Genomic DNA, 116,928 nt, shown 5'->3' with positions numbered 1-116,928 from the left:
GTGACGTAGGAAGTGGTGAAGGAAGTAGTAAATGCGAGCAGTCCGGAGTGTGGGAACTGTTAATGCAGATTAGATTAAGGTATCTGCAATCCTAAAATGCTATGGGAAGGGAGGGAAACAGGTCCGAGACGTATGACGTGGTGAAGGATGTAGTCAAGGCCAACTGTCCGGAGTGTGGAGACTGTTTATGCAGATTAGATTAAGGTATCTACAATCTTAAAATTCTATGGGAAGAGAGGGAAACAGGTCCGCGACTTACGAAGAAGTGGAGGAAGTAGTACGGTGAGCAGTGTGGAGTGTGGGAACTGGAAACCGTTTGTAGCAGTTAGATTAATGTATCTGCAATGCTGAAATGCTATGAGAAGGGATGGAAGCATGCCCACGACATAGAAAGTGGCGAAAGAAGTAGTAAAGGCTAGTAGTGCTGAGTTTGGACAATGTTTGTGGCAATTAGATTAATGTAACAAAAATACTAAAATGCAATGGAAAGTGATGAAAACAAGTCCACGATGTAGGAAGTAGCTTAGGAAGTAATAAAGTATGAGCATATTGTGAGAACCGTCTGTGGCAGTTAGAGTAATGTATCTTCAATCCTAAAATGCTATGAGAAGGGAAGGAAACAGGCCCCACGACGTAGGAAGTGGTGAAGAAAGTAAGTAAAGGCTGGCAGTGCAGAGTGTGGGAACTGTAATTGGCAATTACATTAATGTATCTGCAATCCTAAAATGCTATGGGAAGAGAGGGAAACAGGTCCACGACGTAGTGGGTGGTGAAGTAAAGTAGTAACGGTGAGCAGTGTTGAGTGTGGGAATGGATTAATGTATCTACAATGCTAAAATGCTATGGGAAGAGACTGTAGACTGTAGGTTAAAATAATTACGAAGCACGAATCGATACATATTTTTGATACATGCAATCGTTTACAATAGAAATTTAGGCTTACAACTGAGTTGATAACAGCTGATTTTTACTCCATAGAGGCTAAAAACAATTTTTACTCCCTTAAGAGTAAAAATGCCCCGCAACGCATGCATTAAAAGTGACCGTTTTTACTGCAGTATGACAAAAACAATATAATATGAACCCTTGATGACACCGCTCAATTTTGTGGATGCCTCTGCGAACGCCACCTAGTTTATTCTTTTGTGGCTTTGGTACAAGGCCCCACTAGAAAAACAGGCCATGCTGCAGGATCCATGACATCACACTAGTGGGTTGATTTGTTGATAGATTCACTGCAATATCCCATATATTTTAGGTACCGGTAAACAAGCTGGCTATTTGTCAGATTTTAATGGTAAACTTTTAGTTCTACTAAATATACACCACTGAGCCATAGTGTTGTGCTGCCCACGCTGCAGCATGGTCTTTTTCTAGTGGGGCCTTGCTTTGGTAGCAGCTATAAGTTGTTGACGTTGCTATGATTGCTTATCTATAACTCAACCAAAAAATCATTCCATTAGCATGATTTATGATAACTCCTTATGTCGATCGGCCAGTCTTTTTGCAACCTCCAAAGTCTATTGTTTATGTCAATCACCTAGGGGCCGAGTATTGTTTATGATTTGATTGCTTTATTGGTTAAACAAGGTTTTTAATTACTGAAATAACAAGAAACAAATTGTAAACAAAACATGACCCATACAGTGCACCGGACGGAACGAAAAATAATATTGTCTTTAGCCGATCCATAAGGGTGAGAAATCTAATAAGAGATAATGTTTTACCTATGGTACTCTCGGTGGACAACATCTCCTGTTGGTGTTTCTAGACTTGCTTGATATACTTTATTTTATACTTTTCTTGAAAGGGAACTCACACTGGACTTACATTGCTTTACAATGTACCTGCTTGTTGCATGAATGTATACCTGCCATCTTGTTGATTACAAGAATGCTTGTACTAAATTAAGTCAACATTGTAAAATGGTTTGCTGCTGTAAACTGATTGAACAAAAGAAAGTTAACTCAGGTCTTGATCCAAATCAAATACATAAATACAATCAAATACGTTGTAAAACTATAAATATACCAAATTTCTGAATGAAAATAGATAACTCTACATGCCCCTCTTGACTATGGATATACTAAACCATGAATTATCTGAAAAAAGTGAATGGAACTCTATTCAGTGTTCATTTACGATGCAAAAATCCGTTCACTACTTTTTGACACTTTTTTTCAGAGAGAAGTGGGAGAATGCATTTTTCACTTTTCACTTTTCGACACTAATTAAAATATACGCTGGTATCATTAGATTTGGCAACACCACACTGTCCTCATTGTCTCCTTCGAAGTCATGTGGTAAATAGGCTCTAGAGATGGGCGTTATTTAACGTAACAGGGTAAATAACACTGTTAATAAATTGTAACCTGTTATCACGATAACACGTTACTCAGAATACCCTGTTATTTTTGTAACGCTGCGCTCATTGGCTTATGAATTGGACTCCTGTACCGGTTCCGTCAGGATCAAAGTCCTGAAAGCAACAAAAAGTCTTTAAAATAATAAAATGTGAGAAAACGTTCCATTCCAGCCGGAATTTAACGTACACGAGAACTGTACATAGTGTGGCAATATTAACACCAACAATAATTATGGAAAAACTGGAACGAAACGTCCAGCTAGGTAACACCAATGCTAGAATTAAGTTACAGTATATCCGGGCCGAAACGAACGAACACGGCCAATAACATGGTAGAGCAATAACACCCAGCGAGAATTTCGTTACATTACGGCCAAACTGGAACGAATAAACCACCCGCAGAGAGTAACGCCAAGCTGGAATGGAATAATAACGTTACAGCCCAGCCGAGCCAGAACGAACATACGGCCAGTAACAGGGTAGAGCAATAACACCCAGCGAGAATTTCGTTACATGCCCGCCTGGGGCTGCGATGCCACCTGGATGTCACGGTGTGGTGGGGGAGGAACGGACCGGTAACAGGTTATAAAATTAACAGGTTACTGTAACCTGTTACCAAGTTGTAATGGAACGGTGTAACGCGTTTCTCAAAAGTAACGGTAATTCCCATCTCTAATAGGCTCCTTGCTCAGCTGCAGACTCTCGTAGACCGTACTGGACACATTTGTTTTTGTTTTATTGAATTAATGTTATTGTAATCGACTCTCACATCAAGGTTCCATCATTTCCCCAAGCATTTATCATTTGTGAAAATACCTTTTTAACAGGTGCCTGGCAAACAGAAAATGTGTTCCAAAATCAGACCAAGATTTTGAAAGAGAACTTATTTTATCTAATATACCCGAAGGCTTCCGTCATTTCTCACCTTTATATATTTTGGGGTTGTTTAACTTTTTTTGCAAATTCTTTTTAAATAGTGAGGAAATCTACCAAAGTGGAAGATGATATTCTGAAAGAAAATACAATTTCCAACAAATTGTTAAAGTGCATTCTTTAAAATTCTCAATAGAGGCAGCTAGGAATAAAACTCTGAAGAAGCCGTTTTCAATGTATTCTTGTATTTTTACTTTTTTTTACCACAAGATTAATTTTTAAACCAACAATATTGCACAGACCATGTGTGTAAAACAAACTACAAACATGAATTTAAGAACCCATACTATAAAGTATTTATTTATTATTTATGATGATACAAATCTACTAAATTTATTTTAAACTAAACTACAACACAATGTGGGATGACTAAGGTGATTCGCTTATCAGTTTCTCGTCAAGATCGCAGAAGTCCAGAGGCAGAGAGGAACGTCGGACCATTCTCTGAGACTTGGGCCGAGGGGGAGGCAGAGGGTTCCTTGTGTAACTCTTCCTGAAACATCAGCAACGTCCACAATTAAAGTAATTTCGTCTGGAGCAAGATAACCAGATAAATTGTACAATTTTAACACAGGTTTTTTCTCCCCACAATGTTGGTGTAGTGTTGAACAGGGTTGTCAATTCGGGGGAATTCCCCAGAATCCGGGTAATTGAAGGACTTAGAGGTAAAATTCTGGGGATTGGATTTTGGGGATTTCATTGTGCGGGCTTTAAAATATGTACCCTAATCTTATATATTTATATATTACATTTCCTATTAAAAATTAAAAATAATTAACTAGACATTTTTACATTGCAATACTTGAGTTGCTTGTTTGGGCAGTGAAATGACCCATTGAAAATTACATTTCTTGCAAATCAGTGATTGGAGTGAGTGAGTGGATTGGATGGCAATTACAACGGACTGGAATGGGACTCCCTGTCCAATCCCTCGTCACTGGGACTGGGATTGGAACTGAAGCCATAGAATAAAAACCGAGGTGAAGCATTGTCGACTGTTAGGAGTATGTTTAATCACAGTAAGGAGAGTAGTTCTCGCCTCTATGGTTTATTTTATGGTTAGGGCCTAGTGTTAAGATCTGAACTCTAGGCAACACTCCAGCGAAACTATATTGTTAAACTGAATAATGAAGAAACAAAGACTGGTTCAAATATAGAGACTGATTTCAATGTAATATATAACAGTTTTGCCAGTCCTCAGATAAAACTATTGATTTGATAAATGCTATAATATCAACATTTTGACTGATAGATTACATTATTGTAAACTTGTAAGATGCTGTTTTACTTTCTCCCCTTATACATAGTAGGCTATATGGAGAAAGTATTGTTTTTGTCAAAATTTTTGAGTTGCGTTTTGTATATATCCATTTTGGATCCCCCTGAACCCAAAAAAGTGGTTTTCAAGTGATGTCTATGTGTGTATGTGTCTGTGTGTCTGGATGTGTACAGAGCTGCTACAGACCACAACACCTGTAGTCTGATTTTGATTAAATTTTGCATGTAGGTACTAATCCATAGTATCTCCAGGTATTTTTTCAAAATTTTGATTTTTAATGTTGTTTTTTCATAAAATAACGGAAATTTTTTTTTTCGAAAATTGCCAGAACGATTTTGAAAAAAAGTATGTTTTTTAGATATTTAAATTCTGAACAAAATGGTAGAACTCCCTTCTGTGAAAATTACAGTTCAAAAGTTACTGTAAATTATTTTATTTTCCCATTAAAAAACCCCCAAAAAAGAAGAGAAAATCATATTTTCGAAAGAAACCGGTTTGGATTGAAATTAGTTGTGATAATCCTTATATTCCAAACAACATGGTGCAACCCCCCACAACTGTAAAATAATGGTTCAAAAGTTATTGTAACTTATGTTATTTTCCCATAAAAACCCATTAAAAAAAAATGGATTTTTGAAAAAAAAAATTTGATTGAAATTCTTCTGTTATTGTCCTTATAATTCTAAAAAAATAGTCCATCCCTTCATTCCTGTTAAAATTACTGTTCAAAAGTTAATGAAACTTTTGTGATTTTACCTATTAAATATCATAGTTACTCTCATCGCTTACCCATGATAAAGGTTGTTGACAAGCTAATGGGAGAAAGTATGTATCAAAATACTTGCTGACTAGTGTACCTGTTGCTCGAATTCGAGCAATTGCGAAGCATTACAGGCGACTCAAAGATTATGGAAATACTCACTCACGATCTACACAACAGTTAGATATAATCAAAATCTTTTGTTTTTATCTTATCTTTTTTCAAAAAGCTTATCCTGTTTTTTTAGTGTTTTCTACAAATTTTTCCCTCTCATAGCCGCATTAGGTTGTCTATGACAACGATTATAAATTTAAGAAAAAATTATTTCTATTTATTCTACTTGGTTGTGTTCTATGACTTTTTCTATGTTTCCATTGTTTGCAAATCGATTATTTCAATGATTGCTCAAGAAATGTAGAACAGTGTTAATTCGGTTTTATTTTTAGCCTATATCAAATTGTCCAGGATTTCTCGCTCTTTTACATTGTAATAATTACACCAACCCAAGTTTCCTCTACAGATGCAATATGCCAACGAATATCACCTACGTACAATCCCCAAGAAGTGGTAAAAAAGGCATAAACCAACCCATCCAATAGATATAAGTTAACTCCAAAAGAAATAATTTTAAGAGTTACTGTGATATTAGAATTTTCCACTGATTTGGTAATAGAACATTATTGCAAAACATGACACGATGCAGAAGAAAATCCAATTTAAAATCAGAAAAACCCATTGCAAATAGGCTACTGTACTTCATTTTGCCAAATTCAATAAATCACAATTTATATATTAACAGCTGTTTCATTAAAAAGTAGTGTAGAATTATGCATATGGTCGTAATGTAGACAAATCTGAAGAGGCAACTTTAAAGGCTTCTGGGGCAGAGCCCCAAGGGAATTTCCCTCGTTCCTCTTTTGATGGCTCATCTACAGACCAAGACCTTTCTTTAGATACCCCTACCAAGTTTCTACGCCCAGCCGTTCTCTCAAATTAGCTATGACAAAAACCCCGTTTTCCTCCATAAGAATAACATGGGATAGGAATTTAAAGGCCACTGGGGCAGAGCCCCAAGGGAAATCACCATGTTTCTCTTTTAATGGCTCATCTAGAGACCAAGACCTTTCTTTAGACACCTGCTCTACCGAGGTTCTTTATACACCCAGCCGTTCTCTCAAAATAGCTATGACAAAGGCAAACGGTTTCAAATTAATATATAGACTAGTGTACCTGTTGCTCGAATTCGAGCAATTGCGAAGCATTACAGTTAAAACATAATTTCCGATGACTTTATAAGAGTCGACTCAAAGATTGTGGAAATACCCAAGATGTACACAGCAGTTAGATATAATCAAAATTATTTGTAAATATCTTATCTTTTTTCAAAAGCTGACCTTGTTTTTTGGTGTTTTCTACAAATTTTCCCCACTCATAGCCGCATTAGGTCTATAATAACGATTATAAATGAAAAAAAAAACATCCTTATATATAATACGTGAAGGCAATTTCTACAAAACACTACTCCTCCGTTAATAATTGACGGATTTTTACAAACGAAGTGTCAAAATAAAGTATTTTTTGTGTAGACGCCCCCTTTCACCAATTCCCGTAATAAAAATCCTCGGGCTTTGCCCCACAGGCCATCAAAGTTGGAGTTTCTCCCATAAGATTAACGTGGGGGGATCTAAATATTTATTGGAAAATTTATCCCCACTTATTTGAGAGAACAGCTGGGCGTAGAAACTTGGTAGAGGTGTCCAAAGAAAGGTCTTGGTCTGTAGATGAGTTATCAAAAGAAAAACTAAGCAAAATCCCTTAGGACTCTGCCCCAGAAGCCTTTAAAGATCCCTCCACAAAGTTGTTTACATTTTGGCCATGTAATTAATACTTTGAAACAGCTGTTCATTTTTAAATTGTATTTAAAACAACACATATTTATTGGGAGTTACTGAATTCTACCAAATCAGTACTTGCAATGTTACTTTCTGATTTTAAAATTCATTTTCTTCTTTATCATGTCATGTTTTGCAATATAACGTTCCATTACGAAATCAGTGGAAAATCCTTTCATCACAGCAATTCTTATTCTTAAAGTATGTCTTTTTGAACTATCTTAAAAATATCTATTGTACGGGTTGGTGTCTGACTTTTTCACCACTTTTGCCTACATCTAATATATAAAATTCTCGTGTCACAGTGTTTGTCTGCAAACTCCTCCGGAACGACTTCACCGATCGTTATGAAATTTGGTGTGTAAATTCTGTAGGTATGCGAATCGGACGTAAACTATTTCCCGTTTCGAAATTCTTAAAAGGGCTCCGCCCCAGTGGCTCTGGAGTTTCCCATGTTAACCTTATGAGAAATGGAATTAATGAATCTTAACAGCTGTTTCAATTAAACAAGTTGGTTCTGTTCTATGATGTTCAATAGCATTAAAGTTACAAGGATTACCAACAGGGTGCAGCACTATTATTTCTTTTACATTTATGACAACAGCTAATTTGCAACCAAAAGGTGAGTGAGCGTAGCGAACGAACTTCAACCTGGAGGCGAGTTAGCGTAGCGAACGAGCTAACCTGAAGGCAAGTGAGCGCAGCGAACGAGCTCCAACCTAAAGGTGAGTGAGCGTAGCGAACGAGCTCCAACCCAAAGGTGAGTGAGCGTAGCGAACGAACTTCTACCTGGAGGCGAGTTAGCGTAGCGAACGAGCTAACCTGAAGGCAAGTGAGCGCAGCGAACGAGCTCCAACCTAAAGGTGAGTGAGCGTAGCGAACGAGCTCCAACCCAAAGGTGAGTGAGCGTAGCGAACGAACTTCAACCAGGACGTGATTGAGCGATGCGAACGAGATCATCTTGAAAATTAAACGTAACGGTACTTTCTTTCCATCGGTCTGTCTTAGGGGAAACCTATAACTTAGGCGATACGAAGTTCGCCGGGTTAGCTAGTTTTATCATATTATTCTACACATATCAAATATTTATGCAGAAATATCTGCTCTTATCGTGTCTAATAAAATCTAAACATAGAAACCTTGCCTAAAATGGTACCCATCTTGACAAATCATTTGCACCTGGCCTATATTACGGACTTTGCCGCACTGGGTTGGTAACATTATTGAAAATAACACGACATTTTGGCTGTAAAATATGGTGCAAAGAGAAAATGATATTTAAGTAGCTACTATCAGAACAGAAAGCTCATTTTCCTTTTAAACTAGATCACATAATCCTTTATAAGATACGTTGATTAACAATATGTAAACGACAATATATACATAACAGCCAATTTACAGTATTTTTGCTTTTTGGAAATGTCCCATTGCTATGTCATTTGCATTATTTGTTGCCAATGAAGCCGCCAAGACCATATGAACTAGGAGGTTCCTAACAGTTCAATAATAAAAGACAACTTTACTTAAAGTATTCCACTACACCTAATATTCCGTAGAGAGATTATATTGACAACTTTATGTTATTGATAAGGCTGAGACAACTAACTAACATCCCCCATGTCAAGGAATTCCAGCTTTAACAGTAACACCACAATCAATTTCTCAAACTATGCTAGAGGGTTCGTTCTTTGGCACAGAAGTGCGATATGAACTGACGCGACGTGACGAAGGAAAAATCAAACTTACACTGTAACGGATATGCCTCCCTTTGAAGTTAGAATATGTCTTCCCAAAACATATTTTCTTTTCAAATAAAATCATATTACACTGATGAAATCACGGCAGTGGCGTTGCTTGGTTAAATTCCAGGGGGGGGGAGAAGCCTCAAATTTCCCAACTGCATAACATAGATTTCCCAACTATTTTTCTTTTTAGAAATCAATTTCTGTACTATTTTTAAAAATCTACAAATTAGTATACTACACTGCAGTAACATTCAATTCAGTATTTATAAACTTGCATTAACAAAACATAGCTAGTTTTACATATATACAAAATTACTCAATTTCTAAAACTTCTACCAATTCATAATGAAATTTTATGACTTCAAAAAACTTGAACAAGTAATGTTTCAAATCCAAAAAACTTTGCAAACCATTGTGGTAGCAGACGTAGCAGTGTAAAATTTTAGGGATATAAAATAAGCCTCAGAGTACAAATTAGTATAGAAAAAATATTGTATGAAAAAATAATGAAATTAAAATACTTTTAGAAGTTAAGATCAACATTTTAACTTTCATAAAACTTACAACTAGGGTAGGCCTAAACAAGTTTGTAATGATGAAATATTAATATCAGTGTTGTGAATAATATTATTCTAGTCTATAGAAAAGAATAAACCTAAAATAAGACTCGTATAAAATAAAAACGTTCAACTTGGTTGATAATAAACTTATACATACAATAAAAATGTTAACCTTCATCTCCATCAAACTAGAACTAGAATCAAAAATAGATCCTTAGGTCTATTTATTTCCAAAATTTAATGACACGATTTTGATAATACAATACAACATCTCGAACCCCTATTTACTGGTATGGTAAAAAAGTGAACTTGAAGGTTGAAATTGTCGCCTATTGTGGCCACCCTCAGCGACTTTGTCGTCGCGACAAAATCGCGTGAAATTAAGTCGCCGCGACAAAGTCGCCAAGTGTGGCCCTAGCCTTACCAATATAAATGAATAATTTAAAGAATGTCCCAATTGTTAGAAACTTAATTTTGAAATCTGTTTTCAACCTGGGGTCCTGTAAACCTCTTTTTACATGTAATCTTTCAATTTAAAAATATACTAATCAAAGTACAAACTAGTGATAATGTTTAGTCTATCCTCTGAAAATGCTTACAATAACAATACATGGGGATTTTCATGCATTTAAATGACCCATTAATATTATATTATACGTATAAATTACAATTAGGCTGATAGACATAATATTAAAAACACCAAGATATCTACTATCACGTTAAAATTCTACGATTTTATGTCAGATTGTTAGACATAGCCAGTGGGCTATGTCTAACAACAACAACCTTATAACAACCTTATAAGGGAGTGCCCTTATAAGGTTTGTAAATCAAACTTCATTTACACTTTACTGACTTTTGGACTAGAAAGTTATACGAAAATATATTAAACAATGTGTTTTTATTTTGGCTATTGAATTAGCTCTCCCTTTTTGCCTAGCTTTAAAATTGCATTTCTGTTTTATAAAATAGTTATTTGTGCAACTAGTGAGCAAAGTGAGCAATTGACTCACTCGAGAGAAATACTTACTCACGAGCCGTAGGCGAGTGAGGAATGGTATCTCGAGTGAGGCAATAGCACTTTGCACTCGAGTTGCACATTATATTTTTCCTACGGTTACCATAAAACAAATAAATTGGTAAAGAAACGTAACATATTTTTACACAGAAGTGAACTTTTAATATGACAACATGTTTAGCCTCTGAATCACGTAATTTACTAATAAAAGGTTAAATACCTGTAGTACTTGTCCGTGATCCTGTTTTAGGTCAGCGACCCAGGTTTCGAACCTAAAGGTTCATTTTCAAGCTGATACCATGGTTAAACTCCTTCTAAACACATAAATCCTCTTCATAACTGTGAAGAGTCGTTGAAGACACGAACACGAACACGAAAACACAAACATTTAACAAAATTGGCCAATTAAATAATACTGGTACGGTAGCGTGCGTGGTGTAGCCGGCAAAAGATGAGTCATGACTGGGCACGCGTACGCGTCGATGTCGGAGCGTGACGTATGTGCCCCCTCCCACTCCCGTTGTCGTCAGATCCTCGCATCACATTGACACTGCCATCTATCATATCTATTGCTGTATTGTAGATTAAATTTGACTCAAAGGATAATTTTTCATTGAGCAAATGGGTAGGACTGTTTTTAGATGATCGGTATATTTCGAACTCTTCGATGGTGTTCATATGTTTGCCTTTTCTGCAATAATGCAATATGTCCAGATTGGTATTAATGTCGGTGTAATTATGGTTTGTGTCTATCAAATGATTTGCGAAGGCAGATTTAGTAGATTTTTTAGGCAGGTGTTCTTTAAATCTTTGTGTAAACGAGCGAGCTGTTTGTCCAATGTAGTAACTGGGACAGTCATTGCATTTAATTTTGTAAATTCCTGTCTGATCAAAATTAGCAGTGTTTTGTACAATTCGTGGTTTTAGGAGATGAGATAGTTTATTTGACGTTTTAAATGACATTTTAAAATTGTTTTTGGTCATTTCAGATTTAAGGCTATTGTTCAAAACTGTGCCATACTCAGTGGAAACGTATTTCTGCTTCTCTTTTAACAACTTAGGCCTATTTCCATTTTTATGTTTAGTTACTATCTTGTCTATGATGGAGCTTTTATATCCATTAGATACTGCTATGTGTTTTATGATGTTAAGTTCCTCGTTATAACTATCTTGATTAAGAGGTAGAGAAATAAGTCGATGAACAAAGCTATTATATGCAGCCATTTTTTGACTGTACGGATGATGGCTAAAATAGCTAAGACTCTCGACAAAATCATTCGTAGAGAAACTAAGTTAGAGAATAGCCATTCCATCAAAAACACTATAGAGTTAGTCGACAAGTTGTCAAAAATCAATTACAACCCACGATACAATATGGCCTCCTTTGACATCGTTAACCTGTTCACTAATGTTCCAATCAACGAAACAATAAATATTCTAAGGAATAATCTTGATAAAAACTCCACATTATCAGATCACGCTAAAGATGAATTGTTAATTTTAACCGAAGCAGTATTAAAACAGAACTATTTCATGTTTGATAATGAATATTACATCCAGAATGAAGGCATGGCCATGGGATCACCTTTGTCCAGTGTACTAACTGAGCTATTTTTAAACAAAATCGAAGTAGAACACCTATGGTCTGATAAGAACCGCCAGAAAGATAAGATAATATTCTACTGCCGCTACGTTGATGACACGTTCCTTCTCTTCAATGGTAACATAAGACAGCTCAATATCCTCAACTCATATCTTAATTCCATCCATAAGAATTTAAAGTTTACCTTAGAGGAAGAGAACAACAACAAGCTAAATTTCCTGGACGTAACAATAACAAAACATCCCAACAATTTCACTTTCAATATTTACAGGAAACCAACCACAACGGACCAAACAATACATTCTTCATCCCATCATCCGTACAGTCAAAAAATGGCTGCATATAATAGCTTTGTTCATCGACTTATTTCTCTACCTCTTAATCAAGATAGTTATAACGAGGAACTTAACATCATAAAACACATAGCAGTATCTAATGGATATAAAAGCTCCATCATAGACAAGATAGTAACTAAACATAAAAATGGAAATAGGCCTAAGTTGTTAAAAGAGAAGCAGAAATACGTTTCCACTGAGTATGGCACAGTTTTGAACAATAGCCTTAAATCTGAAATGACCAAAAACAATTTTAAAATGTCATTTAAAACGTCAAATAAACTATCTCATCTCCTAAAACCACGAATTGTACAAAACACTGCTAATTTTGATCAGACAGGAATTTACAAAATTAAATGCAATGACTGTCCCAGTTACTACATTGGACAAACAGCTCGCTCGTTTACACAAAGATTTAAAGAACACCTGCCTAAAAAATCTACTAAATCTGCCTTCGCAAATCATTTGATAGACACAAACCATAATTACACCGACATTAATACCAATCTGGACATATTGCATTATTGCAGAAAAGGCAAACATATGAACACCATCGAAGAGTTCGAAATATACCGATCATCTAAAAACAGTCCTACCCATTTGCTCAATGAAAAATTATCCTTTGAGTCAAATTTAATCTACAATACAGCAATAGATATGATAGATGGCAGTGTCAATGTGATGCGAGGATCTGACGACAACGGGAGTGGGAGGGGGCACATACGTCACGCTCCGACATCGACGCGTACGCGTGCCCAGTCATGACTCATCTTTTGCCGGCTACACCACGCACGCTACCGTACCAGTATTATTTAATTGGCCAATTTTGTTAAATGTTTGTGTTTTCGTGTTCGTGTTCGTGTCTTCAACGACTCTTCACAGTTATGAAGAGGATTTATGTGTTTAGAAGGAGTTTAACCATGGTATCAGCTTGAAAATGAACCTTTAGGTTCGAAACCTGGGTCGCTGACCTAAAACAGGATCACGGACAAGTACTACAGGTATTTAACTTTTTAATATGACATTTAATGATACAACATTACAACAGCTTACCAGCTGATTTACAGCCAGTGCTGCCAACGTATTTCGCGCGCATACGACCTTGTCTGCATGTTACGCGCTCACTATTTCGTGACTTCACGTTGCAAATCTGGAGTGAGACAAAGTAATTAGAGTGAGACAATGTTAACATTGTCTCACTGGTGAGCGAATTGGCCACTTTGCTTTCTCAAATCAGTGAGAGAACATGTACATTGTTAGGTAACTGTAGGAAAAGAAATATTCACCATTTCTTAATTATAGTTCACGTTAGTTTATGACAATATCAATATTTTTATTGTAGGGGGAAGAATATTATCGCACGGATTAACAGCTCCGCGTTAAACTGTAGTTGTGGTATCAGGGTAGTGCTTGGCAAAGCTTTAAGCGTTTGCTTTGATATCGTACTAGGTTGCAACATAACCTTAGGAAGCTTTACATTTTGAACAGAGAGGATTATCGTAAAATACAATCATTTAAAAGCTCACATGAAATTAAATAAAACAATTTATTCGTTTTAAGAGGATTATTTACTGCAAACAAGATATGTATTTAATAATGATTGCAAAATTGCTACTATGAAAAGAGTTTTGTGCCTGGGAAGAAAAAGATTCTTTGGATATTACGGGCCAGATGCAACAGTTTTACTAATTCCACGAATTGACAGTTTGATTCTAAATGACCGATGAAAACTAAACCCTTACATAGAAGCAAATTAGTAATAAATGAACGTGTTTGCCATTAAATATCACGTTAAGTTTGCTATAGTTAATTTAGAAAGGACATTTTGTTGTATGAAATATAATTATTTGTTAAAAAAATATAAAACAAATTGTGTTATTAGTTTTTATTAAGTGCACTAAAAATTAAAACATATCATTGATCATAATAGTGTAAATACATGATATAAATAGGCATATATTTCTCATCCAGTATCACCGTTATGTTTGTATAATGGTACTTAAATCACGTTATATAAACAATTTACACACTTTTACTGGTCGTTTTCCTTTTCTCATTATCAGGTTAACAATTGTCTTATATCGTTTATGGTTGTACAATCTTTCCTTGCTGTGCATAAAAAGAATACATTTCTGATTACTCTAATCTCTTTTTTAGATTTAAATTGTCTTTGCACACATTGTGAGGCTGTCATTATTCCCATAAAATTCTTGAAAGGGCTAAGACCACTTTCTTCTCCGATTGAATTAAAAAAGCCAGTTTTGTTGCTCTAAATACAACATGAGCAAAGTAACAAGGAAGATTGCACGTTCATAACATTCTACGACTCTGAACGTTTCCTATATTAACAAGTAAGCCTGGAGATAGTCAAGCATAGACAAAAATCAAACTTAGAGTGAAAGTCAAACATCAAATTTTAGGTTATGTTTTGTCCACGTAGATCTGTTTCAGAGTGATTAGTTGATTCATTTGTAAATCCTTAATTAGGAATGATAAATAACTTGTGTAGATTTTTTTTAATATTCAGAGAATACATATTTCATTTAGGTTATTAAAAAATAAGAGTTTTAGAGGTAATACCGATACACAAAACCTATCCTATCTGTTATTTTAATCTGCTTATTAGCAAGTACTTCGGTCAGTTAGCCTGCTCCAAATACCACAAAAAAAGGTATAAAATATATTTCATGTGACTGACGGAAAAAATATTTTTGAATTTCTTGTAAACACTAACAAACAACATAATTGAACAGAAGAGCTACATTGCTTGCACTTTCAAAATTCAAACTCGCAGTCTCGCAGACGAATCATTCAGAATCATCCACACAGGACAGGATCAAGGTAGCCCACATACGTCCAATAAGGAACAAAATTTCTCGTAAACGAAATTCCAACAAGCTATACCGCTAATTGATTATTGATTTCTTAAAATAAGGCGTGTTTAGCCATTGTTTAGCCTTGTTTAATCAAAGTTAAATGAAATCAAAGAAGCTTCAAGTTTATTTGTCCAAGTCAAAGCAATTTTTATCTTTGATGGATTTTCGGAAATATTTAAATTTTGTTTAGTTTAAAAATATATTTTTCTTGTATCTGACTTCCCAACTGTCCCAACTCGTGGCAAGGAAATTCCCAACTTTTCTCTTTCCCAGATTCTAGGGGGGGGAGGCTACCCCCCCTACCCCCCCCAAGGCGACGCCCCTGAATCACGGAAGTGTTTAAACAACAAAAGATCCACCGATAGGATTTTAATACTATTTAAAGGTTCTTCCAAAGGAAGAGATACCATATAACAACAGTATGTAGTATGTAGTGACGTACAGTATAGGAAATATTTTGATCATTGAATGATCAACCAAATTTGGCAACTAACGCAATTAATATCATTATTTTTTTACACTTATTCCTATTTAAACAATGCTAAATGCTCAAAATGTATATTTCACCCAATTTATCGCAGTTAGATGAATTAACTTAAGCCTTGAAAGTAACCGTCGATTTCGACGGGTTTCACCTAGTTATTTCTATTTCTTCTACTGTACTTGGTTGTGTTCTATGACTTTCCTGTTTCCATTGTTTGCAAATCGGCTCTTTCAATTATTGCTCAAGAAATGTAGCACAGTGTTAATTCAGTTTTATTTTTAGTATATCAAATTGTCCAGTATTTCTCACTTTTTTCCATTGTAATTTTAACAACTACACCAACCAAGTATCGTCTACTACAGATGCAATATGCCAAAGAATATCGTCTACGTGCAATCTCCAAGAAGTGGTAAAAAAGGCAGAAACCAACCCATACAATAGATATAAGTTAACTCCATAAGAAATAATTTTAAGAGTTACTGTGATATTAGGATTTTCCACTGATTTGTTAATAGATTATTATATTGCAAAACATGGCACGATTCAGAAGAAAATTGATTTTAAAATCAGAAAAAAAACTATTGCAAATACTTCATTTTGACACAAATTTAGTAAATCACAATTTAAATATTAACAGCTGTTTCATTCAAAAGTAGTGTAAATGTATGCATATGGTCGTAATGTAAGCAAATCTGAAGAGGGAACTTTAAAGGCCTCTGGGGCAGATCCCCAAGGGAATTTACCTTGTTTCTCTTTTGATGGCTCATCTACAGACTAAGACCTTTCTTTAGAGACCCCTACCGAGTTTCTACGCCCAGCCGTTCTCTGTAATTAGCTGTGACAAAACCCCGTATTTCCTCCATAAGAATAACATTGGATGGGAATTTAAAGGCCACTGGGGCAGAGCCCCAAGGGAATTTACCACGTTTCTCTTTTGATGGCTCATCTACAGACCAAGACCTTTCTTTAGAGACCCCTACCAAGTTTCTACACCCAGCCGTTCTCTCAAAATAGCTGTGACAAAGAAAAACAGTTTCCAATTAGTATATAGATTGCTGATGCCATTTATTTTGGCTATCATTTGTATTTTGATTATTAGAATGAATAATTTATTGCAGGTGAAAAAAATAAAATTGCCCATATATAGTTCGGCCACTTAGAAAGCGACCTGCGCGCTATGCTAACCAATGCTAGAGGAGGCCGAATTATAGTACATGTAACTGATTTGTTATTTCACTAAGGATGGCCTTAGTTATTATACTTAGGCTGTCCTGTTGTATTGATGTACTTAATTTTTATTTTGATCAAACTTTGCAAATTTTTTAAATTTTATACTAAGCTATTAATATTTTACTAAAAACACCCTTTATTAGCCTCCCTGAAGCAGCAAACCTAGGTACTCGTTAAACAATTTTTTTAAATGGATTTAACTGAAAATAAAATCAGGCGAAAGGAAATTCACTTAGTCTGCAGATTTGCTGCGGCAAAGGTATCCATATATAAAATAAATCCTAAAGTACCCATGGACTTTTGAGAAAACTACAAGTCACACCCCCATAAACCATATACTTAAAATGTTTGTCATGACGAGAAACCTTGCACAAAACTATATACTATTTCATAAATTGCCCTTCAGGTCGCAATTCCTTTCTAGAGGGAACTTTCCATATACCTAATGTTAAAAATACCTCAGCTGTACTTATTAGTTTGTTATTCTTTCAATTTATTACCTTATTAAAATCAGGTGTGATTATTTGTTTGTATTACCATAGATAAAACATACTCCCGTAAGTAGATTTCTCATCCTAATGGAACAGATGAAGACAATTTTATTGTTAGTTCTGTACGGTTTATGTAGAGGTCGTGTTTTGTTTACAATTTGTTTCCCGTTAATACAGTCATTTAAAACCTCGTTTAACCAAATAATACAACCTAATCATAAACAATATATTGTCCCCTAGTTATTTAACCAAACAGTAAAGCACAAATCAAGAAATTAACCCTAAAATAATAGAAACAAAATTTTGTCGACACTAGCGCCCAGTGTGGTGTACATGAACTAGACATGAAAAACGAGCTTCGAAATTTACAATGGGATGAGAAGTCTACTTGTGTGTTGTTTAGTTTATGGTATTACTGTATTCTGTTTTGTTTATTTTAGCTTAACTTAACCAATCAATAGTTTTATTAATATTTATGAAGTCAAATGGGGTGAAGATTGTGGGTAACAGCTAGATTGATAAATACCTTTTCTTAGGAGTTTCAGATGTCTTCTTTTCAAAATGTAGACCTTGCTCACTGAATATCTCTCTGTAACATTCAAAAAAATATACCGTATGATACTTGTTGCCATACTTACAGTGCTTAAATAAACAAAGAAATGGTTTGACTATGTAATTATTTTGTCATGTCATCATAATGTTTTCTTTATCCCTTACCTGTAAAGTTTTTTCAAACTTGAAATCTAGAGACCCATTTTGCAGTATTGATTTGATGTTGCTGGGATTTCATAAAAAGGCGATGTCTTGTTTTATACTTGTTTGTGTCTGTGGCTGTTTACATAACCAGGGATGTTTCGATTTAGTGATTTTTTGGTTTAGTGAGAATCCAATTTACGGTATCTGTATCATTGTGGTATACTTTGAAATATTTAATGCCAAGGAATGTTTACACTGGAATACATGTATGAGAAAATTTGTGAGATACTTTTTTAAATTAACAAACCCAGAAACATTTGCTCACTCAAAGCTCACAAGATTTGGTTGGGCTTCAACATTTCCTCATTTTTCATTTTATTTCATAATAAAGTTTTAGGAAATCAGGTTTAAGGAATAGGGGCTGGGCTTGGTTACTAAAATAATTGTTCAACTATTCAAAAAACCTATCAAATATCCGTACACAACATTTAATAATAAGTAAATATAGTCTCCAGTTTTGCTTCAACTATGGTGTTTTTAGTTGCTCCCAACCTCTGGTACCACTAAGCTCTTGAATCTGCTGTGGAGGCCTTACTTTAAACCTCTCCTAGGAGCTTACCTCAACTTCCTGAGGTTCTCTTCAATGTTCTTCTGCCGTAACATCTCGTACGCAGACATCTCTTGGTCATGTTCTTCCTCCTCTTGTTCCCACTCATTCCTATAGCCTCTGCCTCGTTGGCTAGACTTGGACCTCTGGTTCACCTGGCTGTGTTCTGTGCCAACACCCATTACTGGTGCTGAAAGACGGGGGCGTCCTCGACCCTGTCACATCATAATGGGTTATTACCTGGCTCAAGTTGCCAAACAGTTGAACTATTTGGATTTTAAATATCTGCATTGTAGCAACTTTTTACAAAGTACATTCTTTGTTTTGGAGTTATGTTCACTTTTATTATTTTATTCAATGCACAGCATTTTTTATCTTAAGGTCTCCTACAAAATCTGTGTACTGTGTGTTAGTATTGATAATCCATGCAGTAAATCAGAAAAATACAGTGTTGATATATTTTTACTAGGGGTCTGCGGTTCAGAAAATTTTAGGTCGGTACGGTACAATATTTTGTACCTCGGTTCTCGGTACAAAATCGGTACGGTACGCGGCTACCCGTATTTTTGCGGTTTTCTTCTCAGAACTGTATTCAAACCATTATTTTTAATTTTAATACATTGACATTACTATGATAATGGATAGTATCCTACATTCATGGTTTAACTAACAACAATTACTGTAGCACACATTATTAAAACCTTTTACTCATGTCATGAAAAATCACAGCTAAGATAGTTAGATAGGCTTTACCTATTTCCTATTTTACTTTGAGATACTTTGAATAGAAATGATAAAGTGGTTTTAAAATCAGGATAAGAATGTTTAGGAATAAACATGTTTGAAGCATTAATTGACAAGATAATTTCGCACAACTGGTAAATTATTTCGAACTAACACAATGTCTAGTTTAATTGTTTTTTAAACTTTTAAAAACATATAAAAGCATTCAATACGAAAACGGTGTAGTTGCCAGCTGTTCACATTCAACAGATGACAATGAAAAACAGGATGCTATGATGAAGTAAAATGGCAAAGAGCATCTTTTTTATCAGCTTGAAAACTAATTATAAGATGGATACATCTCTTGCAAAGTTTTTTTTCTGAAACTAAAATTTTGATTACCACAGAGTCTTTTCATTGTCTTTTCATTTACAAAGTTAACATCCACACATATCAATCATAAGTTTATCTCACACTCAATCCAATTTTCTTAGTATATTTTAAAGCTCTTCCAAAGAGTCAAAAGACCCAGGCCTAGACCTAATTATTTAGGATGGCCTATATAAATTTAGTAGGTTACAATGAGGGTAGCAAAATCACTATCACAATTCTAGTTCATAAGATTTAGATTGCATAAAGTAACTTCAACACAATAAAAAAAATATAGGAAACGAAAAACATTCAAATCTTAACAGCCACATCCAACAATATAAGACAAGATACAGAACATGCAATGGCATAATTTAAGACCGAGTAGAATAAGAATAAGAAAGTTTATTGCCATTGACCAAATTGTACACGGGAATAGGCATTGTCAAAATACATTAAACAAAATCAACAAGTACCTATGTTATATCTATAGGTAACAAAGATTGAGAATTCCTAATCTACAGTATGAATGATTCCATTGTAATTTTATGTTTAAAAAGTCCTTAACTCAGTAGAACGGATTTGCTACTAGCCAGTTATGCATTTTGGATTTGAAAAGAGGAAGAGAGAGGCGTAGGCTTGCATAAGGAAAAAAAAATGCAAACAACATCTACTACTGGTTTCATCAATAGAAAGATAAAATATCCATAACAAATATCTTAACTTATAAAATAAGATTGTAGATTAGTTACAAGTTTAATATGAAGCCATAAACAGTTTTATGGTACTAGGCAATGGCCAGCGGCAAATTGAATATTCACGAAAATACTGACTGAATTAGAGATAAAATTTACAGTCATCATAAAACTATTATGTTTATGATAAAATAGAATTGGGGAAAGTCGTAAAGGAATAAAAGTGATAAAACTCAACAGTTCTTGGAAGTACTTGAATACAACAATTACTGTCGTGATAAAATGTTAATGGATTTGGGACTGCTAATGGGTTTTTATTGCATCATAACCCTCGTAATAAATTATGAAGATCGTAAACAAACATCTGATAAGACTTTTATGTGCTCAGAACCAACTACCGTTGACTAGGATAGTAAATTATAAGTATTTTATTATTATAATAGGCTGTACCGAACCGATGACGGTAATTAAGCTTGTACCGTACCGTACCGACTTTTTCGGTGCACCGCAGACCCCTAATTTTTACCATAGGCTACTGTAAAATATTTGTACACCATTTTTCTTGAAGGTGTTAAAGTGTCATTTCTGCTGTTAACACATAAGAAAATATGTATTACCCGTTTGCCGATGGTTATAACCTCACAGGTGTTGTAGGTAGGTCTATTAAATATGGAGGAGCGATTGGCAATACAGGTTTCACGAGCTTGAGTCATAATAGGTGTGTTGTGCGGCACTGCTGGGATTTTCAACTGCAAACAAAGAGTATATATATCAACATATCATCAGGAATGTCAGCTTCTCATCTCTATAGAAGTAAGTGTAACACTTGCATTTTATTTACAAAATTTATTGAACTAAGTCCAGTTAAATAAAGGTTATTACGCTTAGGTTGTGTTTACCAGTCTGCATGTTTTTTGGTGAGTGAACCAGGCCTGCAGTTTGCATGTCCACTCGAGATTATGGCCCTCGAGATATTTGCGCCCCTCTCTACATACCTTGTGGGGGAATTTTGTCTTCCTTGCACCCCCATCAAACCTAAAACCTCTTGCACCCTTGGGCCCTAGTCCCCAATTGCCCATTTACTAAAGTGGCCCCGGAGTAAACTGAAACCGGCTTGAATTGTCTTCAGGGCATACACACATGCATCTTGTAGCTACAAATACATTCATTACACACAGTGTAAGTTATGTTATAAGACTATATTATTACTCTTAACATTGTTCATTGTACCTCTTTCCTATAGAATGTCATTGGTTGTTGAGTCATGACAGGGACACCATAGCATGAGAACGCTGATGATGATGATGCTGGTCCTTCATCAGATATTGCTGTTATCTTGGCACAAGAAATGGCCTGAAATTGTAACATTAAGCATGAGATAATGCATGTAATACTATGAAAAATATCAGACATACCGTACTGACATACTCGTATGTGTGTCATTGAAGGGATATGATGTAAAGTGATTGGTTAAGAAAATGATGAGACCGTACCGTACCTGTTTATAGTAAGATCTTTTTCTGGGACCAGGCTCTGCTGTGCAAACTGGAGGATCAACATTTTTAAAAATGTCTGAGGAGAGTTCAGAAGCAGAGAGGTTTTGAAGTTTGCAATCTTGATTTTGCTTTTTTGGTGACTCAGCATTGTCCATCTTCTGTAAAAAATTTAAATCCTTTAGAAACCACAAAGATAGATTTTGCTAGAAAGAATGTTAATTAGAAACTTTGAGTAATGAATCAGAGGAATTATTTGTATTCTAAGTATTTTAACTATGCAGTAAAACATAGAATTAATTATTACTTTTTTTCCAGTAACTTTAATGTTAATGGAACACAAAAAATAAGGTTCAATATGAACAATGAATGATGAAAGTTATGGGAATACATATTTAAATTTAAAAATTGACTTTCAATTATTCGGTATTATCCTCCACTTAGGTGAGTCTTTGTTGGATTATGCAGTTCAACACCTACCTTTTCACAATAAGAACTTGTTTTAAAGATGTCTGCTTTAAAATCAAGAGAGTCATCTTTTTTGGCTATGCCTGATGTGGAGTTACAATAAGTTGTGGCTTTCTTTATTGGTGAATCAGCAATATACATCTTCTGCAAAGTAAGATATCGAATATTATTAGCGAATTTCCCATGTAGGGAATAAGCTATTACCGTAGTATTCATGGTAAGACCTGGACCCGGGACCGATTTAATTTTTCGTTTTGAGGTCCCAAGAGGACAAAAACACCATCCGTTCAAATTCATATATATACAGGGTGTTTCAGAATTAGTGTCGGATATTTTAGGGTATTATTCCTGGGTAAGAAACATATCCAAATATCATATTTAAACAGTCCGGAAGTCTTTATTTACTCAAACAGCCGCCATTTTGTTTTTTCCTTTAATATTTTTTTTAAAGAGAATGGTAAAACATACGGACTTGAAACTTTGCACAAACATTTCTGACTACTAGGCAAAGCTAAAAAAAATTATGAACATTTTCCAAAAACATAAAACAAAATGGCGGCCATTTAAAGTTTTGTTTCTTAAATAACTCGAAAACATTGATTTTATGGAAATTCTACAAGAATAAGTTTTTTTAGGTAATTTTATTACAAATTGATTGACACCTTAAGTTTTACAATTGAAAGTATATTAACTGAGATATGGCAGTTTTAGTGATACGTGACCACTGGAGGTTAGTTGTAGAGCATGCGGCGCCATGCGGCTAAAGTCTGCCACAACAATGCAGGGCCGGACTTAGGACTTCAGAGGCCCCGGGCGAATTTGCCGATGGGGCCCCCAGTATAATTATACGAGAACATATATGGTACACAATGTAACGCATTTACATGCACACTAATTTTAAATAGGTAATTTCAAGGTGAATTAATATGTAAACCTGTTAGAATGCTGTATTTTGCATAAACTAATTTTATGTAATATTTTAAGTCTGAAAATAGCTACAATGTACGGTGTTATGTTATGATTTGTTCTTGTTGTAATTGTATTTATAAAATTTTAATATACCTAGCAGGTACCTTACACATTTTTTGCAATACATTAAAATGTAATATCCTTTGCAACAAATAATGAAAACTAGCCTATAGATAAAATAAAAATAAAATAACACATACTTGTAAAAGGTTTATTTTAATTTTTTTACTGTAATACACATTCTATTTGGTGCTTGAATGAAAACTCAAATAAAAAATAACTAACATTAATTAATGGAATAAGTTATATTTAAACACGTGATGTAAGTCAGAGATAATGCATAAACTTTTAAAGCTTTAATATATTTTATAACCTACTATAAATTTTACTAACAAACCTTTTACTGTACTAAGTTTATAAGATACAAGTCAAAACAATTTTAAAGTTTACTTTTTATAGATTAATCATTATAAAGTTTAGAACATAGTTATCTTATTTTCCCTATAAATAAATGTCACTTCCTACTCTGATACGTTGGTCACGTTGACATGGCAATTAAAACCCCCTGCTTTTCCTACATTTCTTGGCTGCACTAAAACGATAAAACCATAAACTATGACTTATGTTTATTTTCATAGTGGTTTTGGCATGGAATTCTCGTTTGTATAATATGTTAAAAGTCCTAGCATGAAAAGTACCAGAACTTTAACGAGTTTGAGTTTTTTCTTGACGAGTAAAATGTTACAATACAAGTCTAATAACAAATCACAAGCTAACCATTTATATGAGTAACTGAAAGATGTTTAAATGTATTCAATATCGATTAATACAACACAAACATAACATTCAGGTACAACATTAATTTGTTCTTTGTAGTGTTTGCAGAATTAATAATAAAATACAACACAAAAGTACGACAATATCAACCAAAAACACACTGGGAGTAAAGTGATTTAAATTGTTTTGGATTGGCGATAAGGCATTGTATGTATGTGTATGCGCGTGCGTGAGACAGACAAGACTAGACAGGATCCCTTATCAGCTCATTATCATTTATTGTTGCAGCTGCTTGTTGAGCGCTTTCTTACGATTTCAGTCGACAACGCTCGCCCGCTCCTAAATAATGTAATTTTTGTTAACATCAGACGACCCTAGTTGTCATCAAATGTCTATATAGATTTTGTATCCTACTGGCGCTGTATGATTTTGACTCTATCGACTAAATTGAAGATCAGAATTTCGACGTATAACTTAATTACTATTTTATAAAACCTTTTAATTGAATGGTTAATATAATACTTCTGCCCCTTAAAATCGTGAATGGCATACTTAGAGGTAAAAGAATAACATCTAATAAAACATATTTTTCAAACAATGTTTTTATTTTTCAAAAGTATTAGATCTCAATTGAATCTCCATTTAACCCCAAGACAATTGTACAAGTTACGTTCTACGTTAGGACAAGAGTTTTCATATTATTTATTGTATTTTTTGCCCCAAGCGAAGGGGCCCCCTTCAACTCGATCACCGCGGCCGTAGGTTTGTGTGAACGGCTTCATTGAAACTCAAACTGGTCCGTCACAGCCTAGCAGCTATGCTCGTGTAAACTAGGTCTAAGCGCGGGGCCCAGTGTGCAACCCTGAGGAAAAGTCCCTTAGAGTCAAGAATTTTGGTCCTAGTAATACCTTAAAATTCATCTAACAATAACCTTAAGTATAGGATAACGACAATAAAGCTGTTAAAAAAGAAGATCATTCGGTAAGTGTCTGATTAATTTTCGAAGATATTAATAAAAACTACTGTGCAAGGGGCCCCTTCGGGGCCCCCCTACGCCCGGGGGCCCCGGGCGCTCGCCCCGTCCGCCCCTAGGTAAGTTCGGCCCTGCAACAATGCATGGCTCCGCATGCTCTACAACTCACCTCCAGTGGTCACGTATCACTAAAACTGCCATATCTCAGTTAATATACTTTCAATTGTAAAACTTAAGGTGTCAATCGATTTGTAATAAAATTACCTAAAAAAAGTTATTCTTGTAAAATTTTCGTAAAATCAACGGTTTTCGAGTTATTTAACACTTAAAGTGCCGTTGACATGTTTGAACATGAAAATTGCATTTATTTCAATGTTAAGCAATGGCGGGAATTCCCGTCATCAGCACCCAACGTGTTAAGAAACAAAACTTTAAATGGCCGTCATTTTGTTTTATGTTTTTGGAAAATGTTCATAATTTTTTTTTAGCTTTGCCTAGTAGTCAGAAATGTTTGTGCAAAGTTTCAAGTCCGTATGTTTTACCATTCTCTTTAAAAAAATATTAAAGGAAAAAAACAAAATGGCGGCTGTTTGAGTAAATAAAGACTTCCTGACTGTTTAAATATGATATTTGGATATGTTTCTTACCCAGGAATAATACCCTAAAATATCCGACACTAATTCTGAAACACCCTGTATATATAAATATATATATATATATATATATATATATATATATATATATATATATATGTGTCCGTTAGCACGATAACTCGAGCAAAAATGATCCGATTTTGATGAAATTTTGTACAAAACGTGTAAACCTACATTTATTCGAACGAGTTTGCGAACCAGCATGATCGGACTATGGGAACGGGGATTTAATGGGGTAAAAATAGGGTTTTTCCAATTTTGACCCTAAAAACACAAAATTTCTTTCCAAACCATTTTGTAGAGCTTAAAAAAACTAATAATTTAATATATTGAAGCGTTATTGTGCGCATAATGGTTACGGAGAAAATTTCAAAAAATTGTAAATTTTAAATTCCCTTGTTATTCTTATGGAGAATAAGTCAACTTGTTGTAGTTTGCTTGTTTATGAACATATTTTGATCGAACTTGGAAAATTTTTTTTTTTTGCTTAACTATTAACATTAAAAAAAATATTTACCCTCCCTGTTGCAGCATACCTAAGTACTCGTTAAACTAATTCTATTCAAATAGGGAATGAATGTGATATTTTAAAAGAGGCATTTTAATGTAAATCCAATCCTAATGGAAATTCCAAGCTAATGGAAATTCGCTTAGTCTGCAGGTTTGCTGCGGCGGGGTATTTTAATTGTTTTATGAGTTAGAACGTCAAGGCTCCAAGGACTCTTAATGTCTCCTCTAATGCAAAATATGTTGACATTTTATTTCTGTGATCGTAGGAAACATATTTGATTCCTTTGCGATATCTCTTTACGATGTCTTCCCAAACTCAATAAAGATAATGTCCCTGGGGATGCAAAAGATTATCACGATTTCGTAGCGATCGCAGCAGGGGCTCACGGTGACTGAGGACGATTTTGTTTATTTTCACTACCGTGTAAAAATATACTTACTCTGTATATTTTTGCTAGTATACTAATGGAGAAATTATGATATGCTGATTTAACAACTACTCACATGGAACTCCCTACCATCATGCTCGAAACATACCTGTTAATCATTTCTACAATCTTGTTAATTGTTTTACTGTATGTGTTTTTATGTCTTATTGTAATTTGTTAACCTGTAGTGTGTGTGGTAATTTGTTTTATATTTATAACATACCATACCATTAGGCCTACCATAACCAGTAGGCGATCATTACCCAGTTATCTAGACGGCTCTTGTCGTATTTAAAACACACTCAAATTATAAACTAATATTTACATTACTAACTACGATGGCGGCTAGTATCACACCCTAAAGTTCATACTGTCCTCAAGATACATCTCTATGAAGTAATAACATTTGCTCAGTAACCAGTTCTTCATCACTTTTGTAAAAGTTTTTAAGTTCAGCTCCCGTATATTGACTGGCAGCTTGTTGAAAAGTTTGTAGGCTATGAACTCTGAAGTTAGGCTATGAAGTTTGTAGGGTAGAAGCTCTTAGATTTACCTAGCCTACACAAAACCAACTTTCTGATCCAACTCAAACTTAACTTTTTATAATTAAGACGACGAACAACTTATATCTTTTATTTTCTGCCAACTGATGATGTAGGTTCATGTAAAATGTCCATGAAAAATGATTTGGTTTGACATAAACACCTGTACTTCCTGACCTTGTCTATGTATTATTTATAGAATACATGTTATCTTAGAAAAATAAAATAATTACCTAAGATTTTAAAAGAACTTACTTTTTCCTCAATCACTCTCTTTTTCATAACTTTAGAAGTGACCTGGCTCTTTGTATCCAATTGTGACAGTGGTTTTGAATTTTTTGTCAGTGTTGTGGGGATTCGATTCAACTTCTGTAACATTACAAGTTTGAATACTGACAACTATCTCTCTATAAAACATTATAATACTGTAGTAAACAAAAAATGTTGTACAATTAGCATAGAGTATCTGGCTAATTCAACAAAAAAATTAATCCAATAGAAGAGTGTGAAATTGAGTAGGCACACACTCAATTGTATGATGTCTCAAACAGTGGCGGCAATAAGAACTCACAGCCCCCCCCCCCCCAAGATTGTTCGTTGGGCAACCACTCTCTCCTAATAATCCATAGAGATCTTTTGTATAGAATTTCATATTTCGTCTTATTCTAGCGCCTTCACTCATGCCGCGAGGACAATTGATGCAACCCATGACTGTAGAAGATGTTTTTTATCTAGGTAGTAGGGAATTTCTATCAACCGTACAGTGCCAGTAAGCTGTTGTAAACTACTTGCCAGTCTCTTACTGGTTTTAACACATTTATGTTGTAAAAAAAAAAAAAAATCTTTTGGTAATAAGATTTGTATTCCTCTTAAATATAGCAGTAATATAGTAATAATGGGATTCGATTATTATTTTAACAAATACATTAGTATCATAGAAAAATCCAAGTGATAATGTTATTAACTCTTATCTTAAAGTTATTTAAGTTGTCCTAATCTGAGTGGTTTTTTTTTTTTTTTAACATGTTCAGTGCAGCAGGCATTCCAACAGGTGCTCGCCAATGGCGGCGAGGCCCGGGCGAAGCCCCAGCGCGGCACCGTAACAGCGAACACAATTGGCATTCAAATATTTCAATCTGACAAATAACAAAAGAGCAGCGGGGATTGTACTACGTTACCCCGAGGTTGGGCGTAGTTCCCTAAAACACCCAAAGGTAGCAGCACTGCCTGGATCAGTAGTCAGTGGCCTTGTAAGAGAGAAAAGCTCCAAAACCGGGACAAAAGCATTGCCAGACGGAGTTTTACGGGAAACTTTAGTACTGACCTACACCATAACAAAGCTCACATTGTAAGCTACAGGCTAGCAACGATTTTAACTTTCCCCGGCAATGGCTGAGCTCATACTGAACTAATGAAGTGGGGGTCGCACAACTACATCAATTGATGTAGGCTGATAGGAGCGCTCGTGGTGCGACTACATCTATTGATGTAGTCAGAAATGAATGTGTTAAACTTTTCCCAGTTTTATCTTCATTTATTTTTCGCCTTTCCTGTTGTTCAATACTGAGGATTGTCAAATAACTAAGTGAAGTTTGACTCATAGTAATTCTCAAATAATTCTTGATAAGAATAAGTTTTAATTTTGAAAAGCTTCTTTCTGCCGTTGCAGTTGTTACTGGTAGGGTGAGGTACAGTTGCACCGCTGTGGCAGGGTTTGGAAAGCTACTTAGGAGCAAATTATTGTCTTCTATTATCAGTTTTGCTATGTCTCTTAAGGGGGTTTTTTTTTTGCGGCAAATGCATCAGACAACAATGGTCTGAACGACAATATTTCTCCCGTTAGCTGTTCATTGATGTCATCAGGATACTTATTTATGAGAACATTTGCTTTTTTGTATATCGTTTACAGGAAGTTTTGCCAGGTTTTCCTACCTCGAAATAGAAAAGTTTTCCACTACAATTTCTAAACTTAAGAATCTATTTTTTATCTGAATTATAGCAATATCCATTAACGAGGCAACAGGGTTGTCAATTTTGTAATCAGATGCAAGTTCATCAAAAAACCTCTGCACAATTCTCTGTCGCTTTGTCTTCTTTTCAGTTGATATATTACAGATGCTTGATGGCAAATCTGTCCGTGCATACTTTCAGTTCGAGACCTCAATCATGAAAATCGGTCGGGTAGAAGAGCTAAACGAACTCGGCAAAGATAAACCAAATTTAACTTCCATAAGAAATACATGGGAAGCAAATTTCGTTTGCGTATACACCGAGTGGGATTATAGAAAAATATATGCCAATGATTGATGGCAAATCTGTACGTGCATACTTTCAATTTGAGACCTCAATCATGAAATTCGGTCCGGTAGAAGAGCCAAACGAACTCGAAAAAGAAAAACCAAATTCTTTAAATATATAAGATATGTTAAATCTATTTTATATAGCCTGTTAATACATATCCAAAATTCTATTATCTGTAATCAGATGTTTTATCTTTACTTTGAAATGCTTGTTTTATATTTTTATAATATCTCGGGAGCAGAACCTGTACCTCTTAACCTCTGCTCTTCGAACTGTAAAGTTTAAGTATTTTACAGCTTACTTAAATTAATATATATATTAACATTCTTTCAAAATGTAAACATGAAAAATTTGGAAGCCCATGGGGCATAGCCCAAGGAAATATGAAAATTAAATGATATAATATTGCATTGTCGTCCATTTGTGAGAGAGCTGTGTTTCAAGTTTCAAGTCTCTAGCTCATCGCGAACTTTGTTTAAAATTGATATAAAAATGTGTAAGAAAGCGAGCTAATAAAGACAAGCCTATGGGGTTTAGCCCGAGGGAAGTATGAAAATTAAATGATATAATATTGCATTGTCATCTATTTGTGAGCTATGTTTCAAGTTTCAAGTCTCTAGCTCATCGGGAAGTTAGTATAAAATGATTGCAAAATTTGTACAAAAAACGGTAATTTCACATCTGATCCTTCAGTTAAATTGTTAACCGCAGTTTAATTCCAAACAATAATAAACAACACAGTTTATGAAAATAAATTTTAATTAGATTACTATTATTGATAATTGTAACGTGATTAAAGTAACAAGTACCGTAAGTAAATCATCTTTATGGCATGGATTTACATTTGTTAATTAATTAACAAATTAAATCAATTTTAAACATACATCCATCCATCTAAATTACTGTACAACATAATGTTTGAAAGTTAAAAGGACATTTCATCATTAGTTTTGCCATGGAAACAAGTTTTGTACCCATTTAAAATGTTTGATTTTCAGATCCCTGTCATCTGTACTTCTAACAGCTGTCACACACGTACATGATAAATAATAAATTGTTTATCAATTTCCATTAACCAACCATATTGTAAGGATTTACAAAATAGTTCAGGGACACACAAAAAAATTTTGTTGTAACTATGTTAGTAGGCCTAGATAACAAAATATGTTAGGCCTTTATTTTTTTATGAAAATCAGAGCAAGCTATAGTTTGTTTGGTAAATTTTACTTGTCATTTTGAACTGAATTAAAAAATAATTAGCCTATTCATTTTATGAGGTAGGTAATTATATTATTTAAAAAATATAGTCAAACTTCTGGGAGACAGGGATGACTCATACGGCAGGTCAACAGTCCACAGGGGTGGATTTAAGGGGGGGGGCGGCCGGGCGCTCCAAGACACAGCCTTAAATCGGCTTCTGATGATCTGTGCTAATCCATTGTCTGTGTGAGTGGGGCCTGCATGTGTGTTAGTAGGGCTAACCCTCCGGGCAGCCGCATTTACTGGGCAAAAAGACTACATACGTAGTTCAGATTGACACTGTCAATGTAAGTCAATATAATATACTAACTACTAATATACTATAATACTATTATATACTATAAGTCTGCCCCTGAATCTAACAAAATATCTTATTATGTGGACTTATAGTTATTAAATGTACCGTAGGCTAAAGTAGGACTGTTATAAAACATACCTTTTTAAGACTTTTAAGTATCTTTGATCCATTTTTATCTTGACCATTGCAGGTTTTTGAGTTAGAAGAAATTTTACAGTTTTTCTTTGGTACAGCTTGCACTAAGCAAGCTATCTGCAAATTAAGAACATAAAAGATAAAATATGATGGTAACTAATCCTTATATATAATACGTGAAGGCAATTTCTACGAAACACTACTCCTCCGTTAATAGTGGACGGATTTTTACAAACGACGTGTCAAAATAAAGTATTTTTTGTCTAGACGCCCCCTTTAACCAATTCATGTAATAAAAATCCTCGGGCTTTGCCCCACAGGCCATCAAAGTTGGAAGTTCTCCCATAAGATTAACATGGGGGAATCTAAATATTTAATTGGAAACTTTGTCCCCACTAATTTGAGAGAACGGCTGGGCGTAGACACTTGGTAGAGGTATCCAAAGAAAGGTCTTGGTCTGTAGATGAGTTATCAAAAGAAAAACTTAGCTAAATCCCTTAGGACTCTGCCCCAGAAGCCTTTAAAGATCCCTCCACAGAGTTGTTTACATTTTGGCCATGAATAATACTTTTTAATGAAACTGCTGATCATTTTTAAATTGTATTTCAAACAACACACATTTATTGGGAGTTAGGTACTGAATTCTACCAAATAAGTATTTGCAATGTTATTTTCTGATTTTGAAATTGATTTTCTTCTGTATCATGTCATGTTTGCAATATAACGTTCCTTTACGAAATCAGTGGAAAATCCTTTTATCACAGCAATTCTTAAATTATTTCTTATTGAACTATCTTATATCTATTGCACGGGTTGGTGTCTACCTTTTTCACCACTTTTGCCTACATTTTATCATATTATTCTACACATCAAATAGCCTACTTATGTAGAAATATCTGCTCTTATCGTGCCTAATAAAATCCAATCAAAGAAACCTTGCCTAAAATGGTACCCATCTTGACAAATTATTTGCACCTGCCTATATTACGGACTTTGGCGCACTGGGTTGGTAACATTATTGAAAATAACACGACATTTTGGCTGTAAAATACGGTATAAAGAGAAAATACTATTTAATAAGCTCCTGTCATGACAGAAAGGTCATATTCCTTTTAAAGTAGATTACATAATCCTTTATAAGATACATTGATTAACAATATGTAAATGTCAATATATACATAACAGCCAATTTACAGCATTTTTGCTTTTTGGAAATGTCCCATTGCTATGTTATTTGCATTATTTGTTGCCAATGAAGCCTCAAGACCATATGAACTAGGAGGCCCCTAACAGTTCAAGAATAAAAGCCAACTTCACTTCAAGTATTCCACTACACCTAACATTCCGTAGAGAGATTATATTGACAACTTTATGTTATTGATAAGGCTGAGACAACTAACTGACATCCCCCATGTCAAAGAATTCCAGCTTTAACAGGAACCCCACAATCAATTTCTCAAAACGATGCTAGAGGGTTCATTCATTGGCACAGAAGTACGATATGAACTGACGCGACGTGACAAAGGAAAAATCAAACTTACACTGTAACGGATATACCTCCCTTTGAAGTTAGAATATGTCTTCCCAAAAATATTTTCTTTAAAAATAAAATCACATTACGCTGAAGAAATCACAGAAGTGTTTAACTACAAAAGATCCACCAATACGATTTCAATACTATTTAAAGGTTCTTCCAAAGGAAGAGATACCATATAACATACTAATAATAACTCCTTGTATTGTTAATGAATAATGCTCTAAATGATGCTAACTCTTGGTTTGAAACAAATGGGTTGCTTTTGAATGACTCTAAAACCCAGAATATTTTATTCACTCTTGGTAAACCTGATCTTGGGCTTTTAGATGTGGAAAAAAATGTCAAACTTTTGGGAATCTGGCTTGATTCTTCTCTCTCTTGGTCTTCCCATATTGAATCCCTGTGTGTTAGGCTCAACAGGGTAATTAATCTGTTAAGAAAACTTAGAAATCTTGTTCCTAAGCCATATCTGAAAATATCTTATTATGCTTTTTTTAATGGCATCTTGAGTTATGGTCTGTTATTGTGGGGAAATGGAGCAGATGTCAAAAAACTTCTTGTGCTACAGAAAAAGGCCGTTAGGATTGTAAGTGGTGCGCCCTTGGATGCACATTGCAGGCCTCTGTTTCAGTCTGAACAAATACTGACTATTGTAAATATGTATATATTTGTCTGCTTGGTACGAGTTAAAACAAAACTAGAGAGTTACACGTGTAGAAGCTCGGTGCACTTGCATGTGACCAGAAACAGTAATCTGCTAGATTTACCTTTTGTGAGACTATCCAAATCAAAAAAGTGGTTTAGTAATGTAGGAATATCAATGTTTAATAAACTTCCTAGCACAGCACGTGATGTTAGCATGAGTAGGTTTAAGCATGTTTTGCATGAGTGGCTTGCACAAAGGCCCTTTTATAGCCTAGAGAGTTATTTTCAGGAAGATTTTAGTAGCATGTTATTTTGACTTGCCAACAATTACTCAATGCCTGTAATTCTCTTATTTATTTGCATGTTGAGTATTGACCATATGACCATATGATCTGTATGAACAATTGTTGACCTTTTACTGTCTTGTTTCTGATAAGCTCGATGCTTGCATAGCTACATTTTTATTTTTTGATCCATTATGACTGCCCAGACAAATGTTTTGTCTATTTATGTTTTACCGGTATCTAGTTTTATTTTCTTGGTTGGACTTGAACCTAATTTGTTGTTGACTTTGTCATATGCATGTACCTTGCAAATTACGGCAATAAAAAGTTTCTGATTTCTGATTTCTGATTTCCGATGACGTATGGTATGGGGAATATTTTATTCATTGAATGATCAAACAAATTTGGCAACTAACGCAATTAATATCATTATTTTTGTACACTTATTATTCTTTAAACAAGATGCTAAATGCTCAAAATATGTATATTTCACCCAAATTTATCGCAGTTAGATGAATTAACGTAAGCCTTGAAAGTAACCGTCGATTTCGACGGGTTTCACCTAGTATAGCCTAATGCCTAAGTAAGTTAAGTTGTCTAAGTTATTTATTAATTTATCATGGTGTTGTATGCTTACCTTACACCTGTTTAAATAAACTCAGTTGAAGTAAGTCTTTTTAGTTGTATTTAAAACAACTTTAAATTATAACCAAGTCCACATGTTTGCCTGTGATGAGTGAACATATATAGCTTACAGATCTAAGTTATTTGGTAAAAAATAGAGATGTAATAGTTTGGTCATATTATTATTCACCAGTTGTGTACCAGTAGTGATTCATTTACATACTTCTTGAGTTTTGGCACAACAGTATCTTTAAGTTCTTTTTGAAAATTATGTTAATTTTATAAACAGACATAAGTTATATGGCAGAAAACTACACAAAATTTAGCTTTTGCCATTAAACTATAAAATGTATTTTATGCCAGTCCAGGAGATAGCACGAAGGAAGAAAGACCTCCTGCCATAACTCTGCTGCGAGTCTGTCGTCACGTTGTCTGATCTATTGATTGGTGTTGACCACAATTAAGTTACTTAGTGACTGTTTTCTTACGTGAATATAGGAGTATATATTTTGTAAATAACTAAGCTAGTAACTAAACTATAGACTAGCCTACACAGTGTTAGTAAGAAGATAACTTAACTTAAGAAGACCCCCTGAAGATGCCACACAAGCTGGTGTAATGCATCTAACTTAGTGTGATACTGATACATATATTTTATCTTAGGCTACCTAATCAAGAAAGCTACAGGCTACAACTAAGTTAATCCAACTTCACTTAACAAATCTTTATTCTGAAGATAAAAGCGCAAACAAAATTTGATAGTTTAACTTAACTTAGTAAAGTAGGCTACCTACTAAAATCTTCTCTAAGAGATAATATTTTAGTTTGTATAAGTTATAATTTTATTAATTTTATAAACAGACATTTTTTCTTATAGGCTACAAACTAAAACATTAGACCTATCTCTCAGAGAAGATTTAAGTAGTCTAGGCCTACTGAACCAATAGTGATTGTTATGTCAATAAGTAAGTCGTTGGAAACAGGATAAGTTCACAGGATTTTCCACAATTTTGTTCTTGAACGATAGTTAAGTGGCCTACTAATATACTACATTAGGCCTTAATAGCAAATAATAACCAAGTAACAGGCCTAACTTACTAGTCCAAAATGTGTCTTTATTAGGCCTTGGCCTTATTTATTTATTCTTTCAATGGTAACAGCATTTTTACATTCAAGTATAACTTACATTAAATAGGATTAAATCACTTTATGAACATAGCATAAATAAAATATGAGCAAAAAACAAGAATAAATTAGAAAGCATGCATGACATGCAAAAGACTTATTCTTGGTGGTAATCCCAAACTTCCACACTCAACCAGAAACACATATTTTCCAGACTAGGCCTAGTAGTCAACAGATAGGCTAACTTACTAATGTCAAACTACTTAGCCTAGAGGTAAGTTAACTTGAACTTAAGTTAAGAATATACCTAGGCTACATAAATAAGTTAACTCAGGTCTATCTATTTTTTTCTGTGGCTTTAGATACAGACAAATAAATAAACAAATAAATAAATAAATACAGACCCACATATTTGTTTTTGACTTCAAAAACTTTTAACTTAGGCCTAATTTTGAAATAGGCTAAATATTAAGTTTCCTATTAATTAAATATTAAGTAGCCTAACTTATTAGGCCTACTTTCAATTAAGTTATAGGCTAAACTCTAACTTAAAGTTATTATGTTGTAACTCTTAACTTAAGCCTAGGCAACCCTTGGAAAAGGATTAACATAGGTCTAAACTTAGGCCTTTGATTTTAGCCTAGGCCTAACTTAACTTACTTTAATGCAATGCGTCCATATTTTGTCAGGTTTAAGTTTATGTTCTTTATATAACTAAAGCTTAACTTAAATAGTAAGAAAGTAGCATGAACCTCCATTCTCCATATAACTAACTTAACCTGTCTAGTTTTAGTTGGGATCTCGGCCTAGGCCTCTCATTCATAGCTTAAAAATATAAGTTAGGCTTATTAACCCTAACTCTAACTTAAGTTAAATTAATCAATAGGCAATATGCCTACCTCTCTATGACGGAGATTCTTGAATGCAATTTCATACTTTTTCTGGTTGATAACTGGCATTATTAACAACTAATAGTAGTTAATTCAAATTTTAAATATTTAATTAAAAAGGCGAGTAGTTATGTCAACTTCGTTTTGGTAACACAAAATTAAAATACCATCAGTTGGAGGAGATATTGTTGTACAGCCACTGTTTACATTTTGAATTTTTGAAATATAAAACGTCTGCACCAAAGAGAAAAATCAGTAGTTGGGCGAAAATTCATTACATGTAAAACAAAGAGCAACTAGTTGTTATGCCTATCGTTACTACTTTTATTAATATAAGTCTAAAGTATAAATGAATTTAGTTGGTTTTAGGAAAACATTCAACACAATCGAGATAGAACTATTTATGGGTTTGCAACTATCCAAACTTGCACTTAATTAATAAATTAACTACAAATCACCAGGTCATCCTTTTTAATCAATATTGTAGGAGGATTTGTATGACTACTTTACTTTTATTTATGTAACTCAGAGTGGGAAAAAATACCCCCGCCGCAGCAAACCTGCAGACTAAGCGAATTTCCATTTGCCTGATTGGATTTACACTAAAATGTCTCCTTAAAAATATCACATTTATCCCTATTTAAATAGAATCAGTTTAACACACACTTAGGTTTGCTGCAACAGGGAGGGTAAAAGTGTTTTTTATGTAAAATGTTAATTGTTAGTAAGAAATAAAAACATGTTCCAAATTTTGGCAAAATATTTTAATAAACAAGCAAACTACAACAGTTTACTTATTCTCCATAAGAATAACATGGGAATTTTAAATTTGCAATTTTTTGGAATTTTCTCCGTAACCATTAGGCGCATTATAACGCTTTAATATACTAAATTATTAATTTTTTTAAGCTCTACAAAATAGTTTAGAAAGAAATTGCAAAATTTGATGTTTTTTGGGTCAAAAATGGGAAAACCCCATTTTTACCTCATAAAACCCCCCATAAACCCCCGTTCCCATGGTCCGATCATGCTGGTTCGCGAACTCGTTCGAATAAACGTAGGTTTACACGTTTGTACCAAATTTAATCAAAATCGGATCATTTTTGCTCGAGTTATCGCGCTAACGGACACACACACACACATATATATATATATGAATTTGAACAGATGGTGTTTTTGGCCTCTAGGGACTCCAAAACGAAAAAAAAATCGGTCCCAGGTCCAGGTCTTACCATGAGTACTACGGTAATAGCTTATTCCCTATATGGGAAATTCGCTAATAAGGAAAAGGAAGTGTTTAGAGACAGGCCATGGGAAATCAAATTAAATGAAGAGGAGGATGTTGTTGAAAGGCAGTGGCTATTCACACGTCAGACTGCGTGGACTGCGCCGCTACCACGCACGTCTGTTCCAAATGACGTCACATTACGTTCCTAATCTTGTAACCGTTATAGCTGTTTGGGAACAGGTAGCACACAAAGATATCCTAGTATTAGGAACGGTAACGGTGGTAGTACCTCATATTAGCCGAATGGATCGGATCGGGCGGGTTTCTGAGTCAGGGATTTATAAGTCCAGAACTAGGCTAGTCATGGATTAAAATTAGTCATGTACTAAAATTCACTTTCTGAGTCAAGGATTAAGGACCACTGAGCTAAAATTATAATTGGGGGTATCACTGCCATGGCAGAAGTCTGTCAAAAGCGTGTCGCTGATTTTGTTAGGTTGGTATAGCAGTTGGTTTTCTTATCATAGCAATAACATGGCTTCTTATAACTAGGTTGGTATAGCAGTGAGTTTTCTTGTCACAGCAATAACATGGCTTCTTATGACACCCACCTCACGCAAACATGGCGGCTGGTGACAAGCATCTTTGACATTCAGTGCTACCTCCAGTTAGAATTATAGCTCAGTGTTAAGGACACACGGACTAATTTAAAGCGGGTACTTAGTTTCGTCAGAGATTAAAAGAGCTAATGATTTTCAAGGGAAATGTAGGGTAATTTGTGCCGCCATGCTGGCAACACTGTCAGTTTGATGTGCGCACTGCTGACTGATCTGAAAAAGTAAACAAACGACGATCTCAGTCAAACACCTTGGTTTTGAGGTTTATTTCTGTTTTAATTCATTTATCATTGTAATATATTTTATTATTGTTATAAACTAGTTGTATCGTAAAATTTTAAAGGTGTTTTGAAGGTAGGATTGGTGTTTCATCCTATTTATTTTGGCTGCACTTTACGTCCTACACTCCTTCGAGATTTTCAATTCATATTGTTTTGGTTTTCAATTCACTGTATGTTTTATTTTCAATATTTTAATACATTTATGTTCATAAATTTATATTTAAATAAATGAAGTGCGTTTTAATGAGCTCTGTCACCTGTCATGTTATCTTATAGGACGTCTGTCACTAAACAACACCACTTGCGACGTTGTCAATTCGAACAGGCCACGGCCTGTAGTAAAAGGTGGCCGTGGTGAATTGCGAATTAATGAAATTATGTCACCTGTCAGCCATGTTATCTTATGGGACGTATGAAACTAAACAGCCCTACTTGCGACGTTGCCAATTCTACCAGGCCGCGGCCTAGTTAATGGTGGCCATGGCCAGGCTTGGCTAAGCTGACTGGAGTGGACAGAACTAGCGTAGTGAAGTAGTGAACAGTGAAGTGAACTGAATATAATAACAACAAATGGACGAGGACGATAATGGAAGTGTCATGTTCATGTTGTTCCCTAAGTGATGATTACTAGGCTAAGTTTATTCATAACTTTACACTTACATACAATTAATTATTATTCAGAACGATTCTGGCAGTTTACTTGTCCATTGGTAGGCCTAGTTCGTGTTTTTAAAACTAATCAGTCTATCAGTCAATGACAAGGACAAGTTGATTGTTTTTGTTTTGAGCTGGCCATAGATTAATCAATTCAACTTGTTTCTATACATTGATAGTGCAGTATGATGTAGAGATTGATGATACAAAGTCTTTAGTCGTTCGTACAATTAATTTTCGTCGTTTTTTCTTTGTTTAACTACAAGTATTCAACTTATTTTGAAGCCTCCGTATATTTTTCAGGTTAGGTTGCTCAATCACTTTGTTTTACTCAACAGGTGGCTTTCAATTAACCTGGTTACAATTGTACATGCATTTTAGGCCCAAACTATCTTAACAGTGTTTTAAAATAGCCTATACAGTTTGTTGTCTCACAACATGGAAAAAGTGGAAGAACAGACCTCTGACACTCTCCTGAGTAGGAATGAAATTCCTATCATAGACTTGGCATATATGGGTATGTTTTAATATAGATAGCTTAAACTTAGTGCTTTTTAGGGTAGGCCTAGCTATGGTAAATGTAGAATGCTTTGATGACTCATATAGGCCCATCCGACTTCTATCTAAGTTAAGTTAGTGAAGAAAAAGGGGGGGAGTGAAGTCAGCAATAAGTAGTGCGCGCGCCATATAAAATCTATTGCTGGCCGTTTTGCGGAAAAATAAGGCCACATACCATATTACCAGATAATGTCACCAGATAGAAAACACTTAAACGGACATGACAGTATCAATATCATGCACCTGGGGAGTAAGTTTGTGAAGACAAGGGGGGGGTAAAGTCAGCAATAAGTAGTTCAAGCGCCTGATAAAATTTATTGCTGGCAGTTTTGTGAAAAATACAGCCGCGTACCATATTAGGCCTAGGCTACTGATAAGGTCACCAGATAGACGACACTTTAACGGAAACGACGGTAAGTTATCAATATCATGTTCCTGGGGAGTAAATTAGTGAAGAAAAGGGGGAAAGTAAGCAATAACAGGGTGTACTATTTTTTAATTGTTGGATGTTAGCCTCTGGATTACTTTAATACTTAAAGTGGTTTAGATACCTGCATAAGTAATCCAGTTCGTTGCTTATGTTGCAACCGGTTTCAACACCGTGGAGTCATCTTCAGGCTTTCCACGATATAAGTTATCCCTTCATTTGAAGGTCGTCATAGTTTTAAATACCCCCGCCGCAGCAAACCTTCCGACTAAGCGAATTTCCATTTGTCGGAATCAATTTTCAATTAAATCTATTCAAAAATAACATTAGGTTTAACGAGTCCCTAGGTTTGCTCCTACAAGGAAACTGTTAAAGTAGGGTTTTTAGTAAAATATTAATACCTTAGTATGAAATAAATAAATTTGCCAAGTTTTATCAAAATATATCCATAAACAAGCAAACTACAACATTCTACAATATTCTCCTTAAGAATACGGTAACATGGGAATTTTCAATTAAAAATTTTTTGAATTTTCTCCGTTACCAATAACCGTATACGAAAACACTTTGATGTAATAAATTATTTGTTTTTTTATGCTCTTTAAAAAGGTCTTAGAGATAAATTGGAACATTTTGTGTTTTGAGGGTCAAAAATGAGAAAAACAATTTTTTACCCTGTAAAACCCCATTCCCATGGTCTGACCAAGCTGGTTCGCGAACTCATTCAAGTTTATCCCGCCTTACACCTTTTAACCAAATTTAATCAAAATCTGACAAAAATTACTCAAGTTATCGTGTTCACGGACGTATATACACTACTTCCCTATAGGGGAATTCGCTAAAAACTAATAAACACGTAACTTGAACATTGAACAAACACTGAGCACTGATGTTTAACATTTAGAAAACACACAAAAAGTGAAATTCCAGGTTTTTCAAAGTTTTTCCAGATTCCCTCGTAAATGGTGAACAATTCACAATTCACAATTAGGTAGTTCTTGCGTGTTTAGTTCCACAAAACTATAACCAATTTAAGACTTGCAGCTTACGTATATACATCAATAGGCCTATACATCACATTTGTATTTCTAATAGTTCCAAAGTTCAGTGAGCTATTGTTGAAAAAATAATAGCCTAATCTTTTTAAAATAGGCTAATTTTTTTATTATCATCATTCCTTAAGGCCATGAAAACATTATTACAGTGGAGTCCCGATAATCCGAACTTCGGTAATCCGAAAGTCCGCTTAATCCAAAAACAAAAAATATTTTTTTAAAAAATGTTTTAAAATGTTTGTAAATTAAACTTTTAACACAGTTAGCTGCTGTACCTTGTCAAAGTGTATCAGCTGGGCAAGATAGACTTTTTTTGTACCTAGAGTATGTTAGTAATATTTCACAATTTTTGTTAATATTAAGTTAAGTTAATAAGTTGAGTTAAGTTTTTATTGTTTATTAACATTTTTCATTTTCGTCCCGGGTTCCAATCCCGCCAAATCACAAATGGATTTTATTAAGTGATAATGCTGCAGCCACTAAGTTAGGTCTAGCCACGGGCGTCGCCGCCACAGGGGACATGGGTGACACGTCCCCCCCCCAATATTTGAAAAGTCAGTTTTGTTTCCCCATCGCAAATTTTAAAAGGAATTGTGTTCAGAATTTGTGAACACAGAATGCGTGTTCACCCGTTCGATCGCTGCCAGCGCAAGCAAGGTGCTCGCTTCGCCATATGATTCGGAAGCATACGACATGGTGCAGTGGTGGGGGGGGGGGGGGGTGGGGGGTGTTCCGATCCACTATCCTGGAGTTGCACTGGATGCGTAGACGCTTTGTCTATACGTCGCTTCGTCTTCTCGGCTTCTCGCGTTTCAGTCGGTAGTTGTTGATACTACAGTACCTATTTAGATGTAGGTACGTTAACCTTTTTCTCCTCGTGTGTTTTATCTGTCGGTAGTATCGGTTATAGTTCTTTTAGTTTATAATTTTTGGAACTACGTTGAACCGTTTCTTCACAAATAAAACGAGCAGAAGGACAACAAAATTTGTTAGCCTATCATTTTTTTTAAAACAAAAAAAGGACAATGGTAAGTAGGGCCTAAATAGGCTATTATATATTTTGTAAAAGATAAAACAAATTTTTCCGTAGATAGTTATTGATTTCATGTTACGGAATAAAAAAAAAAAAAAATATAAGGTAGGCCTACCGAAAGTAGGCCTAAATCAGAAGAAAATATTTTAAAAGTGATCTTGGTTTCATTTGTTATTCTAACAGGTAGTTCGGAAGTCTTATTAAAAATGTAACTTTGTTATAGGGCCTAGATAAAGAAACTGACAAAGAACATATATTACACCTGCACAGAAGAAAATATTGTCATAATCAAATTCTGGAGCTGTATCATCATTTGTTTGCTCTCTTATCAGTTGAAGCACAGCAAAATGGAGGAAACAACCAAGACGTAGTGGCATCAGTTGACTGCTCTATTCGTCACACTTCTCCGCATCAGCCTCAGATTCTACCAGGGGATTTTCCGGTGCAAAAACTTTCAGGCAGAGTGCTGTAATTCCAGACCAGTTGGTATGAGAGATTTCCTTGGCTACATGTGGCTGGAGCTGAAGGGGTAAGCTGTTTTTACTGTACAAGATATGCTCAGTTGTGCCCAGCAAAAACGCTGGCTACCAAAGCAGATAAGGCTTTTAGTGAAAAAGGGTTCAGTAACTGGAAAAAAGCTGTTGAAAAGTTTGGAAACCACCAAACCAGTGATGCTCATTGCCAAGCTGTTTTAAGATACTCACAGTTACAAGCACCTATTGAGTCACAACTCTCACATGTTAAACTCGAACAACAAAAACTTGCTTTAGAATCTCTTATGACTATAATAAGTAGTGTAAAGTATCTCGTTAGACAAGGTATGGCAGTAAGAGGACACAAAAATGATGAAGGTAATCTAATGGAACTATTGAAGGTTCGCTGTGAGGACAAGCCGTCTTTGAAACGGTGGCTAGAAAAAGATATTACCTATAGGCCTACTCACCCTACTATACAAAACGAAATCATACAGATATTCAGAAATGAAATAGTATCCAGTACAGTTCAGAGCATTAAATTAAGCAACCCTTTGATGTACTCTGTCATTTGTGATGGGACGCGAGATATTGCTGGCAATGAACAGGTCAGTGTTTGTGTCAAGTGGGCTGATGCTGATCTCGAACCTCATGAAAGTTTTTTAGGCTTTTATGAATTGGCAAATACATGTGGAAGAGATATAGCAGCTCTTATTTTTGACGCGTTGCTTAGATTGGAGCTTCCTTTGTCCAATCTTTGTGGGCAAACTTACGATGGAGCTGGTAACATGAGTGGGATCCATAAAGGAACTCAGTCGGTAGTAATAGAGAAACAACCACTTGCTGACTACATTCACTGTGGTGCTCACTGTGTCAATCTAGTAATGAAAGCAAGCTGTGAAACTTAAAGAACTGTCAAAAACGCAATGGATTGGGCTCATCAGTTAGGAGTATTGTTTTCAAAGACAAAAGCTAAAGATAAAAACAAACATATAGTTGAAGATGCAGATCAAGGTCCAGTAAGTAATATTGCAAAAATAAAACCTCTGTGTCCCACAAGATGGATATACCGGAAAGGGCAAATATATGAAATTTTGCAAAAGTATCCATTAATTTTTAAAACTTTGAATGAACTCACAGAACGTAAGTACGAAGGAGCCAGTGGTTTGTTGAGTGTGTTTGAAGATGGGACCACGTACTTAGGCCTGATTATGGGTAGAAAAGTTGTTGAACTTTTGGAACTACTGAACAAAAGTTTTCAAGGCGAGAAGAAAACGGTGCTTGGATTATATGAATCTGTTAAACTCATTAATAATGGCCTGCAAAACCTCAGAACCAACCAGCAGTTTTCTTCTGTCTACGAAGAGTGTACCAAGTCCATAACTGAGCTGGGCCTAGAAGAATTAAGGCTCCCAAGACGAAAGAAAGTGCCTAAAAAGATATCTGAGGGATATGCTAATGACTACGGCTACGAGTTTACTTAAACAGAAGAACATTTCAGACGGGAGTACTTTGAAGTCATTGACACGGCTGTACATGGTCTCAAAACTCGTATACTTGAACAGGCTGGTAAGAAAAACTGATTGAGCTCGAGAAAGTCCTACTAAGCAGAGACAGTTATGATGTCAGTGTGCTAGCGCCATATCCGGAAATCAAAGTTCAAACGTTGAAGTCAGAACTTGAGCTTTTCCACCTAAGAAACAAGGTGCAGAATTTAAAAGACGCCAAGGACGTTCTGACCTCTATGACAAGAGAGGTGAGGGGCTATTCTCCAAAGTTGAAGGTCTGGTGAGGCTAATGCTTGTGTGTCCAGCTTCAAGTTGTGAAGCAGAGCGAAGTTTTAGTGCTCTGCGGAAATTGAAGACCTACCTAAGATCCACCATGCCTCAAAAAAGATTGAATCATGTTGCTGTTTGTTACGTCCACAAAGAAGTATTAGACAAGGTAGAAGAAAAACGGGTTGCAAAACTGTTTATTTCAAAATGTGAAACTAGGAGAGATGTTTTTGGTTCCATGAAGGATAAATAAAGAAATAAAGAAAAGTTAATGTTTACGTTGTAATATGAGAGACTGTATTTAATATCAGTAGTGTGTGTGTAAAATAAAGCATATTAAACCTGATAATAAGTTTTTACTTAATACCTGTGTATATATTTGATTTAGTATCAGTTTTAATTCTATGTTTAAATATGTTTTGAGGCCAAAAACAAATTGTTTGAATAAAAAACCTGCTCGTAAAAATTTAAGATTGTGGGTTTAAGATTTATGGGGGTTAAGATTTGTGTTCAAACGTCATTTTAAGGTCACAATTTTTCAAAAAATTTTGTTTACTTAATGTACGTCAAACTGACAGATTTCACATATCATTAAGGTCCTCTTAAACCGTTATAACTATTAGAATAAATAAGTGTGCCTATGGTATTATAATCATAAAAATAACAATACAACGTTGTATAGTAATTGAATGGCATAAAGGCGAGCAATTTCGCCCTCTTTGTGTTTTCTCTATGTTTTCTTCCTCTCCGGCCTCTGCACTCGTTTGCAGCTGTATGTTACTTTGTTTTGATTTGACCTAAGTTTGACCTAACCTCTCTCAGTATTTTGTTTTGTCACATAACAACTTTACACATGTTTTTATATGACAAAATAGTTATAAATATTAATTATATAGACATTTTTGATAGGAAATACTATGTATTTTCTTTAAATCCATGCTTAAAAACGGTGTTTTCAGAGGCAGTTTTCAATACCCTCCAAACCCCCCGGAAGGACTGACACGCCTATATTTGTCCCCTCAAAGTTCTGATGCTGACGACGCCAATGGTTCTAGCCTTAAGTAATTGTGAAAAACAATCCCAGACACGTGCCTAGGGTCCTAAAACAAAAACAATTTTGAATAAAAAAAATAAAAAATAATTACAAATTTTCAAAAAAATAAACTAAATACAAAAAAACCTTTAATCTGAAATATTTGATAGTCCGAAATGTCCCGGTCCCAACCATTTCGGACTAATGGGACTCTACTGTATTGGTGGCAAAATTCTGAACATCTCCTACGGTCGTGTGGTCACCTCCAACGTTGACGTAAAAGTAATCACAGTCTTACATAATCATGGCAAAATCCTAGACATCTCCCACGCTAAGTAGACATTATCGTCGTCTCCCTTGGTCACGGAAACGTCATAAATGTCATCCCCAATCGCGGCAAATAACGAAAATCTTCCGCGGCCGTGTTGACATCATCATTGACTCCCACGGTGAACAAACAAGGTGAACAAAGGTGCACAGGTATTTGTTCATTATGACAAATTGAAATGGGCGGAAAAACAATGTTGTTTGGAGATTTTTTAACCAGGTACTGCCTGTGTACTGCAAAAAGGTTCAAATAATAGGTCTATAGCAGTGTTTCCCAACCTTTTTCCGTTCAGGGCACACTAACTAGAACAAGTTTGTAGTCACGGCACACTTGTCTACAAAATATTGTTGGTTAAAATTACATTTAGTAAGTGCATAAAAAACTCTTTTTTTCGATTACATCTTACTCCGTAAAACCTATTTTTTACTAGTAAATATATTTATATATATAAGTTAAAAAATATAAAACTCACATTTGTTATCTAACATGTGTACATTATTTAGTGTTTATTAAGTGGAAAGTTTTAAATAATAATAAAACATTGAGCTTGATTAAAATTTTGTATGAATTTACCAATAATGAGTGAGAAATATTTAATAAACCCTGGTTTGAGTTCTAGGGGAAATTTGTGCTCGACGTTTGCTCATTAAAAGTTTCTTTCTTGATCAAAAATATTTTAACTACTTAAAATTTTGCGGCACACCTACAGAGGCCTCCCGGCACACCTGTGTGCCACGGCACACTGGTTGGGAAACACTGGTCTATAGCCTAGCATGCACAGTAGTAAAGGGAGCATCCATATGTAACAGTAAAATCTAGAGGTAGTTTCAGGTTCTTAAAACTAAAAAAAATATGCATGTCGAAGATGCTGATGAAAAGTAATGTTGTGATTGGTTTCTATAACTGGGTAATGGAACCCTAACCAGTTGAAAAATAGTCATCTATCAACGGCTCGGTTGTTTAGGCCCTTTTTTGATAGAACTTGCTGTACCCACGGGCTTTGCCCCGTTTAACTTCATAAGTATTCGCATGGCTCAATCACGCCCCGGTTGAAGTTCGTTTGCTACGCTCACTCACCTTTAGGTTGGAGCTCGTTCGCTGCGCTCACTTGTTTTCAGGTTAGCTCGTTCGCTACGCTAACTCGCCTCCAGGTTGATGTTCGTTCGCTACGCTCACTCACCTTTTGGTTGCAAATTAGCTGTTGTCATAAATTTAAAAAAAGTCATCCCTTTTATTGTTTATAATACAGTACTTAGATAAAGGTTTTTATGTTTTAATATTTAACATTGGAGAATATAAACGTTGTTAAGTGCACAGGTGTGCTGCGATTGGGGTTTAATAGATGTGGACTTATTCAAAAGTAAAATAGTTTTCTGTGCTGCAATCTGTAGAAACACTGTGGCACTATTTCAAATCATGAATAATGCTAATACAGAATGTTGTGATTATTCAAACCTACAAAACAGTTGGTGAAAGTAAACATCTGCTTTTAAATTATATTTATTTGTAAACATTTTAGATAAAAAAGTCTGACATTGGCCCACTTAAAACCCTCTGGGGCAGAGCCCTTTTGACGGATCTGCACCAAACTTTACTCGAACCATCCTTGAAAGATGTTTAATAATGCCTGAAAGTTTCATTACAATCTGTCGAACGGTTTCGGAGTCCATAATGTATACACACACACACACATATACATACATAGTTCCTCTTTTATAGATATGTAAAGTCATCGCACCTTTAGGATGAATACCACAGCATAAACTTACTCACTAGGCTAGTAGTTTTTTTATGTTGATCAGAAACAAATCTAGGGTTAAGTTTGGTCAATCGGATGCCTTTACTTTACACTAATTTTGTTAAACCTTTACAAAAGGAGCATTACCTTAGAAATAATAACTGGGTCGGGGTGCTAATTTAGCGGGTTCGACTAAGAACTAAGCTTATCTCAACACACCTTTAGTTGCCTTTTCATATTTGACGAGGACAATTTTTAATATTTTAATCAGGGAAGCCTTTTTATTATCACCAACCAAAAGACCAATGCTACCTTAGTAAACCAATGTTTATTCACTAACATGTTTGCTGTTTTTAGAAGAGTTAAACATCTGGAGGCATTAAAATTATTTATTGAAAATAACATCAACAAAAGCAACGAAGACAAACAACAATCTGTTTATTGCGCAAAAGATATGTGTTGGGATATCTATCCTGATACAAAGATCAGTTGATTCCCTGAGTTTGTTTAAATACAATGATTTGTTTTACACTTGAGCTTTTTAGGGACTTATGTCCCTACAAGCCACTAGTAGTCTAGAAAAAGTCAAGGAATAAATCGAATGCTAGGGGGGAAAAGCCCCAAAGAAATGACTTTTAGTCACCATTTTGTCCCTCTGCTAGATCATATGGCTTTAGAATGTCACCTCAATCGTAACATTGGTTCTGTAGGACTGGTGAAAAAGGTATGTTTATGGAAAAACCCTTTCTGTAATATTTAAGTATATAAGTAGATATCCAGACAAATCTCTCGATCTTATTGTACAATCTTATTTAAAATTGAACCAATTGAGTCAATCTTGTTTGTCATAGAAACCAAACTTTTAAAAGTAACTACTTGTTGAACTAATGTTATTTATCCAGTGGCTGGATCAAAAATATAAATTTATTTTTATCAACCGTAGATGTAGCAGAAATACTCATGTATGAAAAAAAAAACAAATGTCCTTTTTGCATTCAGTGCACTGGGCCCAGCTTGATTAAGGTACAAAGCAGTTATGTTACGTAATTTAAGTTGTTGATTGTCAGAGACCTTGACTATGGTTGTGTGACTTCTCTAGCTCCCTGTTCTGCTGTAGTTAGATAACATTGACAATGGCCTAAACAAACTGCTTTCCGTAATAACCATCAGATTTGGATTTTTGCTTAGTTGAAATATTTCTACTATCAATAAAACGTCTAATTATTGTTAAATTATTTAATATCTATCTATATCTATCTATATAATAATTATTATTATATATATAATAAGTGAAGCCGTTTTTTTGTTAACACTTACTCTTCCCTTATTTGTGGACCAATTTAAACGTTTGTGGTGTCAAAAGATTCGTCTCAATTTGTAGTTTTGCAATAAGGTTTTAGAATTCAAAATTCTTACCCTTAAGGGTGCATAGTTCTCTCAAAGGTTGACTTTTACCCATTAGAATTACACAGAACAAATAAAAAAAAAACTGCATTTAATAAAAAAAAAAACTTGGTAGCTTTTTGAGAGCAAATATTGATATTTGTAACATTCAGGAGGTTATAGGAACAGATAGTGCATCGAGTTCAAAGAAGAAATATTGAAAACAGAGGTAGGAGACAATTAATAAAAGATTGTTTTGAGAAGAGTAGAATAAGAGAGGCCTGGTCTAACAGTCAGGAATCCAGATACAGACTCACTTGGTGAGATTAATTAATATTTGCCAGTTCTGCTTTGCAACTTATTTCGGAAGTGAAAAAATAAATGAAGAATATACACATTAAGTTGTCATTGTGGTAAAGTAAACTTTCTTAATGTCAGATTGAATGAATACATGCAAGAAAAGTGTACAGGTAACGCTGACAGATCGAGACATCTCAAAACCTTTTGTAGAAACTATGATAATGCCTTGGCTAAGGTAAGCTCCAGTAGTAAGATTAAACCAAATCTTGGCGGAACTTATGTTTTTATTGTCAACGTTTTTGTTACTTGCTCTACTTCAATTGAGAAAAAACGCAAATGGATTATTTACATCTTGCTATCACAACGGCAAGGTTACGTTGCCAGTTCCAAAAGCAAACTTGTACAAAGTTTATTGACTGAAAGCCAACCAACAATCAACACATTTCAAGTTTAAAATAACAAGTTTCAACAACTCTTATACTATGGTAATTGTTAGTCTCAATATTAGATTAAATACAAGAGAAGGGCTTTATGTGTACGCATTCTTAGTCACTAACAAGACCACAAGATCGCGCCGCGCCATTCATCCTACACTCATCTCCATTCATACTTGGCTTAAAATACCTACATTTAATATGGTCGCCATTTCATCGAAAAGTATAAAGTATAAAGTATTCAACAGTCAAGCTCATTACAGAATTGGAATAACCCCCACGGAATTACAGTCAAGTACGGTCAAGTTTATTTTTCTGATTCAGTAGAGTCAAATAATATACACTGTTCAATAAGAGAAGATGAAAATTTTCATCCAAATCGTATCCAAGAGTTATCTAACCTCTTTCGACAAATAAATCCATTGTTTCGAGCTTCCAAAACTTAAGAGGACAGGAATTAAGAGAAACTACTGAACAATGTGGGAATGTGCTGATGCTGGGCATATACTCTGACTGAAATACAACACATTAAAAGACATTACACTTGACCAACTTTCAAAGGTGTTGCTTCTATATTCAACACAGATGATAGTTAGTTGACTAGTTGGTAACCCAGAGTTTGTTGTATATACCTCAAAATGGTACACATTAAATGGTTGATATCACCCCACTTTTCAGGATTTCTATATGGAGAAAATCTGTTGGTTTAGAGGGATGTCTCAAATTAAAGAAATAAAATGACCCACCTTGAATTTACTGCAAACAGATTATCACTGAGGCAACCATTTCTTCTGTTCTCTCTATGCTGGAAAAACCTTTTTGCAACATATTTTAGACATGACCACTTGAATTAAAGGAGAGCGTTTAGCATTCATTAGAAGTAATCAGGTAAAACAAACTGAGAGCAGAAATGTATGTGAACTTGAATGACCCAATTAGAGACATTAAAAAAAATCAATTTTTAACAAGTTGTTTTATAATACTCAAAGAAAGTTACTCTAATTTAAGCATAAAGTTTTCCTCAACGTTATGTTTCATACTATGCGGCTCCGGGTTCCCTAGTATGAATTTAATACTCTACATGTTTTTTCTTGTGGCATCTAATTTAAGAGAACAGCTGGGCGTAGAAACTTGGAAGGGGTGTCTAAAGAAAGGTCTTGGTCTGTAGATGAGCCATCAATAGAGAAACGAGGTAAATTTCCTTGGGGCTCTGCCCCAGTGGCCTTTAACGTTTTCTCCACGTATTTGTTTACATTATGACCATATAGATAATGTTACACTCAGCGAGCACATAATAATAATAATAATAGAGAGGACACGGCGTTTAACCAAATGCACTGAAAGTGTGGCCAAATCCGCCATCTTGGTCCGTCATACAGCCTGAATCCAAGACCCGCGAGCTCAGTTCGCATTAAAAACCCCGCGACAAATACACGATCATAAACAACATTAATAGTTGACAAAAAATTCTGAAATTTTGCACACTTGTAGATATGATACTGAGGAAAACGATGGTGTTAATATAAAATTATTAGTTATGATAGTAATTGAGTTATAAATATATATAATACTTATGTAGTTTAATTTTTCAGATTCAGACATGAAAAAGTTGTATTGCGAGGAAATTTTTTATTTTTTGGTCAGAGAAATTTCGTCAGCGGGAAAGTTGCGGATAAATAACCAAATTTAACTATCCGATTCACCAAAATTTTTTATCATGTTCGGTTTTCTTAAAAATCAGGTACAAAAGGGATCCATTGCCGCTGCTCCGCGCCACGCCCGCTGCGCCGCCGGGCCGTCGTCTATGCATTTAGCGTGCAGTGTTTTAATGTTTTATACTGTTGTACTGTAATATTGTATATATTAAAGAAATTTTCAAATATATTTTCTATGTCGAATTTTCAACCGTTTAGCACAACTTTTTAAGGACTAATTAGCTTTAAATATCATCCAAGATAAACTAAAGATAATTCTGTAGGTTAAATTAAACTTCCCAAATATATTTGTAAAATTACACTTACGGTAATTTATTGTCCCAGAAAAATTACAGTTTTATTGAGATGTTGCCTGATTTTATTTTTGTGAAGACTTTCGTTACTTATTTAACAGTAGTAGCGAACTCTAACATTGAAATATTTTTGAGCAATAATTTTAATTAGGTACTAAACAAAAATGATTTTTGTCCATATTGTTTCATATCCTGAGAAATATGTACTATTTGGTAACAAATTTACTCCTACGCATTGTCCAAGTACTTTGTTCGTCAAGTCCTCAATTACATTGTTTTCCTTTACACTAATATCATTATCTTTATATCTACACTATTCTCATCAAGCATAGCAGACGACTAGCGCGCTGCACACGCCGGGACTACCGTCGGGGAAATAAATATGTGCTTGAGTTTGAGCCTAAATATCTCTTGAGATTAATTATCCGATTTTGTTGAGACAAAAATTAAATATTAGCTGGTTTAAATACATTTTACGTGGTAACAATTAAAAAAATTTCCGTTTACCAGAAAAATTTGTACAGTTGAAAGATTCTAAAAAGTACCGGTTTTTAAGAAACTCTGCACTAACACTGAAGTTTAAAACTTAATTGTAAACAAACCACTAAACCAATCTTTCCGAAATTTGTATGGCTTATTGGTAGATTTATTGTTAACAGTTCCATGCATTTTAAAATTTTAACTCACGATAGTTTTTATGCTGATGCTTATTTTTAAAACGTATGCTAACATCGTTAATAAGACGATAAAAATTTCGTTCAAAATACCATCGTGTTTGTCGTGACACAAGAAATAACACCTATATGACAGATTAATAATGCGAACAAAGGTGTTTTTTTAAACAGATATATATTTGTAAACAAAAATTTCTCCCGCAACTGGCAGGCCGATTGGCTCAGTGGTTTGTTTACAATTAAATTTTAAACTTCAGTGTTAGTGCAGAGTTTCTTAAAACCCGGTACTTTTTAGGATCTTTCAACAATATAAGTTTTTCTGGTAAACGGATTTTTTTATTGCTACCACGTTAAATGTATTTAAACCAGCTTATATTTCATTGTTGTTTCAACAAAATTGGATTATTCATCTCTGAGATATTTAGGCTCAAACTCGAGTGCACATATTTATTTCCCCGACAGGTAGGCTAGCGCCGCCATCTTTGTCCGTTTCGTCGGCTAGTAAGACTGCCACGCTCCTGCGCTCCGAGTAGCGCTTCTATTTTGTTATGTGTTCGCTGGTTACACTACGTTTTAATGAAACAGCTGTTAATATTTCAATTGTATTTCAAAGGTCATGTACTCACGTGTTATAAGCGTTTACTGAATCTGTAAAAAAATGTGACTAAGTAATATATGTTAGTAAGTTATTCGCTATGAAATCATTGAATGCGGAAAATCTCAATATCAAAGGAGCTGTCAAATATCCCTTATCATGTTAACTTAATACACTGTTAAGGCTTTTAGTACCTTTTTTAAATAATATAATACATCATTTATGATATTATAGAAACTAGTGGCCCTATTTGCTAGTATTTACAGGCGTTATTTTAAAACGAATAATGACTTTAAAAGATTCGACTCAAAGATTATGGAAATACTCAAGACGTACATAATAGAGCGATATAATCAACATCCATATATAAAGCCCAAAGTACCCATGAACTTTTAAAGAAAACTACAAGTCACACTCCCATAAACCATATACTTAAAATTTTTGTCATGACGAGTAGCCTTGCGCAAAACTATCAATTTTTTCATAAATCGCCCTTTAAGATTGTAATTCCTTTCTAAAGGGAAATTTCCATATACCTAATGTTAAAAATACCTCATCGATACTTACTTGTATGTTATTCTTTCAATTTATTACCTTACTAGCAGAGTACCCGTCCTTCGTACGGGTTGGCAAATAAGTATAAAATGCTTATTGCAGTTATACCCGATCATTGCGTTTGCGATGTGAGAAAACACGGTATGAGAAAATTTGCTTCCTCAAATTTACGGTATGCGATAGTATTACACATCTACCATAGCCATAATGTTCTACTACTTCACCTACACAATAGAGAAAGATAGATTATTAAAAATTCGCAAAATATCACAAATTATTCATGAAATTAAAAACATAAACATAACTGTAAACAATCCTACTTTGACAGTTCTCATTGTGTATCACAGTTTTTTGTTGCTGCTTAGTTCAAATTATAGCTGTTTTCGTAAATAATGAAAACAAATAATAGTGCTGCACCCTGTTGGTAAATCTTATAAATTTTTAATGCTTTTGCATATCATAGAACCAACTCTTTTAGTTGAAACAGCTGGCTAAACTCTTTGATTCCCTTTAAATATGAATACTCATAAGGTTAACATGGGGAACTGCAGAGCCAAATGCTCTAATTTGCGGTTTTTTGCTTATAACTTGAAAACGGCGTGTCGTAGCTTAAATTGTTCGATGTAAAAGTTAAAGCTTATTAAATTTGATACAACTTTGGTCATATACATTATCAGTGAAAAATGCATGGTTACAGAGATATCCGCGCTCAAAAAGATATAATGTTTGAAAAAAGATTTTCACCTCACATTTTTCGTTAAAATCTTATTTTTTTCTCCTTCCTTGTTATTTTTCTTAAATATTGACTGAAAGAAAGTTGTAGAGAATTAAATTTACTTCAATAATATATACAAATATGTAGATATATATGATGTAGGTCACAAGTTACAGCGTTTCTTAAGATCGAAGAGAAAATCGTGATTTACACAAATAATTACAAAGTCTTGGTTTTTTATCATTGCATGATTTGCATGGTTTTTATAATGGTTTAGGCCAAACATAACTATATTTAAGATATAAAATGGTATAATAAGTAATGTAAACCTCGCCTGTTAGGGGAATCAACATACTTCTAATAGTTACCTGAAAATGTGGTTTGTAGCCTACTTACTGTTTAATTGGGGAGGAGGGAAAATGCGGATAAGGAAAATGATTCTTTAAACCAGAACCAAAATTCAAATCACAACAGTTTTATTTATAACATTTATTGAAACAAAGGTTTAATACTAAAATGTTCATGGTCTGGCTCCTTTTGGACGAGAGGGTCCAACTTCTGTCTCTAAACCTGGTGTCATCTGGAACTGATAATCACTATCGAGGACATCTCCATCGTCCTATTTATTTTTGGTTAGACTAAAATATCGGCCATTGATGTAAGAGTGCGGTCCATATATTATTTTTCATCTTCCTCTCTCATCAGAATGGGTAAGTAAAAGTTCCCTTTGCAGTTCTGGCATAACGTAAAACAATTCATGGACATTTTCTTTTATGCACTGCTACAACCTTTAGTACATTTGCAAAAATCAAGTCCGAAATTTTCCGTGGGGCAGTTGTATAAAGCAAGAGAACTTTCTTTCCAACAAGAAAAACAAGACTAGGCTTATTGAGCTACTGGTCAAAGCTAGACTGCAAGAGGGATAGAGGCTAGGTGACGCAGATCGTTCCATCGTCATGTGTGGACTGAACAAGGTAACATCTCATTCCCCTGTAGTTGTTGTTGGTGAGGATGTGCACTAAGACCACTTGACAAAATTGTCTATTTCCTCAAGCCTGGAAGGGGTAACTGTGAAACAAAATTGTTCTCCTCCAAACTACTGCAGGAGCTTCCCTTCATCAAATGCATACTTTTTCTGCATGGATTCTCGGGGTGTGACACCACCAATGCCATAGCTGGCAGGGATAAGCTATCAATTCTTAAAGCTTTCCAAACCCAAACAGAAAAATTGGAGACAATTTCCCAAGCTTTTTACGACTTATTTTCAAGCCGGGCTGCCATAACCAAAGCTGGAGAGGACATGTTCCTCATTTTGTACCGCGCCCCCCACATAAATGGGACCTAGAACAACATCGCTACACTTCATTCGTTAAATATTCTGCTAAAGCTAGAAGTAATTTATCAACCTTGCCTCCAACAAAAAGTGCAGCTCAGCAGCACTCACTGTGAGTATATTGACAAACTCAACAGTGGCTTGGTAATGTGTCGCTTAATCCTCAACAATGGGGTTGGGTTCGAGATGAAATTGGAGTTCTCAACCCGATCAAAACCGTAGACCCTCCTGCTCCTGCCAGCATCCAGGAATCTATCTTCTGTCGCTGCTCTACTGAATGTGGATCCAGGTGTGGATGCAGGAAAGCCGGCATCCACTGTTCCCAGGTATGTACCTGCGAGGGAACTTGCCTGAACCATGTAACAATCTCTCTACAATGTGAAGATTATGAGGAAGAAGACAGTGAAAAAGAATAAGATCAATCTTTATTATAATATGCATTTTTAACGTATTTCCCAGTGGCAATAACAAGAATATTTAATTATAGATTTATATTATATTACCTTAGCCTTTGTTATTGCAAGAACAAAGGCTAAGGTAACATTTGTTCTATAATTAAATATGAATTTATTTTGTAAGTTTTAATTGCTTTAACTTGGATCATTGTAAAAAATACATAACCTTTTTATTTTGTCACATCGTTATTTACATAACTATTACCAAATATTACCTTAAATATAATTATGTTTGGCACAATTATAAGAAACCATACAAATCGTGCAATGATAAAAATACCCCCGCCGCAGCAAACCTGCAGACTAAGCGAATTTCCATTTGACTGATTTGATTTACACTGAAATGTCTACTTAAAAATATAACATTTATTCCCGATTTAAATAGAATTAGTTTAACAAGTACTTAGGTTTGCTGCATCACGGAGGGTAAAACTGTTTTTTTTGTAAAATGTTAATAGTTAGTAAGAAATAAAAACGTTTTCCAAATTTGATCAAAATATGTTCATAAACAAGCAAACTACAACAGTTTACTTATTCTCCATAAGAATAACATGGGAATTTTAAATTTACAATTTTTTTGAATTTTCTCCGTAACCATTAGGCGCATAATAACGCTTCAATATACTAAATTATTTGTTTTTTAAGCTCTACAAAATGGTTTGGAAAGAAATTGCTAAATGTTATGTTTTTTGGGTCAAAAATGGGAAAAACCTATTTTTACCCCATAAAACCCCGTTCCCATGGTCCGATCATGCTGGATCGCGAACTCGTTCGAATAAACGTAGGTTTACATGACCAGGTCTTACCATGGGTACTACGGTAATAGGTTATTCCCTATATGGGAAATTCGCTAAAACCAGATTTTACAACTATTTGTGTAATTAACGATTTTCTCTTTAATCTTAAAAACGCTGTAACTTTTAACCTACATCATATATATTTACATATGTGTACATATTATTGAAGTAAATTTAATTCTCTACAACCTTTTTTCAGCCAATAGTTCTGAATAAATAACATAGAAGGAGAAAAAATAAGATTTTAACAAAAAATGTGAGGTAAAAATCTTTTTTCAAACATTATATCTTTTTGAGCGTGGATATCTCTGTAACTATGCGTTTTTCACTGATAATGTATATGACCAAAGTTTTATCAAATTTAATAAGCTTTAACTTTTACATTGAACAATTTAAGCTACGACACGCTGTTTTCAAGTAATAAGCTAAAAACCGCAAATTGGGGCATTTACCCCCCCCCCCCCACCACCCCCTCAACCAGAGCGTCAGGTTGATTTTATTCTCACCTATCATATATTCAATAAGGGACCCTCCCCAACATATTTCTGAGACAATAACTGATCCCTCCTGAGTCGGAGACAGTGAAGATTCCATTCCAATAAGTAAACTCATAAGTTGTTGCGAATTAAGCAAAGGTTTTCATAACACTAGTACTCAGAGTATTCAAACTCGGAACAGATCGGCCGGATTCGAATGAATTCATTCTAGCTTTTCTAACTAGATTGGTTTGGCTTCAAAGTATTATTGAACCCGGCCAAAATGTCTGTATTCGAATACAGCCAGAAGTATTGAAATCTTTGAATACCTTGGTTGTATTCAATTCTGTATTTGAATGCCCCATCACTACTTTGAACCACTAGCCTATCTTTCATAACGTTTATCTATAACAGCAGCTCTCAACTCACAGTGAGTGTTTGTGAATGAAATTACATAAATACAACTTATCTAAAGTATCGGCTTTTTCCTACTTACATTTTAATTAAGAGTCCTAATATATAGGCATATTAAAGACACAATTGGTACATTATTAATATTGGATTCACATCCTTAGTTCAAACCTGCCAATAAACTAGAGAATTGTTGAGCAGCTTACTGCATATAATTTAGTCACCCATGTTTACAGAAGTATTTACAAACATTTTACTACCAATTTTTAGGACAGCTGATGTAGGGTAGCCGTTCACTGACTAAATTATACTCTTAAGTATGTCAAAATATTGTTATAAAATACCCACAAAATCGCAAAAAATACCATAAAAATTAGGTGTTATTAGGCTATACAAACTTTCTTTCATATTGATGTTATGTGTCATGATACTGCAAACAACCTATTTGCTTAGTATTATTTTTATTCATAGATAAAAAACTGTATAAGAAAGACCTAATCAGAATACTTACAATGATGAAAAGAGTCTAAGTAGGTAGCAGAAAATAGGCCTATTATGGATGTATATGATGTTTATGAAAACTTCTAATTTAGTCATTCCTAGCTAATTGAAATTCTGTCGAAATATATTGAAAAATGTAGTTAAATTCCCAGGCCATGTGATAAACCAGGCCAGAAATTGAAAATACATAGTCACTGATTCCTGAAGGCATTTATATTCCTTTTAACAATGAATTATCTTGTGCAAGTGAAACATTTGATTCTAGACTTCCTGTGAAACTGAAAGAAATGAAAGCATAGAGTTTAAGACTAGCAGAGGAGTTCTCCAGGGCTCTGTCCTAGGGCCAGTTCTGTTTGGGCTGTTTATTAATGACTTCCTGGAACACCTTGAGGAATACAGCAAGATGGTCATGTATACAGACGACACTGTGCTGCTTACAGCAATCAGAAACATAGATCAACTAGAAGTAAACTCCTATATTGCTCTCAATATGACACAGGACTACTGTGTATGAAAAATGACTTAGTCCTCAATGAAAGTAAGACCAAGCAAATTACTTTTGGAAATAAAAAGTCTACAGTATCTGAAATGCCCAAACTGACAGCAGCTGAAGAAATCAAACATCTAGGTATCATAATTGATGAAAATTTATCCTGGGATCGTCATGTAGCTTGTCTTTGCCAAAACTCGGGCCAGCTCGCTTTGCCATAAAACGAATCAAAGAGACTAGTACCCCTGAGGCAACGAGGACTGCATACCATACATTGTTTGAAAGCCATACACGCTATGATAAAACCTTTCAATGAATAACACACTTTTACGCTATCATAAGTTCCTTGACTTAAGTCAAATCTCATTTTAGCGAATTTCCCTATAGGGAAGTAGCTATTACCGTAGGTGGCACGGTAAGACCTAGACCCAGGACCGATTTACTTTTTCATTTTGATGTCCCCAGAGGCCAAAAACACCATTCGTTCAAATTTTTATATAATTATGTATATATATATAGACATATATATATATACATGTCCGTGAACGTGATAACTTGAGTAATTTTTGCCCGATTTTGATGAAATTTGGTTTAAAGGTGTAAAGCGGGATAAACTTGAATGAGGTCGTGAACCAGCACGATCGAACCATGCGAACGAGGCTTTACGGGGGGTTTTATGGGGTAAAAATTGGTTTTTCTCACTTTTGACCCTCAAAACACAAAATTTCCCGATTTCTCTTTAGAACTTTTTAAAGAGCTGCTGAGAGCTTAAAAAAACAAATAATTTAGTATATAAAAGAATTTTTGTTCAATTTTTAGTAACGGAGAAAATTAAAAAAATTGTAAATTTAAAATTCCCATGTTATTCTTATGGAGAATATTGTCAAATGTTGTAGTTTGCTTGTTTATGGATATATTTTGATCAAACTTGGCAAATTTATTTATTTTGTACTAAGCTATCAATATTTTACTCAAAAACACACTTTATTAGTTTCCTTGTAGCAGCAAACCTAGGTACTTGTTAAACCTAATGTTATTAAAATATATTTAACTGCAAATCATTTCATACAAATGGAAATTCGCTTAGTCGGCAGGTTTGCTGCAGCGGGGGTATTTACTTTTGAAAAAATTACCCTCAAAAATGGGAATTGCTGTTGAATTGCATTGCTCAGCGGCCTTTCTGCCTCTGTCTTCCGCTTGACCATGTGCACTAGCCTCTTTGCTACTGCACATCTTTTTTTGGGGTTTCACTCACACAATGAGCTGTACAATATAGTTTTTCATATTGGGAAACAAAATATCTTTAATCTAGATAGTAATTCAGTTTTAGGTTACAAAGGTGAAAAAATCAATGCATGTGTCTGAGATAGTCATAACACATGACAAACCTCTTTGTTATAGCTAAAAGCCATTATGTTGATAGTAAGTAAGTTAGAATTTGTGAAAGAAGTATCCCATTGAGAATTGGTTATTTTTCAGGCCCAGTAACAACCCCTATTAAACCATGGCTGAAGAAAATTGCAGATCAGTTAAACAGATCATTGACAAGCAAAGGATTGGTTTTTCTTGTAAACCATGGGATTACGGAAGAAAGGGTAAGTTTGATTGCAGATGTGTTTTAAAACAAATATTAGTGTATGTGCGTGTTTTACTTGACCTTGACCCTACTGAGTTATTAATTTGATCTAAAAATGTGTTAGGCCTACCTCAAATGAACAATACATTTCTCATCACTCTGTATTCTGAAATAACAACTTTCCATACAGCTGAGATCTTGGCAAATCGTCAATTTCCACACAACAAAAAACAAATAGTGATCAGCTGACTTTTCCTGACATAAACATTACATTCACTACACAAACAATACTTTGTCTGACATCAACAAAGTTGCAACTGGAAAATTGAATAGAATACGAAATATCAGGTAATTTTTTGAAGTTTGATGAAGTAGTTTTTTCATTGTGATAAAAAGTATCGTTCAGTACTCGTCACAAAATTTCCATTTCAGGGCTCTCCCATGCTCGTATTTGACTTGCTTGTAAAACACTATTTCGCCGACTAGTAGTGAAAAATACTATTCTTCTACCTAGCCCACTCATTAAAAATTGCTTATGGTTAACCTTAATTAATGTGTTTTTAGTGTCTCTTTAATATGTAAAACATTATTCTTTAAACATAACATATGATTGATCATACAATTTTGTTTAGGAAGGAAGTCTACTGATGATGAGTATATCAAAGTCTAAATAAACCAAACAGATAACTATTACAGTAGGCTTATAGACAGTATAGTTATCCAAGATAAAAGAGGGCAAGGTTGACTAGTTCTAATACTTCTAATAACCATACCCACACAACCAACTAAACACAATAAATACTATACACACAACGACAGGGTGTGTTTTTTTTTTTCAACCGCAACCCAAATTTTAAAGTCCTGTGAGATATATTTCGATGACAAAACAAGCTTATATATTGGTATACCGCTTTTCTTGACTCTACAGTACCAATGAATACACAAACTATAAAGAAGAACAGGTCCTATGGACAATATTCTAACAGTATTTTCAAATTTGGCGCGCGAAATATCTGTAGTTCTGCACTGAACCACCACTCAGCGCTGTAGTCAAGTTTAGCATGCGGTGAAGTGCGAGAGAGAGCGACATACACTGTTTTCGTCCCCTGTGGGCCAGGCCACGAGAGAAAGAGAGAGGGGCGAAAACAGTGTATGTTGCTCTCTCTCGCACTTCACCGCGTGCTAAACTTGACTACAGCGCTGAGTGGTGGTTCAGTGCAGAACTACAGATATTTCGGGCGCCAAATTTGAAAATACTGTTAGAATATTGTCCATAGGACCTGTTCTTCTTTATAGTTTGTGTATTCATTGACAGTACTTCATTGTCGATCAGCTGATATGCATTGTTGCATAGTTATCTATGAGTTTTATTGTAATTGGGAATTTATTGTAAATAGGACACAACATGGTATTTCCCCAAGCTAGAAGAGTTATAAGAATAGGTTAAAAGTAAATTATTGGTTTTATGCCAAGAAAGGGTTTGAAAATAAGTTTCCAGGTTTGATTCCAGTACAGTAGACTCCCTCTTATCAGGACACCTTTTAACCGGACATCGGTTTAACCGGACTACACTCTGCGGAAATGACATCTCTTTAACCAGACAATTTTTATCAGCACATTGGTTCAACCGGACTAGATCGGCAGGAAGTGGGCAGTACTGAAACAACTGTTCTTGTGGGAACGATTTGAGACCAGAGATCACGTGTCTAAATACAACGCTTTCCTAAATTTAAGTCGAATATCACAGTAAACAGTCCATTTTAACAAGTTTTTAGGGACGTCGACGTCGGTTTAACCGGAAAACCCGTTATCCGGACTGGCCCCGGCCCCGGCCCCGAGGAGTCCGGATAAGAGGAAGTCTACTGTACCTATAAAATAAATTATCATTGACATGTACAAATTTAAGAAAACCAGATCCGTGGTAAAAAAAATAGACCTACATACAATGTTTTTTTTTAACACATCCCAAATAAATAAAAATTTAAAACACCTAAAAACCAGTGTAGTACAGGGTGTTGAACAATTTCTGTTTTGGTTTATTGCTTTGAGGGAGAAAAATGTTATTTAGATCTACCTACAGTACAAAAAGTTCCTACTGCTAGACTCAACGACCATAGAATTAAAATACGAGACTTGCCATAAGTCATTACATTGCGGGAATTGAAGCCATTCAGACATCTTGAATAAGCTTAGAAACGTTGAGCGGGCCTAGAAAGATCAGTGCTCCCTTTTCATTTACACCATAGAACCTTAAACACCTTAAAACAACCTTAAATTGCTTGAAATGCTTTCAAAATTCAAACACTTGCTGTTGATTAGTATTCCATGGATACAGTCGGCATCGGAAGATAAATCGCGTTGCTAATGGAAATTAAACCAACAGCTGTGTTTATTAAAGCTTTAGAAATCAATTTTTGCTATGTGATAATATTTGTAAACAAACTTACTCCCCATAATATTTAAAATTTGAACCTCATAAAATGGAAACCTCTTTTTCCACAACCTCTGTGAATGACTGACAGTGGCAGGGTAATCCACATCCTCCCGCTGCTATTACCTAGCGAGGGCGCTGTCCTAGGGTGACAGGGTGACTCATCACTGCAGCCACCTTGTTGCATGTGTATGAGGCTTTGCGACTGGCTTCACTCTTATGTTTGGCATGCCCTGTCTATTCTAATTCTATAGTCGCTGGCTAGACTAGCTAAAAAAATTAACTGATGCAACAACTATTAAAGGTATGACTCCAAAGGACACTGATAAACACGTATAGTAGACTGTAGAGTCCCTCTTATCCAGACACCTTTTAACCGGACATCGTTTTAACCGGACTACACTCGGCAGAAATGACATCTCTTTAACTGGACAATTTTTATCAGCATATCAGTTTAACCGGACTAGATCGGCAGGAAGTGGCCAGTACTAAAACGACTGTTCTTGTGGGAAAGATTTGGGACCAGTGATCACGTGTCTAATTGCAATGCTCTCCTAAAGTTAAGTCAAATACTGTATGCAGTATGCATTTAAATGGTCCGTTTTAACAAGTTTTTGGGAACATCGGTTTAACCAGAAAAACCGTTATCCGGACTAGTTACGGTCCCGAGGAGTCCGGATAAGAGGGAGTCTACTGTAGAAATACCTTGCCTGAGACTTATTTGATCATGTTATAGATTCTTTGAATTTAAATACTGGGTAAATGGAGCCCATCAATTGTAACAATACAGTAGTAACATTTCATGTAGATGTTCAAGCAGGTGATTTAATAATCAAAAATTCTGTATGTTAGGTATATTCATATTCATATTTCATATTCAAACATCTTTATTCGTAAATCATGTACATTGTATACAAAGTTTTAAAGTTAAGTTTACTATTCAATTTTTGGTATCTTATTCTTTAAAGTAATTTTAATCTGAACAAGTAATCACGATAATTTGTTTAAACTTTTAGCTTCAATCAGTATACAAGATAATGGACAAATTCTGCGACCTTCCAGATGATGTAAAAAACAACTATTGTATCAATCCAACAGAAGGAGAATATCAAGGATATGTCCCTGCCGGCATGGAAAGGTAATTAATTCTATTTGTATTGTTTTGGTCGGGATAAAAGTTTCTAAGAGTCGCACCAATGGTGTCAAAATCATTAAAACCCATATAAAATTATTGCTGTTACATGTTTCCCGATATCAGATTGTAGGCCTACAATACAATATGTACAAATTTTGAAGTAGAATCAATTTTTTTGCACTTTTCAACATTGTCCTTATTAAAAAAATAATTAAACACTACTTATAGTGAACCAGAGTTGTTTTTACTAGAAAGTAGCAAATTTACTATACGTACACCTGTACACTATAACATTTTAAATATCTTATCATGCAATTATTGAGCAAAGTCGCTACAAGTGACACAACCTTTAGTGGTAAAACCTCTCAGGTAAGATTGATAGTTCTTGGTCTACTTTAGAACATAATAATTGTCAATTTACTTAGATACTTACTGAAAGTCATAGTAAAAATTTAGGGTCTGACATGTAAAAAAATTACAGATTCACAATAGACAGAAGAAGAGAAATGAGACATTCCTATAATATTCAAGATTTCTCAAAGAAAATACCAACTAAAGAGATCCCAATATTTGAGGACACTGTTGGAGGTGTTGCAGAAGAGTTCCGTAAACTTGCCTCAGTCTTCTTGCAACTTCTTGCAGTTTCTCTTGGTAAAAAATTATTATTATTATTATTATTTTATCATTATGAATTGAGGTAGGGACGCCAAATAAAGTCGGGACCACGGAAGTTTGCAGTTGAGGGAGGAGCCTATTTACCACGTGACTTCGAAGGAGGCAATGAGGACAGTGCAGTATTGCCAAATCTAATAATACCAGCTGATTTGAAAATATTGTTTAGTATTTTGATTAGTGTCGTCAACAGGCGATTTGGCAACGTCACACTAGCCTTGTCTTGTGATTGGCTGCTGCCAACTGCAAACTTTCGTGGTCCCGTCTGTAGATGTGTATTTCAACCCAAATATGAGTGAAGGATATGTGTAGAATGGAGTGAGTTCTGTGTAACTTTGTTACAGATTAAGATCAGCTGTTTCATTAGGCAGGATCATTTATTTTAAGCCCAATAATAATCAGGGTCAGGTGGGCCCAGTTTTGAACCATCACAAAGTTACTGACTTTTCTCAGGATATGTCTGGCAACCTTTTGATTGCTAGGCAAGAACTAAAACCACTCAGCTACACAGTCAGAGACTAATATAATTTGTGACGTATAATGGAGGGACATTTGAAATATTAATTGAATAAGTGAGGAGGTATAACATCAACACTCTTTCTTTAACCAAACAATTTTCTTAATTAAACTTCATTCAGAAATATTTAGCAATTTTACAGTAAAACTAACAGGCGTGAAGTAGTGATATATACAGGGTGGTCTGGATCTAGCGTTAAAATATTTTTCGGGTTGTAGAGCACACAAGTGTGACTCACATCTACTGGTTTTGAAGTAGATTTGATTTTGACAATATGGTTTTGATTCTCAATTTCGCACTCGATACCGATTTTATTCAATAACACATATAACTTATGTGTGCTTCTCACTATCTCTATAAATAAAGGAGCATGTTTTTTTTTTAATTTAATCTTTATACAATAAGATAACTGCATTGCTATTGACTAAGGTTTCATAGATTATTTAAGTTAGCCTATGAGGAAAATAAGATACTTCAAGAAGACATACATTTTGGTACATTATACATACCAAAAGAAGACCAACAAAAGGAGGAGGTTCTCAATTTGTTTGTGGCAATGTTTTCACCATTTTTCACCGAAAAAAAATATTACACTTAAACATAATATATATGGGACCAAATAGAAACTCTCCTGGTTATTTTGGTGGTGGAACCACACTGATCGGTAAAAGAATCACAGGGAAATTGGTGAACATACATAGAAAAAAAAATGTATTTTATTAAATTAAATTGAGACAATCAACGCCTAAAATGTTCAATGAGTTTTTTGTTTGCATAAGAATTTGTACATCTAGACCTACAATGAATGTTCCTTATTGCTTGAGTTATAGACTCAAAGTCAATATCAAAGTCATCTTCAATATTGTCATCATCAATATCACTTAACAATCACATAAAAGTAAAAGGTTCGTCACATTACTAACCCATTTTGAACAACGCACTACGCACACAGCCACACATAGCAAACAAAAAACAAAACCAAAACATAAGTTAAACAATGTTTAGGCGGGCGACACTCGTACGCATCAGAAAACCTGCCCAATATGGGGTGGGCGATACTTAGAGGGTTAAAGGATCCACCATTGATTATGTACTCAGGAAGTGTGTTTATAGTCAATGATATTATACACTATGATCAGCAAGTTATCAAGCTCTTGAGCTGATAATGAAATGTACATAAAGCCTATCACGAGATAGAAAATGTGAGTTGTACCATTGATTATATACACATTATGTGTATATTTACATATTCAATGCTTGTACCATCTGGCAGTGCCCTGACAACATGGCGGCAAGTGATAAGCCTCTATCATTCAACTAGAGTTCTGTTCTACTAATTGTCAGTTGAACACGTCATTCGTTGTGAAATGAAATGCAACGGCACATTCGTTGTAAAATGCAAGGGCACATTCGTTGTAAAATGCAAAGGCAAGCTATTTTGGATTATAAAACTATTACAAATGTGAGATAATGAACGTGGAATTGTTTATCTTAGCTGACTTAAGAGTATTCCAAATAAACTATGATGTTCCACTCTTTACAACCTTCAACGTCAGTTGAGTTTAGCATCATAATTAACCTCACTTTTCAGAATCGGTATAGAGTACAATGAAGCGAAGTATCGAGTATCAGCGATTCTTCGATACCACTGGTATCGAAGGTATCGAGGTATCGAGAATCGCAATTGGCCCATCCCTATCTACAACATAGTTTATTTGCCTTAGTCCAATACAGTCTTGAACATTTTCTTGAAACTAAAAAAAATATGTGTGATAAAGCTTTGACAGTTTTTAGGCAAGCTTTGGCTGGTTGCTTCTGTTAATTAGTAAAAGTGGTTGTGTAGAAAGAAATGTTAAAATAAATAAATGAAATTATATCCTTTGTCAAAAATTGATGTATGAGTAATGATGACTACAGTGTTGCACTGTATTAGGCAAGGTTGGGTGTGCGTTGCACTGGTTGAAATTCTGAGGGGTTGGTTTGCCCAATAGAAGCAACTACTTACCTTTTCTTTTGTCTTTGACTTTATTAAGCAAATGACTATACTACACTTCGTATCCTATTGTAAAATCAGAAGATTTTATGCTTGGTTACACTTCTGTGCCATGATGGTTTAAATTTAGTGATAGGGTTTTGCTAAATAGCTGCTTAAATCCAACAAAAGGAAATACCATACAACTGAGCTATACCAATGACTATTAATATACTAAATGTAACCAAAATTCAGGTAGTCATTCGTTGTACGCAGTGTAGGCCTACCTTTTTTTCTTTAATCAATGGTAAGAGTATAGCTATTTTTTTAGTGTCTATAGTCAATGATAAGTGTGAATCTTAATATGTCAACTAACTGATTTGTTGCTACATTGTACCCTGAGGTAATTTAAATATAGCCCTGTTTTTTCAAAGTAAATACTCTTTTAAGTAAGCATAACTTTTAAAAGTTTATCACACAGTTTCATACGTTCATTTGCGCTACCCATATTGTACTGAATAGCCTAAGACGAAGTGGTGCATATGAATTTTGTTTCAAAAACTGATTATGGATGTTATCTATTTCATATGATAACTTGAAGAACCAAACTTTTCCCTCTACGTTGCAAAGTATAGCAGCGAGTAAGCAATAGCCTAAATAATACTATTTAAAAAATAATTTTTAATAAGTCTTATAGAAAACAACAATGTTTGGCTGCATAAAATATTTTTACCTTTTAGTAAGTCTGCAGTTAAACCATATTAACATGTCAAAAAGATGGTAAATCATTGAGTTGGTTCACATTAAACCTGCTTCTTGTGTAGATCTGAATCCTGATACATTCCTGAGCTTCCACAGTGGCATGTTGCGGGAGAAAAACTTAACCACATTCCGTCTGTTGTATTACCCTCCACTGGGGGAGGCGCCTCTGCCCTGCGCCACTCGTTGTGGAGAACACACCGACTACGGCAGCTTTACTTTACTGACCCAAGACACTGAGGGAGGACTTGAGGTAAAACTGAACCACCCATATTGATTTCAAACACAAAACATAAAAATATTCAACAAATTAAATAGCAGCTCAAGAGACTAAAAAATGCATTGCTATGAAAATTATCTAAAATATATTAATGGCTTAGCACTTATTGGTTTTTTCTTCCATAAAATCTACTAAAATTTTAATTTTTATGTGAATAATACAGAGAGAGCTTTCTCATTCTGGTAAACCTTTGTGATCTGTTAACACGTTCTCTACCGATCGCCACATATATGCGACGCTGCGGTCATTGTCACAGACTGAGGTTTACATTTTAATATTACACATCTAGACCGGGTGTCCCTTGGTTTGTAGACGCAGGCCACAGACCAGTGATGCAGCAATTTAAAATCTGTTTTGCCTAATATCATATGACATCACTAATCATCATATCCACAGAACAAGTGACGCACATACGGGACAGACATCTTTGTAGACCACTGCAGAACTTTCAGGGCATTCAAATAGACCATTACGTAGATATAAGATTTTAAATAACATTGGTACAAAGACGCAAATATGCGGCGTCAGTTTATTTTAATGTGACCAGCCATCGCATATATACGACGGCAGTCTATGGGTTGAAACCGGCTGTCGTATATGTGCATCGCTGGTCCTTATGAATAAAAAGTTTAGCGCTAGGGCCTATTGTGGTAGCGAACGTGTTATGTAGTTGGTCCATCAGATGTTGACATGTTTGACAAGTGTTGTACTGCAGGTATTCTCTGGAGGCAAGTGGTGCAGAGTGGGACATTTACCTGGAGCTATTCTTGTAAACCTTGGGAATTTGCTGCAGACTTGGACGTCCTCACGGTATAAAGCTCTTGTAAGTATAATATTAGGGATGTGCAAGCTATGAATCTCTGAGTCTGGCAAGTGGAGTTTACAAAAAACCTGAAGCTTCGAGCTTTTTCTGATCAAATATTTTCATAGTGAGGTGAAAAGCATGATTTGAGTGTCTGATTGAAATCTATCACCACTAACATTTTTTATATTTATTTACTGTCTTGTTAAAAGAGTATTAGCTTAAAAATGTGTTTCAGGTGTTATTTAATGTATGTATGTACTTTTCGTAAAATTAATCATAAGTAGGCCTAATACAGATGAACCTCAATTATCCGGGGTAATAGGGGGGAGGGAGACCACGGATAACTGAAAACCACGGTTAATCCAACACACCATAAACACGCAGTACAATCCCATAAAAACATAATACTATATAAATGGACGTAAACGTGATAATTAATTTGCATTGACGTTATGAAAATCTCTTAAAAATCTAATACAGTATTTAATACATCCACTGATTATTGTTTTATGTGTATAATCAGTCATGCCTAGTTAGTGATGTAAAATACCCAGGTATTTAAAACTCGGGGTAAATACCCTGGGTATTTACCCGGGTAAATACCCAAAATCCATAAATACCCGGGTATTTTGGGTATTTATAAAATAAATTGAAATTCCCTACCCCTAAATATGTTATTGTTATTACATGATAAATTAGGATAGTCAATAACACCTTTTACAGTAACTTGAAGCTTTGCTCGCTTAATGATTTAGCACTTTTTTTTAATAATACATAAAATTTCTAAATAAGCATGGGGTTTTGTGTCTTAAATCGAGTAACATCAGTTAAATTTAACTCACTAAAAAATATTGGTATATTAAAAAAGGCTGTGGCTATTTCAATTTTTATAATTTCATAAATTTATAACCAATTAAATAACATAAACAAAATTATTTTAATTTATAAATATCCAGGAATTGTTGGGTACTTATGATGCAAAATTGTTATTGTATAAATGGTTTGGAAGGCTAGACAGACCTAAGGCCTATTTGACATCTAGGCAGAATGATAGAATACTTATAAGTAGGCTTAATTAAACTTTTCTGTGTTACCGCTTGGTTGGAAACAATAATATATTTGGATAAACCTACTAAAAAACGTATCTCCTGTTTTTTGGTCGAACCTAATATAATTTTGAAAGATTTATTGTGCTATAGATTCCAATGTTTTGTATCACAAGTTTATGAAATTAGTTTTTTTTATATTTTGATACCATTGATAGCCTACCAACAAAAGATTTAGAACAAAAATTATAAATCCTGCCATCCTACAGATTGAATTTTAAAATTATTTTTCTTAAGTTGTTTACACATAGGCTACTACTAGGTTAAATTTTCCTGTCTTTCTAAATAATAATTATTAGGTACTTTGCAAATTATTTTTTTTCACTTTCAATCAAATAAATTCATCTATCTATCATAGAAATTAAAAAAATCATAAGTAGTCAGGACCTGTGCAGCAACCATGCGACCAGGGTATTTATGCCGATTATAACCAGAAGTAAAATGCCAGTAGTGACCATATGAAATTTTGTTTAACACATTTTATCATCATTTTACTATCCTTGCAAGGTAATAATTGCAAAAAACATCTAAATCTTCTCTAACTTTAATAAAAATTATAAATACCCAGTTTTTGGGTATTTACCCGGGCCTGGGGTAAATACCCGGGTAAAAACCCAATTTATATTTACCTACCCACTGGGTATTTACCCGGCCCACATCACTATGCCTAGTATTGATGGGTTGATTCCAGAAATGATCAAATCTGATTTTGATTCATAGAAAATGATTCTCAATTCTAGATTCCAATTCCATCATGTTATCAAGTTTCCACTGGTTGTTTGGACATCGTCATTATCTCTCGTGGTCACGGCAAAAACCTGAATAACCCCCGCCTAGTCTAATATTTAAATAGTATTCAGAATTGTTTAGTAATTAGCGGACCTGAAATCAAATTTAAGAATAGCAAAAACCAATATGAGATCAATGAGAACAAATTCTGTAGGCCAAATCTACATAATCATAGTGACAGTGAGTGACGGTGACAGGCAACTTTGTATAGGCATAGAAAAAAAGAATTCTACGTCATAGTGACGTCAGCTTTGCCCGGGGGTAAAATTCCAGGGGGATAAATTTTCTGCGACCCCTCCTGCAGTCGTGTATAGTGTATACTCCTTGCCACCTTAACTTGAGGCAGCACAAATTGACCTGCAGGGCCATTACATTACCAGCTGGTTCCGTACGGCCCTTTACAGTCCTATTAGTGATGCTTCCATGAACGCCCTAGTTCAATATTAACCTAATAAAAATAGTCACTAACACAAGACCAGGGTTTAACGGTTTTCAGATAAGATTCAGTAGTTTAACTGTTTAAATCGTTGTTGATAATTGCTAAACTTTCTATATTATTGATATGAAAACATATTACAGAAACACAGAGTGGTGATTCCCGATGAGTCTAAACTACGCACCCGAAGCCGCCACAGTGTTGCTCTGTTTATACATCCAGATGACAACGTGGTGATAGACCCAGCGCTGTTTGTTCGTCAGCAGATCTCAGAGGACATAGAGGCCCCTAAGCGACATATCGCCCTCATGACGGCTTACCAGCATGTGCAACTGCGACTGCGACAATTGTACGCTATAAACGTAATCCTAGACTACCACACCATACTTTACATGTCATAAGTCAGCATGGTTGTTGCAAAGGTTTAACTAATGTTGACATGTTTAATGTCCTATTCTCTTACTTTTGCTTCATGCTGTCAGTGAAGGCCTCTGTGATTTATCTAATTGGAGTGATACTGTAGCCTATACTCGAATTGCTAACATTTCAAACTCTGACATATCTAAATACTAGGGGTACGGTACGGTTGCTTAATAATAATGCCTGAAAGTTTAATTACAATCTGTCAAGTGGTTTCGGAGTCCATAAAGGATAACCAAACATACTTTGTATTATATATATATATATATATATAGACAAAAGGGGGTAATGGTCTTATTTTAAGTAAAATAGTTGGTGAAATTGTAACATGTAGCAATTTTAAAGACATCATAACCAGAAACTTAAGTGGGTCCAGACGTGACACCCGATTTAAAAACACTTCTTTAGAAACATACATCAACATTGAATGGTAAAACTGTCTATATATGACTTGTACACAGCCATCGATGTCAGATTTATATGCGTTTTTGCGCCAAATTAATTTCTTTTGTAAGATTTTTCTAGTTTTTTGACGTGATCCTTTGAGTAAAGTATATCGAATTTGGTATTTTTGTAAAGCCCTTTTAACGTGCTACAACCTACCCTTTAAGTTATTTCTGATATATTGTATCAATAAAACGTTATCAACAAAAATAACACAAAAATGTTTAAAAATATAGGTTTTTGCAAAATTACGCAAAAATGTACTAAACATACAACAAAAGAGTAAATAAGATTATTCAGTGTGGCAGATTGCGTGTAATAAATATATATGGCTACTTACAGTCTTTGCAATCCTGAGTTAAATGAGCACTACGGCCGTTTCGGAGATAACTCAATCGACGGGTGCGTAGTCATCATACACTAAACTGAACTAGGCCTATTTACATATTTACATTTTTTACGAGGTTTCTTCATTTTCATTGTGTCAAAGTTTAATAAATAGTACATGCAACACAAGACACGGACACAAAACGAAAACATTCAGGCACGTGCACAGCTAAAAACTGACGACCGACTGATCGAACTTTATCACTGCAAAGGTTGGGTGGACGACTGGAATACCTGATAGCACGTGTACCAACATTACCAACATATTAAAAGAGTAAATTTATGAATGATAGCATGTAAACTTATCTTTCAAACAAAAAAGTTCATTCCGATCCGATACAAGGTATGTAAAATGTAGTTATTTTTTAATATAGCCCTTTCCGCCATTTTGATGACGTCATAACCGGAAACTGCAGTGGGTGCAGACGTGACACCCGAGTTGAGAACACTTATTTAGACACATACATCAACAATGAATGGTAAACCTGTCTATACAAGACTTGCGCACTGCCCTAGATGCCAGACTAATAGGCGTTTTTGCACCAAAAGAGGTGATTTTATGAGATTTATCTAGTTTCTTGACGTAATCTTTTGAGTAAAACATATCGAATTTGGTATTTTTGTAAAGCTTTTTAAACGTTCTACAACTTTTTTCATTGGTGGTGTTTGATATATTGTATCAATAAAACGTTAAAAACAAAAAAAACACAAAAATATTTAAAAATACAGGTTTTTGCAAAATTACAAAAAATGTACTAAACATACAACAAATGTGTAAATGTAAAACAGATAGCATTCAAACTTATCTTTCAAACAAAAAATTTCATTCCGATCCGACAAATAGTTTGCGAAATATACGCTTTTAATAAATCAATGATTTGATTACGTCATAGCCAGAAAACAAGGGGAGTAGGAGGTAAACACAAACACCCAGGTTTTTTAAACTCCCTAAACATCAAACTAAAACGTTATGCAAGAATATAGAGTATACGCAAGTTTGCACACTAAAGTATAGCCAGCTCCAGGACTAGAATGTTAGATCAACTAAAACATTAAGTGGTCAACATATGTGTTGATTAATTAATATCATACAAAACTGCATTGTACATTGATCCAGTATTAGTATTTAACTCTTTATGATACCACTTCATACTATAAGTTACTTGTTTCATCAGTGTTACTGGTGAACTGTTTGCTCCATTGCACCAGCTTGATTGTAAATGGTATTATAGGCCTAAACAATATAAAAGAGATGGCAAAATCATCAATTTTGAAACTTTTGAATTGCTAAACTCCCCGATTGAATCTCAAAACCTAAAAATTTTCAAAGTTTTAATGGTTTTGAGATTTGAGATAAAGTTTTGACACATCACTACATAATGATAAAATCCACAGTTCATCCACATTTGAAAAAGATATAGGTAACAATAAGGTTTATAATATAATGTCATTGTGTTTAAGGAGTCCATGTCTAAGGATTAGCAGCATCATTCCAACGCAATAGAATCAGACTGGAATTATTTCCTAGCAATCTCACAACTAAAAACTAATAGCTGAATTATATCAATGCAGTTGGAATAACTCAATGAAACATACATTACAACATTATGTAGGTGAAAAGTGTACTAAATGTTGTTCAAGCGTATAATGCATTTGCTATTGGTTTTGTGATTGTTAATTTTACTACTTAACACTTTACCTTGATTTGTGTCAGTAATTTTACAGCTAATTTTATTTTTTTTAATGATGGATCAACTTCAATATTTTCAATGGGAAAAAGGTTAAACATTGAAACTTGAATCTAGGGATGGTCAAGTCTCGAAATTTCGGGAAATTTTCGGGAAATTTTAAATCTCGTTACATGAGACGAGATTTCTTTTAGGCCGAGATTTTTATCGAGACGAGAATAAAAAAAAAAAAAAAAAAAAAAAACGCCTGCAGAAAGTCAATGCAATACCCGCAATACAGGAGCGTGTTGTAGTTGCGTTTCCTTTGTGAAGGCGTTCTTATTTAATTAATTCTTCAAATGTAAATATTACTTTAATTATTTTAATAACACTTGAGAAGTTTTGTTAAGTGTTAGCAGTTTGAGGAATGTTTTATTACTATAAAAAAGTCAAAACAAGTAACTATTTTATAAAAATTAATATTTTTATTTTATGATTTATTTTATTTTAGGATAAGTTGAACTCTATCCTAACTGATATCACTATGTTTCCTAAACCCTCATGTGTCCTAATAGTAGGCATTTTTAATAAGTTAGGCGTGATTAATAAAAAAATGTTATGCTGATGTTTTTTATTTAATAAAAGATTGTAAATATTATTGCTTATTTTCATTATTTTTGTATTTAAACAGTCATCTAACAATGTTACAAAATCAGGTAAAAATTCTGAAAGTGCATTTCCCGTTGTGTATGAGAAGGGAAATCCCGTCTCGATCTCGTCTCGAAATTTTATGAGAAATTAAAAATCTCGTCTCGTCTCGTCTCGAACTAAAAATCCAATCTCGTCCATCCCTACTTGAATCTATGTATTTATTGCTAAATATTAATTTGTACGGAGATTTAAACCTGGTAAATACTTTTACTAACTCAAATACTGTTTTTGGTTAGGGCAATTTTTAGCTTTCTGAAACTTGCACAGGATGGAAACAGATTAGGTAAATCCTGGGTTTTGAGAAAAAATCATCAAAAGCAAAAGGTGAGATCATGTTTTGAATATGTTACACTATGATGCTTAAACTGTACTCAATTGTCAATTTGAAGTAGTGGAGAAAGGAATTTAATGTAGCAGAAGTTTCAATAAACCGATCATAAGATTTAAACTACAGTAGTATGTTAGTAAAAAAACTGTGATTTAAAATTGTCTTGGTAGTCAAGTAGTTATAGTAGTAGTCTAAGCGAGATTGTTATCTGACCCAGATGATGCCATTTGTGGTTGGGCTATCAATCAATGATGCTATAAACACAACTGGTCGACATTAGATAGCAACTAATAAGAACATCATTTGAACAGTTCTCATATAAAATGTATTTTAAAATGTCAAAATGTCAAAAGAATTAAATTTACATTCCCTGTCTTTTAACTTAAAATAGTCATTTTTTCTGAATTAAAAGTTTGTGGAATAAATTAATTAATTTGAGGTGAAAAATGAAATGAAATACTATATTTCATCACTAGGGCCTAAGTGACTCTTTTTGACCCGAGCACATGTTTTATGATCAAGGCGAAGCCGAGGTGAAAATAAGCGAGGGTTGAAAAGACCCCTTTTACCCTTGTGATGAACTATGTTTTTTGTCATATTGCATTATTATTTGAACAGACTATTAATGTTACGAAACTAAAATAGTTTTCATTTAATGATAACCTGGCAAAACCATTTCTAACATGTTTTCAATTTAATTTGCTAATGGAAACAAGCAGCTGTTTATTAAGTGATTTAATTGTATTATCTATAACGATTGTGTTAGCATACATAATACTATCGATATGTCGAACTATTTACAATAAGGCAACAATAAGCCACAATCGATTAAACAATCAATACATGCTGAAATACATGCGATTGTTTACAAAAAAATTTACAATTGAGTTGACAACAGCTGACTTTTACTCCCCAGGTTCTAAAAACACTTTTTACCAGAGTAAAAATGTTACTTAAGCAAGGCATGCATTAAAAACGGCTGTTTTTGCTGCAGTATGTTAACAAATTATTTATTCATACAGGCAAATTTAGGAACACAACAAAATAGAAAACATAAATAAAATTGAAATAGATATGTGCAAGCGACTGGCTTTTGAGCCCAGCTGAGCCTAGACATTAGACATTATTTATTTGCACATAATTGGCCTATCCTTCAAGCTCAAGGATTCGAAAGCCAAGTCAGAAACTTGAGCTTGAGCCAAGCCCAAGCTTTGATCGCGGTGTAATTGCAGAACACATATGCGAAGATTGCGCTAAAGATTCATGTTTTCACCTTCACTGCAGCTGACGGCGATAAGATTTCTGTGATCGTGGGAGACGATGATGATATGTTTGTAACCTTGAGGGATGTTCAATATCTTACCGGAATCACAGAAAGCAATAGAAATTTTAAAATTTTGTGATCGTGAGAGATGATGATATTTTCCAGGACATTGAAAAATGAAAAAAATTGCTACAATTGCAGAGATAATAATGATGTCAAATGTTCAGGATTTTGCAGAGATTGTGGAAAAGGATGATAATTTTCCATGATCATGGAATTTTTCCAGGATTTACTGTTCAATAGTTGCGGTCATGGGAGACATTGATGATAAAATCTGCACTATTGTCCAGGTATTAGTCGCGATTGTGGAAAACAATAACAATGTTTCCAAGACCTTGGGGGAAGAACAGAATTTTTCCGCTACTGAGGGAGACGGGGATGATGTCCATAACCATGAGAAATGATCACCGTATTACTGTCCCAGCATAAATACACATTAATCCTAATTAGTAATTTGCAATTCTTAAATTTGATACTACTTGTCCAAATAGACCATTTCATCAAATTGAATTTTTAAAAGAAGATTTGTGACTAATAATCAATTTACATTACAGCTATATGTCAATTATTCTATACATATAAAAACTTGACTCACCAGCCTCGATTATACAAAGCCCCCAGTTATATCAGGCTTGCACATCTCTAAAATTAATTCAACAGACAACAGGCATATTTCTCTTTTAGGGGGAGGGGAGGGTACTAATATGTTTATCTCGGAGAATTGTCAAAGAATCAATAAATCAAATAAAAAAAATCATTATATTATTTTAACAGTACATTTAACATGAATTGTGTCAAGTCAATAATTCAACACGTACATTAGACATGATTGTAGTATTTGTTCATTAAAAGCTATCTATTTAAGTATAAAGATTTATCCCTAACAACGACTTTACAGTACATCTATAACAGCAAACCATTGAACTGCCAAAGTTTCCAAGCGTGGCTGAAGAGGCCTCAACTCAGTAGGGGGCTGGAATGTCACGTCATGTCCCCAATTGTGAAACAGCATATGTATCTGATCAAAAAATTAAATAAATTGGCTTAAAATTGGTTAAACACTTTATGGTACTAGGGAGGCTACTATACAATTTTACTAGATAATTTGTAGTTTAATTTAAAGAATTATAAAGGCATTCTTCTTTACAAATATATTGAAACTATTATAAATCCATGCAACACATTATTTTTGCAGATTTTAAACATTTAAATATGTTGAATATGTTCATTGAGTGGACAATGAAACAACAATGATGGAATGCATATCACATTTTTTAAAGCTCATTGAATATACTTTCCTAATATTTCATGGTATATTTTTACTTAAAAATGTATTTTAATTGCACTTAAAACGTTCACGAGGGGTTAAGTAATGGGGTGGGGGTTATGGTAATATGTTTTACATCATTAATTCATTTTCCCGTACAATATGATTATTGTAATTCAGTTTTATTGTAATTCAGTTGTAACATTCAGTTTAGTTGCTCTAGCTTAGTCAAACCTTATAAAATACGCATGTTGTATCTAGTTTAGAATAAATACTAAGACTACACACTTTTCCTATGATAGAAGCTCATATTTGTAGCCCTGTTTATGCATGGTTATGGTAAAATTGTTACCTAAAACTATTATCTATCCTATGATCTTTTTTACATGAACAATTCAGTTTCTTCTGGCACAAGTTTGCGACGGAAGGTAAAAGATAAAGGTAAAGGTACATACCAGGAAGAGTATGTACTTGATGTGGTTTATTTAACTGTGGTTTTAATTATTTCCCTTGCTATGTCAATATAATGGTCTTGTTTGATATGAACATGTTTGTAGACGGCTGGTGAAGGTTTGGTGCCGCCTGAGGGAGAGGTTCCAGCGCCACTCCCCCCGCCAGGAGCTGCCCACACACCCCTCCCTCCTCCATCCTGAGGAGACTGATCAAGACGAGGCTCGCCAGTTGTAACATGCATTCCACAATGTTAATTAATTGTGATATTTTAAGCAATAATATTTTGAGCACAATAAGTACTTATAACAGGGTGTCCAGCCGACCAGGAATTAGAGGAGTACAAGTCAATATTCATGACTTGACTAGGGAAAGTCTGAATTTTGTTGTGGGACGTTCATTTGTGACTGGCATTTCCTTAGTTATTGCGTCAAGTTAGAAATTTGGATAGGCGAGAAATTATCTCAAATGCCATTATTGGTAAATGCAAAACATGTTTAGTAAGTTGCCGTGGTCAGATACATTTTTACCAATTTTGACCAATTAATAAAGTAGACAGATACCAAAAACCAAGATCAATATCCTAGAGTTAAAGGGAGAAGGAGAGGGAAGATTTGAAGGCACAAGTGTCTCTAGAGTTCTCAGTGCATCTCATACTAGCACTAAATTTTATTTCTAGTAATTCCTTGTTTTTTTAACAGTTTTGTATTGTTATTATTATTATTATAATTGATATTGTATTATTATTTTGAATTGCTAGAGCCTAAATAGACTCTGTTGGACACAAGCTCAATGATTGAGGCAAAGCTGAGGTGGAAATGTGTGAGGTTCGAAAAACACTTTCGTTATGTGATCAACTATATTTGTCGTACTACACACCTCTTTTAGAAGTTTTTAAACTAACTCGCAAAACAAAAATATATGTATGTATAGGCCTACATAATGTAGGCCTAATAATATATAGTTCATAAACCATAAACCATATACTTAAAATGTTCGTCATGGCGAAAAACCTTGCACAAAACTATCCATTATATCTTAAATTGTCCTATAAGGTCGTAATTGCTTTCCAAAGGAAACTTTCCATACACCTAATGTTAAAAATATCTCAGCTGTACTTATTTGTATGTTATTCTTTAAATTTATTACCCCAAACGGCACACGGAAGATTTCTCAGGTGCCGTTTGACGTCACTAACTGCTGTCATCTCTTTGAAGGAACACCATTACCGCAACGATACGATTTAGAGCCATCGGCCTCGGTGGTGTAGTGGATATTGTGTCCGAAGTGGATAATCTGTGTGGATAATCTGGTGTGTAGTGGATAATCTGAATGTACCGGGTTCGAATCTCGCTGGTAGCACTAACTTTTTGTCAACAATTTTTTTCGTATCAGCAAGTTTGGTTGGTTTGGTTAGGTTATGACGGTTTAATTTTATAACTAAACAATTATAAAATTGAATTTTAGGCATTTAAAATTTTATTTTATGAACAAAACTATTTTTTGGATTAGTAAACCTTCATTCGATTTTTTTATTATCAGCACGTTTGGTTAGGTTATGACAGTTTAATTTAATAATAGAAAAATTATAAAATTGTCTGTTTCTTCAGACGCAGCAGTTAGTGACGTCAAATGGCACCTGGGAAATCTTCCGTGTGCCCCACCGTTTATTACCATATTAAAATCAGGTGTGATTATTTGTTTGTATTACTGTATTCTGTTTTGTTTATTTCAGCCAGGGACATATTTCCGAATAGGCGGACTGCGGCAAATTTTAGGGGCGGCAAAATTTTGAGGGTAAACAAATAAAAAAACGAAGTTTTAATCTAAAAAAAATTTTAGCAAATAATTTTGGGAACGGGAAAATAGCCATTTCAAATATTTTGATTAAGTATACAACTATTTCAGAACGCATCCAAGTCAAACAAACGTCAATAGTTTATTACACAGCTGTGTAGAGTTGTCCGTGCTGCCCTATTGGTCTGGCAGACACGCTCGCCGCGGGAGCGGGTCGCCGTGCCGGCCGCTATGTCTAGTGACAAACGTAGAAAACACTCCCTTCTGTTTACTTCATACACCACTAAGCAGTGGCAGCACTATAGCTGAAAGATTCTTTTGCTAGGTTAAAATCAAGAAGGAAAGTGTGAACTAAATACTTACCACTGTACCAAACTTAACTAATTTAAAATTGTATATTATTCTTTCAGTAAAAGTACGTAATTTTTCTTTGCGATTCATGTGTTTTTTGTAAGAAAAAAATAGTTTAAGAAAACATATTTCTTTCATTTCAAATCAAAGCCATTAGCACGTCTCTCAAGTGGATCTGACTAATAGTGTTTAATGAAAAGCGTTATAAGAACCATTGTATACAGACGATTTTGTGTGCCGTTTAAAGCCGCAAAATGGGATTGTAAAAATACTGATTAGATAAAAAAATGGTGCATTCCGTGTAGGCCTATCCAAGTCAGAATGTTTTGCAAAAAAACCGCACAAAAAACGTCCGTTAAAAGGGGTTGAAATAGTATATTTCGTACCTAGGGCTGAAAATGAGGTTTCGCCGGCTTGAGATAGTTTTTAGGTTCGAGACGAAGTCAACCTAAAACGATCGAGAGCTGCAAAACCATTTCGGTCCATGGTACGAACGCCATTTTCCACCACACTATACCTTAATAGCACTATTCACCACAATAATGATGCACACTGATAGTCAACACAACTAGAACTTTAAGGTTATGTGAAGAAATAATTTGAGGAATCAGCAAAAATTAAAATAAATAGTTGCTAGGCAGCGGTGAAAATAAAACAATTCTATTGCAATGCTATGGATACTGATTGTGTATTTATTTGATATGCATTCATGTTTAAAAAAGTAAGCGATCAGCTGATTTTGCGGCCCTAGGGATGTAAGAACCTGCTCGGTCCCCAAATGACGATGACAGCTGGCATGGCCAGCAAAACGTAACTTTCAGCCACCAATTAACGCATGTAAAACAGCTAAAAACATCATAGTGTGGTGAAAAGTTATTAAATTTGTTGATGCAGCATGCAATATTACCGATTATTTTTCCACAAAACCAGCTGACAGGGCATGTATTGGCCATTGGGGTGATATTAGTGAGGTCGTGGAGTGCGTTGAAAAGTGGGAGCGGGAGGGGGGGTGGCAACCAAGAGGCGGCAGATACTTAAATACGTCCCTGATTTCAGCTTAACCTAACCAATCAATAGTTTTATTAATACTTATGAAGTCAAACGGGGTGAAACAGCTAGTTTTAATAAGCTTACTTCTAAAATTGATGTACAATAAACTTTTACAGATCTATGTTAATGTTTGACATCTTATGGTTGTTTGACAAAAAGGTTATATGCATCAGATAATACTCGGAAAGTTCAATAGTCTTAATTGTTGATAATTGCATAAAATAAACAACTTAACACAACAAAATAAATTCACATAATGATGTGATAATATATTTTTAATGAAAACTATTTTCTCCCCAGAACAAAGGAATGGACTGCACCGCAGCTGATTATCTTAGCCTTCACTTGTGTCGCCCAGTTAACATGTTATTTTATGCCCTGTAATGATGCACACTGATAGTCAACACAACTAGAACTTTAAGGTTATGTGAAGAAATAATTTGAGGAATCAGCAAAAATTAAAATAAATAGTTGCTAGGCAGCGGTGAAAATAAAACAATTCTATTGCAATGCTATAGATACTGATTGTGTATTTAATATGATGCATTCATGTTTAAACAAGTAAGCGATCAGCTGATTTTGCGGCCCTAGGGATGTAAGAACCTGCTCGGTCCCCAAATGACGATGACAGCTGGCATGGCCAGCAAAACGTAACTTTCAGCCACCAATTAACGCATGTAAAACAGCTAAAAACATCATAGTGTGGTGAAAAGTTATTAAATTTGTTGATGCAGCATGCAATATTACCGATTATTTTTCCACAAAACCAGCTGACAGGGCATGTATTGGCCATTGGGGTGATATTAGTGAGGTCTTGGAGTGCGTTGAAAAGTGGGAGCGGGAGGGGCGGCGGCAAACTTTGTTGCCTAGAGGCGGCAGATACTGAAATACGTCCCTGATTTCAGCTTAACCTAACCAATCAATAGTTTTATTAATACTTATGAAGTCAAACGGGGTGAAACAGCTAGTTTTAATAAGATTACTTCTAAAATTGATGTACAATAAACTTTTACAGATCTATGTTAATGTTTGACATCTTATGGTTGTTTGACAAAAAGGTTATATGCATCAGATAATACTCGGAAAGTTCAATAGTCTTAATTGTTGATAATTGCATAAAATAAACAACTTAACACAACTAAATAAATTCACATAATGATGTGATAATATATTTTTAATGAAAACTATTTTCTCCCCAGAACAAAGGAATGGACTGCACCGCAGCTGATTATCTTAGCCTTCATGGCTTACAAAGGTTGGCTTATTGGACACCCTGCATATAGCAATATTTTTGTAGTAAAAAGTATTATATTTGTACTAAAACCAAGCACCAAGAGTGTTCTTAACTTGTATCAACTAGGCTCATTACAAAACTCAGATTAAAAAAAGAAAAAAACCACAATATTTAAGTAGGCCATTAAGCAGGTATTTTGCATACAAATGTTTTAGACTGATATGCTAATTCTTGCATTACATAAAAATGTGAGAAATTTATTACTGAACTATTTTTGATACTAATCATACTATTTTTATATGCCTAGTAGTTTAATTAATATTGCACAACAATTATATTTAAGAATGGCTTATGGAATGTAAGGTTTTGCTAAGATACATTTTAATCCTCAGTTGTACAATTTATTTGGTTTTTTAATATGTTGAATACTGTATTCCAAAACTAGAATTTCAGTTGAGACATAAAATCAAATGATTTTTAATTAACTTAGTAAAGTAAAAAAAAAACTGCTAGCAAACATATTTGGTGTTATATTGGTATTTTTTGTGTTGCAGTGATTTGTTGATTTTAAAATTAACTAATGAAATTTCAGATAGACACAGTGAACTCACTATGGATTATTTACTGTTATACTTTTAAAAATAATATCTCTGTATGAAGTATGACATTTTTAAATGTCACTTTTACTTCATTATAACATTTAGGTTTTATGTTAATTACATTAAACATTTTACTGTTGATAACTTAAGAATATTTTATTCCCTTTGTACATCTGAACTCTAATTAAATGTAAAAGTTGAAAACTCTGAGCCATCAATAATTTTTTGTAATTTAATTAGTTTGATTCATTCTGTAGTAGAGCTACACGGTTCACCTTAGAATAGTCAAACATCTGAAGTACATATTAGATTTCGGTAATTTATTCTAGGCCTACTTAACCCTTTCAGTGCTATGCGCCAATATATCGTTGTGCATATTTTTCCTGTTAAGGGCTATGGAACGATATATCGTTGTGGGTGTTTCATTGGAAAAGTGTGAAACGATGATATATCGTACCGACCCGACTTTCGATTATGTGAATTTAAAGGCTCATATCGGTTGACTCGGTTATTCTTTTGAAACAGCGATTATTCCTTTCGATTTCTCATATGATCGAGACCCAATATATCGTTCCTTAGCACTTTTGAGATGAACAATTTTATTTTTACAATTTTTTCTAGCGAACTAGACTTTGCGTCTGCAGCAAGCCTAGCACTTTATGGAAGAAATAAATAAATAACTCTTGCATTCTCGGAAAATAACATCAACATTTTCGTCATTTTCTAGCACCAAAAGAGTTAAGGTGATTAGCAAAAGCCTAGTTTAAACCACCCTTTAACAAAGTTAACCAGAATAAAAGGTTTCTGCCATTAAAAAAGATTATTAAACAGTAAATTATTTTCTGTTTGGTACTTTTTCCGGAAATAATTAAACACTTATAAAACTTAACACCATGGAAAAACCTTGGTGTGTATAATTTATTACATATGTGACCTACCTAAACAGTTATCTTGCCCCTTCCCATCCCACAAGTTGCACAAATTACCTAAACCAGTGAGATAATTGATTATACAAACTTTGAAGCCAATTTGTCAAACTATTTTGCCTCTCATTAGTTGGGATTGGTTCGTCTTGTTGGCTTCAGCAAACTTATGCTGACTTATTACTCCTGCAAAACTTGTGGTTTAATCTTTGTTTCACGAATAACTTTCTCTATTACAATCCTATCACAACTATTCTTGTACTCATTAAAACACCTTTGCTTTGGCCACAATGTCTTCAGATACTGACTATGATCAATGGTGCTTTAATTTTAGACATTGGTTGTTATTCATGCCTTTTATAACGCCTACCACAGTAATAAGGCAACTTTATGGTAAGGTGTGTCTGTCCGGTAAAGCTTAAAATATGTGCATCAATGTATTTTTATTTATAAATTATTTTTTCATACAGTCACCCGACAAAGTGGGTTTCCTTGCATAGATTATTGTACAGAAAGCCTTACTTTGGCGCACAGTTTTTACTTTGCCGCACACCAGTATTTAAACCAAAACAGTGTGCTTTTATGATGCACCTAATCCGTGTACGCTTGTAAAGTTGGCAACACTTAAAGATGTTATGACTACGATCAGCTGGTGCAGAGTTTCCCATTTCGTTCAATGTTTTGATTTAATCTAATCTAACCTAAAAACGTGTTGTACAGTGTTTGAAAGACTAATTATTTATATGATTTATAGTAACTGTAGGGAAAAATATAATGTGTAAAACCAGTGCAAACTGCCTTTGCTGCACTCAAAAAACTTTCCTCACTCGCCTACGGCTCATACGTAAACATTTCTCTCGTTTGCAGCTAAGTGCCACTTCGCCCACTAGTTATACAAATAACTATTTATCTTTGAAATCAATCTATTAATTTGTTATTTAACTACCTCTTATTCTTTGGTTTTATGACCAAGGAACACTCAATCACACTTTACAATTTACCCCACAAAAGAGGATTGTTTCATAAAACACTGGGTGGGAAACACGCAGAAAAACAATATTAAAATTTTACAAAAGAATGTTTACTTGTATCCAAAGTCGATGTAAGTAGATAAAGATTTATCTCTATCCACCAATGACAAACACTTTACATGTGTTTAATAATAACTGGTTATACAAATTGTAATTTCTTGGTGCCTAATTTTATTTCGAAATAATAATGCTACCCCACACTATTGTTTGTTATTTAATTAATGAAACAGAAAAACTGTAAATAGTGTTAAACATGAAATATGAATAAATATAGGGTGACTCACAAGGAGGGTGGTATTTTTTTGGTTTGATATTTTTTTATATCTCCACATCAGTAATCTCTATAGAGTCCAAATTTAGTCTTGCCAATCAGAACAGAATGACAGAACACCAAATGATAATGAATGATGCATTTTTGAATTTTTGTTAAAAGTAAATTTGTTTGCAGAACCATATCAAATTAGTTATTGATTCTTCTCATGTTACTTAATAATAATAAAAATTGAATAAGTATATTGCATTTTTTCTATCAATTTTACAATTTTTACAATAATTAATTATTGACAATATAGATAAATTTAATTTGTTTCATAACCCTTCATTTAAACTAATTTTATAAATTGCTAAGTAATTTTTAATCAAGCTATTAAACTTTGTTGCTAATGATGATGTTTTTTTGTTACACTGCTATTTTTTTTAATTAATCAGAATCAAATGAGACTCGGGGGTGTTTTCTTTCCACATGCATAACCTATTTTATAGTGTAGAGTGTTGAGATTGTCATGTGTTCTATACGTCTGTTAAATCAAAAATAGCAACATCTTTGTGTTTCACCCTGTATATATAAGATGGTCTGTCAATATTTAAATGAAAAATAACAATTTTCCATTTAATTTTAATTGAAAAAAATACTGCTGTGAAAGGCATGCTTATTGTTCTTGGTTCAAGCTGAAAAGAAACAAGTGGATAATACTAACTCATTTGAATAAAAGGGGGATATTTAAAGCAATAATCAAATAAAACCAACTTTTTTAATTTAGAAAGATTTGCCAAACTTTGTGTATATTTGCATTTAAAATCCCCCTCGCAATGAACATTGAGAGAAACTGTACTTGAAAACAAGCCTGTAGAATAAGGAGGTAATATTTATTTTACTTTAAATCTTAAGACTAGGAAGATACCTAGGGGGTCCATACATTTTGTTTTTTGTTTTAATAGTTTTGAAAAACTATAGTCTAGAGTTATCTTAAGATTAACTATTCGAAACTTAAATACCCCCGCCGCAGCAAACCTGCAGACTAAGCGAATTTCCATTTGCCTGATTGGATTTACACTAAAATGTCTCCTTAAAAATATTACATTTATTCCCTATTTAAATAGCATTAGTTTAACGAGTACTTAGGTTTGCTGCAACAGGGAGGGTGGTAAAAAGGTGTTTTTTTTGTACAATGTTAATAGTTTAGTATAAAATGAATGCATTTTCCAAATTTGATCAAAATATGCTCATAAACAAGCAAACTACAACAGTTTACAATTTTCTCCATAAGAATAACATGGGAATTTTAAATTTACGATTTTTTAAATTTTCTCCGTAGCCATTGGGCGCATAATAACGCTTCAATATACTAAATTATTTGTTTTTTAAGCTCTACAAAATGGTTTGGAAAGAAGTTGCTAAATTTTATGTTTTTAGGGGAAAAATGGGAAAAACCAATTTTTACCCCATAAAACCCCCCATAAACCCCTCTTCCCATAGTCCGATCATGCTGGTTCGCGAACTCGTTAGAATAAACGTAGGTTTACACATTTGTACCAAATTTCATAAAAATCGGATGATTTTTGCTCGAGTTATCGCGCTAACGGACACATATAGAAATATATATATATATGAATTCGAACGGATGGTGTTTTTGGCCTCTAGGGACCTCAAAACGAAAAAGTAAATTGGTCCCGGGTCCAGGTCTTACCATGAGTACTACGGTAATAGCTTATTCCCTATATGGGAAATTCGCTAAAACCATATAAAGCTGCACAATATATGCGGTTGAACTATAAACAAAGATTAATGACAAGTTGGTAAATACAGGGTGCGGCAAAAAACCGATCTATTTTATGCAGCGCACTGTTCAGCGATAGGTCTTCTGATAGTGGTGGGATTGAGTCAAATAAAAAAAAGTATTGATTCCAAGTAAGCAACTCAGTGTCAGTCCCGTGCATATGTGAATACCCATGTGAATACACAACAAATATAATGGGTAACTCGATCAAATACCTTGGAAAGGTCTAGCAGAAGCGTTACCACTTTACAACCCTCATCAAGCTTTTTAAGAGAAAGTGAACAAAATCAACAGCAGTAGTAATAGTGCTCCAAATCTTCCGAAAGATAATTGAAAAAAAAAAAAAAACTGTTTTCATCAAACAATTGTAGACACCTAAGGGCAAACTGTTCTCAACTATTTTACTAAAAGTAGGCGAATTCAAGGAGTTCTTATCATGGCAGTTGGCAGTTGATAAACTTTATATTTATTTAAAAACCTTCTCTTAGTCAGTCTAATCATTAATTCACGTTTTCATGATGTAACCACAGAATAGATTCCTAAAGGTGACGTAACTCATGAATATAGAACACAGCTGCAGCTTCCCATACACATGTCATTTTTTAATGTTTTCTTGTAAAAATATACTGAACTCAAGAAACATTGAGTGCAAAGTGTTAAATTTGTATTTGATATGTTTATGATATTATCGTCCTCAAATAGCCTCAATCTCAAATGTTTGCCCCTTAATTTAATAACACGTCATAAAATAAAACTAAAATATATTGTCATAGGAAATTACCATTTACAGTTTTTTAAATCTGCCTCGTAATTCTCACTTATTACATTATTCAAATATGTTGAAATTGCACATAGTACTCTATAATTAAAAGTAATAAAAGTAAAAGTAAAACTACAAAATAACAGTTGAACTCTGATAAACAATATTTTAAATGAACTCAAAAGCATAAATATTCTTGGAGAATGTTATTAACATTCCAAGACAGCTAGTTTACTCAGATTTGAGAAGGAGACGGGCGCTTGCAGGAATGTTTTGTGCAAAGTAAATCTGAATTCCGCACACTGCAAACATTCCAACTCATCTCTGTGATATTTTAATTAATGCAGAGCTCTCTTGTTGTTGAGTGCGTTGAGTTTATAATGGAGAGATTTTGTGCATGTAGTTTTTATTTTATTTTATCAACTAGTTTTAATATTCGTGTTACAGAAATACACATGTTTAATACATTCGCCCTCGTCTGTGTACTCTGAATGGTGGTTTGACACTTTTTGTTAAGTCAGCCTAAACATACAATTTTAGGTAGGCCTTTATAAATATAGATCATCATGTTTAGGGAATATCGAACTAAACGCTATATCAGTGACAGTTTACAGAAATAATTTTCTTCCTAACAACTGTTCTTAGTTTCATTATTTTATGACGTATCCTCTGAAATGACGAATGTAGTTTATATTATGATAATTGTTTCCAATATAGCACAAACTGGGTTCTTCGATGTTCTTAATTGTATTTTGAAAATGGTCAGGTGAAGCCATAGTTTAATAGCCAATGGCATACCTACCAATCCAATGAATACAGGGAAATGATTTGAATCTTGATCGGTTCTCAAGTTTTCTCGAAGTAGGCCGCGTAAATAAGAATTCAGCGTAAGAGACAAAATTACAGATATACATACAGACAGAAATTGAGATAATAAACCGTTCTTAAACTATGAAACGTAAAAATAACGAAAACTTCATGGTTCTACACGGTGTAGAAAACAAACTTGGTATTTAATTTATATGGATATTAAAACAAATTTAACCGTGTATTACCACATTCCATTCAAAATAGTTCCCTAACAAACACAAGGAAATACTTATAAATTGTGTTGATATATTTATAATATGTAAAAATAATTTTAATTCAACTATAAATAACATTAATTTAACTTGCTTTTCTACTATTTGGTTGAATACATAACATACTTGACTCTTTTAATCTGCACAAAAGATCTAAAAACGCTTTAGATTTTTCCTTCAATTGAAAAACCCCAGTCTGCTGTATAGAAATTGAAAATTACTCAATATCGAGTCTTTGACACAAACATTTCTTAGCATATAGATTGAAGGGAAGAAATACTCTTTTCCACAGCTTAAATTCTTTCTCTTACAGTTTTTGAAAATAATTCTCCTTTAGGCAACGCATTAAAATATGAAGGCACACAAAATCCATTTTGAATGTCTTCTAACACCTACTTGACTAACGCTTTATCCTCATTAAATTCTTTCTTGTTGTTTCGGAAATATTACCTAACCATATTTTTTATTATGAACAATAAAATCAAAGCAATCACCTTGCTTATTTTCTAAAAAGATTCAAATGGTTTCACTCAATTACATCTAAATACTCATATAATTTAAAATATAAACATGTAAGATTTCATTTTATAAATGCTTCGTTAGGTTATAAAAACATTTGCTACCTTCTTCATATGGATTTTCAAGACAAACCTTATCATCTTAAACCTATTCAACCTTCTTTTTCATTTATGCAAAACAATGCTTTGAAATGAAACATTCACTGAGGCTGTATACACTCCAACATACTTCAGATTCTTTTCTGGAAATGAGGGAGGGTGGGACATGAAATCAAAAACTATTCTACCATATGGTTTTAATCCAAAGCCTAGAAAAACAAAAGGCACTTCCTGCCGAATACTTTCTCACACCAAAGTATCACATATAAACAACACTACATAATTGGAATGATAATAAATACATTTGAAAAAAGAGGTACTCCTCATATCTAATTCGATTCTAATTTATCAAACAAAATGACGGAACGACAAAATTAACAACACATTTTTGTCAAAATTTTCAGTAAATCTACTTGTTTTAAAAATAGGAACAGTACAAAACAGGTATTTTTGTCTTTTAAGAACATTCAGCGAATTTTTGCTGAATGTTCATGGCAATAAATCAACCTGCATTCGCATTTCCTATTATCAATAGTCAAATCTGTTTCGCTGTGTTGTGTCTTTATCATTCATAACCTCCTCTAATACAAGTCAGCGCCCAACATTGTCGCAGCGCCGCATACGCCGGCATATCCTGTCCTATTTATTCTATTTGTCTATGCCTATAGCCTATATTTATTATACTCTTATATGAGCAATGTTTGATTGCATGTATTCTTGATTGCACAAAGATCTCGAAATGACTTTACGATTTCCTTCAAATGTTGTTAATAATATATTTCTTGCCTACATACGTGTTTCATGCAGTTAAAACTGCCAACCAAAATCTAATTACGTAAAAAAATAATTGATAGTCAAATTCTTTTACAGTGAGCTAGAAAAATAGTTCCTAAAAATGGCCAGATTTATTCCATATTTAAATAACTTTAAGGTAAATGATAACTTAGGACAAGTTCGGGTGTAACTGGGTACGTGTAGACTGTAACAGTAATTTTTAAAAATATCCAGTCAAGTCGCGGGTTGACTGCAATGTGAGCTCTACGACTTCATTGTGTAACATTATTTTTCTGAAGGAAAAGTTATCCACAGTTATTTTATCAGATGACACAGGGATGGTTTGTGTTCCCCATAACTGTTACCTCTGTTATTTAGGTTATTGTTAATGCACGTGAATTACTCACATTAAAAACAATCTTAAACTTTCACAGCTTTAATAAGAATATATGTATAAACAAACTAAACAAGTTGTTTTACAAATTTAAGCTGAATAATGACGACAATGTTTTTGGGTCAGCATGACCTTAACATTTTTGTTCACATAGTTTTATGCTATATTTGGTGCTTTGATTACAAATTTCTAACTACAGGTAGCACTCTTACTAATTGAGCTAACTAACTTCACCTGACATACAATGTTCATATTAAATAGACAAATTATCTATTATTGTGGAAAATATTCTCAAACCATCTTCAAAACCAATGTTTGGCTAAGGGCTTCACGTTGAAAACAGTATCAAAGCTATCATTCTAGGAAGGTAATTTTTTAACTAGGCTAAACAAACTGTATTGAAATTAAAATGCAGTTTGTTTTAATTAACATTCATCTGTGTTTAATACATTTCCAAGTTAAAATTAAACTGAGATTTTTAATCCAGCCAATCTCGCTGTTAGCAGAACAAATCAAACGAATACAGTGATACAGTTATAACAACTGTTGCCGGCAGCGTTGTTTTCAAACTTTATTTTCATTAGTTCAAACGATCTGTTAGCTGTCTATGAAATTAGTTAAACAGTTTGACGTAATACCTTTGAGAGGATAAAAAGTTAATACTTGTTTCAATAATTATGTCAACACTTCTAAACTCAATACATTAAACGGCTGTTTAAATTTGATCGTTCTTGACTTTTTATATTCCATCACTAGATTAATGTGATAAATGTAGTTTACGATTATTAAAATCCACACACCTTTGATCACGATAAAGCTAAATATGAAACAACTAAAACACTTTAATCTGTAAAATAATGTCATTATTTTTCTGTTGAGTTAAGCTCTGGTTTTTTATGTTGAATAGTATTCAGTTCAAAACATTTCGTAAACATAGATTTAAATGTTAAAATATTTATCATTTCCACCTCTAAGAGTTTATTATGAAATTATATAGATAAAATTATTTAAAAATCCTAACCATAAAAATTATTCTCAATTATTATCAATATTTTAATTTTAAGTTTAATTTGAGTCGCTAAAGAGGATGAGGAGTGTCTTTGTCCTTCAGTATTCATTAAATAAAATATATAATATACAGGGTGACCGTTAAGTCTTAGGACGACTTTATAACTTTTAAACGACAAACGATATCACAACCACATTTGGTATACCGTTACTGGAAATTGTAAGCTACTTTTCTGTGTACATGGTGATCGGATACCACCTTTGGGGGACGGCCCGTCGGGGGTCAGAAGAAAATCTTTAATGACAGCCTATGTTGAGTTGTACATCATTTTAAAGGTCTACTTCAACTTAAAACAATGCCGCAAACCGCACTTCAAAAGGTTGATCCTGCGCAAAATGGCAGATGTTCAAAGATTTTCAAAATTAGCCAATTTCTTTAAATTAAAACACTTTTTTTAAATCTTTAAAAAACTGTCATTTTTTAACGGATGGTCATTTTGAAGTACGGTTTGCGGCATTGTATTCTACTAATAAATACCTTTAATTTGATGTGCATATCAACCTATGCTTCCATTCAAGATTTACTTCCGCCTCCTTGTGGGCAGTCGCCCTGAAGAGTTATTTGGATCACTGAATGTGAAGTTATGGGGATCATTTTAAAGGGAATTTTAAGCAAAGAAGTATGCCGCAAACCGTACTTCAAAAGGACCATCCGTTAAAAAATGACAGTTGTTTAAAGATAAAAAAAAGTGTTTTAATTTAAAGAAATTGGCTAATTTTGAAAATCTTTGAACATCTGCCATTTTGCGCAGGATCAACCTTTTGAAGTGCGGTTTGCGGCATTGTTTTCAGTTGAAGTAGACCTTTAAAATGATGTACAACTCAACATAGGCTGTCATTAAAGATTTTCTTCTGACCCCCGACGGGCCGTTCCCCAAAGGTGGTATCCGATCACCATGTACACAGAAAAGTAGCTTACAATTTCCAGTAACGGTATACCAAATGTGGTTGTGATATCATTTGTCGTTTAAAAGTTATAAAGTGTCCTAAGACTTAACGGTCACCCTGTATAATTTTTGTATGAAAGTAAAAACAGTAGAAAAATCTTATGTTTCTAATGTTTTAATAACAATCGTAAAATATGTAAGACAAATGTTTAAAATGAGTACAGAATTGATCCTACCTCCTTTTTAACTGTGAATTTACATCTTCTTTACTATTATTTAAAAATCTAATGCTGTCTGTCTGTATGTTTGTTACTCAATATCGTAAACACAACTAGACCGTCAGGGCTTAAATTTTACAAAAATATAGCAACCATAAGAAGAATCGTAATAGGACTTAACACTTTGATACTGCCCGTTGGCTTCCCCCCCCCCCTTTGGCTTTAAAAGTTCTTATCTGAGGTGAGGATTTTAAAAGTAAATATTGATTGGTCTCGATGGCTGCAACGAGAACACTCACAATGTTTCAATTTTCAATGCAAACAAGCACAACTAACTGTCATTTAACAATTTCAGACAGCTGATCCAAACAAATTGAATATATTTTTAACAACTATGTGGCAGGTTTGGTTTAATTTTTTTCTAAATTGCTTCATTGATTACCGAATAGAATAAAGCAAGATTCAATGCTGTATAGGGGTGTGCTAGGGCTTTCACCCTGAGTTTTCAAAGTGTATACTTACGACATATGAATTTTTACAACAATAAAACTAAGAGGTTTACACGTTTTGAAATATTTTGACATTTTGTTAGTTAACAAAAATACAAATAACAATAAATTAACAAATAAAAACCCCAACTATGATTTTACTAGGTTTTAAAATACATAAATGTTTTCAAAAATAGATGAATGTACAATGTTTACAAATCCAAGAGAACTAATTGTACACTATTATTTGATTTTACCTGTATACAGTTTAGTAATAATATTTTTTCGTCATACTGCAGCAAAACAGCCGTTTTTAATACATGCGTTGCCGGTCTAAAGTACAAACATTGCTTACATATTATCGTGACCCATCCTCACGGATAATTTGATAATTTCCAAGCCATTATTACATTGCCTATAGATGCACACTCAAAACCTTGTCATACAATCAGGCAGTTGAAAACAACTCAAGTAACCACGAATGCCACAACCGAGACTGCAATGTTTCCTTAACCTCACACAGATTCTTGTTCAATTATTCTCAAGACAAATCCACTCTTAGCTTTGTTTAAGCTGTCTACTTGTTCTTAATGAGAAAAGTTTCTCTGTTTAAACACAATCCCGATCCGATTGTTTGGTATGTCATCAGGTAGTGGCGTGTCATGAGGAATCTTCGGTTTATTGTAAGAATTATCACTGAGAAGGAAAACATATTTCATCACGTAAATATTTTATTTTTGATTCCGTACCTACAAGAATATTTAAAAGGAGCTTAACGACTGCATCACTTTAAAACACAATATTGTTAAGGTTGTAGATTTTTCAATATCAAACTTATAAGATTGATCTCTTCATCGTGAAATTTACTACACAATACCAAAAGTACACAGTTTAATTATCTTAGCATCACTGCGTTTAAATGCCGCTCCAACCGTGAACTATTTAGACAACCATCCATATACTGTATATATATATATACGTATATGAGTTTGTACGGATGGTGTTTTTGGCCTCTGGGGACCTCAAAACAAAAAAAGTAAATCGGTCCCAGGTCTAGGTCTTACCATCAGACATACGGTAATAGCTTATTCCCTTCCCTATATAGCCCAGTCAACGAATGCAATAAAACACACTTTTTCGCTACTAAATGGTGGAAAGCAGGATTTATTATATGTGATAGAACTACATGAGAGGTGTATTTTCCCAAAAGTCCCTACTTCTACCCCTTAAGCTTTCCCCCCACCCCCCTCCGAACCTAGAAATGCAGTGTTTTACTTAATTGATCATAAGTCGAATACTATGTAAGCTATTGAGCTGCAGTTTGTTTTGTTTTATTTCTGATTGGTTTTCATAAAACCTTTATATTTATAACATTTTTCTAAAACCAATGCTTAGGAAGATATAAAATTTAAACTTCGTTAAAAGCTTTGTTTCAGAGTACAACATTTTGATTTCCTATATTTTTTTAAAATAGAAATAATACGCAAATATGGTTCATACAAAAGTTTTAGTACGTCTTTCAAGGTTTACAAACGTATTATCAGTTAGTCATCTAGGTGAACGATAATACGTTTGTAAACCTTGAAAGACGTACTAAAATTTTTGTATGTACCATATTTGCGTATTATTTCTATTTAATAAAATATATAGAGGAAATCAATATTTTGTACTCTGAAACAAAGCTTTTAACGAAGTTTAAATTTTATATCTTCCTAAGCATCGGTTTTAGAAAAAATGTTATAAATATAAAAGTTGTATGAAAACTAATCAGAAATAAAACAAAACAAACTGCAGCTCAATAGCTTACATAGTATTCGACTTATGATCAATTAAGTAAAACACTGCAATTTCTAGGTTTCGAGGGGGTGGGTGGGGGGAAAGCGTAAGGGGTTGAATTGGGGACTTTTGGGAAAATACACCTCTCATGTGGTTCTATTACGTATATAAAATCCAGCTTTCTACCATTTAGTTGCGATAAAAAACATTTATTGACTGGGCTTATATGGGAAATTCGCTAAAACACGCAGAGGTTATATTAGCTATTTCAAAAGGCAAATGAACAACAACATAATGAAAATTAAACCTAAATACACCCAATTTCGTGTGTTTGGCGTGTCTAATTATATAACTATTAAGTCTTTATTCAGACACACCACCGTCATGTTATTTATGGTTTTAAGAAAACACTAAATCACAGCTAAATATGCATAAAGTCTTATTACTTTTGACTTTTATCTGATTACGATTTTTTAAAGAAGGCGAGAGTCTTCTTTCGTTTTATTTTTTACTTACCAATGCCTTTTGATCAACGTATACATTATCAGACAAACGAACGTTTTAACGTTTCCCTTTATTACTGTTTAACCTTTCCATAGCAACAATCGCATGTGTAGTGTTCAGTGATTCCACATTGAACGATACACGGTCTGCTCTGCTCCACTACTGGCTACAGACGATTGGTATTTAATCAACAAGGATCATCAGATACCATGTGTGATGAAACCAAATAAGCTGACTGACAATCCATTTGAAATAACTTTGCTTTTTTTGTAGTGTGCCCGATTCTATTGTGATTTTTATATTTACAGTTGAAACTTTTTTTAATAATGGTCTATTATTCTAAATGCACAAATAAGAGTTATATGGTGGTCGATGTAAGCATTTTGTTTTTACCAGAGCTGACTTTTTGACCGTTTTACTTTTGGATACTTAAGTAGACATGAGCAGCTCACATCCACTCAAAGCCCCTCACAGCCATTCACATCCACTCAAAGCCACTCACAGCCCCTCACAGCCACTCACAACCACTCAAAGCCACTCAATCCACTCACAGTAACTCACATCCACTCAAAGCCACTCACAGCCGGTCAATGCCACTCACAGCTATTCGTGCTCAACAGTTAATTTTTTCTTCATCAGCTTTTGTTACTCAGATATTTTATGTGACATAATATATACAGGTATCCCATAGGTAAATTTCTGTTTACTTCCGGGACATTCCGTCTAGACGTATAGCTTTTAATAAGACTCCCTATGAGTTTTTATTGACCAGAAAGTTGGCGAATTTGATAGAAATCAGCTATTAACTCCAACGCTGCCTGGACGGTGGCTTAATTAAACTTGGTCTATTTTAAAACTGGCATCAACAATTAATAAGTAGGCTTTAGTTACATCAATGGTCAAGGTAAATATAACTAGTACACTCACATTGGAGATTGGCTCTTAAGCCAAATTACACGAATATTCATTTATCTATGGAACGAATTGCAAATAGTCCTAAATTGTAGACCTGTGGTTCATGTTTATTTTGCCCACAACTACAATTATTAACAAGTCAGTTTACATCCAGTTATTTGCATTAATTTTACAATTTGTAGAAATTAAGAAACATATCCGTCTCATTATTTAAATTATTGCTATTGAGATTTTGTTGTCATCGTACACAATATCTTACCATAGTAAGTTACTTAAAAACTTTCAGTAACACCTAATGAACACAAAAAGAAATACTCAAATAAGTCTGATAAAATACAGAACTTAGAGGTAATTTCGGGCACTTAATGATTTCTTAATGAAAAAGCAACGAGAAAAGGAGGGGTCGAATAAAAAGTTCTTTAGAGAATTAGTCGCCTCTTTAGTCTCTTTATAGACGTTGCACCTATTTAGCCCGCTTTTAAATATTTCATTAATATCACATAACACTATTTTATAGCAAATGGTCATGCTATAGAAAAAGAAAATGTTATAAATGTATCAATTAAACACTAAGCATTTTAAACAATATATTATTGAATACCCAATTGAAATAACATAAAAAACTTCACATTACATTAAACAGTTTGTATGAAAATTGTTTGAAGCAACTTAAAGTTTATCTCGAACAACAACAACATTTAGTTACTTTAACATTTTAATCCCTTCCCTGTAAAGTGGTTAGTAATAAAACTATTTACGATGGTATCATATAGTCAATTGTGTATATTATTCAAGCTACAGGATAATTAATATTACACTACGATTATATGATTATGGCAGGTAATTAGCCACAAATCTGGTTAATCACAATAACGATATAAACTCTTCCTTTGTGACTCTTAACTATGTATATTACCTTAGTTGGGTTGTTGAAAAAAATAAATAAACAAAGTTTTTACGCAGCTGTGAACCATATCAGTGATTATATTGTATTAAAAAAATACTTTTGGATTGAAGTTATTGGCTTTCTTTTGTATTATGCGGGGTTGATATATCAGCAATAACTTTAGAGCAGGTTGAACTCAATGGAACATCAATAACCTCAATTCGGCCTTAAACACATATAATACGGTCGATGTTAGTTAGTAACAAGAACCGGGACCGTTTCCTTACAATAAACGTAATGGCAAAGGAATTGCTATACACAAATACAATTGATTGATCTACAGCAAACCTACAGACTAGTCAGATTTCCATTTTCCCTAGCTGGTTTTTTTTATAGAATATTTCATTAGACATGTCAGATTTATTCCCCATTTAAATAACGGTAAATGTAATAAGTACCTATGTTTGCTAGGGAGGAAAAAGTATTTTTGATCAAATGTGAATAGTATAGGATAAAATAAATAAATTTGACAAATGTGTTAAAAATCTATCCATAAACAAGCAAACTACAACAGTTTTAGCGAATTTCCCCTATAGGAATAAGCTATTTCTTTTGTCCATAACAATAACATTGAAATTTGAAAATAACAGTTAATTGGAATTTTCTTGGTAAACTTTAATTTAACTACGATGCTTTGGTGAACAAAATTGGTTGTGTTGTTTGGCTTAATCGACATGTCTCATAAATAATGTTGATACAATTGGGCATTTCAATGTTTAATGTGTAACAATTTGAAAATAATTAATTTTTTTTACCTGTTCCCATTACCCGATTTTGCTCGGTTGTGATCTCATTCAAGTTCATGCCAAATTTAATCGAAATCGGAATATAATTACTAGAGTTTCAAGTTCACGGACATACACACATATATGTATAAAAATACTTAAAAAGTGTTATTGACCTCTGGGGATATCAAAATGAAAAAAGTCAATCGGACCCGGGTCTAGGTCTTCCCATGAGATGGTAATAGCTACTCCCCGGAGGGTCATCGGCTAATAAGCTAACCAAATAAATATCGTTCATATTATAAAATTAGTAGATGTATCGGTTATCATGTCCACCTGAAGATACACAAGATACAATTCTGTGGAGTATCAGACACAGTTGGACGTGTTTGGTCAATGCTGCATGTGACAGACAATGTCATCTCTTCAGCTGATATAGCCACTATAATTGTATACGTGATTCAGAATATTGATTGAACAACCATAAAAAAGTCGATAGATTCTGAAGTAGACATCCCATCTACATAGACCATCTGTAGCCTATTTGATTTTAAGTAATTTAAATGTGGCTCCCACGGAAACCAAGATTCTATTTCCTCTTAGTTTTTGCTACTGAGGTAGTTGATGATACATACAAGATGCTATTAGCTTACATAAATTACGTCCAACCAGTTTGCATTATTAAGCAAATTTGGGGATTCGAAAAAAATTCATGACAATAATTTACATCAGGGAACTCGGCTTTTATAGATCTGAAAAGGCTTATCAAAGTAAATTTTAATTCCAATTAGTGACTAATTGGGATGGAATGCCTAGTTGCTATGGTGCTACTCGAGTACGAGGGTTTATTTTACAATTTAGTAACAATGAAAGTTGTTGTGGATGCAATGCATGTAGAAAGATGCAAAAGTTAACAAATGTAAAAATCCATTCAGTAAGTAAGAAATGTAGAATATTTTAAAGTCAGATACGTGTATTACGAATGAAATCCTACAAAAAATAAGGAATGTATTCTGTTATTCATTAGTTGCTCTTCATATAAGAATGAAATGTATCAAGTTATTTATGTGCAACAATAATATGGAGGTCGTACAGTTTAAACAAAACCCCTTGAGAATATACACCTGGGTTGGAGCAAACAATTTTATCGAGCCTCTGCAGTTCAATTATCCAAATAAAAACCTTGATATTTCTGAATAATTTATTCCATCATATGGCTAGAGTTTAGAAAACATATAAATCTAGCTTGTCAGTGAAATACCTTTGACGAATAGTATACGTACTAAAAATACATTTTTCATCACTCCGTTACGAAAGTAACTATTTTCGATAACATCTGACATCAATGAAAGTAGCCGTTTCCCAAGCTCTAATTTAGGGCGAGGGAAAATCGATCAGCTGATTTTCCCTCGCTCTAAATTTACTTTCCCTCGCTCTCAATTAGTTCTCCATTTATTCACTACGCGCGCTAGTGTTTTGTTACGGTTTAATTTAATGATTTGAAACAGCTGTTTTTATTGTTGCTCAATCTAAATCTACAGAAACAACAGGCATTAGTTTGTTTTGTTGTGTTTTTAACATAATGCATGTTTGGAATTGCTCAAAGTATGTCTAACATTACTGAAGATTTGATGAAAACAGCTTAACTTATTATATTTCACCGTATAAACCACGGGAAGGATAAGAAGAGGAATACAGAAAGCTTAGACACTGGTACAAATCACAAAATGTTAAGTTAATTAACGTGACGAAGTATTTATTAATACATTATTTACCTAAATGATCTACAATTATGAAACCATACACGTAAGTTGGGAAGTGTTATTTTTAATGATAAAGTTGTCCTAAAACTATTTTAATCCTACTGCGATATGTTATTCTGTATATATGTATTTTTGCGTCGTGATGAAAAGTATCGTTCATAACTCGTACCAAAAGCTTTTTTCCGACACTTGCTCCATTGTTCCCGTCCTCGGCTTCGCCTCGTACGTGAAAATAACTCTCACCTGCTCGGCTTTGCCTCGCACATGAAATTTGGTTTTCCTGTGTTCGGCTTTGCCTCACACATGAAACTTGAGCGCGCGTCGGAAAATGCCGCTTTCGGTCCTAGTAATGAAATATACTATTTGCTGTTCCATAAACATGATTGCATGTACAGTTAACCTGCTGATCAATACCCAAGTAAAGAAAGTGCATTACAACGTAAACCAAACTCTGACAAATCTTAACTAAGATGTCTCTTTGACAAGAAGTGATTCACTTGGTGAATGTGGACGGAGTTGGAAACCTTATAACTGTCTCAGTTTCAGTTAGCCCCTACGTGACTTGTATTTGTTCTGTGCTGAAGATACATCCTTTGAAACAAGCCATCATAACAAGATAACTTTTATTACTTCCAAGAAATACGATATATCAAATATACGGGTGGGATTTCCTTGGTTTGGCTCGTTTGGCTTGTTAAACAATAGTTTGTCTTCATATAGAAATCTAAGATCGCATACATTACACACGGCGTTTTTCTAATCACGTTGCTCATTTCATTCATCTCAGGAGTAAATGTAGTTTCCTTGATTTCTACAATTAACATGCAATGAATAGCTCAGACAAGAATTAAACTGTGTTGCGTAATAAATCATATCATTGAATACTTATTACGAACTAAACGTGTGTTTTTTTCTCTCCAAGAAGCCCCATTTGCGGCTACACAAACATTACTCCATCTAATTCACTCACGTCTATGCACTCTCATTCGACCAAGTTTTATCAATTCAATTTATTTCCTTACGTATGTGTGAAATAAGGTGAAATATAGATTAAAATATACTCTAGCTAATATGCATAACATATAGATACAATTTAACAGATTTTTTACAATAAAACACTGTCACAGAAATAGAACTATAGAAATTTCATCTTTAAAGTAGACCTAACGCAGTCCAAATAAGACTCTAGGTAGGTGGGTATATTACTAAAGTAGATTAAAACGATAAAACAGGTTAACTTTACCTTTATCTGGAAAACGAGGACTATAGATGGTTATTTGCTTTTACATTGCTTCAGGAACCCTTTTGCCTTATCTTGGATGGGCTTCTAAAGGGTCTATTAAAATAGCTAAATCGTAACAAAAACGCATATAGTCTAAACGGGGTGAATTATAATTTCAATCATAACAATAATGTATAGAGTAAAGTTTTGGTGTGTACTGTATATAACAGCATTGAAAGTTTCCTTTTCAATATGGTTGAAGTCTAATTGTGTTAAAAACTCGATTTTTGTCAAAGTATATTTAGTTCTTCAATTATAGTGTGAGTATAGAATATTTCATCATCATTATCATTAAATATTGTTCAAAACAAACAATTTTGACCTGGGGATGGCTATACAAAAATCAATTATTACATATTAATAAGTATATTGTAGTTTATAATAATACAGTTAATTTTTTTACTTAAATTTTGTGTTGACTAATTTTAATGGATTCCTATGGTCAAGCGATGTCAGGAAGGACTTGGTCCGGTTTATCTTTCTGCATGTCGGTAAGATAATCAGTCTTATTCCCCTAATGACCTCAAATAATTATAAAATAAGTAGTTAAAAGACATAAAATATATCTCAAACTAGTCAGTTAGTAATAAAATTTCAAGTGTAGTTTTATTAAAAAATTATGAGGTTTAACTATTTTTATTTAGAGTGATAAAAAAAACTTTGCATTTGATTTTCTTTAATCCAAGCTGAGAAGACAAACTGTCTCTAACATAGTCTTTACAAAGTAAGTTTAGCCACAGTTTGACAACTTAATAACACTGTCTCGGTTTCAGTTAGCCACTACGTGACTGGCTGGACATCTACGTGATCTTGTCTTTGTTTTCGGTGACGATATATCCTTTGTCACCAACTTATTACTTAAACACATCTTATCAAACATATCCGGACGCTGTATTGAACCTACATACACTGGCAGGGTTAAGTGTAGCGGGCTAGTTTATACTTTGTTATACTTACAATATTAAATTCGAACTATGTTATCAATCTTTTTCTTTATACATTTTATAAAGGCAATCTCAACGCTTACTCCATGATCTTAATACAAGTACAGTAGTGAGGCTACCCCTCTGGAAAAATTATAGATCTCTCTAACAAGATGAATGTATCGGTGGACTCTCGCCACTTTAAGTTACTTGTCTACCATAGTAGGCTTTTGTGTTTGGATCAAAAGTAAATAGTATTATCGGTTATTGTAAAACTAGTTGTTGATAAATTGCCAGCTAAATAATAGTTATTTATCATTTACAAATAATTATCCGTGATACAATAACGTGATATTTACGTCCCAGAACCTATTATGTCGTAATAGCAAATTGTTTATTAAGTTATGCTATTGGCACTGACATTGGTTCAGAAAAGATGTCAAACGCAATGACCTTACCTTACCTATGTTTTTGGCTCACGAACAAGTCCTCTCTGTCTTCCATCCATTCTGTCTCTGTTCTTAGATTTCCTACATCTCTTCACACCTGGTCCTGCTATCTTAGCCGAGGGGGAGACGGACAGCGGCCCAGATCTTTGTTTGGGTTGATCCCCTGATTTATGGTCTGAGTGTAGTGGTCACCGGAGGAGGGGTGGGGAATCAAGAATTCTGAATCCCACCGGAGGCGTTAACTTTTTGTCAAAGATTTCGCTGAGAATGCGATTACTTCTTAACTGTACATCTTTTGTTCAATGTTAAGGCATTTATGATCAGAACTATTTTTCGATTAGTAGACCTTTATTCGATTTTGTCACTATCAGCAAGTTTGGTTGGTTTGGTTAGGTTATGATAGTTTGATTTTATAATTTAAAAATTATAACAATGAATTTTAGACATTTGTAATTTCATTTTAGGAAAATAACTATTTTTTGATTAGTAAATCATCAGTCGATTTTTCATTATCAGCTAGTTTGGTTCGTTTGGTTAGGTTATGACAGTTAAATTAAATTTAAATTTAACCTACAAGTGATACGTTTTTACAGCGACGGCGATAGAGCTAACAATTTGCCGCGAACAGTTCGGCTATGCACGGCATGATGCAGAAGCGTTTGACACCAACCTAGAACTGACAGGTCAACCGACCGTGATTAAGAGGATTACAGCCTGGTCCATGTGCCTACACCCTAGCCGAGGTCGTCCTAGTGGTCGTCTTCCCCAAGGGAGATCTTCACACACAATTTTTTTTGCTTGTCTTCACATTACCCCCTTCTACCAGCCCATCTCAGTCTAATACTTTTTATTTCGGTTATTATGTCTGGGTCTGTATTTATTTCTCTTAACTCTTTGTTTGTTCTGATTCTTCACACACTATTTTCGTAAATAGGACCATAGATAGTTCTTAGTATTTTATTTTCAAAAACAATGTTTTTTGTCAATGTCCAGGTTTCAGGACAATAGCCGCCTATTGGCCAGGTCCGCCTATTGGCGGAATTATAGTTTTATACAATCGCAATTATGCATTGATATTAAAATGTTTGCTCAAGTGAACGTTTATTTTTGCCAAGTAAACCACTCCTGTGGTTCTGATACTATCTTTACAGACTGTAAAAGGTATAATATTGAGGATATTCAGATCTAATATTTACTTATTAAAAGGACCAACGAACTTGGATTTTAAATATGCGTTATCTGATCTAAGAGTCAATGTGAAATATATGTGTATACTTAAAATGCAAATGCGTTTGGTATTATAATTAATTTAACTAGTGTCCCTGTTGCTCGAATTCGAGCAATAGCTAAGTATTACAGGCGTTATTTTAAAACGAATAACATCCATAATTTCTGATGACTTTAAAAGATTCGACTCAAAGATTATGGAAATACTCAAGATGTACATAACAGATCGATATAATCAACATTTCTTGTAAATATCTTATCATTTTTTCAAAGCTGATCTTGTTTTTTACTGTTTTCTACAAATAGCCTTATTCATAGCCGCATTAGGTTGTCCATAATAACGATTATAAATTCTAAAAAAAGTCTATTTCTTTCCCTTGGTGGTGTTCTATGATTTTTCTATGTTTCCATAGTTTGCAAATCGGCTCTTTCAATTATTACTACGAAATGCAGCTCAGTGTTAATTCAGTTTTCTTTTTAGTATATCAATTTATCCAGGCTCTCTCGCTTTTTTCCATTGTAATATATACGCCAACCCAAATGAAAAAGTAAACTATTTTATTTAAACCAAGTCAGTAAATGTTTGTAGCAAACTGTTAAATTAGCAATCTTGTTGACGGTTTACAATTAACATATGTTCTTCTTCTCACTTTTAATTTCTGACAACAGCTGGAGTTTCATAACCATTTTTGTTTCCCATGTTAATTTTATGGAGAAATACGAAAATTAAAAGGGCTCTAGGGCCTCACTCTCTAATTATTTGCCTAAAAAGAAAGTTTCCTACACAACTACACGATACGCTCTTTCCAATGAGACCAAAAACATGACAATCGGTTCAGTAGTTTCGGAGGAGTAATTGTCACAAAAAAACCTGCTTGCGTATTAAATAAGTATATAGATATAGATGTTTAATACTAATAATTAATGATAAACAGGAAAACAGGTTTACAGTGTTCAAATAAAACAAGTACACAATTTAGTCATTTGTTCATATTTAAATAATACTAAATATATTAAATTATCATATATTTTGTGATAAGTACTTTTAATTTTTGTTTTTGTCGAGCAATACAATGAGTCTATGTTAGCGGGGGAGACCGAAATAAACATCATAATTAATTATTTCAAACAAGTTTTTTTTTAAATTTTATTTTATTTAGTGTATTAAAAACTGACTAACAATTATAAAGCGTTACAAAAACTGGCTGTATTTAAGGATTAAGGATTAAGGGATTTAGTTTAACAAAAGATTGAATATGTTAGTCACAAATAATCAGCTAACAGAGAGAAATTCCGTTTATATTCTATTACCGGTACTACCCTCCCTTCCTACAACTACGGTTAGTTATTTACAATTCTTGTAATAATTAGTCTTAGCCAGGAAGATAAGTAGGTATTTTGCCAGACCTGACAAGACTGACAACATTTTAAACTAACCAGTATTGTTTTTCTATGTACAAAAAGAGAAAATTTTCTTATTACATTATTTTTACAATGGATAAAACGACCCCGTTTATGAGTCTCCTGAGGTTAAAAATTGAAAGAAAACCAGTTAGTTATATATTGGTTTATGTTATTAGAGGATGACGTGTTTCGTCATAAACATTAGGTAAGCGGCATACTGATTTAAAGTTATGAATAACTATGTTATTGAATATTTTTACAATTTATAATAACAATAACCTTATCAAAATATATCCTAATAGCTATGCTCAATTTAACCTTAAACCTGTGATAATGAAACCCCTGCTTTAGGCGAGTTAAGTCTACAAGCACCATCCTGTTAGATCTATAAAACTATATAGTGGGATAGATTAAATATATATGTACCAATCTCTTAGAGTAAAATGGTTAGAGTTAAATGGTGTTTCAGTGCTCATTGTGATCGTCCCAAACCATTACGAACATAATAATAGTATCTAACAGTAAAAAACCCTATTTAATATGAAAGCTGTAGCAGAACTGTTTGGTAGGCGCAAACATCAAACAATAAGCGGTAAAAAGGCATGGTATCAAATGATCAACCAGTGAACATCAAAGACTGGGAGATCAAAGATCCACCTGTTTGAGAATCTATTTGTCTTGTTCTGTGTGGTGACCCAGTTAATATAATTGAATATAAATAAAAAATAGTAATTAATTAGTGAAAATATAAAAATTTCAGTCTCCTTTTGTTATAAGTATTTATTACGTTTGACATATAGGCTGTAACGTGATTAGCTATCAGCATATGTTAAACAAAAACATTAATAACTCCTAAACGGTTTGGGATACAGCGTTGAGATTTAGCAAAATTGTTTATCTTATTAAAGCTGGGTTTTCCTAGGCGCGGAGTCGGCCAGCGGAGAGCGGACAACGGAGAGCGGACTCAGCTTGTCTTAGGTAATTTAATGTTACTGTTTTCCTAGCAGCGGAGCGGAATGCCATGTTAATTTCAATTCCGCTCTCCGTTGTCCGCTCTCCGCTGGCCGACTCCGCGTCTAGGAAAACCCAGCTTTAGACTTATCTTTGTTAAAAATTATACTCAAAAATCATTAACCGTTTCAAATGGAAGTACTTCAAAATATTTTATGCAAAATTTCACGAAAACCGTTAACTAAACGAAAGAATTGCAAGAGACAAAAAGTTAGTAAATTTTATGTAGTTTCCAATGGTGCCTTATTTGTTAAGAATGGATAAATAATAACGGAGAAATGCCTTCTTTTCCAAATGCATGACCACTTTTCCCCATTTAAACAATGCTAAACAACGTAAAAGGAGTATTATCATTGTATAAAAAGTTTCGGTGTTTTGTGTGAGTTTTAAAATACCGTAAAACGGAGTGAAATATTTAAGCCATCCTAATGATCAATAATTGAAAAAAATTTACTTTTAGGGTTATGTTATATTTTATTTATCTTTGAAATAATCAAAAATCTATAAAAAATAGCTTTCAAAGAGGATAGAGACTGTTGCATTGTTGGGGCAGACTTTAGACGCATGTCTCGGCACAAACTGCAACTAACCTCCAGCGGTCATGTATCACTAAAGCTGCCATATCTCAGTTAATATTAGTTTCATCTTAACAAATAAGGTGTCGGTAGATTTGTAATTACAATGCCTAAAAAAGTTATTCTTGTAAAATATTTGTAAAAATACACGGTTCTTCAGTTATTAAAGAAACACAATTTTAAATGGCTGCCATTTTGTTTAGTGAATTTGAAAATTTTTCCTAATTGTTTTGCAGCTTTGTCTAGTTACTATAAATGTTTGTGCAAAGTTTAAATTTCCTATGTCGAACCATTATGAAGGAAAACATTAATAAGTGAAAATAACAAAATGGCAGCTGTGTGAGTAACTAAGGATTTTTGGACAATTTAAATATGATATTTAGATGTGATTCCTACCTAGGAACAATGCCCTAAAATGTTGGTAGGGAGTTCTGAAACACCCTGTATACATTAAGTACATCCATTAACCTCAATTGATGGGTTGTATTTAATCACATTTACAACATTGAATACACATCGCCTGTTACATTTGTTGTTATTTATAGCTTGTTTACTTTTCCTGAGTTAATATTTTGATTTTAAACATGGGTGTTTACATTACTATAAATTTACTAGTTTTAATTCTGCCACATAGTTTAATGCCAATAAGTTTCGGAAGGGTGGACAACGTCCCACTTTTCAGCCATGAAAAGCTGGAGGTGGCCGTCCTATGCCTGGAGGCCACTGGCCATAAGGCTCCTGGACCAGATGAGGTACCCGGTGAAGTCCTCAAGAAGGTTTTGACTACCAACCCTTTGATCCTTTTGAGCATGTACAACGCCTGCCTGATCGAAGAGGGTTTCCCCTCGTGCTGAAAAACAGCTAGGCTTGTGCTTGTTGAGAAGGGCAAGGGAGACCCAGATCTGCCATCCTCTTACAGACCTCTGTGTATGTTGGATACGGCTGTCCTCGAGAAGTTGATCCGTTCCCGGCTGAATTCAGCCGTTGTTGCTGCGGGGGACCTCTCCCCTCATCAGGATGGGGTAGAATATGAAATAAAAATTAAATGTCAAAGAAGATTGTCAGATATACGCAAATTACAAAATATTTCCTCAAAATTTACTGAATACTATGAACATGAACACCAATAAAACAAATCCGTTATTTGAAAAAAATCCTTCAGTTATAATAAAATAAAATTATAGAATATACACAAAATTAAACTAAGAAGAAATCAAGTTCCTATAAATTCTAAGTTAGCTTAACATTTGATTGTATTTATTCCTTTAATTATTTGTTATTGTTTTTGTTTAAAACATGACTATTACCCTAGTGTAGAAACTAGTCGTTGATAATTAAAATGAGTTAAAAGGGCACTAATGTTTTTATAATGTTTTCAACTGAATATATAACATATATGCATTTGTTATAACATTCCTCTAATGAGCTCTAACTAAATGGTTTATTACTCTGTGCTGTAACGTTATTGATATATAAACATTTTTCTGATCATAATCAGTTGTTGTTTTCTGTGTCTGTAAAAGGTTCTATACTAATAGTCAAGTTTAATGTTTTGCCACATGAAATAAAGTGTGGTTATTGTAAAGTGCTAGTGTCATCCAACTTCAAAAGGTTCCATTGACCATTGTAACAATAGTAGGTACCATTGTTGCAAGTGGAGAGGTTATCGGAAGTTTATTTCAGAACACTACATGATTTACAGATGGTTGATGTTTGAACTAATCATTGGCTTTCTCATCAAATACAAGCCAACGCATTAACCTTCTATGTTGTTTTTAATCCTTTCCAATCAGATGTTACAACATGTGCCCAAATAGTGATTAAAATTGTAGCTTTGTGTTCGGTATGTAATATGTGCAACTTTCCCTCTAGATCAGGGTTGTTCTGAAATACTTTTATTAGCCAAAATCTTCGGCAGCAAATGCATCACATATGCTTATCTTATATACAAAAATTGCAATTTATTAAGAAAATGTTTTTTAAATATGTGATTTTAAGGTGTGTTAGCTCCCCACATTTTTTGAACACCCTGTATATATGTAAAAGTCAATATTTATTCAAGGTTTAAATTAACCAAACCTTATAGCATAAGGTAAGCCAGCTTAATTATTCCACTGCCAAGCGAACCCCTGTCGCTCCTCCGAGGAGTAGGAAGGGTGTGACAATATTTTATGTTGCCTTTCAATATTTATTTTGGGGTAAATATTATGTACACAATAATAATCTCAACGTTTTTATAAAAAAACATTGATCGTACATTATTAATACAACGTTATTATTCTTACATATTATTGTATGATTACGTGATTTCCTGCATTTGTTAGAAATTTCATCCAAAATAAGGAAAAAGATTAAAGATACAAATTAGACAACAGTGTCAATTGATGAACCAATACAATAGTCCAAACGATCATTGAGCTAGATTTAACAAAGCTGTCTGTTCTGCTTTTAATAATGAATTGCTTTACAAAGAAGTGTTTGTGTTCTACTTGTGGAATGTTTGCTCACACGTCACAAAGCTAACACATTTTTTAAAATTTCAACCATGTATGACTAAAATATTTATTCTTATTGACATTCTTATAAATAAAATTAACAAACCTTGTGGGTATTTATTTAACAAACTTCAACAATAGCATAGAACAGATTGTTCGTTCTCAAACTCGAAAAATCTTGAGAAAGTAAATTATTTCTGTGGGATTGATCCAACAAAAGTAACAAATAATAAATATATTGTAATTATGCTCACAGATAACTTTGACTATAAAGTTAGTTTTGATAATAGATTTGGTAGTTTTGTCCTGAACATTATATACTGCAACATTGTGATCAAAAATGCGATACTAACACAAAAGTAAGTGATTGTGTAGGCATACTTCTCAAAATGTATACTCATTTGATAAACCATATCTCAAAAGTAGGGCGAAGGGCATGTTACTTTCTTAATTTTTGTCGTGTCCAGTGTTTTGGGACAAATAGTGTTTATAATGTTACAAGTTCATCTGAAAACTGTTAAAATAAAACATAAAACTGTATAATATATCCATTTGCAAAGATCTTTCGAGCTATTGCTGTATAAAATTCAATTTCATATACAGTATAGCCAAAATGGATTATTAGTTAAACACCTCAATAACATTTCCTAATTTGATACAAGTTCGTTCTTGTGATTACCAAGACAAAAAACCAATAATTGAAAGCGTAAATTGAACTATGTTCACAACTATTATTTTAAGTACAATTTGGACGTTAGATTCGGTATTTATTTCAAACGGTTGTGCCTGTGTTTTTTTGTTTATTATTATTTTTTTTGTTTGGATAACCAAACGTAGTTTTCTGTTAAGATATATCTAAAGATTGCACTATATTTGAACTAAAATATAATGAAAGTAAAATAGTTCGACGAATAGTTGATGCCTTGACTTAAATACTACTTAATTAAAAATAACCTCTAGTTACATTATTGTGGGCTACAAATTACAAAAACCTTAAACGGTTTATTTTATTTTCACATTATGCCTTTTTGCAGTTGACGCAGGTGTTCCTTCACAGTGAATGGCTTATAATCATATGACACACAGATGATGGCGGTCTGATGTGGGATCATTTCCTCCACATCAACACGTTCATCCTGCATGGCTTATACTTCTGTGGAGCATATACAACTAACTAGGTGACATAGCCTACTTGTTTCATCTTTTTATTATATAAAAAGAACCTATTTAATCTAAACAGCTCTAATCTTGGCATACACTAACCTCTTTGGTGAAACGAGTAAGTGAACGAGAGTAAGTGAAAACATGATTTTACGAACTTTAGCTATATTTAATTTTAAAGATTATTAATTTTAAGACAAAATAATATTGCAAGATTGGAGAAGATTGTGTGTGTTGTTGACAAATCGTTTGTGAAGTTTGCTACAGTTGCGAACTTGGTGGCTTCACTGGGAAGTTACCCCAATCACTTACCTCAACTCAAGGGTCTATAATTGAACTGGGTCTTCTTGTAATCCTCATAGCCCAGAAGTCAATCTTGGTTTTGTAGTAAAAGGGCAATATTTATACTTGCAATAAAGTTAAAACTTACAAACGGTATTAGGGAGAAAGACCCTTTAAAATATGAACCAATGTTATTGGAACCAATTGCCATGTAGTACTAAAAGCTAATACATATCCATAATTTTATACATGCATTATTAGATTTCAACTTTGTATTAGTTAGATCACTGATTAAAAGCCATAAACAAAACTAACAAATATTTATTCTGTGGAATTTATGTAAGCTTAGATATGCCGTAAATAGAAGCATCTGGTAATAAATCTATAAATCTAAAAATTAAACAAACCAGTGGTGAAGTTTTTGCCAATTTACTTTAATGTAAGTGTGCGATGGAACGGTAGTGATGGGTTACCTCAAGATCAGTGTAAATAAAACCGTCTCAAAGCAAAATAAAACTTAAGTAAAAACTCTTTACTATTCAATTTGAATTCATCTTTACATCCAATTGACTCAAATTAAACCTGAAAAATTAGATTATTTTATGAAATTGAAATAAATGTAATATATTCTACTAATGAATTATTAGTAAACGTTATACCACACATACCTTTTATCACAACATTTTTCAGAAAATATCCTATAGAGGGAATAAGCTATTATCGTAGTTCTTATGGTAAGGTCTCAAGGTAAGGGGAGGTGAGCTGGTGAGCTGACCTAGTGGTTAGAGCACGTGACTTCGGTCCCTGAGGTCCCGAGTTCGAATCCTGCCAAATAACCTACGGATTTGATCAAAGTGATAATGCCGCAACCCCTAGGTGTAGCCTGAAGTATGGTGAAAAACAATCTCGGGCCCGTGCCTAGTGTCTTAGGACAAAAAAATTGTAAATGTCGGCTTTGGAACCGATTTCTTTCTGATTTTTATTACCCAGAGGCAAAAAGTCCGTCCAAATTCATAAAATATGTATGTCTGTAAACACAACGACCTGAGTAAAAATGATCCAATTTAGATGATTTTCGATACAAATGGGCAAATCTACATTTATTCAAACGATTTCACAAACCATCATGATCGGGATATGGAACCGGGGGTATATGGGGTGAAATTTCCTTTTCCCATTTTTGGAGCTAAAGATGTAAAATTTCAAAATTTCTTCCTGGCCTATTTTGTAGGAAAAAACCATACAAATTAAGTTCGAAGCGTATAACCGTGGGCGTTTTATTTATGGTGGGGGAGGAAATTCCGTAAAATATATTATTTCGAATTCCGATGTTATATTATGGAAAATAAGTAAGCTGCCGTAGTTTGTTTGATTTTGGATATTAAAATCGAATTTGGAAAATTCACTGATTTCAAACTAACCTATAAAAGGTTTTCTAAAAAATACAGTAGAAAGCCAACAGTAGTAAAAAGCAGTAGTAGAAGCCAACTTAAGTTACATATTTAAACGAATGTTATTTAAATAGGGAATCGATTTGACTTGTTGGCAATCGACAATATTTGGTTATATTGTTGTTAAAATTCTATGAGACAAAATATAAATTCGCTTAATCTGGCAAAGGGTATTTAAACTACTTTTAGATTATAAAAGCAAGTCTTTCGCAAAAAGGCTTCCTTAACTTGAATACAGAGGGATATTTTGGTTCAGACACAAAGATAAGGGATATAATCTCTTGGCGTGTAGATACTCACCCGCTGTGGCTCTGTACACAGGAAAACAGGAACAATAATTGTGTCATCGTTGTCTTTGCTTGTAAATCTGTTCTCAAATTCAGTACATAAGAATCTATCCATATTTACCGGCTAAAGGATAATGTAATTTAATCTACTACATATATAACTCAACACATGCTGTTCAGTGGTCTTGTAGCAGGTTACATGTTGCTGGGACATCGGTTAGGGTTACAACCTTATACAGTAAGCCTTACACGCTAAACACGAGACATGTTAGGCTACTCTTTTATATACGGGTCATCGACCTGACCATTCAACACTAAGTACACTAGTACAGCATAAGACTGATGATATTAAGTGAACACTGCAACTGTAAATATTGTAGAACAAATGTTGATTTTGATTACAAATATTGAGTTAAACTCAACAAGTTGAAACACCATTTAACACACTAATGAGTTTAGATTTTTTCCTAAAAGTTTGGGATTGTTATTTAAGCGACTTACAAAATGTAAATCCAATAACCCATAGTTCCCTATATTCCCAAAAATCCAATAATTTTTAGTACACGGAAACTTCCGAAGTGTTAGTAATGTTACATTACCTTTTACGTGGAAGAAGAACCATACCTTGAAAGTTTAGGGTTAATTAATTGTCTCAGCTAAATGTCATGATAAATTTACAAGGATTTCAACGAAAGCCATGACACAGTCATTATGTGCTTATAAACCATTTATTTAGCTTCGAAAAGTAGAGCACTATACGATAAACAGTTATAACTTATGGATAGTTATGTTAAGAACTCTCATTAGATACACATGAAGGACTAAAACAAATCTTTCTTAGCTTTTAAATAAACAGATTAAAATATTTTTCTGTTTATTTATCTGACGTTTCAAAATACAATGATGATTTTAAGAACTAAATAAGCCTTCAACTGTAGTTAACCATAAAACTGATAGTAGTTCTTGTAAAGTTTTAGGGAAAATCAATAAATAATCTAGAAAGGAGTAAGAACACCAGTTTATCTTGGCGAAGGTTTTATTAAGAAGATAATGGTCGCATGATATTCCAATAAATCGTGCGATTCATATTGGCATCTTGTTCTGAAAATTGCTTCAATTTATTCTTATTACACTTATATTTCCTTTATAGAAACGTGTTATTGAAATGTCAATACTTAATATTATCCTTTACATTTTAATAACACGTTCTACATATTAGCATGTACATTTCTGTGGTTCACATTGATGTTATTTACAATTACGGTGAAATACAACCAAATAGTTACTTGAAGGATTTCATAAAAATAACTATACCATATTAGTTTTACCTTAAAATGTTGTGTTTACAGAAGAAATGTTTATTCAATTGAAGACAGATTTTTTTGAGCAGCTCAAAACATAACTTGAGTCGAAGCAGGTAATGCGTCTAATTGGAGATGATCAGCGCCAGTTCAGACAATCTTTAGAGTGCATGGCCATAGACAAATTAACTCCATCCGATTACGAATGACTTAAAACACGATTTGCATCAAACAACGTTGATACAGTAAAAAGTTTTAGAAGTACAATTCGAATAAAAGCAAAAAAGATGACGAACATCAATAAAACCAACACATGGTACCGTCCTAGAACAAGCCTGTAGCTTTAATAACGGCGATAAAAGCAAAACATAAGAACCCAAAAGCATATCGATTTACATCATCAGATGATGAAGCACAACTAAGTAACTTAGTAACTAAAAAATTCTAAGTTTTAATAAAAAATAATCAGGCATGAAACATCATTTTCCCGTTTTTTATAGGATTTAGAGGGATATCATCATTAAAATCTAAATAAAAAAAACATACTTAGAGATACTATGTTCGTACCCTCATACCGAATTCCATAAAATCTGACCCAAAACGCATACATCTACCCAAAAATTTAACTCGAAAATTTAGTCGAATACAACTTTCCCCAGAATATATGGGGAGAAAGTAAACAATGCAGTAAAAATAAGTGTTTTAATTTCATTATTTATACTAATTATAAACAAACATTAGGCACCGAACAGACTTGGTTTTCAACCAAATCAAATCCTATGATAAGCGGTGCATACAAACTAGAAAGAAGTTAATAATTCTGGGAGAAAGGTGGATGGGATTACAAGTGTAAAGTGTTATGTCTTGTTCCTCTATATAGACAAGACGTAAGTATCAATCAGTGCTAAGAAGATTAACATCGTCTCGTCTCCTTCTGCCACTCAGCCCGGCGAGGATCTGACAATACTCCCTATAATGAGTGGTCCACTAAAAAACACTATGTTGAGGAATAGCTTGGGACTTGAAGCATTGCAGCTACCTGAAAAATCTCTATACACCCACCACTTATCGTAAAGAAAATAATAATGGTTTATACCTTCTCAAAAAGCTAAGCATATCCTGCATAGTTCCTTAAAAACGCCTATGACATTCTATTACTGTATAGTTTTTCAAAGCAGTCATGGATCCCTTTACTTTATCATATTCAAATATGGTATTTATAATTTCTATAACAACACAATCATATAACAGATATTAAATAACAGATCACCCATAGGTAAGGAAGAAAAGAACAAGCATGCAGATATCATCGGAATATTTTATATAGTACTCTAATTAATGAAATCAATCCTACTCCGTCATGGATCGAACACATTACTTTATTATAATTATGTTAATTACTTTCCTATTTTGAAATTTTTTGGTTATGATTCAGGTATTAGAACTGGTTTTTTTTAAGCAAACGGATGTGTTGATAAACTGTATGGGAATATTCCTAAATTAAAGTGACCCACAAAAATTATTGAAGCGAAAGGTAATTTAAAATATCATTGAAAATACCTTGGATATAGGTAAGAGGGCCTAATCCTTGGCTGTATAGCAATGAAAAACAAAAAAAAAACATACATACACCATGGAATAGAAATAATATGAAATTCAATAATTACAAAGCGTATACATGTGTAAAGTGTACTCCACCCGATGTGAAATGCTTATCTCAAGCACGGTCAACTGCGTATTGTAGAATGGTGTTACAACCCAATGCAGCTTGACCAACTAAGAACAACCGTTAGTAATCCTTAATTGATATATCCAAAAACCTTTTGGAAAGTATCAATTGAATTATAATTCGATCAAACTCTCTCTTGAATGTAATTTTTTCTACCACAGCATGTCCATGCTATTCATTATCACATTTCCACACCTGTACGTAATTCGTTTTTAAGCTCTAAAAAGTATGATAGTAGTAGTCCAGTAAGACATCTAGGAGCACAAGGCGACCACCAGATATTTTAACCTTTTATTGAATTGTCAAATATTTGGTCCGGAAACACCACAACAAAACATTAAGTCTAAAATGTAGTTTGGAAATAGATTGCAAAATTCTATATTTTAGGGATCAAAAACTCCACATTAAACACCATTTTCTTGGTCCGATCATGCTAGTTCGTGAACTAGTACGAATAGATGTAGGTTTTCTCGTTTGTCTCGAATACCATCATATCAGAAGATTTGTGTTCGATTCAATGTGTTAGCGGGGAACTGCAAAATAAATACTGCATAATATGAACCTACTGCTGGAACTATATTTGAACTTATCGTGTTTTTGGCCTCTGGGTTCATCAACACAAAAAAGGAAAGTTGTCCTGGGACTAAGTCTTGCATTGAGACCAACGGTAATAGCTTATTACTCATTAAACATTTATAATAGGCCTACTAAGAAAATGATTCAATCTGTCTTCTTCTAGGCTTATGTCCTTGGGATGTAAACAGTGGAAATACTTCGTAGACAAGTTCGTAGAACTTTTACTTAACATTGTTACCTACCAAAAACTCAAAATCAAATCTAATACCAATTTGAAGAAAATAATTACAGACATTATATTTATTGGAAATTTAAAATTTAATTAATTTTTCCTCTTGTCAATAGAGCTAACCGTTTGCATCAATGTATCACCCTTCCTAATTATTATTATTATTATTATTGTTGTTATTTTTGTGTTAGACCAACACGTATGTGTGGAT

At 33.9% G+C, this 116,928-nt stretch overlaps 2 protein-coding genes across 8 annotated transcripts; one reads left to right on the top strand and one right to left on the bottom strand.

Annotated features, from left to right (window-relative positions):
- Window positions 1-3,576: 3,576 nt before the first annotated feature.
- LOC128982803 (uncharacterized) lies at window positions 3,577-36,949 on the bottom strand. Of its 2 annotated transcripts, XM_054401818.1 has the most exons (10): window positions 36,583-36,948; window positions 31,472-31,585; window positions 27,730-27,843; window positions 22,635-22,766; window positions 22,160-22,315; window positions 21,892-22,014; window positions 21,279-21,410; window positions 18,887-19,089; window positions 18,098-18,160; window positions 3,578-3,791 (listed from the first exon to the last, which is right to left on the bottom strand). In XM_054401818.1, exons 1-10 carry the CDS (start codon window positions 36,640-36,642, stop codon window positions 3,668-3,670), a joined length of 1,221 nt encoding a protein of 406 aa, XP_054257793.1. In that variant the 5' UTR covers window positions 36,643-36,948; the 3' UTR covers window positions 3,578-3,667. The 2 variants fall into 2 exon arrangements, with proteins under 2 accessions (XP_054257794.1, XP_054257793.1); XM_054401819.1 differs by lacking the exon at window positions 22,635-22,766 and having other exon boundaries at window positions 3,577-3,791; window positions 36,583-36,949.
- Window positions 36,950-39,270: 2,321 nt separating this feature from the next.
- On the top strand, window positions 39,271-83,551 carry LOC128983843 (uncharacterized). Of its 6 annotated transcripts, none has more exons than XM_054403137.1 (10): window positions 39,271-39,409; window positions 39,735-39,870; window positions 60,380-60,495; window positions 63,924-64,045; window positions 64,524-64,693; window positions 68,028-68,215; window positions 68,958-69,065; window positions 71,522-71,727; window positions 75,244-75,331; window positions 78,484-83,551. In XM_054403137.1, exons 2-10 carry the CDS (start codon window positions 39,792-39,794, stop codon window positions 78,577-78,579), a joined length of 1,173 nt encoding a protein of 390 aa, XP_054259112.1. In that variant the 5' UTR covers window positions 39,271-39,409; window positions 39,735-39,791; the 3' UTR covers window positions 78,580-83,551. The 6 variants fall into 6 exon arrangements, 5 of the variants coding, with proteins under 5 accessions (XP_054259112.1, XP_054259111.1, XP_054259115.1 ...); XM_054403138.1 differs by having other exon boundaries at window positions 39,284-39,304; XR_008489964.1 differs by having other exon boundaries at window positions 39,271-39,870; window positions 71,522-71,740; window positions 78,484-78,610.
- Window positions 83,552-116,928: the final 33,377 nt, after the last annotated feature.

The sequence above is a fragment of the Macrosteles quadrilineatus genome, unplaced genomic scaffold (genome assembly GCF_028750875.1).
Source record: "Macrosteles quadrilineatus isolate MER2022 unplaced genomic scaffold, UCM_ALF_1.0 Scaffold_1__1_contigs__length_201487025, whole genome shotgun sequence".
NCBI lineage: Eukaryota > Metazoa > Arthropoda > Insecta > Hemiptera > Cicadellidae > Macrosteles > Macrosteles quadrilineatus.
Note: the sequence above shows the minus strand (reverse complement) of the source record. Positions and strands in the feature narration are given on the sequence as shown.

Coding starts and splice junctions, on each gene's coding strand:
- LOC128982803 (XM_054401818.1), bottom strand. CDS start 36,642: ATGCCAGTTATCAACCAGAAAAAGTATGAAATTGCATTCAAGAATCTC. Junction 31,586..36,582: donor AGAATCTCCGTCATAGAGAG/GTAGGCATATTG, acceptor CTTAATTTGCAG/ATAGCTTGCTTAGTGCAAGC. Junction 3,792..18,097: donor TCTGAAACTCCTAAGAAAAG/GTATTTATCAAT, acceptor CTGATGTTTCAG/GAAGAGTTACACAAGGAACC.
- LOC128983843 (XM_054403137.1), top strand. CDS start 39,792: ATGGAAAAAGTGGAAGAACAGACCTCTGACACTCTCCTGAGTAGGAAT. Junction 64,046..64,523: donor GTCCCTGCCGGCATGGAAAG/GTAATTAATTCT, acceptor AAAAAATTACAG/ATTCACAATAGACAGAAGAA. Junction 75,332..78,483: donor AAAATCATCAAAAGCAAAAG/GTGAGATCATGT, acceptor ACATGTTTGTAG/ACGGCTGGTGAAGGTTTGGT.